General features: G+C 41.7%; 1 protein-coding gene across 1 annotated transcript; it reads left to right on the top strand.

Moving 5' to 3' along the window:
• The first annotated feature begins 13,470 nt into the window (after positions 1–13,470).
• tmtc2b (transmembrane O-mannosyltransferase targeting cadherins 2b) lies at positions 13,471–98,982 on the top strand. The gene is given in 17 exon segments (XM_055033959.1): positions 13,471–13,588; positions 53,736–53,902; positions 53,905–54,021; positions 54,024–54,080; positions 54,083–54,142; positions 54,145–54,305; positions 71,461–72,295; positions 74,509–74,531; positions 74,533–74,624; positions 74,976–75,061; positions 77,465–77,649; positions 78,759–78,837; positions 81,322–81,443; positions 85,030–85,111; positions 85,854–85,968; positions 88,320–88,383; positions 94,651–98,982. Coding segments are annotated over 17 exon segments (2,508 nt in total). The 5' UTR covers positions 13,471–13,505; the 3' UTR covers positions 94,831–98,982.
• The last annotated feature ends 6,018 nt before the right edge of the window (positions 98,983–105,000 follow it).

Below are 105,000 nucleotides of genomic sequence, written 5' to 3'. Positions count from 1 at the left end.
GATGCACAATAGCCACATTGTCATCACAACAGTAAACACCTCCATCACTGACCTCAGAGAGTAAAAGAAACGTCTGAGAGCTTGACGAGATGCGTTCAAGAATGTGTGCTGAAAGCAAAACAAGTCTGTTCGCAGAGGGATGGAAAGCGGAGAGCTTGTTGCACAAACAGAGGGGAAAACGAGTGTTTTGGCTTCCAGAGGTTCTTCTTCAACATCTGAAAGACATTACTCAAATGCACTGCTCTCCAAAAGCAGATGAAGTTTCTGTTTAGTGTGGTAACGTTACAGAATCGTCTGATTTTTCAGATTTAAGAGCGACAAGTTATGTTTGAGAACAAATAAGGCTGAATTATTTTAATTAAGGCAGAACACAGCAGAAGGTCCAGCTGGATCTCTGGCCGTTACAGGAGTTTGGAAATCCTGCAGATGTTTCCCAAATGCAATCATGAAAGGACAGACATGCAAAACAAAGGTGCAAAGGAGAGAAAAGGACTGACTGCAACCTTTCCAGGACAATGTTTAGTTTTATAGCCAGAAGTTTAACTTTCAGTGCGTTGTTCCCATTTCCTCAGGCTGTTGCTTATTGACAGTCTGCACCAGGAATGTTTGTCCTATGAAAACCTAAAATTACTAAACTTACTATAAAACATCTGTAATCCTATACATTGCACTAAATATTTGGCAAATCACATTATATTATCCAACCATCAACCGCTCCATTTTACCACTGTCCAATTGCAAGCAATCAAAATGTCCTAAAAAATATTTTCTTTCTTTTTTGACAGACAATTGACATTTTTAGAGTTATTTGTTCTGACGGGAGGTTTTATGGCCGTCTAGTTTAGATTTCAACCGGGCTTTTCCAGGAAGAGTTTGTTGCTTTCTTTGCGTGTTTCTAATCCAGAAAGCTTGGCCCATTTTTAGACCAAAATTGTAACATTTGTTCCACTTTCAGCTGCAGTGCAACCAACGTCTTTGGGGAACCTGTTCACACCCGAGAACCACTGCAGGAAACGACAAAACTCCTGCAGACGACACTGAGCGCCACGTCCTGCTGGAGCGCCGTCAGGTTTTAGCCACTGTAGGATTTCTCTTTAGTCATCAGTAAAAGGCCATGACCCATTTCTCCTCCCAGCTTCAGACTCACACGTTTGCTTCTGGTGTATTAACCCAGAATGCTCTGTTTTATCCACTTCCTGCTTCTGGTGAGAAAAACCCGGGTCAACCCAGGAACAGCTGGGTTTGACTCCAGGACCCTCAAACCACTGAACATTATCAATAAAGTATAAAAATTATGAAGAATAAATCTGAGGCTCGTTGAAAAATCCCTTCTGAATTTATAGCAAATTAGATTAGAAATATGTTTATTTTATCTTGACTTAAATGCTGCTAAGCAACTTTCCAGACTTTTAACACATTAATCAGCTCCAATAACTTGATGTTTCTTCTGTTTATGCAGATTTTTTTTATCCAAAATCTGCATAAAGTGGATATAGAAACAGACTGAGGTCTAAATAATGACTCACACTCAGGAGGACTGAGGGAAATGTTTGCAAATCTAGTTTTATCTGCTAACAGTAGCAGAGGATCGCTGAACTAATTGAATCTAGTGTAGTGAGGTTCACTCTGGATGGAGATGAAATGAATCCTGAAGCCTGAAAGCAGCTGTTCTGATATCAGCTCTGTCTTTCATTATAACCTGGTGATCCAATCACAGATAATTGATTAAACTTTAACTCTAATAATTTGTTTCTCTTTGTCTCCTTCTGGGTCCAAAAAACTGCAACTTTTCCCAATTGCAGCTTTTAGATTCTGGACATCAGCAGCTGAACCCAAACATGTACAGAACCTGGAGAAAAACAACTTCAAACTTTGTTCTCACTGAAACTAAATCAAACAAAACGTGTTGTCAATCAGTCAGGATCAATTTGTATTGTTGCTGTCAGAACAGCAATAATTGCTTTAATTGTTTTCTATTGCCACAATATGATTAGTTGTAGCAATAGATTTTGACAAATATTCATATTAGATGTAAAAACAATATCTTAATAACACTGTAGGCTGCTTTGCTTTTATAAATTTTAATAAAACATTGTCACACGGACATGGTGATGTTGTTTACGCTGCAATGGATTCTGGGTAAATGACACACACTAGAGTCGATTGCTCTGGACTCGTCCAGCCAGAATAGTAGCAGCATCATTCAGTCGGAGCATTGAAATCCATCAGAATGTAAAAATCCTTCAGATTAAAAACACTTTTTGAAAATTGAGAATCTTTAAGCAGCAACTATCAAGGCTAAAAAACATATTTTTATTGGTCTGATGTAATATTCTAATATTGTAATATTTCATTAGATATAAGTGGAAAAGTAGAAACAAAGTCTAACCAAAATCAATCAGAGCAAGTCTGATTGAACATGTGAAGCACAGAAGTGGCAGTATCATGCTGAGGATTTGACTAAATAGATGTCATGACATTACGCCGAGATACAGAAACTGAATGAATGAATGAATGAATGAATGAATGAATGAATGAATGAATGAATGAATGAATGATCAGCAGAGAGAAACCCCCTCATGGAAGGTTTTTCATCTTTCAAGCTGAATTTATGCTGGACATTGAATTAATTTCAAAGTGTTGAAAAAAATTCACAGAAAAGTTCAAGCGATCCAAAACATTTCTCCCCCAAACAGAAACCAGAACAACATGATCCATGCTGATCCCTGAAACTTTTCCTTGACCCGCTTCCAGATGTTCTGGACAGGCATTATCTCAAACAAACATGCGGACCTGCGCGAGGCGACCGCCTGCAGGATTTGAACTGCTGCAGAAAACGTCCAAACATTATCCAGCCCCTGTTTACGAACAGTCAAAATATTTTCCACAGCATCCAACATGTCTGTCCAGATCTGCTGCAGCCGGGCCGCGTGCTGACAGGATGTGCTGATTATAGGCGCCGTTAGCAACCCGGTGACACTTTATCCAGGATCACTGGGGAGTTCTGCACAGAGGCAGGAGGTCAACGTAATGCTGCTCCATCTGAGCTGCTGCATCCAGCTGCATCCAGCAGCATCCATCTCCATCCATCTGCATCCATCTGCATCCAGCTGCATCCAGCTGCATCCATCTGCATCCATCTGCATCCAGCAGCATCCATCTGTATCCATCTCCATCCATCTGCATCCATCTGCATCCAGCTGCATCCAGCTGCATCCATCTGCATCCAGCAGCATCCATCTGCATCCAGCTGCATCCATCTGCATCCATCTGCATCCATCTCAATCCAGCTGCATCCAGCTGCATCCATCTGCATCCAGCAGCATCCAGCAGCATCCATCTGCATCCATCTCAATCCAGCTGCATCCAGCTGCATCCATCTGCATCCAGCAGCATCCAGCTGCATCAAGCTGCATCCATCTGGGTCCATCTGCATCCATCTGCATCCATCTGCAAGATTCTAATGCAAGGCTGCAGGTAGCTGCATGCACAAAGAGCACTTGCTTCTTCTCTTATTTTTAATAATTACCTTCATTCAGTCACATCTCAGTAGAGACAAAGGACTTAAACACACACACATAAACACACACGGTAATGAGATCAAAATGTCATTTTTAAACATTTGCTTTAAACTGTCCCAGTGAAAATCCAAACACTGACTTGCAGAAATATTCATAATGTTAGAACCGCAAACCTCAAAGTATTTTGTTATGATTTTTTGTCAAAGTCTAAAAACCAGTGGAGTGGAGGGAAAATACACAGTTTGGTGCAGTTGGAAAAGTGAAAGCTGAAGGTTTTTGTGGAAAGCCTCCAGCAGTTTGGAGCATCTACAAACCAGAGGAGAGAGTCGTGTTGGTGTTTGTGCTGTTCTGTCTGCGGACAGTTAGCATGGGATCTAAACGTTTTGTCAAATATATAGATTGGTTTGTTGCAAAGACTTAAAAATGTTTCATTGTCACTTTGAACATGCATTCATTATCTTCCCATTTTGATCTTTTGTTAGCTCCTGATAGCGTTGTTAGCTCCTACATCTATAGTATGACAAGCTGATCATGTCAGATATCTTTTGTATAACAAATGGCCATGAAAACTTCAGAATCCAGAGGTTTTTCTGCATGTTGCATCTACATCTGAGCATCGATCTTTGTTTATAAGTATTCTCCTGGCACTGCATCAGCTGCATATGTGTGGAGAAATCCAGCAGATTGATGTTGACGTGTCCTTCTTCAACAGAGGCACAGTAACCTATCGATATATCTGGGAAAGGATTCCTCTGTTTCTTCTTCAGGTTTTTGCTCATTGTATAAACAGAGCAAGTCTGAAAACAACATGTGAATACAGAAGGGGCAGCATTTCTTCACTTGTTTCATTAAAAGTGAAGAAAAGCTGAAAGTTTCTCAATTCTTGAGATTCCAGCTTTTCTCCATATATTTCACGTCGTTTTCTTGATGAAACAGACGTTGCTTTGTTCTTAAATCCCTCAATGACCCCAAAGATGTCTTTGCTAGATGTCAGGTTTCTGGGTATGTTAGTCAAGTAATGTACATTTCTCCCACATGAAGAGCTGAAGAACAGCCCACAGTGTCACTAAAGCCCAGAATGAAACCCAGAGACACATGATACCCATTAAGCATTTAGAATGAAAAGGGCAGATTTTTCAATCTTTAGTTTTATTGCATTTGATCCCACTCATTTGTCTCAGAAGACATTCATCTTTGTTCTGTCTCACATATAATGATATTATTACCAGAAAAGAAGATGTCGGTTTTCTCTGAAGTAGAATAATACATAATTACAGCCTAGTTCAGTTCCGCTAGAAGAAGAAGAGAGATTTTGGCATGTCTTGTACCCATCAATCCACTTCGGTATGTGGCGTTATTAGAGCAATGTGTGAACTTCTGTCTCTGTGGTTGAAGTACTTGGAGGAATCAGAACCAGTTGGCTTTGCTTGCTTTTACTGGTGTCTTAACTTAAACTGTCCATTTACATAAAAAAACATATGTGAAGCTGGACGGTTTTCAGCTGGATAAAGAGAACAGCAGAGACGAGGAAATGAACTGTGCTGCTGAAGGGAAGGACGACATTAGCATGCGGCGCTCAGCTTTGGCGCTTGAGTTGTGTGTCGTTGTTCCACTGTGGACTCAGTCCACCATGAAGCAAACGGCGCAGCATGAGACCCTCTACATGTTTGACTCTTAATGTGCAAATCTGGAAACCTCAAGCTGATTCAAAAAAACTAAAGATGTTTAAAAGAATGCTTCAATGAAAAGGTTTCACAAACATCAGACAGACGTCATTATCCTGTTGATGTTCTGGGATTTTCTTACAAAAGCTTCAGTGACGCAGATCCTCCGTGTGTCTGAGGCTAATGAGTGCAGCTTCATCTAAAGGCTTAAGGGCAGAAACTGCAGCTATGTTCACGTAGCAGGTCTCGATACTTGGTTCTGATTTTAGCTTAAATGCAATTTTCTTTGCTACTCTTTAAATGCTACTGCAATCAGATTTCTGTGGGAACGGTTTGCTGCAGGTGCAGAAGAAGACGTAGCACCAGCAGTGCTCTGATTACGGCAGTAAAGATGGCCGCCGTCTCTGGATGGATTGTAATGTTGTCAAGAGTGACAGCATGGTCGGCAGACAAAGGAAGCTGATGAACAGGAAGCTAACAGCTAACAGCAGCAGCCTTTAGTGGAGCTGCAGCTTCTGACCTGGTTCTGATCCGGTTCTGTTTGGACGTTGAGCCGGACCAGGAGTGGACTGTTGCAATGTGATGTGTTCACTGACTCAGATGCTTTCATCACTTCATTATCATTTCCAGCCATTGTTTACATCCAGATTTACATTTGGAAGTGGAACAGACCAGATATTTTTGGAATTTCGCCGTTCAGACTGCAGTGAAACAGTCGGTTATGGGTCACACTTGTTGCAGCAACATGGACGTGTTTGCGCCCACAGTCCAGATTTCTAAAGAAGCTCCATGAATGATACCTAACCCTAACCCCCTAACCCTAACCCTAACCCTGAACAGATGGAAAAACACTTTGCTCCAATCTGATTAAATAACAGGTTAAAAACTAAATATTTTGGCTGTTAAGCTCACATTTGCTATATTAAATAATAATGTAGCAAAAAGGTTGAAATTGATTAAATTTTAATAGACTCGAACAACTAATTATATTACACAATTCAGTATGAATTTTAAGCCTTGACATAAAAACGGCTGTGCAATCTGTTGACATGTTAGAGCGTGTAAAGCCGAGGAAACCCGCTGCAGAGCCTGAACCGCGCAGAGCCTTGACTCTCTTGGCTTTCCTCTTCAGGCGTCTGCTGAACGCATCAGTCCGGATCAGCTGCCATTCTCATCACAGGCAGAGCAGCGAAAAACACAGAGAAAAAAGAGCAGCTAAGATTGGTGTATCAACATACCTCCTTATAAACGGATCTGCTGGTTTAAGAGCCTCCGCAAATCATTCAGACACTCACAGCCTTTCCTTCTGCGCCAACAAGACCTCTGAGATTCACAGGCAGACAAATTCATACATGTGTTCATGTGAATTATTGTATCTTTTGCACAATTAAATACTTCTGGTACAAAGGACAAGTCCAGAGAAAATCATAAAGACTTTCACATACGGTATGTCAAATATTAATCTGCAAGTGAAAAAATTAATTTTATTTGATGGTCCAACAAAACAACACATTTATATTCAAGCTTAAGCGTTTGGAGAAACGTTTCTATCTGCTTTTCACCCGCAGAGCCTGAAATGTTGATCATTTTTCTCAGTCAGGTTGGATGGTGAGTGTCTCTGAACCTCAATTAAAGTGTGAGCTTTGACTAGGCCATTCTACGAAAGCCGTTTTTCATGGTGGTCGTCCTGCCAGAAGGTGAACCTCCCCTCCATCTGCAGCCTCTGGTAGGTTTTCCTCCAGCATTTAACTCCATCTGTCAGCTCTGATCAGCTTCCCTGTACACAGCCTGATGCTGCCACCACCGTGTATCAGAGTGGATGCTAGTTATTTTCTAATGTGCTCTTATAAGAGTTCCCAAAGTGGGACTGCAGGTCCCCAAAGGCATCGTGAGGCACCAAGTGGGAGGTTGTGAAATAATTTTCAGAATCACAGTGATGAGGGGTATGGTGCGCCAAAAGGGACAAAATGAAACAATTCTAAAAAATTTTATAAATCAATAAATGTCATTTTTCATTAAATAAAGTAACATACCTTTTAAAATAATTAAATTAAATAATTAGATGTTATTGCTAAAAAACTAATTGATTTGAAAATATGGACAGTTATTTATATTTATCAGACAACGTTCCCTGAACGTCACTGTGAGATGTTCAGGGAACGTATGGAGACAACGTTCCCTGAACGTCAAAATAAAACACTATCAAACATTCAGCGAATGTTCACATAATGTTCAGATGTTACATTGAACTGAAAGTTTAACTTTGACGTTTTGTCGATCATCATCTGCAAACGTTTTCAGACATTTGCTGTTTAATTATCAAACATTGTTTTTGCTAAACGGTTGCTTCAGTTTCTGACACCAGATTTTTTAATCCACAGGTTAAATTAATGACATGAATACAATTCACTGCATCACAAATGCTTGTCACAGTTTTTACATTTATGTTAGGGGGGAATTTCATTATATCATTGCTATGGACTAAATTTGAAGTTTTTCTTGAAGACTGAGATATTTCTAAAACGTATTTTGCAAGCATTCATCCTTCTACTTCATTTCCAGTTGACAGTAATACTCCAGGATGGATCCATGGTCCTTGCTCGTCTGGCTTACCGCAGAGGATCCAGTGACTGGCTCAGGACTGGAGCGGTTGTCTCGCTGTGGGTGATTTGACTAGGCCGATGCGCTCATGTCCCCCTGGCTGTGCTGCGCCAGACGCAGGCGGGCCGGACGCAGGCGGGCCGGACGCACACGGCCGCAGCGGCTCTCCATCACTTGTCTTGTTTCCTTGGGTCGAGTTGAGAGGAAAACATGGCACCCGGGGAAAAGCCCACAGCATTCCTCAACAATGCCCCAGGCTGCATAGTAGAAACAGATGGGAGCTCTGGCTCTGCTGCCACAGCTCCAGTTTGTCATCCATTGTTTTTCTTCTTTTGAAAAAGTTTTATTGCAGTCTAGTGCTGTGTTGGCATTTTCAGCTTGAGAAACAAAACTTTACAGCTACAACTTACCATTATTTTAGTCATCAATTATTCAAATGATTAATCTGATCAAGAAAATCGCCACATTCTGCTGATATTTTTATTTAACCATTTAAGTTTTTAATTACAGAATTAGAAACATTTTAAAGATGTGAGTAAACAAATAATTCAACTCCTTCTTCAAATAAGAAAATAAGTATTTTATTCCCTAAAATGCGGTAACAGCATTCCCTTAGTGAACGTCTGATCATGTACAGCAAATGATGCATCTGCAGCTAAAACAATATTTAATGATAACGTCGACATGGGCTGGATATAACAATACAGTACAGATGATCTGGATTATTTTTTAATCAATAACTGAATGGAAAAAGGTGATTATAGGAGGGTTTTCTTGTTTTTTTTTTTTTTTTTTTTTTTACAGAATTTGAACCAAGTGAAGCTAAAACTGCCAGGACTTCTTAGTAAAATGTATTTACACACAAACAAGGGTTATTTTTCATCATGAATGCAAAATGTATTTATTTTTTGTACAGATTGGTTTAATTACAGCTCAGCGTGTTGTTCTTTAAGCAACTGGTCTTTTTGAGTCTATATACTCCAGTAAATGATTAATCAATCTCTAAACTAGTCGACGATTATTTCAGTAATTGATTAATCATGATTAAATCGATTAATTGTTTGAGGTTTGCTCCTTTGATAAAGGTAATGATTAAAGCAGATATTTAAATGACAGATTGCACACAGATATCAAGTGTATAATTTTTACTTTATTCCTGTTCTCTTCTGATTCTCTGTCCTTCTACTCACATTTATTATAACCCCTGAAGCTGCGGCGTGTCTCTTTGACCTTTCCATCAAAATTTTATGTCTGACTTCATGTAACTTGCTTAAAATTCACCAGCAAAGACAAGAATCAACCTCGGATCAGATGAGTTTTTTTATCTTATTTTGAAGGCAACTCTGCACTGATGATGATGATGATGATGATGATGATGATGATGATGATGATGATGATGATGATGATGATGATGATGATGATGATGATGATGATATCAGGATTATTGAAATTCAGACCCTGCCTTGGAGGCTCCAGATTGTTGTGGTGACATCAAAAGAAAGAGGAGGAAAAGGTGTTGGGTTAGATAATCAATAATATAATGGAGGTCTGCTGTGGAAGGTTCATTTCTGATCGGAGGCTAATTGCTTTTTAAATTGAAAATGCTTTTGTGTCAGCTCTGCTGAGATCTGGCTGGCAGATGTAGGACTGCAGTTAAAAGTCAAGATTTGTTCTGATATGAAAAAAATCAGACAGTTTCTAACTCCAAATATCAATTTGAACTACAAGATGATTTTCCACAAAAAAAATCTATAAAAACCAAGAACTAATGGCCCTGCCAACATGATCAGACCCGAAACTCTGTCATTAAAAACGAACAAAGGGTTGCGTGAATGAAACCGCCGCCTCTCCATGCTTGATAGACACTCTCCTCTGTTGCTGCACTTAATCTGTCCGACAGCTTCACGTTCCCTCCAGCTGCACCATTAGCTCTGAGCAGAAAAGCAATTTAGTGCTGACAGTTTATTGCTGAGTAAGCCATATCAAGATGAATATTTGGGAGCTGCACGTTCACAAAGCAGCCTGCATGTTTTCCCTGATTAAAGGAGGCCGAGTCCCGACAGAGCAAAGATTTAGACAGGAAGTAGCTCCAAATACAATTCAGCATTTTAATTGTCAACTTATTGAGCAATAGATGATCTGATTCACAAAACAATAACAATAAAAAAAACTTTCTGTTTTTTTATTCTTTATATTTTAGAAAATAAACTTTTTATCCAGATTTCAAACTTTAGAATCTGGTCAGTCAGTTTCCCCTTTTTGGATTGAAATGACTAAACTTATGAAAGTTTAGTCATTTTGTAAAAGAATATATTGCTTTTTGCATAAACTTAAAAACACATTCATTAATTGTATGATAGGGATTGAATCATTGCCAAACTAGATGTACATTCTTCCCAATCAGTAAAACCATTATGCACGGTGGGCCCTCTAGTGGTCGGCATGAGAACAGCCACACACTTCTTTTGATTTTCATTCTAAAAGCTGGGAGAGGTGGGGTCACCCTGGACCCTGGACAGGTCACCAATCTGTCGCAGTGCGAAAAGCTGGTTTTGCTTTGCAATTTTGTTTATTGCAAATTGGGACAGTGTGCTGATCTTGCTAGTAAAGAATTGAGGTTTAATTATAAAACAGGAGAGCATAAAGGAAGAACTGTTCTTCTACAACTGAGTTCATGGAACCTGCCGATAAAATACAGATTCACCAACATCATATTTTTCCTCAGAGCTTCTTCCATGTATGAATAAATACAGTTAAAGTTTAACTTGTGTCACATCAAGCAGGAGCCACAAACATCTGAGATGATCTTGTTCATATTTGGTATGTTTGTGAATACACATCCTAAAGTCTTAATTTCTCATATATCTGTTTTCTGTGTTTCAGTTCTTTCTCTGGCCAGGATGTCGTTATGTTTAGATACTTGAAAATGTATTAAATGAATCATTTAAATCTAATCCAGACTGTGCAGAGAGCTGAACTTTCTTGGATCAAATGATCTCCCTCTGATATTAACTCATTGATTAAAAGTGATCAATCATCCCACCATGGAGCGAATGGGTGCATCTACCTATAATTTACATTCCTGGGTTGATTTATAATTTCCATATTTGAATCAGGTTGAATTGGCGATAAATCCCTTCAAAATCCATAAATGACCTCAAACAACAATATACTTATATTAACAGTTTAATGAAAGAATTACTTCTAAATAAAACATCTTTGTTTTAGTTGCATATTTTTAATAACTTCATATGAAGATTCTACTTGTCATTTGTCTGAACTGGATTTAGAGTCTGAATTTCCCTGCATGTTTAAACTGCAGGACAAACTGCAATCATTACTTTATTGCCTCGTTTATTGGAAAATGACGGCAACACGTGAAAGCGTCCAGCGGTTGTCATGGAAACCCCATACGACGTGATGACGTGAAGTCAACCTGCAGCTCAGTGACTCCATCAGGATTAGAGTCCGGATTAAACCCGCCATCGCTTGGTGACAGGAGGTCTGCGCATGCGCGGGAGATGTCCTGGCCACACGAGTTCAGGTCACAAATGCGTCAAAACGGCAGAAATACCAGGCGGAGGAACGGAAGTTGAGTAGGTGACTACCAAAATAAAAGAAGAAAAAGGAGCAAAACTGAAGCAAGACTTTAACTTTTCTTTTTCTTTTTTTTATCTCATGAAGCCTCCTGGTATTTTATGTTTATTTCTAATTTCTAATAAAGTTTTAAGCAAAGCATCATGCAGGAAATATAAATATATATTCACTGAAACAGTGAACTGTATTGATTTTAGTTAATCGCATGTTGTTGATCGACAGAAAAACTGCCTGGTGCGGATGGATTTTTTTATATTATAAGATCAAAATTATTACTGGCAAATTAAAATTTCAATAATAGAAAATAGTGCAAAATATTATCTTTCAATAAGCAAGTTTTTTGTTTTCTCTATAATAGCAAAGAACCATTTATTAAATTATTTCCCCTTGAGCTTTTAGAGAAACTAAATCCAATTTTAATGACTTTATTGAATCTGGATTAATACAGCAAGGATTTGTAAGAAGAGACTGACCCAAATCCTGTTGCTGAGATTCACTCACACAAACAAACAACAAACAAACAAACAAACAAACAAACAAACATGTGTCATCATGAAAATGATTCCATGCTTAGATTCTTGAGCATGGTTTTGTTTGTTTGTTTGTTTGTTTTGTGGTGCATTCACAGCAGCTCTGTTTAATCCAGTTTGTTTCAGTCGACAGTCGGTTCATTTAGGGATCTGAATGTATAATCAAACTCTGATGCGGACCAAAAAGGTTGGACTCTAGTCCTCCTGAAACCTCAGTCTGTTTGGTTGAAGAGAACTCTGGATTGGTCCTTAAGCAGGAAGTGAACCGCTTCACCACACAAGGCATTCTGGGTAAATACAAACATGAAAGTCTAGCGCTAGCGTAAGAAATGGCTCGTGGTTTATTACCAAATACAAAATGTTAAACTAACAATGGTTGAAATCTGTTGTCTCTCTAACCTTGTTTACATTTTGTGAAGCAATAGTTCGGTGTTACGTTCCCTCCAGAACCGGCTGGTATCGGTTCGTTTGCTGGTGTCGGTTCGTTTGCTGGTATCGGTTCGTTTGCTGGTATCGGTTCGTTTGCTGGTATCGGTTCGTTTGCTGGTGTCGGTTCGTTTGCTGGTATCGGTTCGTTTGCTGGTGTCGGTTCGTTTGCTGGTGTCGTTCGTTTGCTGGTATCGGTTCGTTTGCTGGTGTCGGTTCGTTTGCTGGTGTCGGTTCGTTTGCTGGTGTCGGTTCGTTTGCTGGTCCGTCCGGCTCCGCTGGCAGAGGCAGACTAACGCTTTAAAGCAGGAGTCCCCAACCTTTCTATCACCGCGGCCCGGTACCAATTAGTCTGCGGACCGGTACCGGACCGCGGCCCGGGGGTTGGGGACCACTGCTTTAAAGATCTTTCTTCCGGTTTTGGCGGGTGAAACATGTTCCGCTGCTGGAGTCTGGCTTCAAACACACCACCACCCACAGCTCTCTGCATGCTCTCTGCCGCCCCCTGCAGGCCGACCTGGACTCCAACGCATCCAGCACATCTGACTGTTTGAAAACAGCCTTAGTTGTTTTTGATGATTTTGGCCCACGTGATGTTTAACATGTTAGTTTGACTTTATTTTGAAAATGAAAACGGAAACAGCAACTTTATGACCAGCAGCTTGACCTCAGTGTAAATCACGACGTTTCTCCAGCAGCGGCGGCCGTTGCTCAGAGCATCAGAGGCTGATCCTCTCTCTCTCTCTCTCTCTCTCTCTCTCTCTCTCTCTCTCTCTCTCTCTCTCTCTCTCTCTCTCTCTCTCTCTCTCTCTCTCTCTCTCTGTGTGTGTGTGTATGTGTGAGAGTGTGTGTCGGGGAGGCGTGCAGCATGTTGTCACAGATCCACTGAACGCTGTTTTATTTTCTGCCCAACTCCCAGCAGGGTGTAGATCTCCCACCATGGGTTAGACAGAAACCAGCTCCGGATTATCCACTTTATGCACTTCATGGAGGATGAAGGGTTCGGGTTCGGGTTCGGGTGGGGGGGACAAAATGGACTTATTTTCGGAGAGACATCCTGACAAAGACGGGGACTGAACAGTGACGGGATCAGTCATTTTGCTTTGTTTCCATTTCTGCTGTTGTCTTCTGCTTGTTGATGATCGTGGACTCTGCGTGGAGCAGAGATGTTCGCTGAACTGCTGTGCGGCGGCGCGGCTCTGGTCCTGTACGTCAACACGCTGGGAGCCGATTTCTGCTACGATGACAGGTAGGCTACTGACCTCACTGAATGAAGTGCACTCCGATCCGGCGGTTCGGTTCCGGCTCGGTTCGGTTCAACCTTTCCATGAATCCGAGCAGCAGGTATCAGAGAGGAGCTGCTGAGTGATGGTTCGGGAAATCTGCCGGATTACTCACACGTGGATTCGGCTCTTCTGATTTCCTCATTCGGTTTAAATCTGCAGTGGATCTCTGTAGGATCTTTACAGGATCTCTGTAGGATCTTTGTAGGATCTCTGTAGGATCTTTACAGGATCTCTGTAGGATCTTTGTAGGATCTCTGTAGGATCTTTGTAGGATCTCTGTAGGATCTCTGTTAGGATCTTTGTAGGATCTTTGTAGGATCTCTGTAGGATCTCTGTAGGTTCTCTGTAGGATCTCTGTTGGATCTCTGTAGGATCTTTACAAGATCTCTGTAGGATCTTTGTAGGATCTCTGTAGGATCTTTACAGGATCTCTGTAGGATCTCTGTAGGATCTTTGTAGGATCTCTGTAGGATCTTTGTAGGATCTCTGTAGGATCTCTGTAGGATCTTTACAGGATCTTTGTAGGATCTCTGTAGGTTCTCTGTAGGATCTCTGTTGGATCTCTGTAGGATCTCTGTTGGATCTCTGTAGGATCTTTGTAGGATCTTAGTAGGATCTCTGTTAGGATCTCTGTAGGATCTTTACAGGATCTCGATAGGATCTTTGTAGGATCTTTGTAGGATCTCTGTTAGGATCTCTGTAGGATCTTTACAGGATCTTTGTAGGATCTTTGTAGGATCTTTGTAGGATCTCTGTAGGATCTCTGTAGGTTCTCTGTAGGATCTCTGTTGGATCTCTGTAGGATCTCTGTAGGATCTCTGTAGGATCTCTGTAGGATCTCTGTTGGATCTCTGTTGGATCTCTGTAGGATCTCTGTTATGATCTCTGTTGGATCTCTGTAGGATCTCTGTTATGATCTCTGTAGGATCTCTGTAGGATCTCTGTAGGATCTTTGTAGGATCTCTATATCCTCTTTCCTTTAAGGTTAACCCAGAAAGTTGTAAATGATCAAACACCCTTCAGTGAAGTCGAGAGTAAGAACTTCCTGGAAGTTCTTTTAGGATATTTTTGATATTGAAGTTTTTGCAGCGATATATCGAGAAACTGATCGATTAATCGGATTAATCCTCAACTTCTCGGTGGCGATATAGACTCAAAGCTTTATTACGATATTTTGTGGCAGTATTATGAAAAAGATAAAATAATTGTGGTGTAAACCTTTTTATTGTTTCTTTTTTTAGTATCTGTATGGATGTGACCACAGGACACAGCAATCATAAAAATACTGCTGTTGAAGTTTGCAATTGGAGCTGCTTATTGAAATAAAAGTATGATTTATATCACAATAACTACATTTAATCATGTCCTTCAAATGTTTATTGATCTTGTGGAAAAAACAGAGAAAATAAAACTAGTTTTTCTGACAAGATCAGTTTTATTTTGTTTTTGTTTTTCAACATTAATTTAAATTTATCAAGATAAAAAAATCAAATTTTTATCATGATTGAAGTTTTCATGCGTATCTTATCTATTGTGATTAATCATCAGAATAATGGATTATGAAGTGATGGTCTCTTGGCGTCCTGAATGCATCGTTTTCTTCCTTTGGGGTCAGAAGTGAAACTTGACTTGGACGTCTCAGTTTATCGTGTTTTAGCTTCGCAGAAGAAGCTGGAGTCTTGCAGCTGAATGAACGCGTCTCCAGCCTTTTCAGATTTAAAATGTGAAACTGGGAGCAGCTTAATGTACTAATATTATTATTCAAAACATGGAGCGTTGTCAGCCTCTCAGCTGGGACACGGGGCTCGGCTGGCTCTCACGCGGGGCTTCGCATTACTCATAGCTGGCCTTTTGATATTTGACGGCTGAATGCTTGTCACTGCCTCAGGCTCTTTATTCACCAGCCATGTAGGTCACAATCATTTTTTTTTCATACCAGCTTCTCGTCTTCACTCATCTTTTAAAGAGAAGCTTTTAATGGTTCAGCTCAGTTTTCTGCTGTGTTGAGTATTGATGTTGATCAGGGAACAAACAGTGAATTAACTCCCTCATGTCATTCTGTGTCCTTTATATCTCCACCTGCTGCTGCGGATCAAAACACTTCCTGTTCAGCTGACGGATGCTGCTTCCTTTTTCCATATTTATTTTATCTGGCTTCGTTTTATAGCAGTCATTGTTTGGTTTCTGGGATGAAGTTGTTTAATTTTCATTTTTTTAAAGTTACTGTTTTAAAACTACAGAAAGGCTCGAAGATGCCAGAGAAACTTGAGCAGGGAATGGACTTTCCTTCAGACCCTTCCTGTCTTAGCTGCACACTGCCAGTCAGCTGGATGAATGGAGGCTGACACATTTGTTTACATGAAAGATCATTTTATCTGTTTGGAAACATTTCCAGCAGTTAAAGTGGGATCTCAATCTTTACAGTTGGTTCCACAGATGAAGGAACTGATTATATTCCATTCCTGCACAAACAGCAGAGCAGCAGAAAGATAACCCTGCCCTGCCCGCTCTGTTTCTGTGTCCATAAAGCTGTAAAAAGTGGATAATTTCACAAAGCCATAGTCTTGTTTTTATGAGAAAATCTTCTCATAAAGTCATATTTTATTCGTCTTGGTGTGAGTAATTGGAGGTTCCTCATGAAGCGTGCGGACAGACAGCGTGCTTAGCCAGCCTCAGCTGACATTATTTTTCTTCTCAGGCTATCTGTCATCCAGCGTTATCCGTTTTTAACGCCACGCGTTCAGGCTTGCAATTAGCAGCCGTATGTCTCCACGGGCTGCGCTGAGGGAGAGAGGGGGGAGGCCGGGCGCAGCCGACTTTATTTATATATTTATTTAGGAGGAAAACAGTCTGGGATGCACAGACTGATCTAACTTGCTAATGTTGTCAGAGTGGAGATAAAGCTCACATGACTGGTGAAGAAGCTGGAAGACGAATGCATGACGGCAATAAATCAAACCATGAGCTTACACAAACACCCTGCAGGCATGTAGACCAGAGGTGTACATAATTTACAGGCAAAGACATCAGTCATAGATAATGTAACATTTTATGCAGAGAGAAGGAAGATCCATTGCTGATGTTTTTCCATTTTGTGCCTCTAAGCAGAATTGAATGAATCTGGTTGATAATTTAGCAGGAAATGATTCTGGCTGCTTTGTCACAGAGGAACATTGATCTCTGAGATGATTGATGATGTTTGGCTTTCTCTGGTGTTTGATTGGCTCGCAGAAGCAAGATGAAGCTGCTCTCCTATGTGCGTTCAGTGGTTTCACTTTAATCGGATTTTACAGTTAACTAGTGACCGGGCCAACCAGCAGGTCAGATTTTAACGACTAAAACAGTTTTATGAGCATGCAGTCTGCTCCAGCAGCTCGCCGCAGAAAAATGGCTTCCTGGAGGAGTGACCCGTGCTGCCATGCCAAATCGCCTCAGGGGATGCTCTTCCTCTTCCTCACTCATCAACCCAGCTTTGACACCTGCACTGGAAAAAGGAAATAATGAGTCATTTAGTTTATGTCTGTGCTGCTGTCCACTTCAGGTCTGACAGCAATGGATGGCACTGAAAAAGCCGGAGGAAAGAACATTGTGTTTACGTTTTGTGATATTCCTAAAACAAAGCTCAAAATAAACTTTTTTCTTAGTGTTTGATGCGTCAGACCAACACACAGCGATGTAATGCTGCTCAGAGTTTATGGGAAAATGGATGGAGCTAAATCTGGACAATCCTGGACAGAAACCTGTTAGAAGCTGCAGAACACCCTGAACTCACAGCCAGAGTTCCATTTAAAGCTGTCCTTGTGTTGGAATGGCCTAGTCAAAGTCCTGTGGCAAGACTTAAAAAACTACTGTTTCCAGACACACTTTGTCCTTTCCAGTGGTGGGCGCACGTCCTCTTTAGGGTGATGCGCTGTTCTGTCATTGTTCAGCGGTTTAGCATTAGCTTTACTAACTGCTGAGTTGGTAAAGCATTAGCATTAGCAGAACTAACGTTTGTGGTTAGTGCTTCATGGACTGCACAGCTAACATTTTCCAGTCATCACATATGAAACAGTTCATGGAAACGGTAAATTTGAAACCGGTAATTCGGTTTCTACGCTCGCTTGAGATGTTCTAGGATTTTTCTGAAAAAAACTCAATGTGGCAAAGTGGAAATGGAAACACATTTGCAGATCTGAAGTACTAAACTCCCATCCACTGGTGGATCTGCCGTTATGAGACACGGAGCTTGGAAACATTTCTATCCTAACCTGAAGCTCGAAGGAGAGGAATATCTCTGAGATGTGCCGTTCATGCTAGTTAGCATCTCTTTCAGTTTATTACAGAAAGACAGTTTACTTAAAGTCAGAATCTCACCTTTCATGTCGCCTGGTTGATTTGCTCCAAAATCATAGATGGGAACACGTCTATTTCACATTTTCGTTTTTGCTTCACTTTAAAGTTTGCTCATGCTGATTGGACAGAAACATGGCTTCTATGTGCAAAGCCAGTAGAAACAAACCTCCAAAACCTGCAGCTGTTTCTGCAGCAAAAGGTGGTTTTCAAATTGGCATTTTCTTTCTGTACAACTTACCTGAAGTAAAGTGTCCTGTGAGAAAATGATTAGTATTTTTGCAAGGCTCTGTAAGTTTCACCTCCACTCAGACAGACAGGGTTTATGGATTAGCCCTCCTGCAGGATGGCGACATGTTTGATGGACTGTGACCTCGTCATTACTCTGTCCTGGTGTGGTAACGTAAGACCTGGCTGGGTGAGGATGTGTGAAGGTTGCAGGTCAAAAAGAAGGACGCAGCTTCCCCGGGCGTAGCGGATGATTTATAGCCAGGAGTCAAACTGTAGATAACAGTAAAACTACTCCAACCCCTGAATTCACAGAGAGGACAGATGATGAAGGGCAGCAGAAGCAGAGTTCTGGTTTCACCTTATGCGTCTCAGATGAAGAACGGACTGTACTGTCCCAGCTGGCTCGGTATCGCCGTGTCTCTCTGTGTGGTGGTGTGGAACCAGACTCACAGCATGTTCTCTAGGTTAAGGTGGTTAGAGCTGCTTTGCTGAGAGGCCAAAGGCGGCAGCCAGCAGCCTCAGTATCTCTGGTCAAACTTCAGCGTCTGGATCCTGTAATTACCCTCCAGTCCTCAGACTGAGCCTGGCTGCCCGGTTCGGTGTATTCAGAGGCTCCACTGTCTCCTCGGGCCTCCAGCTCCCATCATCCAGTGCTTCCAGATGTTCCCGACTGGCACCAGTGTGAAGGGACTTTTTTGAAGTGGATTCAGACATAAAATGTGATGTTTGCCAGAATAGAGACATCAACGTTCCTGACAGCGTAGAAGAGAATGAGTGAAGGTAGCACTGAGAGAAAGAGGCTCATGCATAACTTATATCAGCATGGATGCAACCAGCATAAAAAAAACACAAATTATTCAGTGGATTTTTTCTACACTGATATAAATTTTTGAACAACATTCAACTCAATCTTGGCTTCATGGATGAAAAGCTTCATTTTTTTAATCCTACAGTAAGAAAGCTTTTTATTTCACCCGTGTTGAAAAATTAAGTTCTGTTGTAGGTTTAAATTAAAGGTGACATATTTAGTTTAAAATTCATATTTCTTTTACTTCCATTTGGGTTTACTGCTTCTAAAACAACCAAAGTGCTTAAAGCAACCCACCCAGTCAGTTTTTGGCATTAAGTTGATGTTTTTTAGTATCAAAAACCAGAATATATAATCACAAATTAGCAGGCTCTGCCTGTCGCCTAGCAACCCCAGTGAAGCCCAGCCTGTTCCCTAGCAACCCTAGTGAAGCCCAGCCTGTTCCCTAGCAACCCCGGTGAAGCCCAGCCTGTTCCCTAGCAACCCCAGTGAAGCCCAGCCTGTTCCCTAGCAACCCCGGTGAAGCCCAGCCTGTTCCCTAGCAACCCAGGTCTTTTCTTCAGTTGGTTTTAGCTGTATCTGCTGTACAATGGCTGCTGGAAAAGTTAAATGTTTAGTTGTTGACTTTCAAACCATGTGCTCTGTTCTGGTTGGTTGTGCAGGAGGCTCTACTGATGCTTTTTGAAGATGCACGGTTTTATAATTGTGCATCTGTTTGCAGGCATTTTCCTGTGTAAACTTTGAGTCAGGGGGCGTGGCCAACAGCAGCTAAGTTGGATTTAAAGTGACAGCTCATTCTGAAAGGAGCTCAATGTTGGCAGAATTGAGCAAACTAAAATCTCATGATCTAAGAATGATTTAGTGCAGAAAATGTAAACATGTTTTGTATCATAAACCTATCCGAATCTGTTCAAGGAACCGTAACAGGTCACGTTTAAGACGCCTACAGATGTGATGTATCAGGATGGCATGGACATCCTCTCCCTCTTCTGCCCTCACACTCAGAGGGAGGAACATGTTGGATTCTGTTCTGCAACAGATCGGCTCTGAAAGGAGGGGAGCATTAATGAGCGTCACACCAATTCACTAATACTCTAGTTTGTAAATGTACTGCAATGATTCCAATTTATAAAATAAAGCTATGAAGTTTAGTAGTAAAATCAAAACTTTGCCCCAAACTTCTCTTTTTTCCCACAATGCATTGAGGTCAAACTCACTGAAGACGAGACAAAGTCCACAAAGCCATTTTTATTTGGGGAACGTTAAGACTTGGAAACTTGGTTGAAATTTGCTTCATTTTCACCACAAATGGCAAGATCAGACATTTTAAAAGTTAACTGCTTAGCGGAGTACCACTTGTGAGGAGTTTTATTGTTTGTGAGAATCTTAATTTGCTCAGAAAAATCCCACAAAATTTATTTATGTTAACAGAAAACAGCTGACTTCTTCTTCCAGTGACCAACTCCTTAAAATGTCCCAATCACTCTTAAAGTTTCCTAATGAACTCACAGACAGCAACAGATTTCAGAAATGCTGGCCTTTGTGCTGTTTCTTCTGTGGTGAGGAAAGATGTGGAAAATGTGCAAAAGGGATTAAACTAGTGTTGGTGTTTTATTGGCTGACTCCGATGCTTGTAAAAAGTATGTAGACGTTCATTTTACAGGAATGTTTCATTCGTCCCCCCTCACAGGAAGCTTTTTCATTGTTTCATTCACTGATGAATCATCTCCTCAGGTTGCTTTGTGTTCTGGTCTGAGCTAACAGTTGATATTTATTATTTTTTTTAAAACCATGTTTTAATACACAAGTATTAAAAATTAAGATGGACCATTACACTTTGGGGCTCTGCCTGTGGGAGTGGTCTCAGCGTCACCGTCTCTGACATCGGCCTCAGGAAGATTTGTCTCTCTCATGACCTCCAGGTTTTGCATGTTTGAGGTGTTTCTTGTTCTGGGTTTTGACTAGGCCTCATTTCCCAATCCTCTGCCAGTCTTTGGTCATTTTATGCAAACATCCTCTGGTACATAAAATTCATGGTTGATTCTGCGATGTTAAGCTGCTCAGGTCCTGCTCCAGTAAAACAACCCCAAAGCATGACACCTCCACCTCCGTGCTTTAGGTATGACTTCAACATCTCTCATCATACTTCAGCTTATAGCTCATCTGTCCAAAGAACATCATTCCAGACAAACTTCAGTCTTTCTCTCTGTTTGTAGATTTTGTTTGTGACGTTTCCCTGCCTCCGTTTGCTTTGTTTGGTCCGTTTGCTCTGTCCTGTGGTGAACCATAGACCAGCCATTGAATCGGATCCCTTTGATTTTCAGTCTCTGAAGCAGCTGGAGGAATTTTTTTCAGTGCCTTTTCTCCTAGTGTTGAAGTAAAACTATTAGTTTTAGAATATATAGTTTTAAAATGCAAATAAAAAGATGTATCATTTATGTTGATGTTGCATGAAGAAAACAGAGCAGCAAAGCTTTGTTGAAACAAATAAAAGCAAAGCAGAAGAACTGAGGTTGAACTGACGGCTGTTGTGCTATCAGATATCAATATTAATGGTGAAATAAACCTATCTGAATCTGCGTTGGGTTCATGGTTCTGTGAGACCCGTGGAAAATCTCAGAGGATCAGGTGTTTCTCAATCACAGTGGAGTTAGACAAAAATATAAAGAATATGTCCAGTTGATACTCTCACTAGTTTATCCACAATAAATTCAGTCTATTTTTATATTTTACATGTTGAACATTAGAAGAAAAAGGCACAAAGTTAAACAGAGGCATCAGCTCCAGTTAAAGGTCTGTGTTTGTCTTTTAATGAGCTTTTAGATTCGATTTTAAAGTTCTTTACTGAACAAATTGACCTTTGATTTATAACTGACCAACTATACAGATCTAAAGAATAAATCTGCAGTTTTGCAGGTTCAAACAGGAGGAAATTTGATCTCAAAAAGCCTCTTAACATATTTCTGTCCAGAGATATTCTGACCAGCAACACCTGTTAATAATCACTAACAGCCAAACTGTTGTCTCCCAAACCGCCGTAATTCTGAAGTCGTTTCACACAGAACTGCTGGAAACCAGTAAGCTGCAGGCCCAGAAACCAGTAAGCTGCAGGCCCAGAAACCAGTAAGCTGCAGGCCCAGATGGCGTCTAGACTTCCCGCAGTCTAAAGGAACCGCTGAAGTCCAGTTGATCGCACTGGATCAGCTTTCCAGGGGAAATCAGATTCATTCTGGTGAATTATGATCTTAGCTGTTTTTCTTGAGGGCAACTTGATGTTCAAACAATACTGATATGAATAACTTACATTTCTCTTACGTTTTCCCCCGAACAGCCAGCTGGATTTAAAGAGGAGCGGCAAAAGTAAAGGTGGTAGATCAGCAGAGCTCGTTAACAGATGTTGTTGTGGAATAACTCCTCTGCTGCCTGGATATTGAGCTGTTACCCAGAATTCACATGGGATGATTTCCATGTTGACTCAGCCTGCTGAATGTGATGGTAACCAATCAGAAAGCAAGTTGGCAGAAACTAAAAATAACTTCTGCTGTGACTCACCAGGATGTAGGCGACATCTTGGGATCGTTTTTCTCTGTTAAATCGTCCTTAAGTTAAGACCTGGTCATTCCCGGTCAGCCATGCTTGTTTACTCTGGATTCCCGTTTGGTATCGAGGTTTTGTGAGATTTCCTGTCCAACATCTGAGTGTCGGTGAGTGAAATCGGTTTGTGTTGTTCCTGACCGGTGAATCCACACTGTTCGGTCAAACCTTCGGTTTCCTATATGGGGAGACAATTTGACTCTGAAGATACCTTTGAGTTATGGCAACTTTTAGTTTCTTTTTGGGATTAATAAAGTATTTTTTAAATTGAATCCAAACTGTTGCATCCATGGTTCTTGAACAATAACTTCCAACCAAAATTGGCATCCAAGCACACCTTTGTGATGCTATGTCATACACTTTGAACACTATTATGTCTTTGTAGGACCAAATGCTTCAGTGTAGGAGTCACCAGGATCAGCGTTTTTGGAGCAGGCTCGCTGCCTGCTGGCCAGGCTGGGGTAATCTGTCTTTAAGTTGCATTAATCAGGTTCTGATGCTCTGTAATCACTTGATTGGTCCGTCGTGAGACCAGAATGTAGCCATATGTGGCATGAATGTTGAGTTAGACGCCGTCTAGTAAAGTGACGCATTACTGATCGCCTCCAGTCCTTGTATTTTCCTTCTTTTCTGTGTTAATTAAAAACCAGCAGATTATCTTGCCTGAGACATCATGTGGTCATGGCAGCACATGGACTGACCACAGGCTGCAGACGGTCAGAAACCTGCACATAATTGCCTTAAATGGGAATAATTTGCCACGTTAAAGAGAGAGGCTCCTCTGAGATGGTTATTTGTGGCAGAGCTTCAGGACAGTGTTCAGTTATGTGAGAAAAGCATCAAAGTCGCCAAGAAATACATGGAGTTTAAAATGACGGATGGATCGGATTGTTGCAGCAACAATAGAGGATTAGCCAAGACTCTGACTAAATGACATTAGATGACTTGTATTGTGTGAGTAACAATGTTTTGAAATGGTCCACCAATTAGCAACAGCTGGCTTCAGGTTTCTCTGCTGACATGGGTTAGAAATGATTTGACTGCGCTGGACTAAGTTGTTAATGGGTCCAGACAAGGGTTTGAATTTCCTGGGCTAATGCCGGCTGATGGCTCTTAAGCAGTGGCCACTCTCAGGCTCTTGGCCCTCTTCATATTAATGGGATTACCAGCTCTGTTGATGAGAGGGAGCACGATGTGTAAGCAGAGAACCCCGAGCCATTAGACACAAAACCTCCCCAGTCCCCAGGATCCAGCAGAGACGCTTTAGTTCAGCCTGGAGACGGAAACGTCCTTCTCCCCTCTCCATCTCTGGGGCATTGTTCGCTATCGAGGAGCGCTGGCTCATTTGAAAAGGTTATGACCAAGCTGGCCCGTTCAGAGGCAGCGTCTTTGTGTATTGTATAAGAAGGGGTTGTGTGGTCCTTCTGTTCTGCCTGGACTCAGTGAGGGAGGCCATTTGTCGCCAAATTGAGGAGAATTAATCTCCTGCTCTGTTGCCTCGTTGTTTATTAGGACCAAAAATGCAAGACCTCTGCATTCAGCAGAGGACCTGCAGTGCCGGGTGCCAGACCTGTCAGAACCGGCCGCGTAAACTTGATCCAGTCGTATGTGCTCCAGAACACATGCTCTCAGAGTTCTGGTTCTGTTTTAGTGGGACGAAGGATTCACAGATGATGAGCTCACAGATGCTGCGCCGTGGATCTGCCAGCCTGGCGCTGGTTCTGGGTGGCACGGGTTAATTAGTGGGAACATCTGGAACCAGTTGAAACACATACCCTAAAGTCAGTAAAGCAGATGGAAAAGTTTATTTACTGTATTTATTTCTCTTTCTTTGTTCAACGTTAAAGTCAGGAGTAGCTAAAACCACGATTGGAGCAGAAATGATTGGATATCATCTGGTTCTGAGCTCACAGAATCACAAGTTTCAACGAAACTGCAGCACTTTCAGGATTTCATGGTATGGAAGCCCATTCCTGCCATAACGGAACAAATAAAAGCCCAACAGGAAGTCATAATTACCTGTTGTAAGGTCATAATTACCTGTTTTATGTCTAGTTTGAAAATAACTTTTTTAAAACTCTTAATTTTGACTATTTTCACAGTTATAAGTAAAAGTCAAAATTATGATTTTAAAGCTCATGATTATGAATTGAAAACTAGTAATTCTGACTTATTTTTAAGAAAACTATAGAACTTTAATTATTACTTACTTTTGTAATTATTACTTATTTTTGTTATGACTTTACAACTCAAAATTATGACTTAAACTTGTAGCTGTGACTTTTATTTCAATGATTATGACTAAAACTCATAATTACAACTTTGTGTTTGGTTTTATTTTTTTCTTTAATGGCAGTAGTGGGATTCCATTTAATGGTTTTAATACAAAGGTATAAACCAAATATATTTATAGCAGCTTGCTGTTTTCGCTGTCGGCTGTGGCAGACGGTCGCTCTCACTGAGCTCAGTTCTGGTTCTGCTGGAGATTTCTTCTTGTTCTAAGGGAATTACTTTTTTCCATTGTTGCCTCGTGCTTTTTCAGGAGGACAGATTGTGTCAGAAACCTTAATATATTGCATTCATTCTAAAAACTATGTAATTTGTGTTAATTCCCTGGAGGAAACATGAAATGATCTGTTGTAGTTGCGGTTCAGGCGGTTTCCACGTATGAAAGCAGGTATGCAGCGCTCTGTAGGTGGTGGGATAACTCAGGAGGGCCTGTGGTTTCTCAGCCTGACCTCTAACTCTGAGTCACTAAGATTTTCCTCCTGTAGGATTTGCTTTGGTACTTCGTTTTCCAGGATTATTACTATTTGCTTTTAGTGGGAAAAAAAAGGAAAATTGGTAATTGGGAGGGTCTGGTTGCTTTTTATATGAGAAAACTAAAGGCTGAGGTTTAAAGGGCCAGCTGGAAGAGCTGCTCCTCCCAGACTCTCTCCTCATTCCCCACCTCTTACTACGACCGCAGCAGCAGAGGAAGCACATCTTCTCGCAGGCTGCCTCTAATTGATACTGCTGAGCCTTGGGAACGCTCAGTGTGGTTTCAGTCCTTTGCAGAATGCGTGCGAAGCTCAACAGCCTGCCTGCCACCCTCTGGGACGCCACAGCCTATTTACAACCAGACAACCAGTCTGGTCCAGGATGTGATGGGCTTTTTTTAAGTGAGGATGCAAAACAACAAAAAGATCCACCACATGATGGGAAAGTCTTCAGCAAGCGTTTTTAAAGACTCAGCCTGGGGGGACGAAAAAACTTAACTGCAGATTTTCACACAAATTGCTGTCTTAGTAGTTTGAGGTTTTTGCTTCTGTTCCTACTCATCCATTACCTCCTCTGTATCAGTCACATCTGCAGATACTTCACATGTGTTTCAGTAAAGTGTTTTATTTTGGGTATTTTACAGGTTTGGGCTGAAAGTTTGGGCACAGCTTCTCACTGAATCACTTGAGAATTTGACTGTTGGCATATCCAGTGAGTTTCTTGAAAGTTGTGGGTTTCACCAGGTGTAACTCAGGTTCAGATCTCAGGATCAAAAAAAGTGAAATCTGGTTCAGTTCCAATACATATGGAAGCAAAGTAGACCAGAGCAGAGCATTCTGGGTAAGTAAAAGAAAAGAATGCATCAGTCTGGTCGGAGAAACGGTTTTCTTGTCTTTTAATAGAGACAAAAGAAAAATCCTCCAACTGCTAGAATCTGATGTCGTTTTGTTTCCGTTTGGTGAAAATGGAAGTTGAGTTCAGAGATTTGAAACTTTTGTGTTTTAACAAACAAATTGATTCATTGCATAAATATTTTTAATCCATCATCATTTATCATTTTTATCATTATCACCATAAATCACACAAAATACCATGATGAAATTTTAAGTCTGTATTACTCACCTCAATTTATCAGAAGCAACTTTTTCAATGGTGGAAATTCAAATGAAATCTGTTTTTCAGCAGATTGTTTGTGTGCGACTGGTGATCTGGACTCAGAGCAGATTTACATCAGTCCTGCAGCATTCAGCAGCATCATCACGTTACATGGTTTCCTAACATCACACAGCTCTCTAATAACGTTTACCACAGTAAAATGTCACTTCATGAAATCCAATCAAATGCAGATTGAATGAATTCAGTCCTGGCTTGGTGAGTGTGACATTTCCACATGGGGAACAGCTTGCTGTGTTTTGTGCTTCACGGTCTGCCAGCTCTCATGTCATCATGAATAAAACCAACCAGTGACTGACTGATGGGATCATGCTTGATTATTTTAGCTGCATGCGCTCCATCAGAGTCTGGGCCTGAGATGTTTCTCCATTTCTGTCCTTCTCACGTTCACCTTGACCTTTCCCGGGTCTGAGCTTCCTCTCCCTCGCAGATGGATTCAAGGTTTTTGGGTTGTAAGAAATGGAGCATGACGCTTTAAACGCTTGAGTCGTTGTCGTGCGTTGTCCTGACCATGAACTCCTGCAGCAGGAAACTTTACAACCTCCACCTGATGAAAGGTTGGGAGTTGCACCAGATTCATCCTTCATCAACACTCAGCACGTTTCCTTGCTGCACATGGCAGAAACATCAGCAGCCGGTTAAATTAGAACGTCCATTTTCACCTTTCCTGGCTGAAAAACTTTATTTTCATTTGAGTGAGTGACTGCTGGAGCCCCGGATAAAAGGCCTCACCTCTGTGCATCTCAGTTTAAACAAGCTGCCAGTCAGACACCTAAAACCTTTGTTTAATCTGCCAGAACACGTTAGCCTCTAGAACCATGGACCGGTTTATTATTTTAAGCTTTGGAAACTCGTTGCTCCGATGTGGAAAAGGACAACGGAGCTGCTGAGGGCAGGACCGGCACATCGCTGCACTTCTCAAGACAAATTGGTTCCATATTAGAAGAAACAAACGAATCTCCGCAGATTTTCTTCACTTCTATCAAACATTATTTAATATCACCTTGAAATATTTGCTGATGCAACACAACAATTACTCCACCTGCCTGATGGAGCTGGTGACTAGTGCTGCTCCACATTGCAGCATCAGGAAAGCATCAGGAAAGCCTGCAGGCTGCAGCCATCTCCCTCAGCAACCTGGAAACTGGCCTGACTCTGGGCTGTGATTGGTAGATTGTTGGTGCCTGAACACCTTGTTGTTGTGTGAGCGCACAGATGATTGGCTCTTCTTAGCTGAAAAACGTTTAGAGGAGGAACTCGAATAAAAAATTTAAACAAATTAATTGCAGGATCTATAATTAATGAAAAAACATCCGTCAACAAAATAAGCAACATTCTCAATTCAAAAACTCCTTTTTTGCTAAATTATTGACTAAATGCAAACTTATAATCCTGGTAAGTCAGAATTCTGTTTCTGTTTGGACTTTTGTATGTGAAAAATAAAAAATAAACGTTAGTTTTGCCTTACATATCATAAGCATTAGCTCTGCTAGCGCTGCAACGCTACACTGACGGTGTTTAGCAGAAGCTAATGCTACAACGCTGACTTGAATTCAGATCATATCTATAATGTCCCTGGAATATTGTATTTATGTTTTTTCGAAAAAAAAAAGAACATGAAAAAAAAAAATTGTTTACTGTTGCGTAAACCGTCTTAACCCTTCAAAATAAGAGCATGAATAAGAATGTCTAACTACTTGAACAATACTTATTTGTATGTAACCAAAACTTCAACATCGATGTCAACAGCCAAGTACATCAGTGCAGCAGAATTTATTTGGAAAAACTTATTTTTTTGGAAGCTAAGTGTGCTAAACGTTTTCAACGCTTCAAAAATGCTGCAGCTAAAAATTAGCTCTGCTGTTAGCGCAGTAGTGGAAACTTTATGCTACATTTGGTCAGTATCGCAGGGTGTGTTATAGCGTCAGCAGTAAGCATCAGAAACTTTCTGTTCTACAACATTAACTGGGTTTTTGATGTTTTAATGGTTTAGTAACATTTTCTCTCTGGAACCACCTGAGTCAGCAGAAACCGCTGCAGTTTTCCTGAGGTTCTGGGGCAGCGTTAGCGTTCTGCCTCTGTTTGAGCAAAAAGTTAGGAGAAAACATTTTTCATTTGCAGTTATATTTAATTGGGTGTGGACAAAAAACATGCTGAAGGAGCTGCTTGCATACTTCTAAACTTTGAGCATTGTAATCATTAATGATGTGTAGAAAATCAGCACTCAGGTCTGATTTTCTACACAGTTTAACTGAGCTGGTGCTGAACGCAGCCAGAAAATGTGTAGATTGGACCCGGATTGACCTGCAGCTCCGTCCAGTTCTGGATCACATCCTGAAATTTTTTCTTTTATCTATTTCATGTTCCCAGCAACTTAAAATCGCATCTGTCTAGAAGGCGTCTGCGTGTCAGACTTGGAGATGTCTGGCTGCAAATCTAGAGGATGGATGATGGATGCTGCTTGTCATCCTGAGCAGATGAGTTGGCAGGAGACAAACTGGCATCGTTTGCTTCCTCAATGAGTTTTTAATCTGCGGTAACAACTCCACATCAGGGAATTATTTGTAAATCAGAGAAGCAAACCTCTGGGAGGGAATACAGAGGAATAACTCAGACTGTTGAGATGCTTCAAACTGCAGGTCAACCTGAATATTTACACTTAACTTCTGGAAAAACCCTTCAGGAACAACAATAACTCTTTGTTTTTCAGACCAAGCTGAGAGCTGGATAAATAGGTGCAGCATTTTCCTTTTATTTGCTGTTTCTGAAGACTGTTTACTTAAGATTTTATTAAAGCTGATTTAGTTTAATACAACACTAATTATCCCTTATTCACATTTTGGCTTTTGTCATCTGTTTGTTTTAGCACAATTAGCTTTTGTTTTTAACAGGTTCTCTGTGTTTTTGCTTTCATTTTCTATATTTACAATTCTCCTTATGAGGGTCATTTCAGCGGCTCGGCTTCCTGCTGAAAGAAAACACCTTTTAAAACATCATTTCCTTCAAGGAAATATGAATATTTCAAACAGAAAGGGGTTTAAATGTTTTTTTTTTCTTTTTCTTTTTTTGGCTGATTTGTAATCTCTGGTTTTTGGAAGAACATAATAAGAGAAATAGTTACTTCATGTTATAATTTAGAAAATATGCTCCGTTGTACAGAAACTTTGACAGAAATAACATTATATATTTGTTTTAATTAGAAAATTTGAGACAAGTTTGAAACATTCAATGAAGTTTAGTCTTAAATTGTTTTTGACATCATTTTGTCATAATACCAAATCAAACAAAACTTTTAAATAGTCTTTGATGAAAAGCTCATTTGTTTCTTTTCCAAGTGAACTTTAATTTTTGGATAAATATTTCACACAGACATGGATCAATGATTCACCGTAAAGCCGTTAGCAGCCCCAAAAGACGGCCTCATGGTTTGTTCAACATTTTAAAAGAAACATAACTGAATGTGAATTCTTGAAGTTTAATTGTGACTCAAACTAAATCACCTTTTATCTGTAATATGACTAAAGTAAACTGTGACATTCTCAGGTCCTGTAGTGATACGAACATTCATCTCCAGCTGATTCTGAGAAACGTTTTTACAGAAACCGTTAAGATGTCGGGCTTCTTTTCAAACGTTTTGCTGCAGAAAGTCAATGCTGGACGTTTCTTCTTGTCCTCGTATGAATTCCTCCTGAGGGAGTGCTTTCATTTCATTTACTGGAGGGAGTTCCTAAAACAACACCTAAATGTTCATTTAACATTGAAGTGATCTGCATCAGAGATTCACCATAAAATGATCACTGGGATCAAAGTGCCACCAGATGAGGCAAATATTACGTTTCTTCTTGGAAAAGACAAGAGATCAAAGAATCCTGACATTGTTTTCATCCAAGCCAAAGAAGGAAAGATGAGAAGCAGTTTTCCAGCTGCTTCGACCTTAGCGCTGCGAATGTCTGACGGCTCTAAACCACCAGTTCAAATATTCAGAAAAGCAGCTTGTTGAGTTTTGAATGTTTGCTGATGTTTTTCTGCTCTCATGTTCAGCTGAAGAATTAAAAAGCAGCAGATGCTGCAGTGCATCATGCAGTCTCTTCACCATGCAGCACCGTCCATTAAAACCTGAAGTGCTGCATGAAATAAATTAGAATGAATTTCACAGCTGAGAGCTTTCACCTGGACAATCAGTAGAGCTGCAGTGATGCAAGTTGAGCTGTAGGTGGCGCAGCCTTTGGTAGTTTTATGACTTTATCCCCTGTCAGCCTGAAGCTCCATCAACTCGCCTGTGAGATGCTTTTCTCTACGAAGCTCCACTTTGCTCTCCAAGTTACTACAGATTGTAAGGAGTAAGGCTGAAACAATTAATTGATTTAATCAGGATTAATCGACTACTATAAATTATTGTCAGGTATTAATCATTCATTGCAGTATACCGTCTCTAAAAAATCCCATTCGCTGAGAGAACAACACACCCAAAGCAGTAATTAATCCAAAACTGAAGAGAAAATAAAAACATTTTGCATTTAAGATGAAAAATCTCCCTCTTCTGTCAGAGCTGAAGAATGCCAGATGTTTGAAAAATTCGTTCACTATTTGCATTTTTATTCTAAAGTTTCACCAGAAGTGTAGGTGTAGCAAACAGGCGGATGTGTTGAGGCTCTGGGGACTGGTGGAGGCGTCAGAGACAGGTGGAGACGTCGGGGACCGGTGGAGACGTTGGGGACTGGTGGAGGCGTTGGGGACCGGTGGAGACGTCGGGGACCGGTGGAGACTTTGGGGACCGGTGGAGACGTTGGGGACCGGTGGAGGCGTCAGAGACAGGTGGAGGCGTCAGAGACAGGTGGAGACGTTGGGGACCGGTGGAGACGTTGGGGACTGGTGGAGGCGTTGGGGACCGGTGGAGACGTCGGGGACCGGTGGAGACTTTGGGGACCGGTGGAGACGTTGGGGACCGGTGGAGGCGTCAGAGACAGGTGGAGACGTCGGGGACCGGTGGAGACTTTGGGGACCGGTGGAGGCGTCAGAGACAGGTGGAGACGTTGGGGACCGGTGGAGACGTTGGGGACCGGTGGAGGCGTTGGGGACCGGTGGAGACGTCGGGGACCGGTGGAGACTTTGGGGACCGGTGGAGGCGTTGGGGACCGGTGGAGACTTTGGGGACCGGTGGAGACTTTGGGGACCGGTGGAGACTTTGGGGACCGGTGGAGGTGTCAGAGACAGGTGGAGACGTTGGGGACCGGTGGAGGCGTTGGGGACCGGTGGAGACTTTGGGGACTGGTGGAGGCGTTGGGGACCGGTGGAGGCGTCAGAGACAGGTGGAGACGTCGGGGACTGGTGGAGACGTTGGGGACCGGTGGAGACTTTGGGGACCAGTGGAGGCGTCAGAGACAGGTGGAGACGTTGGGGACTGGTGGAGGCGTTGGGGACCAGTGGAGAATTTGGGGACCGGTGGAGACGTTGGGGACCGGTGGGGAACAGGTAATTGATTTTTTACTCTGTCCCTCCTGACGTTGAAACTAAATGACGGTCCAGTCCGGAGGCCCAGTGGAGTCAGAACCAGCAGTCTGAAGATCGATGCGACGTGACGAGGTTGTGAAAGCTAACCTTCATCATCCAAACATCTTCAAGCTTTTCACTGTCAGAGATTGAAAAGACATCCAGCCAGTGTCTTTTTTAAACTTGATTATTATCTCATTAAAACCAAAATATTTATTTTCTTTTAAATAAAAAAGCAACACCACTTGGGATTTATAGACGTCAGCGAGAAGAAACGTCGAGTAGAAGGAGAAACATAAAGACTTTTTTTAACTAGTGTGATCTGTCAGATTTTTATATATCGTTAAAACAAGAAACTATTTCCTTATATTGAACTTTGTGTATTGATGACTTACTGCTGTTGAATTTTTATTTTATTATTTTTTGTACCATTCAGGAACAAGAAAATAATCTTTTTTTTTTAGCAAATCATCTTTGTTGGGAATTTAAATCACTTTCAAAGACAGAGACTTCATAAAATAAAACTTACAAAGAATAATCTGTTCTGTTGGTATTGCATAAAAAAGGCAGCAAAGAATTGTATGATATGAATATGTTCTAAAAAATAAAAAAATTTTTTGTCTTTGGCTTTGAAACCAGCCACTCAGACTTTGCCAATATTTTCCTTAAGTCAGCAATTTTCAGCCAAGAAAGGCGATCGGTCAATTGCAGGGGCACTTTTCAAGTCATAAACACCAGAACAGGAGTATTTTCAGAGAATAACTCGCCTGAGGAAAGGGAGCTGAACGCTTTCAGGGAGTAATACCTCACTTTGCACCTAAAAGCAGAGGAGCTCACCTCAAGTGCTGCTGCTGAAGATTCCCTGCAATGATCTCTGGATTTAAAAAGAGGAGTGAAGGCTTTAAAGTGATACAGTGTGTCTACGCACAACTTCATCTTCACCCTGAAATGCAGCTGATTTAAGCAAACCAAACCTCCGTCCTAATGGGCTGAACATGCAGCTGCATCTCCCTGCTGGCTCTTGGCGAGTCCCCAGCTGCAGACTTTCTAAAACACTAAAAACTGCATTTTACGCCAGAAAGGCAGCAGTCTGGCACGAATCCTTTGCTGCTGAGTTAAACGAAGTGTGTGCACGACATGGCTTTTGTTTTTCCACCCAGTTTGCATGATTTTCTCTGGCAAACTCCATGAATTCATTTCGTAAAGTGAAAATGCAGAAACGGGCCGAACTGAGTACGAGCTCTTCATTCCTGAAGCACTTGGAACGTTAAAGTGTAACTAAACCCAGATAAACTGTCCAAATCAGTCCTGAAGGAAGAAATCTTTATGTTTCTGTGTAAATTATGACATTTTCATATTAACTTGCTTAAGTCAACCTCAGTGCTGTGGTCTGACTTCAGCAGGACGACACAGAGACTCAGGACAGATACTGGACTAATTCAAGTAAAATAGCATCATTTCTGTTTCTACATAGACAAAGCAACAAACTTCTGACCAATCACACGGCGCCGTGGAGGAGGACGGCTCTCCGTGAACACAATGGCAGTTTTTGTCACCCGTCTACGTCAGACATGTGATAAGATTGAAATGAGGAAATAAGTGAAGTTTTTGTTTTTCATGTAATGAAGAAAAGTTTGAGCTGATCACCTCAGTGAAATACGCTGGTCATACAGCAACACGACGTTCACTGATGCAAATGCTGCAATAACATTTAGATGGATGTCTCTGTCTGCACCTGGGCTGTAAGTCAAAATGCAAAAAGGGAGATGAATTAGAGTTTGCATGATGAGGCCAAAACGTTTTGGTTGCAGCTGTAATTCAGCGTTATAAACGACTGCGAGGCTGAAAGGAATCCTTCCTCTTTCCTGACTTATTTCAGGTCAAACAGGCAGAAAATGTTTTCCTTGGAGAAAACTCGTCGTCCTCTGAACTCTTATCAAAGATCTCTTGTTCACAGCGTCATGTGGTTAAATCGGCTCAGTGTTAATCGCAGCTGCATGCAGCAGGCTAACAGGCTGTTTTTCGTCATGATTTGAGGTCCATGTTTGTGGCGGACATGATTCCTCCACAGCGGAGGAATCATGTCTGTATGTAAAAAGAGCGAAGCCATGCTGCTCTCTGAAGCTGATTAGATCAGCAGAGGATTAATGGAGCGGCGCAGTTCAGTGACACTAAAACAACAGGAACACAAACACTTTGAGCATCTGCTACAACTCCACATGACATCACAACACGGCCAGAAATAACTCAAGTTTTCAACAAGTCAAGAAAACTTTGTCCAGATAAGTTCTCCAGAGATTATCAGCGTAAAAAACAAAAATCAGAAAATAATCTTGTGTTTCATTTATATTACTGTCCTTCATAAAAACTTTGTTTTTCTTTTTCTGTTTAATAAAACAGGAAAAGTTGCTGATAATGGAGCGAATGTTTCGTTTTGACCTTTTGCTAACTTTGCGACGTTTAGCGCGTTGCTTCCCCTGCATGAACCTTTCCAGGTAAATCTGAAAACAAAGGATGTGTCGATGTTTTGGTGATCAACTCGTTAGAACTTTTCATGAATCCGTCCAAGAAATTTCTCAAGAGAAAAAAGTGTTTGGTAAAAAGTCTAGTCAAGTTCTGAGTAACTGATCAAATGATAAAAAAACAATAAAATTACTCAAGTAAAAATACTCCAAAGTAAATGTAACTAGTTTCCAGCTCTGCCTGTAAACCATGTTGTGTTTTGGCACATTGTGGGTATTAATATTTTTGAATTTAGCATTTTAGCATTAGCTTCTTGTAAATTCTGCAGCGTATTAGTAGATTGAGTTTTTATTCGCCGCTGTGTGTTTCTATGAGGCAGATTCATCATATATATATATTCATCATTCTGGGTTTTCCTGCTACAGAAGCTTTAATATGTGAGTCAGAGGATCACAAACCGCAGCCAGGACATTTCCTTCACACCTCTGTTTCATTGATGACCAAAACCCAAAGCAGGAGCTGAAAACAGCCGTTCTGTCAACATGTTCCTCTGCAGATTATGGCTTCCTCACTCCTTGACTGGGAAATGAGGTTGACACAGGGAATTTCTTTCCATTTAAGCCGCCTTAATAGTTAATGCTGTTTTGTCTGCCCCTGGGGCCCTCTGAGTGCGCTGTTTCATGAGCTGGCACAGAATCTCATTACCTCTGGAAAAAAACTTCCCGTGTTCATGTAAAACATTGCAACCTGAGCCTGTGAAGGGCTGCTGGGATTGTGGCTGACGTTTTCCTCCTGAGCTGCAAACACGGAGGTAGAAAACAACCCAGCAGGCCGAATCCATGCAAACACTGAGCTCAGGTGGATCTGAGATAACAGTCATAAAATAGTAACCATTTCCTGTTTGCAGTGTTGGAATGGAAATACGATGTATTTGTACTTCATGAACTGTGTCATGTTTTGCCTGAAGTGTTTTTTTACTGGGTTTTTAGGGACAAACCAAAACAGAGAAGTGAATAATTAAGGGAAGGTAGCATGACTGTGCTTTTGATTTCAGCATCACGTTTCTGCTTCTACCAGCTTTATACAACAAGTCTGAAATTTTCCCGTTCTTCAAAAAGAAAATGTGAGTCAGGCGTGTTTCCATCTGCTGGTATGGAGCGACTCCACCAGGATACATGAAGCGTGATTTCATCAGATGATGACGCTTCGGGTGGCTGTAGTAGAAGTTTTCCAATGTTGCCATTTCCATCAACATTTTTAATGTGATGTGAAAAATGTGCAGAAGAAACTCTGATGGGAACAGAACATTAAAAAACTGTGAAACAAACAAATATGAACAAGTTCAAGAGGAATGAATGAATTTCAATCAAACATTTACAGACTAATGAAGTAATTTAGTTTAAATCAGTTGTCGAAACATTTTAATGAGGCTGTGATTCCTCAGTGCATTTAAATGTAAATGTTCCTTTGGGTACTGCGTGTGTGTGTGTGTGTGTGTGTGTGTGTGTGTGTGTGTGTGTGTGTGTGTGTGTGTGTGTGTGTGTGTGTGTGTGTGTGTGTGTGAATGTTGTGAATACTTTTATGATCCCATCTGAGTGTTTCCAGTTAGCCTTTAGTTTACAGTCAGTGGGACTTTTTTGTCTGCAGCCTCCATCTGATGAGCCTCTTCATCAGACAGTTGGTTCATCGGACCAGTGATGACCAGTGGAACCAGTTAGATTCTAAAAACAGTAGCAATGTTTCTCCCTTACAATAAAAAGTAACGTAGCGTTTCCTGGATCAGCTCGGGTTTGTGGGTTTTGCAGACGCCTCCGGAGCCTCCGGAGCCTCCGGAGTGAATTTTGCATCTTTTATGTGATGAAGCTGGTTTTAACTGGGAGCTCTCCCGCTCTCGCTGTGTGTTATCTGGGATCGCCTCCAGCACCATGCACGCATACAGGATCAAGTTATTGCTAAATAAATGATCTAATGCACAGATGTGTAAAAGCCCACAGTTCACTGGCTGATTTACACATATTGGCTTTGAGTAAAGAGTCTGTGATTTACACCATAAACAAATTCATTTCTTCATCCAGTCTGAATCCTAATAAACACAATTTACGCAGCTGAACTAAGAAGTGGATTGAAAAAGTGGTTCAACTGTTAATTGTTTCCATCTGCAGGTCCAGTTATGTTATTCCACTCAACACAGATTTAGTAGGTCTAACAAGAGGCTTGTTTTGCTTGAGGAAAAATTAATTCCCTCAGACAGCCACTGATCCATGAATGTGTGGAGAGTTCGCAGCCACCCATGGAAATCCGTTTCAAACATTTTTATCTTGACTTTGTTGAATTAAAGTTAATCATATTTAGAAATGGTTGTATTTGTTTCAATTGACACAAGTGGAAGCATGTGGGTCTGCAGCATAAACATGTAATTATCTAAATCATCACTGCAGACTGAGAGAAAAGTTTAATGTGACTACAGTAATCCAGTGTTGACAGAATGGAAATTTAATGCATAAAATCTAAAAGATGAGGCACGACATTTGCTTGTTCATAAATTAAACTTTTAATATGACGTCTTTTAGTTTTCAGTCTTGGATAAAACTCAGTTTGGTGAAGAACTTAAGATGTTCCTCTTATCATCACATCTTTTACTTTTTTTTTGTTCCATAATTCAGCAACTTTCATCTCTGCTTTACTTCTCTGAGTTTTAGCTGAATCCTTCAGAATCTGTTGTAGTCTTCTTCAGTGTAGACAGAGCTTCTGCAGAACTTAGAATGAGCTTCCATTGAACTTAGCTCAGAGTTTTCGATGTTTGTATATATTTATGTTAAGTTTATTACAATTGATTGGTCAAAGAGCACAGCCATGCTGCTTTTCAAGATTGCTTTTTTAGTAGTAATATATTTGTGATAGGAAGAGCAGGTTGGTCAAAATGCCCGGCAATGTAAAGTTTTTTCATCTGAAAATATTAAAACATGTTATGTCTGATTTTCAGAGTCTGCATGCTGTGTGTTATTCACCGATAGCCTCTCCTGCTTCATGTTGCTTCATGTGTAAATGTTTTGCAGTCTGACTGCAGAGTGAACTGCATAAAGGTGAAGCTGAAGCATTGTTGGTTTAAAACTGCAGAAACACATTCAGTCGTATTATGAAGTTTTACTGTCCATCCTATAAACAGCAAATGTCATATTTCTTCATCATTAATGCTACTCTGTGTTAATGCAATGAAGAAATATGAAGATCTTTTTCTCCATTTTAGTAAATCCCAGATGCTGTATGTCTTTCTTCTACTTATTTTCTGTGATTTTCTTCCAGTAGAGATTATCAACAACTGAAGTAATTAGCTGTCTGAGGTTAATTAGTTCAACTATACTTAGATATAATTGTGCTGCGGAGCACAGAAAAAATGACAGCCTCGGGATCTGTTGTCTTTTTTTCTGTGAAATGAGATCATGTTCTACTTCCTGTTTTCCTTCATCTTTGTTTGAGATGTTTGCTGACATCTTTTACTGCAGGTCCATTAATGGATCTCTACGGGACGCCTGAAGCAGTGCTGTTTGCAGCTCGCCTTGGTTTTAATTTGGGCTCGTTGTTGATGTGATGTTAGAACGTGTGGACTCTCCTGGGTTTGTGCTGCTGCTGCTGCTGCTGCTGCTGCTGCTGCTGCTGCTGCTGCTGCTGCTGCTGCTGCTGCTGAGGGTTTTCATGGAATCTGATCTGAAAGCTTGAGAATAATTCCCGTTGGGATGCGGTTTGTAGGTCATTGTTCTGATGCGATTTGTTTCTGGTTTGTTTGGGGGATGCATGCATGTGTCTGAATGACTGTGTGGGTGGGGGAGGGGAGGCGTTCAGGGCTGACCCACAAATCACTTCCTTTTGCCATCTGAGGGGATTATGGAAAACTAGGGTTAGACTGATCTAATGCTGTTCATTTACTCATGCAAAGTCCTTGCTACGAAAGCAAATAAAAGAAATGATTCATCATCAGAAGCTGAACCTTTTCAGTGAATATCTGTGCAGAGGAATTAAATCAAGTGCTGCACTTTCAGCCTGAGAAGCTTGTTTTCTTTTTTTCTGGGATACTTGAGAAGGAACGCTGGGCTTGTAAGGGGCCACCTGCAATAACAAATTACTCCCAAGTGTCCAAGAAACATCCAAAAACAGCTCACTGGATGATTTCTATCCAGATTTATTCATGTTCTGCACGTCTGGGGGCTCCATGCAAAATCTAGACGAAGGTGTTGCAAGATGAGAAACCTACCTGAGGAGAGCTTCCAAGCAAATTATATTCAGTAGCACTTACTGAAGCTGACGGTTTGTTGCTCTGAGAAATACTTGGAGAGAGACTCTGCTCAGAATGGTGTTTTTGGCAGGCGAGCTCTGGGCCGACTTTGATCCGGTTCTTGGGTTTATATCTGGGTGTCGGGTCTTTATCTGACGTGGCGGTGGGAGCCGAGTGATGACGAGCGAGGAAGGCTGAGTGAAGACAAACAGATCACCGTGTCGTAAGTCAGTTTGGATACAGTTGGCTCTTACCTGCACATGTTTCTGCACTCAGTGTGACAAAGCATCAGTCAGCTGGAAATAAACTACAGGATCATTTTGCTGTAAAACGATTCTGAGCTGATCACCTCATCACTGCGTTAGTTTCAGCCACATTTGGCCTTTTGATGAAAGATGGTTTCTGTGGTGACTTGTGTTTGTTTTACACTAAAAATCCTAGAAGTTTTGTCTATATTTCATGTTTCAAAGAACAGAGCGTTGTTGAACTGTGATGAATTCTGGATCTGAGATGATGCTGTTGGGTGGTTGTTATGGTTTGGGTTTGGTTTATAATTAGTCACACTGAACCACTAAACAGTCACGAATGTTTCTTTAGCTTCCAGGTTTTACTAGTTGACTAACACCTGATAGTTCTGGTTCTGTGTAGGAACCAGAACTCCATCATCCTCTCTGCTCTGAGTCCAACCAACCTGTTCCCCTCCTGGCCTGTGGGGGCGCTGCACCACTGAAGGAAACAACACAAAAACCTCTTAAGACACACCTCTGTAAAACCTCCAGGCTTTTCTCCTGCGAGCGACAGACTCACAAACCTGCGCTGGCTTTAGTTGAATTTATTTACCCAGAATGCCCTGCGCTGTAGTCCATTTTCTGCTTTTGGTTGGTCTGTGGTCACACTGTGACGGGTCACTTCATAATACTGCCATCACTTTAAACAGGTTTTAACTCATATTTTAAAACTATTAACAAAGTGACGTTTATGAAGCTTTTATTATATATTAGTAATTGTTACAGTTACTGTGGTTGCCCTAGATGGGCCCTCAGTGCTGCAGGCTGCTGATGTTTCCTGATCCAGTCTGTTTGGTTACAGACTGAGGCTGAAATCTGAGCAACAAACCAATAAAAAAACTTTAAAATTGAAATGTGAGACTAATAAAAGTATGTTTCAAACCTGCTTAAATGTGATTTTCAAAAGCTACACTTAAGCTAACAAATCATCAAAATCTATTACTATAACTTATTGGATATTGCTATAGCATTGTGTCTGCTTATGTAGCTGTTCACATGTGTTTTGTGTAAATTGGCAGATTTTAGGAAATGTTTACCCGACGCCTCTTTGTTCTCTTTATGAGTTTCCCTTTTCTCCCTCTGGACTTCAGAAGACATGAACTTTCCTGAGTGCTTGAATGATTCAGCTCAGAGTAAACAACGTTGCAGGGATCAGTTTTTTTGTGTCTTGCAGTATGAGAATAGATGTGTAACTGCATAGTTTTACAACTAGAACACAAAGACCCTTGTCTAAGAACTAAAAGCATCCCAGCATGCTGCGGTTTATTTCAACTTAACCCATTTGAATCCAAACAGCTTAGTGAATGAAAACAGGAATACTTTAAAGTTTCTTGGCAACTTGCAGGCCTGTATCACTAAAAGCTGCTTCAGTCTGCATGTTTGCTGCTATTTCTGCTTGGTGTTGACAGATGTGAAGTGACAGTTCAGAGGGATGGCTGGTTGGTTGCCTCTGAATCTATCGTCTGGTAGCAGCAGATAATGCATCTCTAAATCTTCTTGTGTAAGAGACCTTGTCAACAAATGCAGGGCAGGAAGAGATGACGAATGACGCAAGTGTCTCTTCATTCTTCCTTCCATTCCTTCCTGATTTTCTGATCCCGGACTCTTGGGAGGTCTCTTTCTTTTTGATTCTAATTCCTTAAGGAAATGTATCCTGGGAAAAAAGCGTTTCCCTTTCTCATCCTCATGTTGGCAGCTGACCTGGAAACGGTGCAAAGAGCAGGTGACGCACGGAGTCGCTTAAGAAGAGACGCTGCAGTGCCCTCTGTTTTATTTTAGACGCGATGAAGGACACAGCTCCATCTGCTTCCTGCCCCAAACGCTGCAGCATGCACAGCTTGACCTCAGGAGCAGAACTGGCTGAGCAGAAGAAAGAGTCTCACCTTTTCATGTTGTAACAAACGTTTCTGCTGAAATGCAAGAGGCTGAAAATATTTTTACATGTGGTAGATTCATTTAAGGTCAGGTTGAGCCAGACATGGTTACAAATGAAGAGAAGAAAATAAAAATCAGTGTTTAGTACTTCACCATTTCTGCAATTTCCACAATTTTTTTGTTAATTCAAATGTAACTTTTTTTTATAGAAAGCAGCTGTTGTGTCAATTTGCATCTCCATCAGGAACGTTAATATAAACGTTTACTTACCCATCAGTGACGACACATCCACATGTTGAACTTTATTTAACTGAAAACTTACAAAACAGCCAAGTGAATTAAAATTTATCCAGAAAAATGAATTTATGAGAAACTAAGTGTGCTCAATGATTTCAAAGTCAGCAAAAACGCTAAAGCGCTGAGCAGAATATTAGCTCTGCTATCAGCGCTTTAGCCCTTGGTCTTCATAATTTGTGAAAATTTATAAATCATTTCCTAATTACATTGACAAAAATGACTACATAGGCTCAACATGGGGGGCATTAAATGACCCACAGCCTAAGAAACAAGGTTAGGAATCACCAAACGGACGCTCAGCAGGTTCCTGTGTTGGCTTCATCAGTCAATGAGCCAATTAGGAATGCATGGCACACCTATTTGTTGAAGTCCCTCAGGAAGCCGTTAGTTTCTCAGGAGAGTCTTCCTTTTCTCCACTTCCCTCAGACCCATCCGTCTCCCTGCTCTTGTCTTTGGTTCTGCTGCACCTGTCAAGTCCATTGTCCTCCACAGAGGAAGCGTGAACCAGCAGGCATGCTTCTGTGACCTTTTTACTGCACATCTTCCTAGGAAGGGGGTGATGGGTTTTGTTCCTTGGACCTTTCTTCCAGGTTGCAGAGCAGTCAGCAAGAGGAAGGCGTGGTTCCACCGCTCGCTGGATGTGATTGTGGACCACACATGGTCGTCCTGCAGCGGCTCACTAAAAGCCTGAGCCTGGGTCGGCGGGCACAGGCACCGGGTCCCCAGCACTGCCTCCTTCAAGCAGCCATAAAGAACCCTCCAACCCTTTTGTCTGCTGCCTTTCACTACGCCTGAGCTCCTCCGGGCCCTTTGTCCGGCATTCTGGGGGCCGGTGCCTCCGAGTCCACTCCCTCAGCTTTGTTCGCTGCACCTACAATATGCCACCAACAAGTATTTCAGAAATGTAATGAATGCATTTCTTTCTGTTAGCCTGAATGCGCCAAAGTAAAGAGCGAAGTGAGGAGGCTTGTGGTTTTCTGGGCCTCTCAAGGTTTTGCTAATGATTGTTGGTACTGAGTTCGGTTGATAATGTGGATTATTCATTGGGTAAAATTCAGCCAGGAAGATTTTTTTCTCGAACAATGTTTGCTTCAAGTTTAGTTAATTTCCTTCAGTTGTGGTGAAATTGCAATTTAACTGAAATGTCATGCTTGAGAAGGAAAGAAAAAGGCGTCAGAATAATTGAAAAGTAACATGCCTCGTGCCACTTTCTTAATTTTAAAGCTATAAATGTTTTCATGAGGGCTTATAAAGTTCGCTTCCTTGATATGTTTTCTGTTTAATGTGTCGCACATGTTCATGAGGTTTCTCCCTTTGTTATGCTGCGGTTCAAGTCCCACCCTGACACCTTATTGCTATTATTAGAAATTTAGCATATTCGTTTTAACAGGTTTTCATTTTGTTCATATCACAATGAGTTTTTTTCCTTGTTTATCATATAAACAGTAATTATATTTGCATCATTCCTGTGCTGCTGAAGCATTAAAGAACAAAATATTGTTCTAAATGAAGCGAGGCCTGATTTAGTCGTCATATCATCAGATCAATGTCAGCCTCATTATTCTCACAGAGAAAACTTCACAGCTCTGAAGCAGTAGTTCAAACCGGATAACTGATTCAATGTCAGTATCAGGGTGGAATGACATGTCATCAATTGCCTGATCTTTAATCTTGAATGACTCTTAAATTGGATCAGCATCTGGGTCAAAACAATTCCCAGTTTTTCACTCGGTACTCATGAGTCAAATTGGGCTGATCTCCTGAAGGAGTTGCTGAACGCAGGTCCTTCAACAAGCAGCTGTGTGTTTAAACCTCAGAGTTACCCTGAGGAGAGCAGTGACTAGATTACTATCATGTGACTCTTACTTTTAGATGAGATGCCCATAAAACACCCTGATTTGTCCTCGTTTTTATCCCAGTGGTTCTGTTTGGCTCATCAGGATGAATAATTACTTTGCCACTGAGGTTTTTTAGTGTCTGGACCCGTTGTAGGGGGGATTTTCTTTAGGTCCAGGATGCTCTGTGTTAAATGGTTTTGGAAAATCCAATACTGCTGACAGTTGCAGAATTGCTGCATCTTAGAGCAGGGTTCAGTTCAGCCCTACAATGGGAACAGAAGAAAATTACCTCTGAATGTTATTGCTTGAAAGAAAAAAAGATTAGCGATGGGAAGCCTTTGTGGTATAGTGACCGAATGGAGGATAAGATACAGAGGAAACTTTTCTGCTGGAGGAGGATGACTCTTCTGTCTCCTCATCTGAAGACCTAAACTGCTACCTGAGCTTCAGATATTCACATGCCACCAGTTTTCACTCCAGCTGTGTGTGCAAAACGTCCATATTTTGCTAATTGCTAAAAATACAATTTTGCAATTTGGGGTTTCCATTAAATAAAATGCAATTAAAATCACATGTGAATAAGTCTGTTCACACAATAAGTGAATAAAATCATGCAAACCATCAGAGAAGATGTCGGTCGACGTCTTTCGTTCATTGGAGCAACAAGCTCCTTGTAGTCGGTGAATTTATGGAAGAGTTTTGGATTCAACTCTTTTGAATGATGAACTCAGCTTTTGACAGACTCTGCGATGCTGAACCCTCTGGTGGAGGCGCAGAGTCCAAAGAGCCCAGTGGCTACAAACAAGCATGTTGTTCCTGGATGCAACAACTTACATGCAGCATGTTGTTTTATTGAGCACATTTCAAAGTGGTCAAAAACCAACTTATGCAAAAACTTTTTATAGAGATACATGTTTTTCAAAATGTTTCCACTAGGCAAATTTATTTTTACAGTTCCAGTTTGTCATGTCTCAGTATGGCTGCCATCTTCACTCAGCTTTTAAACCCTACTCACATTTTAATGGGAGTGAGGTCAGGGCACTTTGTTGTCCTTAAGCTACTTTATGACCACTTTAGCTGAATGTTTGGGTCAGACTTAACTTCCTGCCTGATGTCTTCAGGTAAGGCTTTGGTAGCTCCGTTTCCATCCAACTATCATGTCAAGCAAACATTTGAACTGCAACAAAAAAGAGACTCTTGCATCTCCTGATTTGAAGTGAACCAGCCAAACTATTTCATGTTTCTGTCTCCCTCTTAGCATTGATGCTGCCTTGCTAGCTTCCCTTTAACCTCCAAATTGGACCGTTCATTCCAGTTTCATGTCTCCAAAAACTAAACTGTTTTCCCTGCGAACATTTCCAAAGTTATCTAGATTTGGAGTAATGGCTTCTTCCTCTCTGAACGGCCTTTCAGCCCATGCAGCCTCAGTAGCTGGTGGACTTTGTCTCTGTGAATAATGAAGCTCTTTGACCAGCTTCAGCAGCGTCTTTGCTTTTTCTGTTCTGACTGATTCACACATTTCTCATCCGTCTATCTTGGAGAAATAAAACCCAAATGAAACATCTGCCCTCTGCATTGTGCCTAGGATAATAACAGTTGACTGTTCAGCAGCTCTTCAGGAATCATCTGAGGGCGTAGAGTTATCTCGTGTCAGGCCAGTGTTTACTGCCTCTGATTTAAGATTATGCTCTGTAAATGGAAAAGTCAGTGAAATACAGAGTCTGTAAAAAGCACAAGCCATGGTTTCAGGGGTGGTGCGGTTTGGGTGATTTGGTGGCTGTAAATTGTTAAATGGGCTCCTTTGCAAAAATGCAAATTGACACCATGTGGAAGACAAAGCATTTAAAAACACGTAAGAGGCTATTTGTTCTCCTCTTGGACATGTTTATAGGTTTACGAGGCATTGCTCTCACGCAATGGCAAGCTTTACTGGAGATATTTAGGTTAATTGTTTGTTTTCCTCTCCTCTGTTCAGTTGTCTTCCTGGTTTAAATGAACGCTGAAACTTTATTTACTGAATGGACGACAACGATGGACTTCGGCTTTCGTCTTCTGTTGCTGTAATAGCATAATTATAGGCTCATATTTTAAGTTATTGTTTTAAGTTTCTCTCTGCAGCAGCTCTGGTTGGCCTTTTTAAAAACAATTTGAGAGCAATAAAAAGTGAATCAGTGTTCAGGATGCTGATCAGCTGTGAAGGTCACAATCTGCTTCTGGTCTGATCTTCTTACGGATCCAGTGTGAAAAGGAAATCGGTCAGAGTTGGGTTACTCATTCACGCCTCCCAACACAAACCGGACTTTCTTGGCAAACGGACTGGAGTTGGATTAAAGCGAACTGAGCAGGACTGGTATGAGTGCACCATTAAACAGTATCATTAAACAGCAGCAATGGTTTGAAAAGTGTACCACTGCTTAAGCCTCCTCTCTACAGGATGCATGGTTTCAATGCGGTGTTAACATTAAAACGGAGACACTGCTGCAGTGAGAATAGGTAGCAAACAGCTGGTTCAAATGTACCAGCTCTGAGAAGTTCTGGCCATTAAAGACAACTTCTCCTCTTTCCATCACTGCAGTTTTCAGAGGTACTTTATCTCCCTGCAGTAAACCCCGGTGAGCGCAGGCCTCTGCTCTCATGTCCCATGACGCAGGCTCATGCTGCGGCTCGTAAAACCTTTTCCTTGCAAACAGGTTTAGGTAGAGCGGAGCTCTGCCTCTGCCTCACACATTATCTCCAGCTTACACAGGCTTTCTGCAGGTCCATCTGTCTCACACTGGTCCTTCTGACCCGCTCTGCAGGTCAACATCCTCTGAACCCAAACTAGAATGTAAACAGGCTGCTGGCATGAAGGGCTGGATGGGTCTTGAATGAAACGCAACACAGTAACCTCCCTCGCTTGATCTGCCTCTCCGTGTGAAGAGAAGCACCCTGAACACGAGAGGAGGAACGAATCAAACAAATTTATTACCATGTGGCCAGAAAGGTCAGGCTGTGACAAAAGCCTCCTGTTGTGAGCCGGAGAGCTGCGGAGCGCCCACCTCAGCATTAGACATGGGTCAGGCTGGGAGGAAACAAACACGAGCTGGAACCAGTCCCACCACTGAAAACCTGCCTTCTCACTGGAATGGAACGTTTACTTGATGGAACCAGTTTGGCTGCATTTTCCAAATTTTACTTTTGGGACACAGTTATGAATTCAGTTACATTTAATCATCTGGGTTTCAATCTGTATTTGTCCAGAAAGGTTAACACATCTTTCTTGTGACGCTTTAGTTGTTCTGTACATAAGAGAATATTTTATTTATGAAACTATTTTGAATTGAAGTGGTAAATTCAAACCTTGAATTTATTTCAATGGGTTGTTCTGTAACTACAGTAGATTCACTGGTGTTTGTTTGAACTCTCTGACCTGCAGATTCTGATTGTTCATTTAAATACATATAAAAGATAAAACATTGGGTAAAGGATTAAAGGAAAGAGTCGCATAAACACAGCAGGATCAGAGGTTTCTGTGCCATAAGAGACAGAGCTCTATTTGTTTTATTCTGTTTGTAACATATTTACTTGCATTAATTTTAGAATGATTGAGTAAATAATAAAATTAAATCAGAAAGATCTGTGGGTTCGACTGCTGGAGGGAGTGGCAAACTATAAGACAATACAGACAAGTTATTCCAAATTGTTCATGAAATCCAAGATACTTTTTCCTTTATCCAAGAAATATAACCAGTTCAGCTCCTCAATGAGGAATTGATGAAACAAAATGATTCAGTCCAGTCCGGTTAGGTCTGGTCCGGTCCGGTCCAGTCCAGTTCAGAGTGAAGATGAAGGTTTGGCTGCAGCCTGAATCTCTCCTAATGTTTTACAAAGTATTTTCAGTTTAAATGCTTCATCAAGGTGATAAAACATATCAGTTTATTGTGACCGAGTCCATATACTAACTGGGAGGCTAGTGCTAGCTTGCTAGCTCCCGAACAAACTGTGTGATCAATAGAAAGTTTTGATCTACAATCGTGTATCTGAAGCCTGAGAGGCATAAGAGTGAACGATGGCACCAAAGGCCTCCGATCAGCTGGAAGCCGACCCGCAGCAGCGTCTGGTCATGTGACCCTAAAACAGAATGGTTTGTTCTCATTTGGTTTATTTTTGTGCTAAAGAAATTCAGGAAAAGATTATTTTTATTTTTAAATAAATCGTTAATAAAAAATAAATCAAGTGAATCTAACAAAAATGAAAACAATGATCCTGATTACATGTTCATCCTTCTTGTTCTCTGCTGAATGTTTTGCTGTCTCTCAGTCTGGATGGAGCCAGCTATAGTGCTGTACAGGTTTTGTTGGCGTTAAATGCTTACAATCAAACTTCAGTCCATTTGCCTAGAAAGTCCGAGACAAAAACCTTCAGGAAACACGAAGCAGGACACCCTGGTTTCTCCGTTTACGCTCTAAAAATACGCCTGAGCCGCTTTGTGATATTAGATCTGGGTGATGACATATAACTCACAGATGTTCAATCACTTTCACCAAACTTCCACCAGGCTGAATTTTATTTTAACAGACGGAAACAAATGGAAATCTTTACATGCCTTGTATTTTAAAAGCATTAGGGCATTAGAGCACACATCGCCACTTCCAGATTGGATCAAATCGACTTTTTCTGTGTGTCTTGAGATGTCATGTGTTGTGAATTGGAAATATATATATATTTGTTTTATTTCTCTTTGTGTTGGCTGGAAGGATGGAGGTGTTTCGTGCTGTACTGGTTTAACTGGACCCATAATCTGCCTGGTGATCTTGTAATGCAGCAGTTTCACACGACTTAGGAGGATTTATGGTTAGGATTTGAAAATCAAATCTGTCTATTTCTTTCATGTCTGCTCCTTCCTCCATGTGTCTTCTGGTGCCAGATTATCAGGAACTGTCTCCATGCTTTTCCACCGATTCGCAGGTTTTTCCGTAGACTAGATATAAAATATTCCAGAGAACTAGGAAACTGAAATCCCTCGGAGCAACACTAAGTGGCCAGTCCAGCAGCATTTATTTTTATTGGTGCTGATTGGCTGAACAGCGGAGAAAAGAGAGACAGTCGAGTTTCTACTTTAGTGATAAGACGGTTTTCACTGTGTGCATTGATGCATGTTAAGCTACATTTTGGGGTTTGAACTATTAAAATAAGAAGCATATATGAATGACCTCTTCCAGCCCTAAACTGGGCCGAACTCCTCTCTCTTTTTGGGGGGATGTTAAGGTTGGAGTTTGGTCATGCAGCTTTTCTGCCTGGTTTCTCATCTCAGACTCATTGAGTCACTGAGTTTGGAAAATCCTGATGATGTGATGACTTGTCCTGGGCTTTCAGTCTTTTTCTAATATCCGGCCTGGCCTCATGTTTGCTCCGGTCGGTTGGTTGCTGCACCACCAAATCAATCTTCGATCTTTTTCTTATTGGTTCTGCCTTTTTTGTTTTTTTACCTCCATCCTAATACTGCATTCATCTCATGACTGAAACTTGCTTCATTGACAAACTGGTTTGTTCTCTCTTGATTATTTCTCATCATAAATCTTACTGTCCATTTTTTATGGACCTGGCTGGATTCTGCCTGAAAGCAAACTTTTTCAAATTAGTTTTTTATTGTGAACAAAGAAACTTCTCTTCATTCAATGAATATTTCTTTATCACTAAGTCACTCTGTACTTAAAAGCCCAAGCTTTTGGAAAGTTACCAACTGAAAAATGGTTCTGCCTCAGCTGTCATTGTGACAAGCTGAGCAGGAACGACAGACTGAGCCTCATGAATGAAATCCAGACACGTTGTGGACGGAATGATGGCTGCAGCCTTGAAGCACAGCTTCAAGGAGAAGTTATTCAGTGGCCTCCCTTAGAGGCCACATGATCGTTTTGCTCCTCTGGGATCGGTGTAAAGACTGGCGGTTTGGGGAGGAATGTACTCCCGGCTGGAAAACACTCGCAGTCCACACAGAGGTCCTTCCTGCTGCCAGTTCTGCTTAGAGACTGAGCCGAGCCAGCAGCCCAGAGCAGGCCTCCATTCTGGTACCGGAGCAGGAGATGCTGCTGGTGATGATGATGAACATCCACATGGATTAATGATTTACCTGATGGTGGGCACCAAAGTTAGCTATGCTAACCCTATAGCACTTATAAACATCAGTTCTGCCAACACTAAAGTGCCATGTCAGCATAATATTTACCTGAAGCTAATGCTGACACATTATACCAGCATAATTTTTATTGGGAGCTAATGCTAAAGCGCTACCAGCATGGTATAAAGTAATAGTGACTCTTTGCATGTCTGTGGTTATTTTAACACTCTGCTTGTTTCAGTGATGAATTCGTCTCACCCCGTCAAATAAGAGCATGAATATAAACACCTATTTCAAGAATTTCCAAACCAAAACTTCAGCCCAGATGTCAAACTTTACTTAACTGAAAGTTTACAAAACAGTCAAGTAAATTAGTGCTTTATCATTTAAAATATGACTTCTTTATAAATTAGCTCTGCTATTAACGGATTAGCTGGACCCAGCACTGGATTACTCATATTTTAAGAGAGCAGCCTGAAATCCCAGCTGCAGGTTATAATGCAAACGATTCTCATTTATCTGCTGAGTGAGTGAAAAGTTTGCCTTTCGTCTCCATTACTCGGCTGTCAGCCTGTCAGGTGCTGCTTGGATCTGCGACACATGAGCAGAAGAAAGTCCGAGCAATGAAACGTGTGCATGGCAGCTCATCATGCCAGGATGTAAGAGCTGCTGGCTTCTGACAGCTTCACTCTGCTGATGTGTTCAGCGTTGCGGCCAGAAGCCGGTGTGGTTTTTCAGCAGCAATGCATCTGGCTGCAGCGGCTCGGCAGCGCCGGGCCAAGCTGAATCCAGAAGAGCTTTGACATGTCATGGAACCATTAGAACTTCATGTGAACCTCATGGGCTGGAATAAAGACCTCACTTGACAAATAGACTGAAGAAAATGAAAGGGATGTCTGAGGATGGAGTAGAGAGCTGAGCTGCACCACCTCCATCATTCTGACCAGAGAAAAAGCAGGAACCTGATCGGTTGGGTGCTGAGGAGCTCAGTCTGCTCCCATTTCCCGGTTGATTGTTGCAGGACTCTTCCAGGCTTCCTGCAGGCTGCTGATGCTCAAGAGCTGCAATTTCTACTATTTCACCACATTTCATGATTTGATGAATGGTTGGAAATCTCTGCAGCATCCTAACAGTCTTAGAGGGATTTTACTTTCATTATGACCTGAAAGTAAAATCACTGGGTGTTCTTCATACCTGGCATTTTAAAATGGGTCTGTAACCAAACAACGGCCATAAATTTTATAAGAAATATTTCTGAATACATAAAAGTGCTGCAGTTTAAAAGTTTGCAGGTTCATAATTTTTACTTGATTTTACATGATTTTTCTTTCCAAAGTCTTAGAGTGGGCGCCATAAGAGTCCTGTTTGCAGATTTGTCATGGTGATGCTTTTTATAGAAAAATGATAGTGCTAAAGTCTTTATAAGTGTGTTGAACTTTGGTTTCTGAAGTCACATGACCTTCTGCATTGGCCAGAGGCATGGTTTATAATAAATCTTTATTTCTGCTGTGTTTTGAATGCCACTCCCAGAGCGGATCAGATCTGCAGCTGCAGGCGTCAGATAAGCTGAATATGTTTCTTATGGAGGAGCCTGTCCTCGTATATTGTCTTATAAATATTGAACTTTGTGTCGTTGGGAGTAAAAAAATATTTCAAACTCTAAGTTAGAGCTGACACTATTGCTCTTGTCTTTTGCAAGATTCCTAATGAACTTGGTGCTAAAAACTTGGTGCTAAAATTAAGGCTATTTCACGCAGCGGCTGCTTCTTTGTCACAGGATCTACTGATCTGACTAGTGATGGGCTGTAACTGGTAGCTGAGCGGTTCACACTGGGAGAGGAGAAGGAGACCAGTAACTCATGTTAACTTTGGAGAAGCAACATGAGTCTGGACTGACTTCTTCTTCTGCTGATAAAAGTTCAATAAAGGGTCATTTTAGTGTGTTTACATATCAGTAAAATGTGATATGTAAACACAATGTTTGAATATTCAAATATTCTGGTTGAAATATTCTGCTTCTGGGCTGGATAAATCCAGTCCATGTTGGAAGAGACTTAGACTTACACTCTAAGTGATCAAATTAGAGATACTATTAATGAAGTAGAGAAACAATAGCAGAAACTTGTAGTCATCTGCTGATTCAGAAACCAACTTCTTCTCTGTACGTTTCTGCTTGGTGCTGTGATGGATCACAGGAAACCCAGTCAAAAGGACACATCATGGCGTCTACTGGATATCGTTACAGATATTGCATCTCAAACATTTTCCTTTCTAAATTGGTGTTAAAGAAAAAAAAAGTCACTTTGGCTACCAGCGCTAATGCTAGCATACTGAGGTAACCCAGAGGGTGGCCAGCCTCAGCATGCTCATCACTAGCAGCCGTTACTTAGTCACCAGTTCCAGCCGATCATTATTCAAATCTTTGGAATGGATCTGACCTCCTGCAATAAGGAAGTAGCCACCACTGTGTGCAGCAGTTCCAGTTTCGCCAATAATCCTGCGCTCTGCTTTCAGTGTTTGGTAAATCACAGTTTTTCCTGCTGCACAGAGAAACTTTTCATCCATGTTATGCACACCTTTCCAGTTGTTTAGAGACGCAGCTGGTCTGTTGCAGCATCATGTGGGGCATCCTGGCTGCACAAAGCTGGAGTCAGGTGGCATGCTGCAGTGGGGCAGACACGCCGTGCTGCATCTGCAGAGGAAAATTTATGTTTCCACTCTCATCCTGCTAAGAAATCAGGATATTTCATTAAAGTTGCACACTAGTTGGCGCTGTATTCAACTCACAACAATCTGGAATATGAAGCCAGCTGGACTGACGACCTACAGTATGTTTGATCTGCTGACCTTCTAATGCAGGAGACACTGCGACAGAAGTTATAGCAGAACATGTAGCAGAGGAGAACAATAGGAATTTAATGAACAATAAAATGTTCTTCTTGACAAAGGATCATATTTTAAAAATTGATTTATGTAGATTTAATTTAAAAACTGTCCCTCAGATCATGGCTGTCTTATTTCATGCATTCATACCTTTAAATGTGTTTAATTTCATTTCTCTTTCCTCTGATTCAATTTTTGTCCCACATAATAAAAATAATGTGATGAATTGCATGAGGAGAAACCCCCCCGCCACACACACACACACACACACACACACACACACACACACACACACACACACACACACACACACACACGTCCACCTTTTCTCCACCCATTTCTCCTTGAGCTAATTACGTGTGTAAATTGTGACGACCACAGGGAGATTACAACCTTGTTCGCTCGGTTTGTTATCACTCGTCGTGTGTCATTTATCAAACCTGCAATTACAACACCTCCACTCGGCTTTTGCTGCAGCTTCTTTCTCACAGGGGCTCATTAAGCAAATTGTAGCCATCATTGTCTGAAAGGAGAGCATGATGGGCGTGCTGCTCTGTCAGAGGAGCAGGACATGTTGGACAAGGCCTCGCCGTCTCTGTAAGGACTCCTGGAGAGACACACACCCTCCCTGACCCCTGACCCCAGCTGGCGGTCCCAGCAGCCATTCACACACACAGCTTGTGGGTGATGAAGCAGCATTGGGTTAGGTCACGCAGGCTCATCCCACACAAAGGGCTGCTCCAATTGTTCCTTTTGGCGAATGCTGCTGCCTACAGGGAGAAACCAAATGTCCATATTTATTCTTAAATACCTTTAAACATGGATGTATCTAACGCTTTGCCTTCCGGCCCTGATCCTGGCAGCAGGAGCCATCCTCTTTCTAAACTCTTCCTTTCCTCCAGCAGTGTTTTTTCCTGACCGTCGATGTCGAGCCGTTCTTCTAAAGGCAACAACTCAGATCTTTAATTAAAATATTTGATTCAATCCATGAATCAGTTTTCTCTCTTGTGCTTTTCTGAATTCAGACGTCTTTGGTTGTTGGAGGAAACTGGTTGTTTTAAATTTGGTCAGTCCAATAAATCCAGCTGGTCAGTAAAATGTAAAGTTGACCTGAAACCAAATGGTTCTTTGCTTCTGTTCTGTTCTCACAGCAGGTCTGGTGCTCAGTTCCAATGTGTTTCCCGTTCGTCCATTCTAATGATTAAATTGATCAGACTTCTTTGTGAATCAGTATTTTGTTGGTCCAGTTTGTGGTGTGTTCACTGACTCAGCCTGCTTCCAGTACTTCATTATTATCATCTTTACATCCAGATTTACTGTCTGGTTTCTCCTGGAGCTGAATTATGCTGCTTGTCTCACGTCACTAAAGTTGGATAAAATGCAACATGACCTTCACTCTGCAGACACGTTGCATACTAACAGCTTTCATGTGACACAAATTGGACTTATTGGTGGTGAAAAGATCAGAATTGTTCCATTCAGATTAAATGAAAAAGTCCGATTTGGTCTCATCCCCCTGCTGTTCAATGCGCCCTCATTTCTGGTTTGGTGTAGCCATGTGATCACTTTTTATGACTGTTATTGCAAACAACAGTGAAATATTGTGTTTTCTGCTTGTGGAATGCAGAGGGTCATATTTATGGACTGTGTTTTGCTCATTTAGCTGCTGATTTGAGTCACATATCAACGTTTTTCTGTTTTTCTCTTCCCAGCCGAGCCATTAAGACCAATCAGGACCTGCTTCCGGAGACGCCCTGGACCAACATCTTTTACGATGACTTCTGGGGAACCTTGCTGACCCACAGCGGCAGCCACAAGTCCTACCGGCCCCTCTGCACCCTGTCCTTCCGCCTGAACTACGCGGTGGGCGGCCTGGAGCCCTGGGCTACCACGCCGTCAACGTGGCACTGCACGGCGCCGTGACCGTCCTGTTCACCTCTCTGGCCCGCCTGCTGCTGGGCGGAGGGCCGTGGAGCCTGCTGGCCGGCCTGCTGTTCGCCTCCACCCAGTCCACACCGAGGGTGGCGGGCGTGGTGGGGCGGCCGACGAAGGCGCCGCCTGTTCTTCCTGCTGTCCTTGCTGTGTTACGTCCGTCACTGCGGGCTGCGGGGCGCGCCGGGCCCTGGCGGCTTGCAGCATGGCTCCTGAGCAGCCTGGCCTGCGCCGCCTGCAGCATGCTGTGGAAGGAGCTGGGAGTCACCGTCCTGGCCGTAGCGGCTTTATACGACGTCTGCGTTTTCCACAGACTCAAAGTGAGACAGAGCATTCTGCTGCTTTACAAGGTAAAAATCTTTGTTTCTGCCTGAAGGGAAGGAGGTGGATCACTCTGAGGTGGATCACTCTGAGGTGGATCACTCTGAGGTGGATCACTCTGAGGTGGATCACTCAGAGGAGGATCACTCTGAGGTGGATCACTCAGAGGAGGATCACTCTGAGGTGGATCACTCAGAGGAGGATCACGCTGAGGTGGATCACTCTGAGGTGGATCACACTGAGGTGGATCACTCTGAGGAGGATCACTCTGAGGAGGATCACTCTGAGGTGGATCACACTGAGGTGGATCACTCTGAGGAGGATCACTCTGAGGTGGATCACACTGAGGTGGATCACTCTGAGGAGGATCACTCTGAGGTGGGATCACTCTGAGGAGGATCACACTGAGGTGGATCACTCTGAGGATCACTCTGAGGTGGATCACTCTGAGGAGGATCACACTGAGGTGGATCACTCTGAGGAGGATCACTCTGAGGTGGATCACTCTGAGGAGGATCACTCTGAGGAGGATCACTCTGAGGAGGATCACTCTGAGGTGGATCACTCTGAGGTGGATCACACTGAGGTGGATCACTCTGAGGAGGATCACTCTGAGGTGGATCACTCTGAGGAGGATCACACTGAGGTGATCACTCTGAGGAGGATCACTCTGAGGTGGATCACTCTGAGGAGGATCACTGAGGAGGATCACTCTGAGGAGGATCACTCTGAGGTGGATCACTCTGAGGAGGATCACTCTGAGGTGGATCACTGAGGAGGATCACTCTGAGGAGAATCACTCAGAGGAGGATCACTCTGAGGAGGATCACACTGAGGTGGATCACTCTGAGGAGAATCACTCTGAGGTGGATCACACTGAGGAGGATCACTCTGAGGAGAATCACTCAGAGGAGGATCACTCTGAGGAGGATCACGCTGAGGTGGATCACTCTGAGGTGTTTGCAGTGCTGGTTTGTTCTGAGTGTGTGAACAGCTGCGTCCTTCATTGATCTCTGGATGCAAACAAACCTGAACAAGCAGAACATCTGATGGTTTCAGCTCTTCATTTGCTTCTGGTGACTGATATGAGAGGAATATCTTTATGTCTGGCCTGCAAACAAACAGCTTTTCACAATAAAAGCATGACAAAATTATATCTGAATCTTCTCAGCATTTTATCTGCAGGACAAAAAAGTGGTGATGATATTTAATAATATTTATCTGGATATGGTTTCTATTCGTTTCTGTTTCAATATGGGGCAAACATATTAATGAATGTAAAATGTTGCCTTAATTCAGTGCTTCTCAAATAGTGGGGCGCGCCCCCTTTGGGGGGCGCGGTGCGATACCTGGGGGGCGTGTGATCCTGGGGAACAGGCTTTTTTTTGGCCGTACTAGTATAAGTGTAATTGCGCACAGTAGGCGGCAGTGGCGCTCTCATTGTTACTTCTGTCACGTTTGCGACAGAGCAACATTTTACGACTTACAAGACAACAGGTTTGCCTTGGTTAGCAGTGTTAAGTCAACAAAAAGCTCCGACTGCGTTCTGTCTATGGCCTCCGTTATTCAACAACCCCCAACATGAAAGTTTTTCACAGGGATGAAAAGAAAAGCGGAGAGACAAAGATAATGAGACAACAAAAGTCAACCGAAAGCTAAGAAGAGGAAATACGACGAAGCGTATTTAGCGCTTGGCTTCACTGTGACTACAGTTGGAGAAGAGGAAAGACCGGTGTGTTTGCTGTGTCTAAAAATGCTCGCAGCGGACAGCATGAAGCCAAATAAATTAGCGCGTCACTTAAATACGTTACATCCCAATCACGCCGATAAGCCGCTAGAGTTTTTTCAGCGAAAAAAATGTTAAGGAAAATGTTATGCAGAGATGGATAGTCACGGTGGGGAGTGGGGGGCGCGAATAGTTTTCTTCTTGCTAAGGGGGGCGTAACGGAAAATAATTGAGAAGCACTGCATTAATTACATCAGATTACGTAGAATCCAAACAAACAACACAACATGCAAAAATAACAGAAAAGAAAGGCAATAAAAACATGATAGGGTTGGGAAAAAGTATTTTAAGATATTTATATCAAAGGCCACGTGTCTTTTGAGATGCTATAAATTGATATTTGCCATAAAATATTTGCAGAAAGAGGAAGTTCCTAAAAAGCACCCGATGTTCTTTAAGCTTCCTCTTGAAGCAGGTAGGTGGCGCTCTCTCTAACAGCTGATATATTCCAGCTCTACATCCTTGAACTGATAAAACATCCTGTGAAAATGAATATTTCTGAAGCTCAGTTTCCATTTCTACCGCTATAAGTGTAGAAGCTGCTCTTTGCATGAAGCTTGTGGCTTTTTTCAATTGTGTTAATGTGTGTGTGTGTGTGTGTGTGTGTGTGTGTGTGTGTGTGTGTGTGTGTGTGTGTGTGTGTGTGTGTGTGTGTGTGTGTGTATGGCTTCATGCTTTCACCCATGTTCAACAAAAGAAAGGAAAGGAAAGAAAGCATTTTTCTGGAGAACTCGCTGAAATAACAAAATGTGATGGCCTTTTTATAACTCCTTGTTGCCGTGGCGCCCAGTTTGTTCACACCTTTTCCCCCATAAGCACCTGTCAGAAGCTTTTTCCATTTTCTGCCTGTTCATTGGGCCGTCCACATTTTCCCCCAACATAGCAGATCCAACAAGATGGCTGCCCGGGCTGCTCCGAATCAGCCAATGGGAACGAGCGCTGCAGAGGCTGGGAAAGGCTGAGAACAGAGCTGCACAAGATCAGGAAAACAATCATAATTGATCCTTTATCAAAAAAAAAAAACTAATTTAGCAATGAATTAATCATTTACTCAAATATACAAACTCTAAAAAGACATTTGCTGAAAGAACAGGACGGTCCAAATGTCACCATCCTGCTGAGATTTACAGGCGTTATTATCCTCCTATTATATTCCTTTTTGAAGCCAGTCAATTTTCTTATTATACAAAACTTGATCTAATATTTCATTCATTTCTTAATCTAAATATTCCTCATTATATTTCATGTTGCAACTCCTGAACTCTTTAGTTGTAATTTTGTAGTTGTTTAACTAAAATGTTAAAAGCTCAGATGTTTAAATCTCTGAAGTCGTATTTATGATGATCGGTCATGACTGCAGCATCAACAAAGTTCACCAAGATTAGCTCTAGATGAAAGGCTGAATGAAATTACACCAAATCAGTCTGTTCAAAACATGAATTATGAGAATCAGTTCTGCAACACTGCTGCTCTCTTCCACAAAGGGGACGATGACACTGTGTGAGTTGTCCTTTCATTTTGAAGATCTTCCTCCTCTATGGGAGAGAAAGTATTCACAGCAGAAAGTTTAAAATGTGATGCAGTTCAGCCTGTCATTTAGAAAACCTCCATCAGACTAACTTCCTGTTTGGGCGAGCGAAGCAGAGAGACGCTGGTCACATGGAGGAGAGTTTCTGAACCAGTGGGCTGATGATCCATCACTGCTGCACATTCAGAGCGTTTTGCTTTCTGCCTGTCGGTTTGAGGCCGATGAAGAGGAGCTGCTCTTCTGGACTCTAAGTAGCAACACTTTGTTAATTGTTTGATCAAAAATACATGCTTTTCAATTGCAGCTGGAGAACTTTGAGTAGATTTATCCTTTAAACGGTAACGTCAGGTTCTAATATCTGTTGGTGAACAGAATCTGTAAAGAGATTCAACCAAACTCTGTAAAATCTCTATGGATGAAAATGTTTCTGATTCCTCCTAACCAGAGTGATAAAGCCACTGACTTCATAAAATGTGAATGTTCTTATTATGTACAATATTTCACAGTATCACACCATCAGTTCTTAGCAGCTCTGCTAATCCACCTCCTTTGCTTTTGCTCCTCTTCCTCCTGGTCTCTTTCTGTTTCTCTGTTTCATCTCCTCTGGGATTTCAGTTCAGTTACTGAGATGCTAATCAGTGTACCTTGTTGCCATGATTATGCATTAAAATAACTGTCTGAAAGCAAAAAGCAAAGAGCAAAACTCAGAGTAGAACCAGAGAGAATATTGATGACTGAATAGCAACGATTCGACCAGAAAGAAATGAAAACTGACGGCCCGACGCCAACATGCTGCGCGAGAGTCTGGCTGCCAGTCCTGATCCAACAACAGTACAACTCTGCCTTAAATCTAAGGCTTGAGTTTAGATTTAATTTAGTTTTAAAAAGCAGCATAAAACCTACAGCTGCTGTCGGTTTTCTGTTTGGTTTGAGTCCAGCAGCTTCTACAGGGTTTTCTGTGTCTATCAGCTCTTAACACATTATGTGATGCCTTGAAAAGTGGAGAAAAGAGTGTCATTATGTTGCTTATTCAGATAGATCTTTACTGTGCTGATTATTAACCCCATCATGGCCGCATGCTGCTGCAAACTCAGGCAGTGAGTTGATGGAGTTCAAATGTAACATATTGATTCCATAATTACACCTAATGTGGAAAAACATGCTCTTTATGAGGCTCTTTGCTGCACAGCGTTAGTTAATAGGCTCGTTTTCTATGCAAGACGCTAAAAGTTGATTAGAGCTCCTAATTTAGCTGAGGAACAAACGCAGTCAGACAGTGTTTTTCGCAAATACAGATTCTGTTTCTGCATCTCTATTAACCAGTCAAATGAATGTTAAACACGTGGAAATGAGTCTGAATGGAAGAGAAAGAGCTGAGATAGGAAAACTGTTCCTGTCCGTCAGGCGGTCCAGTGTAAACGCCGCCTCTTTCCTCTGGAGTTCAGCATCCACTGTTCTTTTGTCATTTTTAACTAGGAGTGGAATATGTTTTTGATTTCTGGAGCGTTCAACATCAGCCGGAGTCCTGAGGGGCCGACGCTTCCAACACGACCGCGGAGAAGCTTCTGAAACCCTCCGCTGAAACGTAACGCTCCGAAACCGTAAATGGGAGGAAGCAGATTTATCTTGCTGATGTCATGTCAGCTCCTTGCATCCATCCATTTCCTCAGTGCCATAAAGGCTTCCAGGGAAATTCCAATATTCCTCTGGAATCATCAAAGTGGACAGCAGAAAAATAATTCCCAGATCTGGGACAAGACTCAGCTGGCCCTGAGTGGAAGTCAGGCTGCATCTTTTCTCGCCTCCTGTTTTCTGTTCGCACGTCTCCCGTTAGTTCAAGGTCACTGCTCAGGGCGTGTGTGTGTGTGTGTGTGTGTGTGTGTGTGTGTGTGTGTGTGTGTGTGTGTGTGTGTGTGTGTGTGTGTGTGTGTGTGTGTGTGTGTGTGTGTGTGTGTGTGTGTGTGTGTGTGTCTGCGGGATGCAGCTGATGGAGTTTGCGTCGGTGAAGAGCTCAGGTGCTTCAGAGCGGGTCGTGCCAGAGAGGCCAGACCTCAGGAACACTGGAGAGTCTGAGAGTCGACAGAGATCCAGATGTGAGATGTTGCAGTTTCTCTGCAACATATTTTCATCCAATAGAGGTGAAGCAGCGGTGTCCAAAGTGTGGCGCGGGGGCTACATGTGACCCTCTGGATAATTTTGTGTGGCAGATATGATCTGTAAGCAGAGACGACGGTCAACAATCACCCCCTAAAAAATCAGCAAACTCTTTTATTTGCTTCAATAGAAGCTTACATTAGATGAGCAAATAAAATAGTAAATATTATGAATTTTTGTGTTCAATGATAGTAAACAGTCTGCTGTATCATCCCAGAAGCCCAGAACAAATGACAACCAGTGTTGAACACAGATTCTGTTTCAGAAGCGGAAGGGAAACCCAGCCAGGCTGTGCGTTTTACCTGCGGCTCACAGATGCTCCTCCGTGCTCTAATGGTTCCTGTCACTGTGTGATAGATTGAGCCTGGTGGGCTCGGCTCGGCTCGGCTCGGCTCGGCTCGCGCCCTCCCTCACCCACCTGCCCTCACCCACCTGCCTCCCTCCTGGGATGCTGAGTGTGGAAAACGCCTGCATGGTGTCAACCTGCTGAGCCTGGTGGGACTGTGCAGGACAGCAGTTCACCGTCTGGAGGAACTTTAGAAAAACTGATTTCATTTCAATCACTCATCATCCAGTTGATCAATCAGTTCATTTTATTATTCAAATTATTTTAAAAACTTTCGGAGGAAACGCAGCAGAGCATCGAGTCGTTGACTCACAGCATTCACTCCTCCAGGCCAGCAGGGGGCGACGGCAGACGATCACCTTGGCTTACAGCAATCCCTCATACAGAGCATGCATGTGGCGACAATAGGAAGAAACCTCCCGCAGGACCAGAACCGGGTTCAGTACCAGGACCAGAACCAGAACTGGGTTCAGTATCAGGACCAGAGCCAGAACTGGGTTCAGTACCTTCTGACCAGCTGAGACAAACACAGAAACAGAAGAAGTGAGAAGTTTTGATGTGAAAAGTATAAATGTAGCAGCAGGGAGGGAGAGCGATTCGGCGCCGGCAGCATTGCCCGCTGATGCCGTCCTCTAGGAAGGAGCCAAACACAACCGGGTCGGTACCGGGTCTGGCATTAAAATCTTGATGACATCTTCAGAGGAAGATTTGGATCCTAATTCTGTTTTCGTTGTTCCATGTTGGTTCCTGTTGGTTCCCTCCCAGCAGTGACATTTATCACAAGACAAAAGATTTCTGCAGTTTTTCTGTTTTGTGCTGAAAGATGCTGAAAAGGAAATCACTGATGTTGCCACCAGTTCACTTAGACAACCTGACTCCAGCAGAAACAGATGTGCTGTTAGCTTCCAGGACGCCCTTTTGCAATAAAAAGTCTTGAATCCCACTACATGACAAACAATCTGTGTCCGATGAGACGGTTGCAGCATTTCGTTTCTGCTCCAACACAGTTTTTTTCTTCATTTCTTATTTAAATGATTTCTGGGGCTCTTGGTGTCAATTTGGATCTGCGGTTGCCTTCTTGCATTACATGCTCCGCTGGTATTCAGAGAGAAAGTGATGCATGAGCAGCCATGCGATGCTCTGAGGCTCTCAGCAGCCTGGGTGAAGAAGCCACTCTGATGCAGCCGAGTGTCGGCCTTTGGCAGCCGTTCCTTCGTCTCAGCGCTCACAGAACAACCCGATTGTTTTCTCTTCTTTCTTGTGCAGTTGCTGAGTTGCAGTTTTCTTCCTCAAACATTGGTTAGATTGCTGTGAGTGAAATGTGCGCCAGCCCACGCCCAGATCTAATTTCTGCTCTGTGACATGTTGGAATGATTATCACAGCGGTGGAGCTGAACCACACAGGACGGTCGGGAGTCATAAACACGGACACAGACGGTGGAAAGATTCTCCTGGAGAGAGATCAAACATCTCAGAGCAGCTTGTTGCGTCATCAAACATCGTCCCCATTACCATGACATCCAGCCCATCAGGGCCTCGCTGGGGATGAATTATTTGAAAACAGTTTGAATAATCAGGTTTAGTTTGTGTTTCGGCGTTCTGCTGCAGCTGAAGGAGATAACGGCGCTTTCTTTCTCTGCTTCCACATCTGGAAAATCTTCTCTCGGCCGTCAGACTCAGCCGTAATCTTCAGACTCACCGGTGCAGCATAATAAGTGAGTTATTATGCCCTTGTGTGAATTTGAGTCTGCGTTTGCAGACTTAGAGAAACTTGGGTGGTGTGCCCAGAATACTCCCACAGCATTAAAGCTTTCTTTCATCTCTCGTTCTGTTCCTGTCTTTCTTTTTCCCTGACCTGCCCTGTTTTCTTACTGGAGCTTTTTTTTCTCTGTGAACATCTTTGATTTACCGTCTTCACTGAAAACTGAGAATTAAAACAATCCAACGAGTCCTGAAAGATTTCTGATGCTGCAATCACTTTTATGATGATGCTATCTTTTTATTAGCTGGTGCAGCAGCTGAAGGGAAGGTTGAACTATTTTCTTATCATCACAAAGGCCTCTCAGTTTTCCACCTGGCCTGAGGTTTTGTTTTGAGCAGTGGAGTGCTTTTATACAGATATTGTAGGAAAATCCTGTTTAAACTCAACATATTGAAGCAGTTAGTGAAAATATTAAAGTTTCCAAACAAATGTTTTCAAAGATTTCTGTCTCCAGACTCGTTCACCAAATCTCATCACATTTCTCACATTTAAATGTTTTTCGATGCATCAGCAAACTTATCAAGAGAAAAAACATAAGACAGTAGATTCATTTCTAAAACTTTGGAAAAACTAACTTCTCTAGTAAACATTAGATTTTTAATGCAACTCTTCACATCCAACAACTGAGGATTTTGTTTGTCGATGTTCATAAGAAGAAAAATATCTGCTGACTTGTTTTTAAGCAGCTGATCTCAGGCTCTGCTGCAGCAGATAGCTGGACTACACAAGGTCTGTGCAGTCAGCACATTTACTTGTGAAAACATAAAAGAAAATTGAATTATTTATGTTTCCTATTAATAAATAAATCTTAGCAGGGTTTCTTTTGCAGTCTGGAAAAGCCTACAATGTGATTTTATTTCCTTCCTTATCTTTATTATTTTACATTTTTTTAACTTCAATAAAGTCATCGGACGATAATGCCTAAATAACCAAAATAAAGTAGTAATATTACTAGAACAAAGTAATAAAAGTGAAAACAAGTTTTAATATCATGAGAATAAACTAATATTAAGTAATAATAATAGACCAATTCCCATAACTTTGTATATTTATTTTAGCTGCATAATGAGGTTTTATCATAATCTTACTCCTGTATTGATGAATGTTGCTTGGCGATGGAGCTGCAGGCTGCATCACTTCTTCTCCATCTTGGTTCTGATTTTCTGCAGCCACTGGAAGCCATCACATCTCACCAGCAGCCATCTTTGTGCTGCTGGCAGAGATCCAGTCATGTTCACCTCTCACCAGTAAAAACAGCAACAAATGCTGTGGTGTCAGTGAGGCCTGGTGGTCACCCTGTAACCTGAACCAGAGAACAGAAGACAGAGTTCAGCTGGAGGATTTCTGCCTCTGATGCTCCATCAGCTCCAGCTTGGACTCATTGTTGCTCATGTTCTGCAGCAGGATCTCTCCGCCTCCACAGAGTAATTCTAGAATCCCTGCATGCACAGGACAAACTGTTGACTTCTCCCCTCCATCCTGGGCTCCACAAAGCCGGCCCTCCGCACTAACCTGCTTCATCTTCCTCCTCCTCCTCCTCTTCCTCCGCCTTGAAGCTTGAATCAGCATCCTGTCACAGTAAATTTGCAGTCGTGGTCAAACAGTCTACTTGACCCTCACAGTACAAAATAAATGGGGGAAATGAAAGGCCAGAAACGAGACACACTGGGTTTATTTTTCAAACCATTACTGAGGTTTCACTCAATAAATAACTCCAGAAATATCAAGGGGTCTGTGTCAACGTTGGTTTTCCATTGTCATTAAGCTCTTATTGCTCTGTCTGCTTGACTGATTTGGTTTTCAGAATAATTTAACCCCGTAATCCCTGAATGTACGTGAAACTGTACAGAATCTGTTACCACTTGTATTTCTGCAGTAAAACCTTAATTTAAATACATTTGAACATCAGACCTACTAGTAGTAAATTCAGGTTCACACCTGAACTTACAGGTATGTAAATTCATCCATAAGGAATGAAGCAGTGTTCAAACTTAGTATGTTTTTTAAAACATGTGTTTTTTGTCTGAGTGTTTAAATGAAGCCCAACAATTAACTCTGGTTTTATTTCAAATGTCATAAACATGGAGATGGAAAAGAAAAGACTGGAAAAATGTTTGAAATGAAACAAAGAAGCTTAGAGAGAACAAGTCCAGAAGTCTGCAGAAAGAGAGAAAATAAAGCTACAAACAACATATGCATGTATAATAATAACCACACTCAACTTTCCTGCCTCCTGGGTGTCCTCAGGGTTCTGTCCTAGTGCTCCTTTCCTTTCATCACTAACGTCTTCCCCTTTGCCAGTATTTTCTGCACATTTAGCATCCATTGTTTGGTAGATGACGCTCAGCTCAAACATTCTCAAATCAAATTGTAACAAAACTCAATTTTTCCTCCATGGCACAAAACCCATAAGATCCGTCATGTTTCCCTCCCGTCTGACTGAATCTGGACTGAATCTGGACTCAGACTCTCCGGTCCAGGCAGCATGCTGTTTCATCCAATGTTTGCACTGGGAGCGAATGAAGACAGCTTTACAGTCTGTTTTGCATTTTTAAAGCTTTTCACTTGATTAGCTTTTATATTTGACATTCTTGTAGCTTTGCAACTCAGCAGAAACCTTTGAAAAACTTTCCTCCTCCCCCTCCTGCTCAGCAGATAGAAGGTCAACTCTACAACAGAAGCTTCTACTTTTGGACATGTTTGCCAAAAGTTTTGCTCTTCCACACACATTTCAAGCTCAGGTTTTACTAGCCTCTGAGAACTTGGCAAAGTGGAGAATTTTCCATTGATCATGAGATTTTATTCTCTTTTTTTTATGGGCTGCTCATATTTTTATCCTGCATACCTGTAGCAAACATTGTACATTCAACCAGACGTTCGTTTTTTTTCTCTTCACTGAGAGAAAAAAACAGAAACATTGCATCAAAAACCAGATGTTTACATCCACAGTATCAAAAGACTCATGATATTTTTATTTCTCATCAAAGTCAGGGACAGTGATCTGGATTTTTGGAGACGTGGTCTGATAAAACCAATGATCATCTTTAGTTTAGAGGCAAAAAGAGAGAAGCTTGCCAGCTGGAAAATGTTTCCCCATCGTGATGTGATTGTGTTTTGCTACAGGAAGGACTGGTGCGCTTCACAAACAAGCTTGGGCTTAAATGATCTCCCAATCATTTCAGTGTCTCCAAGATGACCAAGTCCAGGTTTTGATCTCTGCATGGAGGAACGAACAAACATTTGGCAAAACATGTGAAATCTTGACAATGGGGCAAGATGTTTCTTATTGTTTAGCTTTACCAAACAGAAATATGTTTGTAAATCCAAACTGGCCTACAACCAGCAAAGCTTAGCCTGAATAAATGTTAAAATAGGAAAAAAAGTTTGTTCTTCATACGGTTTACAGTCCATTAGAGGGAGGCCCCTGGTGACCCCGTTAAGATCCCTTTGCTTAAACTTTGAGAGGGACTTTTACAGCATCACTCTGCCTCGTCCACAGAGTTTTTCAGGATCAGAGGCTCAGTGAAGCGAAGCGGGAAGCTGGAATGTTGAGTGAAGGTTTTGAAAGAAATGAATCCCACGTTAGTTCAGTGATTATGGTTAATAAAATCTGACCAAGACAGCATGATCTGGCGTGTTTTACAACATCTCGGTCGGAAAGTTTCTTTCTCAGATGTTTTTGCTTTAGTCATTTGGGTGTAGGCTCTCCTGCTTTTTCCACTGTTGGCCTTTAGGAATCAGGGCAGCAGTAAAAAAATAATATTTACCAGTCAATTAAATAATTGGTTTTATTTCCAATAAATCTCTGGTGACTGTTGGCTCTTTTCCAGTGATTTTCTCTTTCAGACTCGGCTGTTTGGACCAGCCAGATGAACTGACTGGACGGTTTCTCACTGGTTCACATGACTTAAACGTTTGGTCCTGAGCTGATCATTGAGGTTTCTGAGGTTTCACCTCCTGACCTTGTACTCCTCAGCTTCATATCCTAAACTGATGCATGCAGTTTATCTGTTGCAACTATAAATATCTGAGTTGAATTTTGGATAATTGTCTGTGGAATTTCTTCTACTTTGTGCTTTCAGTAGATTCTGAAAGATCTGATTATTTCAAATGTTTGGTCTTGTGATCTTGGTCATCCATTGATGAAGGAGAAAATTGCTGCTCTCTGGTTATCAACAGAATCCCAGTTGGTTGAACCTGAAATTTCAGTTGGTAAATTTGATTCCATCAAGTCTGGGTCCTGATTCCAGTTTAATGCAGCATCAGCTAATGTAGAAGCTCTGAGAAAACTTTATCTCTCTGCATGAAGTTTGTAGGAAAATGTCACCAGACAACAGTCAGCACTGATATTGGAGTTACTTAGATAATTTACTTTAAAACATAACATATTCACAATGAAACACTGAGCTTGCAAAATTCGGCTCAAACTAATTGAATGGAAGTTTAACCAGTGGCCAAGTTTTATTTGTGGCATAATAAAAAGGTCACATTGTTGATCCCATTTAACTGTGAAATCAAAGCAGTTGACTAGAAATACTCTAAATCACAACCAAAAACTGCTTTTACTGCTGTCATAAATACTGAGGGAGAAGTGGAAGAGACAAAGGAGCCAGAAGAGCTAATCACAGGTGAGTGGGTGCAGCTGCAGAAGGGAGCAGGCAGAGGAAAATAGTTGTGAAGCAGAAGAGAAGAGAAATATTCTGGTAAACAGGTGGGCACATCTCCACTACATTATATAAAACTGAAGACAGTTAAATATGGAAATTAGGTTTTTGTTACAACTGTTGCTATGAAAAAAGAATGTAATTTCCTGTATGACAACAATCCTGCTCCTCGTGTTATTCTGTACCCAGAATGCCTTGCTGTAGGTCTACAGTAAACAGTTTAAAATCTACTGATATCCTGTGTGCTTTCTGACACGTGGGTATCATTATTACCAAAGTTAGCATTTTAGCATGAGCTAAATGCTAAATTGGTATAGTGCTTCACCATTAGCTCAAAACAATGTTTGTGTGGCGCTTTAGCGTTATCTAAATACCATGTTCCTGTCAGCAGAACGAATGTCTATGATTAGTGCTTCAGGGTCAGAGCAGCTGACCTTTAGTTCGCCGTCCCCGGTTCTGTCCTGATAGCTCTCCATCCCAGAATCTTGGTGTGTTGGACTGAAGCAGTGCAGCTGATGAAACGCTCCCAGGTCCTGAGGGCAGTTTGTGCTTCCACTACTCAACTGTGTTATGGCATCTAAAATTGGACAAACTGCTATTTTACAGGTGATGATAATTTCTCGATGCGCATACGAGGCATACTGGAATACTAATGGCGTTTGTCAGAAGTGCTATCCAGAACAAACTGTAAAATCTTATTAATGAGGGAATTTTTTTAATGTCCAGCTGCTGGTAATCCGAAACACATGTTGGGAAATTAATAATTAGACTCTTATCTTGTTCGGCTTGCTGAGAATCAGCTTTTCCAGCCAAAGGTACTTTTCTGTCCCAGAGATCACACCAGCTGTGTCTGATAAGGAGGAGAGATGGATGGAGAAGTTGCGGTTCGGGTTAGATTAGCTGTTCCAGCGGTTAGGGAGCAAGGACAAAAGCAGACTTCATATCCATCCATCACCTCCTCAGAAAGATTTATGCAGAGGTGGAGGGGAATGTGGCGTGCTTACTAAACCTGAGCTTCCTTTGTGTTTATGTGTCCCTTCATCTGAAGGTGGTAATGCTGTTTGATTGGTTCCCTGAGCTCATTTTCACTTCCATTACAAGTCTATCAGAGGAAGGCAGGATCTTGATGAAAGAGCCTCTGTAGACAATTGATCTCAGTAATGATGAAGAGGACGGAAAGGGCCAGACGTGCGTTTCTTTCTCAGGATTCCTGCTCAGGTGCTCACTGGAGTGTGAGCCAGACATGGCTTTGCACTTTGATGGGCTTGTTAGATGTGTTGTGTGATGGATTGCTCTTAGGATACTCTTGAAACCTGCTACCTGTGTGGCGCACAGCACAATGCCAATTATCTTTAAAAAAAACTGTGCATGTTCTCTAAAATGTTTTCTAAACTAATTAAATTTATACTTTGCTGCAACCTTTGCTCAGAACAAACAAGGTGTTGTTGGAAAAAACAGCCGCAGCTAAACGAGGCAGGAATGGGCTCAAAGCAGGGTTTCCCTTAATTAGCCTGTTTTGCATTTCTCCAAGGATTTTTCATCCGCATGCCAAATAAAGCTTAAATTGTATCAGTTTAGAACTGAATGTGCTGGAAGCATAGAAGAGATGAAAAAAGTGTGTTCTCAAACCTCCCCTGGGTTGCGCTAAACCACTTATTTCAGGCTAAACTGGATTATTGACAAAAGACACAAAGCTGGACGGCTTGAGTTTTCATGCATAATGGGGGCTGAAGCTCCAGGCTGGTGGCTGAACTGATGGATATTTAACTGGAGGATGCACAAGATTATTTATTCATGAGAAAATACACGTCGGGATTGTGTTTCCGCTGTAGTTTGTGCCTCATTACACTCCTGGAACAATGCAGGCAGTCTATTTTTTGCTGTCACATTTTATTTTTCTTAGAAAGTCGGAGCGTTTGGTGATTTAAGCCTTGAGCAGCAGCACTGAGGTCACAGCTACAGACTGAAGTGCAATCACAGGGTTGTTTTATGTTTTCACAGAAATGTTCTTTTGCACAAAGAAAACACAATGTTGAAATGCAGAAGAATAATTTAAAGCAAAACGTAACATGTGGATGCAGTCAGGATGGCAGTGATTCTGGGAGGAGTCGGGATGACTTCCCTGTGCATCGATGAGCCAAGTTGGAGTGAGCATGTTCTGGAGGATTCCAGTGGATCACCAGTGGATCCTGAACAGCCAAACACGCTTGATTCAAATAAAAATGCTGGTTATGTCTTCTCTCATGGTTCTCGCCACAGCAGCAGCTGAACAGACCTGCAGAAATGAGTCAGAAACTCAGCAGAGATCAGTCATGTGATTCATGCTTGGTTTCAGTGAAACGTTCTCCAGCCTGGCCGGATTCCCCACAGTGGGGTTTCCTGTAAGCTGCTGTTTGGAGCTGCCAGAGTTCCTGAGATCCAGTTGAAAATTTCAGTAAATCTGAACTGAATGTCGCTGCATCAGAACCTGGAGGTCCAACGCCGACCCATCAGTGTTTTTGGTGAACTCTGATTAGCTTGAGGTCGCGGCGTTCTGCCGATCAGCTGCAGGCTGCAGAGGCTCTCTGGTTTCCAACGAACCGTTTAGATTTCATTTGAAACTTGACGCGGCAGGACATCTGTCTGTTTCTCCAGTTTTATTTTAATTAGGCATCAACAATTCATCCTTCCTGTTTCTAAGATTGTGTTGCTTTACTGTCTGAACAGAAATATGTTTTTTTCTTTTCTTATTTTGTAGCATTCAAATAATATTTGACTACATCTGGAGTTTCCTTGTGAAATTCAGCAAAAATCAGATTTTTCTTTACTGACTTTGAACAAGCAGTTCATTTATTTACTCACTTCTGTTCACATCTTGATTATTAAAATTTTCCACTGAATTCTTAGTGTTTTCTGAGAATAAATCAAAGTGAAATGCTTTTCTGGACTGAAAGTATGACCTTCTGTTGCTAAGCAACAAAACAGCTTCCTGGGTCGTTTTCAGTCCTGACCTTTTTCTGTTTTCCATAAACCGTCATAGATACGATGGGCTCCAGCTCCAGAGATTTATCTTTCCGGCTCAGAAGTTGCATAAAAAGGCGGTTGGTTCAGGCTGTTGGTTCAGGCTGTTGGTTCAGGCAGTTGGTTCAGGTGGTTGGTTCAGGTGGTTGGTTCAGGCTGTTGGTTCAGGCGGTTGGTTCAGGCTGTTGGTTCAGGCGGTTGGTTCAGGCGGTTGGTTCAGGCGGTTGGTTCAGGCTGTTAGTACAGGTGGTTGGTTCAGGCTGTTGGTTCAGGCTGTTGGTTCAGGCTGTTGGTTCAGGCGGTTGGTTCAGGCTGTTGGTTCAGGCGGTTGGTTCAGGTGGTTGGTTGAGGCGGTTGGTTCAGGCAGTTGGTTCAGGCGGTTGGTTCAGGCTGTTGGTTCAGGCGGTTGGTTCAGGCGGTTGGTTCAGGCGTTGGTTCAGGCTGTTGGTTCAGGCTGTTGGTTCAGGCGGTTGGTTCAGGCTGTTGGTTCAGGTGGTTGGTTCAGGCGGTTGGTTCAGGCTGTTGGTTCAGGCGGTTGGTTCAGGCTGTTGGTTCAGGCGGTTGGTTCAGGCTGTTGGTTCAGGCTGTTGGTTCAGGCGGTTGGTTCAGGCTGTTGGTTCAGGCTGTTGGTTCAGTCGGTTGGTTCAGTCGGTTGGTTCAGGCGGTTGGTTCAGGCGGTTGGTTCAGGCGGTTGGTTCAGGCTGTTGGTTCAGGCTGTTGGTTCAGGCTGTTGGTTCAGTCGGTTGGTTCAGTCGGTTGGTTCAGGCGGTTGGTTCAGGTGGTTGGTTCAGGCGGTTGGTTCAGGCTGTTGTCATGGCGACTGCCGGTTGTTTCTGGACTCGTTTTCTTCCAGGCGTCAGATCCCGGCGCCGGCAGCAATCATTAGCAGACAGAAGCTGCATTCAAAGGTTAATGATGCTCCTCTTCTCACACTCAGTTTGTAAATGACAAAGCGATCAATAGTTCATCCCTGAAGCTGTGATGGTTGAAACATCACATCTTTGGGATATTATAATGCAACGATCTTCTAAATGACTAAATATCACAGAACGTGATGTTCTGATCCCTCTGGAGATTTTAATTCCAGCATTCATTATCCTCCAGTTCATCTTTTTATATCCTGTTTCTTTTTTTCTCTTGAGCTCTAAATGTAATACCTGAATGTTATTTTCAGAAAGTTAAAACTACAGAGCAGATTGGAAACTGTATGTTGGACACTTTGGGAAAGTCGCCTGGTCCGAACATCAGCGCAAGCTTGTGCAGAAATGTGTCGGGTCATTTTTCAGCGCTCCGCCAACAAGTTATTGAACAGCCAACACTTTACATATTTCCTCGGTAGTTCCACGCAATGCAGAAAGTGTTGAATATCGACTCTGTTATGATGAATGGAGTTCATACAGCTGTGCTTGTTTTCTTTTGTCTGCAGAGGCCATGAAGTTAAGAGGAAAAATGATGTGTGTAAAGAAAAGATCTGCTGTTCTCTTTTATTTGAAACAATTGGTGGATTGATTCATCATAAATGTTCTGGTTTTAATAAAGACTGAACCATCTGATCTGGACTGGAGCTGAACTGTTTGGACTGTTCAACCAGAGGAGCTTCTCACACACAAACCTCATTTTGACTAAAGTAAAATAAAATAAATGGCATCTCTCATTTCACTGGTGTTTAAAAAATAGAATTAACTGACAGTCACAAACTTAAAAAAACCATTTCATAAATAATTTTGAATCAATACAACTATTGATACAACAATTCAGTCCAACTTTCAGCCATTCTTGTTTTGCAGTTTTCTCTCTTGTCCCAATATTTAACTGCCAAATACAAGAAGAGATCATTCCTAAAACATATTGAAGGAAAATGCAGCTATCTCCACGCTATGCTCTCTGACATGCTTTGTGTTTGTTGCTGTGTGTGACCCGGTTTTGTGTTTTTGTGTCTGGCAGAGGAAGAACCAGCAGCTGCTGCTCAACGTGTCTCTGTTGGCCGTGTGGGGAGTCGTTTTGCTGGCCTGCCGCTTCTCCTGGATGGGCAACAAGCCGCCCAACTTCTCCAACTCAGACAACCCGGCCGCTGACTCGCCTTCGCTCCTCGCCAGAACTCTGACCTTTTTCCACCTGCCTGCCGCCAACTTCTGGCTCCTCCTCTGCCCGGACACGTTGAGTTTTGACTGGTCAATGGATGCCTTGCCTCTGATCAGGAGCCTGGCCGACTGGAGGAACGTCCACACGCTTCTCTTTTACCTGGGATTGCTTCTGCTTGTTTGGTTTGGCCTGTGGATGCACTCAGCAACCAGGACCAAGGAAACCAATGGGAAAAGCCACCATTACATTAACGGCAGGAATGGGAACAGTAATGGACACAGTTACCACGAACACACAAACCATTCTCACACAGACACCAATAATATTTTCACTCAGAACGGAACCAGCAACCTCTCAGAGAACAGGACTTCACTGCCGACCACTGAGAATGTGGTGGCGTTCTCCCTGGGCCTTCTGGCCTTCCCCTTCCTGCCTGCTACAAACCTGTTTTTCTATGTTGGCTTTGTGATAGCAGAGCGAGTGCTGTACATCCCCAGCATGGGCTTCTGCCTGCTTGTCGCTGTGGGGCTGCGGTCGCTGTGTGTACGGCTGCGACGCAGGTCCTGCAGGAGGGTGCTGCTGCTCTGCAGCGGCGCTGTGCTTCTTCTGTTTGGGATGAAAACCGTGGTGAGGAATCAGGACTGGCAGAACGAGGAGATGCTCTACAAGTCAGGGATCTATGTCAATCCTGCTAAAGGTAAGACTGTCCTGACTGCTGAAATGATTACTTAATAATTGTGATTAATGGTTTATTGAAATAACCGTCAACTAATTTGGTAATGAACTGAAGTTTACACACTCTAACAATCTGCTGAAAGAGTAATTAAACTAAAACTGTACAAAAATATATACTTTTTACATTTAAGATGAAAAACCTTTATCTGTGAATATATTCTACTGGCAGTTTCAGCTTCACGCTGTTCAAATTCTGTAAAAAATATATATATTAAGCTTCTTTTGCTATCCAATCATTAACCCAAAATACAGTCAGCAGATTAGTAAACAGTGTTTTTTCAGCTGCAGATTTTTTTTTTTGCTACAAATGATCAAAGAATGTGTTATTGCAATCTATGCAATAAAATCTTTATTTTCTTATTTTAAAGGAATTGAATTAGTTGCTTATTTGCATCTTTGTTGAATTGAAAATCTGTCAAAATCAGATTAATCATCAAAATGATCAATGACTAAAATAGTCTTTGCAGTCCTAATCGTTTAATTGTTTAAACTTAAGTGCATCCACAGTGGAGCAAACATCTCTGCGTCCAACACGTCACGTTTTATTGCCTGAATAACTGCAGGACGTCTTCCAGCTTTCAATGTCTTTTTGTCTCCAGCAGTTTTCTGCAATACTAAATAATTTAAAGTGAATTTGCTTCAAAATGTCTCCTTCACTCTGGATCACCACAGATAGATGGAGACCTTCATGCACAGAGTGAAAGCAGGATAAAATGAATTCTGCATATGGTGTCAGTGCAGCAGTGAGTTAAAACGGAGTTGTCAGTCTTGATGACGTATTTTCTCCTACTTTCCTGCCGTTTTCTGCTCAGAACGCGTCCCTGCCCGTCCCCGTCTGTCACATCCAGCCGGCCATAAAATATTCAAAAGGCTTCAAACTAATCAGACGCAGATTTAAACCCAAAGCTAAGTTTGCGGAGCTGCTGAGCAGTGAAGCAGGCGTGGGCCTCACGGCGCAGCAGAAGGACACGTTGGGTTTGCTAATTTCCCTTTCAGATTCTGCAGCGGAGCTGAGGCATGACAGCTGTTTGCTTTGGCAGGCCAACACGGTAGCAGCAATGTCCCGCCTTTCATTCAACAAAGCTAATATGAGACTTGAAGGGAAACCAACATCAGACACACAAACTGTTTGGATTGCTGGAATCCACACAATCTTCCTTAAATAGAAAAAGTGATGCAGGCTGTGAAGGAAACAGATCAGTCTGGATTTGTTTTAACTTCTCCTTATTGACTAAAATGTTGATTAGATTCTAAAGACCAGGACGGATTTAATGACTGTTTACCATTATATTGTCTCTTTGTGAGATTCATGTTGACATGAAGATCAGTGACAGTTTATCCAGCAGACCAAATATATTCATATCATTCAGAATTTACGTGATATAAAGATCCAAATATTCCATGACAGATTTGACATAATAAATGTAGTAAAAGCTTGTTTGTCATGATTCTATGCTTTATGATTATATTAGCTCTTCTGCTGATTCGCCGACAGCAGAGCTAACTTTTCATTTAGCCTTTCCTCTGACTTTGAAACATTAACAACACTTAGTTTTCTCTAAATGAATTTTTCTTTTGTTTTCACTGAAGCTTCAATACAAACAAAGAAAAACTTGTTTTTTCATCAGAATAATATTCCCGGATTATAAAATTGATCAGCAGAACAAAAACTCGACACCGACAGCAGGTATTCTGTGAAACATTGTGATTTGTTAATAATAACTTTGTGGTGCTCAGGTCTTATTGCCAAATAAAATCAGAGTTCACATAAAGTCCATGTAGTACATGCAGCATTATTGCGTTTTAATCTGCGTTTATTTTACACTGATCAAGGCTCTTTTATAAACTTTTCGACTGTATTCAGTGTAAAAACCGAACCTTGCCTGTCAGTCTCTGCTCCCTGCTGTTAGCTGCAGTTCATTCGGCTCTTCAGCGGCGCTGCGGCGCTCTTCTTTCAGGCTCAGGCTCTGGAAAACAGGGTTTTTCTTACATGGCGCTTCCCTGCAGAGCCATTTGTTGTATGAGATCAGCAGCTGCAGCAGAACTGCATCGTTTTAGACGTTGAACCTGAGATAAGAAACTGCTTAACAAACTTAATATTATTACAAAAGGTCCTTCCTGTTTGTACCAAAGTCATTGAGCATTTAACTAACCTTGTCCTCTGTGACCTGTCAGCTTGGGGCAATCTGGGAAATGTTTTTGAAGAGCCAGGGGAAGATGGATGAGGCTGAGCAGGCCTACAGAAACGCTCTGTATTACCGCAGCAACATGGCCGACATGCTGTATAACCTGTGAGTATGTATTTTCATCCTGGTGTGCTGTTTAGGTTTATTTTCCTCTAGTTCTTGTGGATGTCATTGTTTCTGTAAAGTGGCTGCAGAACCGGAGACAGTGCATTGATCCCAGCTGTTCTGTCTGAGAAATTGCCCTCTTGTCTTCTATTCCCCATCGTGTTGTTGGGCTGACAGGAGTATTAATGATGCCGTTTTAGTCAAAGAGGAAATGTAGAACACCAGGATTCCTTTGATTCCCACTCTTATCAGCTGTTTTTGTCTTGATGTGGAGCTTTAGCTCTGCACGCTGCCTGCGCTGAGCTGCAAACCGTCTCACATGTCGTCCTGCTTTCTCTTTGTCTGCTCCAGTGGTTTGCTGCTGCAGGAAAGCAACAAGTTCTCCGAGGCGCTCCACTACTATAAGCTAGCCATTGGGAGCCGGCCAACGCTGGCTTGTAAGTACAGCTCTTGTCTTTTTATTGACAGCCTCCAGCCTGGTGGTTGTGGCTGTGCCGTGTCCAGGCAACAGTGAACAAAGGCTGTGGTTATGTAAAGGGAAGTAATGGATGGCAAAGGGCAGTGGGTCTACAGCAGAGCTGAACATTCAGGCACAGCTGTGTGACCAGCTCTCTGAGCCCGCGTATGTCAACAGATCAAGCGAATGCATGATGTCATTCACCATGAATTCGGGCCGCGGCGCTCTCTGCTTTCATTCCTCTTCAGCCTTTTTCGGCCTTTTTCAGTTTTCTCACCTTCTGCTCCGTTATTTCATCCTCCCAGTTCCAGGCTGCGGTCAGAGACAGATAAACACAGTCCTGAACGTCTCGTCCTTCCTCCACCGGAGTAATTGAACATCTAATCAAGCTTGTGATAAAACTGGGAAATTCTAATTCAGCAATTATCCAATCTGCAGAAGCTGATAGCAGTTAGTTAATTACTCCAAGCTGCTGACACTTTGAACGCAGAATGTTAATGCGACAGTGTTCTTTCCAAGGTTACACCATCACTCAGTGCCTAATTGTGAGCCAACGAGGACACATTGTTGGGTTTTTATTCAGCCCACATCTTATTCTCTGATGAGGAAAAAAGGTTTTGTTTGGCTGCTTTGTAGGACGGATAAAATGACGTCCTTGTGTCAGGGTTTGCACAGGTGCTTGAAAGCCTTGAAAATACTTGAATTTTTCAAGGTTTAGAAAGAGTTTAACATTCAAACTGCACAGGTTAGTTATGAAGGGAAGTTTAGTTTTGATTGAAAGCTGAAATCTGAACAGTATTAATTACAGTTGAACCAGATATTTTACAGTAAGAAGTTAAATCACACTAAACTTTTCTTATTATTTGTTAGAATCACTAAAATTACTTCCATTGCTAAGAACTTAGCAAGAACATTTTTATTTTATTTTACATAGTTATTGAAATTGGGTGATTTTTTTTTCTGTTAACTTTGTGTTTTGTTCTCAGGTGTTCAGAGTGAGAAATATTCAAAACATAAAATGATATATATTTCTGTTCATCTCATCCCTGTGGTTGAATGTAAATATCTCCACCCAAAATTATTAACAGCAGTGATAAATTACATCATAAAGTGAATTAAAACTTTGTTCCCATTCTGTATTGATTTGTATTTCAATGCTGGAAAAGTATAAAAACTTACCTGGAAAATTCTGGAAAAGTGCTTAAATTTCACTGAAAGTCTGTTTTGTCTTTTTGTTTTTATTCATTCTTCTTCACAAAGGAAAGTTTTTACTGCAGAATCAATGAAAATGTGCAGGATGAGTAAAGAAACAAGATGTTTAACTCCCAACCCGTCTCCTTTTCCTTCATAATGCTGTGGCTGTCTTCAAGAGCCTGGCAGATTGATCCGATGCGTCCAGTTTATTTATTCTAACCACCAGGCTTTCTTTAAAGGGGAAGGTCCTCTGAGACTAATTACTCACCAGCAGGTATTGATCAGAAGATCCCATCTTTGTCAGTTGCACAGAAGTCCAAGTGCCTCCAGATAACTGGGCATAATTCCTGCAAACAAATAGAAAAGATGGAAAATTTCATCCAGATCCTAGAAAAACTCACATTAGAAACGTTTTTGTTTTCACAAACAGGGTTTCAGGAGTTTAACAAAAACTTAAAGTTTCAAACATTCCAGCGTTGATTAGTTCTAATCTGATCCAACTGCAACAAGAAGAATAGAAATTTTTCTGTTTTCCCCAACAGAATAAAACTGCTATAAATCTCAGACTGCGTTTCTCTTGGGTGTAATTATGTGCAGCCTGGATTTAACTAGAGATGATCAAATGCAAAAAGCATACAAACAACTGGATAATCCATCATGAGATATTGTCTTACGAAACAGATCGTTTTTAATATCAATCCCAGAAAATTGTCTGTTTCAAACAGAAATTACCAGGAAAGAGATGGAAAAAAACGTTCATGACTTTATTTTACGGTCTTGATGAAACATCTTCATCAAGGATCCAAACCTTCTGGGTCAGGACACGTTTCTGCTGCCATGAAAGATAAAGCAATAAAACTGGTTGGGCTCAGAGAAACGAATCTGCAGCTGTGAGGACGTAATATGATTATGGAAATCAATAAACAGCCATCACTGAGCTGAGTGCTGTTGGATCGATCTGTTTATGCGGCACCAGTCCACACAAGTCATGTACAAAACGCTCAGGCAGATACATGCAATAATTCAGTTCAGTCTATTTCAGGCCTATAAATGCCATTCAGTTGGTCACAGTCACATTTCTGTTCAGTTATAATGCAGTAAAAAGCATGGAGACCAAGTCCATCAGAACGATAAAACGCCTGAATCCGGGGTTCAGCCTGACCTCACCTGCTGCTTGCTTCCTTTTCAGCCGCCTACTTGAACACGGGCATCATCCTCATGAATCAGGGCCGTCTGGACGAGGCCAAGCGGACCTTCCTGACCTGCGCCGACATCCCCGACGAGAACCTGAAGGACCCCCACGCCCACAAGAGTTCAGTCACCAGCTGCCTGTACAACCTGGGCAAGCTGCTGCATGAGCAGGGGCAGCAGGAGGTACCAGAGCGAAACGCCTTCAGCAACCTGCCAGCAAAACCTGAGTTTCCACTGAGCCTGAAATCACAGTTTGACTATCAGGAAGTGAATTGGCTTCATGGAGACATAATAAAAAAAACTGGTGATATGATCAAAGGTTTTGTTGCAGGTTTTTTGGCCGTATCAGAATTGGTCTGTTTTTGGTTCTGCACTGGAAGCACTTGTTACGGATCAGATGATTAAACCACAAAGTCAACAGGAAGTATTTGGAAGATCACAATATACTTTAAAATGACTTATTGCATATTCACAGAATCCGCAGCTCTAATAAGCTGGATTTACATTTTTTTCAAAATAGTGAGAAATTTCTAGTTCTAAAGTGAAATAAATTAATTCATTCTTCAAATTTTTAATGTAAATTACATATTGATGTTATACTTTGTACAGCAGTGTAGATCAATTTAATGTTTTTATGTTTTGTCCTGATAAATGCGGGAACTGAAGTTCTTTTCATTCCCTTCATGAAGGACGATTTGAAACCTCAGTAAACTGAGATGAAACGCAGGATGCTGCTGACGGGCCTTCAGGGGATCCTGAGGAAAACATTTGCTTTTATACGGACATTTTCTGTCATAAGGGACGTTGTGTTTGCACAGATAATCCTCAGGCTGTTCTGAACAAATTCACTCTATTTCACGCCCCTGGAGACCCAGAGGGCTCGGCTTCAATGGCCGTTTTTCCAATGCTGAACATTTATATTGAGCATAAGCAGTGATGCTGTAGATTTGATCTACAGCATCATCTAAAACTGCCCCCATTTAAACTCGGGGGTCTTCTGAGGTCAATTGGTTGACATGCATCTCATCCACTGTGTCGCCGTCAGTAACTAGCACTGCTCTGGTTGTGCTAACAGCCGTGACGCGCAGGATGGAGGCTTTGTGCTCAGCTCTGTCTGAACCACCCAACCGGAGACCCCCGATTCCACGCTGGGTATTCATGTTGGCCGGACCCGGACGCGCCGGAGCAGTTCCCCAGAGCCAGTTTAATGTTTTTTATTTGGGAGGGTCTATCTGCTTTTTCTTACACAAACATCTCCACCTTCTTTTTCTCATTTCTTTGTTTCTTCACAGGAGGCGATCTCCATGTTTAAAGAAGCGATACAGAAAATGCCAAGACAGTTTGCACCGCAGAGCCTCTACAACATGCTGGGTGAGTGCTGCTTTTGTTTCAGCATCATGACAATAAAACAGTATTACTGTTCCTTTAAACAGTGTGAGAAAGCCCACATTATGGTAATTCACTGTTTGGGTTGATACCGGTGAACCTGCATTAACACTCTGCATCCCTGAGTGCAATGGACAAGCGAAACAGGATATTTAGCAGAATAATGTTGAAATGCTGACACAGTTTCATTGGAGCTAATGCTAAAGTGCTACATTGATAGAGTATATTTGGATCTAATGCTAAACACAATATTAGTTCAGTGGAAACTAATGCTGAATGCTATACTAACATGGTATTTAGCAGAAGCCAAGAAAAAACCCAGAAAAGAAGAAATATTCAGATAGGTCAATAACTGCCTTTCAAAATAAAATCAAAGTTCTCCAATCTCACATTGTGAAATGAGACGTTTGACCTGAACGGGGTTTTCTGACAGAAAGGCCTGTTTTAACAAGGCAGTAATAGATTTTTGTTAACATGTTGAACAGATTTAATCTGCAGCTCTGGTTGTTGGACTGCAGATGTACACCAGCTGTTCTCATTCTTCTGCTCTTGATTTCATTATCTTTCCTCTAATCTTCCCACTTCTTCCTTTCAAACCTTTGCTGTTTAATGTTTACACAGAGAGACAAACAGTTGAAACCTGGGATGTCTGTAATCCAGACCTGGTAATGCCCGGGGCTTGTTTGTGTGTTGGCAGAATACAATATGACAGATCTCTGGAGATTATGTCAAAACGTTGATTAAAGCTCCCGGCACCATTAAGGGGCAACACAGCATTTCAAATGGAGGCACTGGGCCGGAGATCTGTGATTTCTGCTGCTTAGCGCCGCTTCCTCGCTGAACTGATTTGCACATTTGGCTCTGGTGCTCATATCTGTTTCCAGTTTCGCTCACTTTGCTCCTCTCACGCTGTTTGTCAGACGCCAACGAGCAGCAGCTTTCATCAGAGGCAGACCTGGGTGGTAATCTGCACCCTGCTGGTCTCCCTCCAACGCTCTCTGGTGGGCTCAGGAATGCTGCTCACTCTCAGCTCCTTGGACTCAGTGTCACTTCTAATTGCATGTTAGTTTTTGTGCTTATCTCAGACACAGAACCTCTGCCAGGGAGCAGACACATCAATAAAACAGGAGGTCAGAGATAAAAACCTGCAAATAACAGAATCCAGATAAACCTCTCTGTACAGACACTCAGATTAGGTTAAAGTTACAGCAATAATTATTTATTGGAGTAACCGCAGGGCTCCCTTATTGAATCCAAAATGTGGTCAAGGACTCGGGTTGAGTTTCAAAACTTGCATAGTAGAATAGGAAATATGAAAAAGAAATGACAGAATGGAAACCTGAGGTTTCTGAAGAAACCGTTTGTCTCCTATAAATCAGTTTCTCAGCAACCGCATTCATGACAATGTAACATAAATAATGGATCTTCAACCTGATAAAAACAAGGCTGAATAGGCCATATTCTTAATGTCCCAATTCCAACCCGCTGTAAATGTATATGAATTAATGAATCATTTAAATCAGCAGGTTTTTACACACTGCCTTACAGGCTGTATGTAGCTTTATTCAATTCTATTCAGTTTATTTTATTTCTTTACAGCCATTTTAGCAAAGTCAGTTCAATCACACACACTTTCAGTTATTATTAAAATTATCTTAAAAATGTTCTGTCCAAGGAAACTCAGCAGCTCAGAATTCATGACTGACATGCATGTGGCAACAGTGGGAGGAAAAACTTTCCGTTAACAGGAAAAAAACCTGATATCTGATCCGGAACGTTTCAAACAGTTATTCAGGCTTTTATCTAATATCAGAACTTTATGTTTTATATTTCTGTATTTGGACATGGCTGATTCAAACTTCATCACACAAAAACAGAAATGCAACAGAAAAACGCTGCAAATAAAAACTGTTTGAGTCACAAAACGTAGAACCAAACACCTGCAATTAACAAAACAAATGTGACCAAAAATCAGCAAACACAGCTGATGAGAAAAGGTTGCAAACTGCAAAAACAACTACATGGATAAAATGTTGCCAACTCGCTACATAATGAGGAAGTCCTCCAGGCCACTAGGGGAGTCTGGAATCAGTAATATTAGCTAAGTTAAGACGCTCTTCCTTCAGTGAGTTTGCAGCTTTTCATTTTGGCTTTTCATTTTTATGAATTATGGCATTTGTCCTCTTGCTCCTGTTTCCTGTTGCAGAATTCTGTTTGTGGTTGCATCATTTTCCATTTGCTTTTGTTTTGTTAGTTGTATGTTTTGTTTTTATTTTCTGGGATTGCAGTATTTTTTGGTTGCAGTGTTTTTCCGTTGTGCGTTTTGAAGCATCCGGCTCTTGCAGCCCCTTGTTGCCTCTTGCACCTGTTGGCCACCGTTTGAGGACTGTCACCAGAAGAAGAGCAGGAAGCAGTTTGGTGTCTTGGTCTGTGACTCTGTGACCCCTGATCTGACCTTTTGGTTCACAGGTGAAGCCTACATGCGCCTGAACAAGCTGCCTGAAGCCGAGCACTGGTACAGGGAGTCGCTGAGAGCCAAGCCGGACCACATTCCTGCTCACCTCACCTACGGAAAACTCCTGGCCATCACAGTAAGACCATATTTGAAGCATTTTGCACCAACATAAGTAATCTGGATCAAACTCAGCTTACAGGACATTCTCTGTTTTAGTTTTAGCTCATTAGCTCTTATTTCACAGTCATGTTTCTTTGGGAGGTTTTTTCCATCACAATGTTGATACTGGTGGAATGAAGCTGCGATCCTCCAGATCTACTGTCCTGTGATTTTTCCACTTGTTTCTTCTCCAACATGCCAACCTTTCATTCACCCTGCAGAGCTGAATGAAAGGGGATTCACTGCTGCTGCAGCCGAACCGGTTTGGGTTTCACCTCAGCATTGAAACCTTCTTTCAGTGAAAACTCATTCATGTTGTATCTTTGAAGAAACAGAAAGCCAACTTCCTAAAACATAGTGAAAAATAAAAAGGTAGTCTCTTGGCTTCTTTCTGCATCTCAATGAGAGGAAAAGTTTCCAAAGATTTTACTTTTATTGAGTCTCTCACTGTCTGGCCCTAAAGACGTGAATCAAGACTTTGTTTCTGTTCCTACTGAAAACTTCCAACCTGAACAGAAGATGAAATTTTCTCCTTCTTACTTATTATGCTGCTTCTTAGAAGCAGCCTGTAGGGAAGGAGGATGAAAATAAAATAAAATCAGTTTTCAGTATTGATCACTGATCAGCTATCAAGTGTTTGATTGGTGCATCTCCAGCTTTCTCCTTATTATTATTTCTTGTCCTTCCTCACTTATCAGTCTTGGAATCTTGCAGGAAATATTTGTTCAATAACCAAAACCAATTTTTTCTCTGAAAAACCTAAAGTAAATCTCAATGCTGGTTTCTCTGCTGTTAAATTAAGAGGAAAAGTTAAGCTCTGTTTGTAATTAACTTTAACCTCTAGATCCATATTCATCGCACTGTGGGGTCGGCTGATACATCCATGCAGAAACTGAGGAGTAAAACCTCATGCTGGTCGTTCAGAGGTTCTGTTCATTTCAACAGATCCAGAAAAGCAAAGCAAAACCAACAATTCCATTTACATTTACATCATTGTAATAGCAAAAGAAAAAAGTTTTAATCTGAATATAAACCCTTTTGTTGCTTAAATAACCTGCATAATGAGTTTAAATTGGGTTTTGAGCATCAGGCTGGATGAGTTTTCTGTTTCTAACAGAGGAGCCAGCATTCGCTGTGTGAGCTGCTTTGAGGTGAGAACAGAGTTCAGATCTTCAGGACGATCATCTGAACCGTGTCTGGATGCCGCTGCTGCTCCTGCCTGCATGCAGCTCCTGCCTGCATGCAGCTCCTGATTGCATGCAGCTCCTGCCTGCATGCAGCTCCTGATTGCGGCCTGTAGCTGCCGCGTCGCATGTCAGCAGTGTTTAAAATGATCAAACGCAGAGCAGGAAGTGGTCCGACCTGCAGCTCTCAGGCTTTGCTCCCTGTGGAACAACTCTTCATGATGAAGACACTTCAGATGCTGGCCGGGTTTCAGGTTCACTGCCCCACAAGCTGCAGGGAGGCTGCAGGATGACGCTCTGCTGCAGGGTCACACAGAGGTCACACAGGGGTCACAAAGAGGTCACACAGGGGTCACACAGGAGTCACACAGGGGTCGGGTGAGGATGGTGGCACTGAGCTGGTCGCTGACATCTGAAGCGATGAAGAAGTTAATTATGAAGAGCAGTTCTGGGTTTCAGGTCATGACGGCGGCGCCTGCTGGGATGCATGTTGTCATTTTTCCGTCATTTTCCGTCACTTCCTCTGCGAAGACGAAGCAGACATCAGAGTCGGAGCTGCAGCTGCAGCTCGTCTGCAGTCAGGGATGTGAGGTGTGAGGAGTCTGCAGTGAACTTGGCTTGTCTGGAGCCAGAGGAAGAGCGCACACAGCTGCTTTTCTCATTCGTCTTTTCAACCCCCTCTTGGCTTCATTATGCTTTCGATTTTCTCTCACAACAAGAGGAACAGAAGCTAACAGCGGACTCATCTCGGAACATTTATTTGCAAAAGTTTCTCTGCGTTTTCTACCTCTGAGGACGTTGTTCTGTTTTTCTAAGCCTGTTCTCATTCATGCTTTTGGGCCTTAAAGGCACCCATCCCTCCATCCAGACCAGAACAAAAATGCACAGATGTGATACTGCTCAGTCGTGAACTTTGACCCAGACTCGTATGCCACCAGTTCAGCCTCCTCTGGTAAACATGTAGCTGATTTTCAGATTTTTACAGCAAAAGATGTAGTTTTTAAATGGAGCGTAACTCACTGTATGAAACTTTGAATTTGATTAATTGCAGGATCTGTAATTAAAAGCTATCGACAAATTAAGCAGCATTTTCTTAATGGTGAACCAGAAACAGATGAAAGCAAAGTTTCCAATGGAGACTTGAACCAGCATGAACTCATTTTCCATCCACACAGTCAAATTATGGAAACATGATTCATGAACTCAAGTGTTCAAAGTGTATCTTGTCCTAAAGTTCATAGGTATGTTTGTTTTATTAATGCATTCTCATTGGTTGATTTCTGCACATGTAACTTCACTCACAGCCAGAACTCAGTGTTGCAGTCTGTTCAGTCCGCCTTAATCCAACTCCAGTCTGCCTTGATTCAACTCCAGTCTGCCTTAAACCAACTCCAGTCTGCCTTGATTCAACTCCAGTCCGCCTTAAACCAACTCCAGTCCGCCTTAAACCAACTCCAGTCCACCTTAAACCAACTCCAGTCTGCCTTAAACCAACTCCAGTCTGCCTTAAACCAACTCCAGTCCGCCTTAAACCAACTCCAGTCCGCCTTAAACCAACTCCAGTCCGCCTTAAACCAACTCCAGTCCGCCTTAAACCAACTCCAGTCCGCCTTAAACCAGTCTGCCCTCCTGCCTTAATCAGGCCAGGAGGGCAACAGGTTGGTTTGACTCTGAGCAGAGTGAAAGGGAACCACAGCAGCTGGATGGAGCACATGCTGCTGTTTTTGTCTCTAGTTGAATTGAGTCTACTGGGCTTTCAGGTGTTAAACATCCTCAGATTTTCTGCCTGCTCTGGTCAGGCTGAGCTGTGATTGGTTCCTTGTTCCAGCCTGCAGAGAGTAAAGGAGCTCTGTGCATCTGAAGAGTTTCAAACCGGCTGTTCCAACCCGGCCAGCCTCCTGTATCGATTCTCTCGTCTCTCTGAAGGCCGGAGTAACCGTTCCATTGAATAAAACTTATAAATATGCGACTCTGCAAGTCCCTGCAGACCCATAAGGTTCTCTGTGGCTGCGCTCACACACTTTCCACACACTGTCCTGTTTCATCAGGCACACACACATGCTGGCCTCCGGTGCTTCTGCTCTGGAAGTGTTTCTCGCTCAGATTAAAGCGGATATGAAGGAGCCTTCTCTGGGCCAAACATGACACCGTGCACTTTTGACGGATGACACGTGAGGAGGAGAGAATAACACTTGTGGTTCCCATGTTTCATGTCCGTTTATTGGGATTTATTGTTGCAGCAGTCTGTGGTTGAGGTGGGGGCATTCGGTTCATGCAGAGGTATCTGGGCTGCAGAGCAGACCTTGGTGTTTTCATAATGAGCAGCTTTGAGAAGTGGGTGCAGAAATAATGACGCTGTTTCTAATCCTTCTCTCTCAGGGGCAGAAAACAGAAGCTGAGCGCTACTTCCTGAAGGCCATCCAGCTGGATCCCGCTAAGGGCAACTGCTACATGCATTACGGTGAAATTTCTGTTTTTATTTTAAATTGACACATCCTGACTTCTCATTCAGTTATTTGATTTGGCTTTTAAGACGTTCTGGACAAAGGCAGGAATTTATACATTTTGGACGCCTGCTTGGACAAGTGTTTGTTGACCCTTTTGTCACGTCTTCCTCCAAACATCAAGAATCTCTTTCTGTGTGGTTCGAGAGCTTTATGAGGACTGAGGATGATTTCCTCTCATTGTTCACTTCGGTTTGATGCGGACTTGGAACGTGACGATTTCAGCGTCTCTCTTGTCTTCCATCATTTTCAAATCTCTTAAAAACATTCAATTTGATTATCAAATTAATTAAATCATATTTTTCTCTAAAGATGTCAGCGGACTGCCATTGCAAGAGGCTTTTATTACAAAATATAAGTAAATTATATGAATGAAGATGTTATAGGACAGGGATTTTCAAACTGAAGACTCTAGTGGACCTCAGAAAGCTGCAGGGAAGATCAGAAAAAGATATAAAAAGTTCAATAAATAAATAAAAGTTATTTTTTACCGATGCTGGTGAAATGATCCCATCAGAGAAACTTTCACCAAACATCCACTGATCTATCAGTTCAGATAATCTGCACTGACCAGACAGGGATGGTTTGTAAAGATCCTATCTGGTGTTTCAGCCTGAGCCAAAGGAAACGGCGTTGCACCGCGTCCCTCTTCAGGACGATCTGCTCCTGTTTTAACACGACTGCTGTTTTCTCCTGCAGGTCAGTTTTTACTGGAAGAGTCTCGGCTCCTGGAAGCAGCGGAGATGGCGAAGACGGCCGCCCGCCTCGACGGTGGGGAGTTTGATGTGGTGTTCAGCGCCGCTCACATGCTCAGGTAAGGCCTTCAACACAGACCTCTCTGTCTTATTTTTAGTTTCCGCAGTCTAGGTGCACGCAGATGCTGCACGGTATTTCAGAACGGTTTTCCTTGGCTGGGCTGAAAGCAGTGGGTCTGCACGCTTTATCTGCCTGCTTGATTTTCTTGGCTGGAGGTTGTAATCCCTCTCTCTCTGAACGGTGGAAGAATCCAGAACTGAAGCTTTAACTCATCGCAGCGAGAGATGTTCAAACTTCAGCTGTCTCTGGATCTGAGTCTCGCTTGGAAGTGTGTTTGTTTGATGAGGCTGAGCAGAAAAGCCAGAGAGTCGGTGAACATGAGTCATGATTGGAAAAAGTGTTGATGCTGAATACAACTTCAACCAGCGGCGACGTCTTAGTTAAAACTTCTCATACATCATCGTTGGGATTTTGCAGGATCTGCACCGCGAACAGACTTCAGCGTAAAGACCTCTGGAAGAGTTTCTCAGGCAATGCTTGGGTTGAACTCATCTCCGTCTGCTTGGCATGGGGTCCTGCTCCTCTGCAGCTCAGCCTCTTTATGTGTTTGTGTTGGACACGGCCGTGGAAAGACTACTTGATGCAGACAGAAGTGAATCTGTGCAGGAGAAGAGAAGAGATCACAAGGAGAAGCAGACACTTACCAGTGTGTAAATGTTGTTTATGGCTCTCTGGGGGTTTTGGGTCGTCAGCATTTGGATTCTCAACTAATAATTCCCGCTTGCCTACTTTAGCGCATTGCTGAAAATGTGACTGCAGTAATGCCAGGAAAAATGCTTTAATTTTTAAGGTTTTTGCCATTTTTCCCAAGTTATGACAAATATTCAAAACCATTTCATGGTTAGCATTTGGGTCAAGCCAAATATTACAAAGCAGTTCTCTTTTTAATTCAGAATAAAACAAAAACTTTTTCTTTTTGTTAGCATGTAGCTCTTCTTTGAGGCAGTTTTTCTCTCAGGTGGTTGAATCAGCTGTTCTCTACGTCAAACCTCCACTTCCTGTAAATCTTGAGCTGGTCTTTGGAAATCCAAACAAAGCTGCTTCAAAATAAGAGTCTGACTGTGAGTTGACAGTCGGTGACCAAAAGTTCAACACAGGTGTCAAAATCTATTGAACAGAAAGTTTACAAAACAGCCAAATATTTGAGAATTTATCTGAATTTATCTGAAGACATTCATATAGGAGAAGCTGAGTGCGCTAAGAGTTTTACAATTAGCAAAAATGTGCTAAATGAATAATTAACTGTGATTTTAGCACATTAGTGGATTACCAGAAATTTTCCCAGCACTATTAATTTCCATGTTCAAAGTGAAGACATTAAATTAAAACCACAAGAAAGCTGATTGGTTATGAACTGCCAGGATTTAAGGAGTCTGACTCTGACCTGAATCCTCACTGATTGGCTGTCAGACGTCCTAAATGAAGCTGTGGATCCAGACGGCCGCCAGCGTTGATCCAGGTGATATCAGGCGCTGCTCGCTCAGCCGTCCAGCCGCTGTCCTTGACTTGGTCAGAGGGAAATTATTTGCTGCCATTCGGGAAAAACCTGCAGCTGTGGAGGCTGGATCTGGTTCTGAGAGAGCAGAGCATTAGTGTTGCTGCTGTTTGAGACTTTAAATAAAACACATTATTTATGTCTGGACTGCAGATCTCATCTCAGGTGTCGCATTTTTAGGTAAAGCGACTTTTCCTCAAATCCTGTTTGTCACAGTGAAATGAGACGTTTCATTTGTATCCGTATCATTTATTTGTTTTAATCTCATGACAAGATAATCATATTTTTTTTGTCAATATGTTTGAATATATGGAACTGCAACACAAACCGACTACTTATGACTCAGATTGTGTTTATTTGTAGCCACCAGCTGCTTCCACCATCATAGCTAAACATTTCCCTGTTAAAATACCTTTTTATTGATCTGATGTGATAGTAAAATCTTTGAAAACTCTGAATTTGAGATTTTTTATCCAAATGAACTGAAATATGCTGGAAATCCATCATAATATGCTTTTATGTCTTTGAAGTGAATTTCTCTGAAATATCATCCAGTGAACCAAACATCCCAAATCCACTAGAGGTGAATGATTGGACTGGACTAAAACTCCTCAAGTAATAAACCCTCAAGCCATAATAAGTAAATCTGATTTCCATCCTCAAACAGAGTCGAGTGATTTGCAGGTTTCAGCAGAAAGCAGAAAGTTCTCGTAGCGTTTCTTCATGCAGTTCATCCATGTTATTTTCTCAGTGACCCCTGGGAACCAGTAAACACTCCGGGTTCAAGGCCTGGGCCAAAGCCAGCAGCAATAAAAGTGACTAACGATCGCCTCTCCCTGTTTCTCCCTCTTCAGACAAGCCAAGCTCAACGAAGCAGCCGAGAAGTATTACGGACAAGCAGCGAGCCTGAGACCCAACGTGAGTACAACCTTGACTCGCTATTCCTCCTCATTACCTTTTACTGTGATGGACGCGCTGCAATTACGGTCAGACTGACTTTCCAATTTCATTACTGGCCGTTCTGCCCCTAACAACAGGATTCATTGTCAGTCCTGCTCAGAATAATGAGTTCTTGGGTTTTCCTGAGCTCAGAGGTTTGCTTGTGCAACATCCATCAACAAGTTCAAAGGAGGAGCCGTGGTAAGCGGATTGGGAAGAATAATGATATGAACACCGAGCCGGAGGACGGGGATCCTGAAGCGAGTCCTGACGGGACAGGTCCGCTTGTTTGGGGGGGGGGTCATCCTGTTTGTTCCCCGGCGCTGATTGGAAACAGACAGCTGTGGATTAATGACCAAATACATCTTTGCATTGTTTTACAGAAATCATAGTTTGGCCTTTTCTGCACACAAACCCGAATAAAATATGAAGAAATGCTGTCAAACAAGAGCAGGCAGGACTTCTCAGAGGTCATGAGGTTCAGATCTGAGTAGGTTTGGTGGTAAAAAGGTGAAGTCAAATTTCTCTCCAAACATCTAATTAAAACCCAGAGAGCAAACGAGAGAAATCTGCCTCATCCTGAACCTGCAAGAATTCAGCTGCAAAACTTTTACAATGTTTTGATGTTTATGGAAAAAAACTATAAAGCATCAGGATCCCAACGTGAGGATGTGACATCCTGTTGTGTCTGTAGATGCAATTATGAATAAAAGAAAACTAGGAAAGCTCCTAAAACTTGCATTTATCAGATGCCATTAGTAATTTTCAGCAAAAGTCAATAAGAACAACTGGAAGGTCCAAAGATCCTCATGTGGCTCAAAAGCTGCAGGGGGAAGTTTGGTCAGTAAAATGTCAGTAATAATGACTGAGAATCCAAAATAGGCAGATCTTTTCTAAAAATAAAGATTTAGAAGGATTCAACCCGTATGGAAAAAAATTGTTTATTAGTTTGAAACTGGAAAATGGAGGAGATTTCCTGTTTGACGTAGTTTATAGAGAATCCAGAGAATTCCCTTGATGCAGAGGATCGGAGCAGAACAGGATCTCCAGGCTGTTAAAAACAGACGCGGTTCTGTTGTGAAAGTCGCTGCATGAGTCAGGAACGTTTCAGTTCTCCATATCAAAACAAGATGCGGTTATGGCTCCGCCTACTGCTGGCTCAGCCTCAGCTCCAGAAGTGGAAACAGACTGTTGATCTGCAAAACAACAGGATCTGTGATTTTTAATCATGTCATTGATTATTTATTCAGTTTGTTGTCACCCAACACATGAAGTATCCATGATGGTTTAAAGTTTTGTTAACTGAGTGAAAAACAGGCAACTGGCAGGATTCGCCGCATTATGAGATGATTATGAAAATGTTTATGTGGCTCTCAGAAACACAAACTGAGAAGAGAAGGTGAATCACTCTCTGAACAACATGATGCGATTTTCACCATTTGGTTCTTATTTCCTATCAACGAGTCGACTTCAGCTCTTTGGATGTGAGAAGCTTCAGTAATTAGTTTTCCTAATTGTGATCAGAGCTAACAACATCAACTAGAGCTAACACTTATAGCTAGTGCTAACACCATCAACTAGAGCTAACACTTATAGCTAGTGCTAACACCATCAACTAGAGCTAACACTTATAGCTAGTGCTAACACCATCAACTAGAGCTAACACTTATAGCTAGTGCTAACACCATCAACTAGAGCTAACACTTATAGCTAGTGCTAACACCATCAACTAGAGCTAACACTTATAGCTAGTGCTAACACCATCAACTAGTGATAACACCATCAACTAGAGCTAACACTTATAGCTAGTGCTAACACCATCAACTAGAGCTAACACTTATAGCTAGAGCTAACACCTATAGCTAGAGCTAACACCATCAACTAGAGCTAACACTTATAGCTAGTGCTAACACCATCAACTAGAGCTAACACTTATAGCTAGAGCTAACACCTGTAGCTAGTGCTAACACCTATAGCTAGTGCTAAAACTTATAGCTAGAGCTAACACCATCAACTAGAGCTAACACTTATAGCTAGAGCTAACACCATCAACTAGAGCTAACACTTATAGCTAGAGCTAACACCATTAGCAGTAGCAAATGCTAAAACAAATGAGAAGATAATGAATGGATGCTTAAAGTGAGTCTTTGTAACAAACCATTGTAATATATTTGATCAAATGTTTTGATCCTATCTTTAAGCATTGTTACCATAACCGGCGTTATGCAGCATCCTGTGTTTTATTTCAAGTAATAAAAACTAAACATCCTGTTGAATGTGTCTCAGATTAAGATGGTTGTTGAACTGACAGTGAATCCCTTTGTAGTCGTGACAATTTTGCTAATTGTGATCAAATGATGAAATCTGAACTGTCAGATGTGGGAAGGTGTTACCAAACTTTTTTATTACGGCTTCACATCTTCCTACACAACTGCAGCAGAAGGAAGATCCATGGAATAATTCACTCAGCTCTTAATCAGCGCAGCTGCTTTGCATTAATCATGTTGCATATGCGCGCTGTCAGGCTGAGAGAACCATTCCCAACCAAGTCCTTCAGCAGGAGATAAATCCAGTCTGATTCTCGGTCAGAACCATCTGGTCTCTGCAACCTGCAGCCTTTTTCCCTCTTATGCCTTCAAATTCTTTCTAAAGTCATGAAGGTCAAGTGTCTCCTCAGTCAGTTTGCCATGTGCTCGGCCGTGCTCTCCTGCTCTGTGCCCTGACAGGCTGCAGTACAGGAGGAAATGAGGGGATGAAGAGAAATAAAGGCTTTTGAAAACAGCAACATTCTGCAGATTCTGGAGGAGCCAGAAATAAAGGATATGAGTAAAAAAAAAAAAATGTCTCAGATATGTGAAGAAAGGCAGAAGATTGTTGTAGACATGAAGGATTTATAGAATTCAAATTAACTTGGTTTTGCAAATATTTTAAAATCTTTTTCCTCAAATATTGTTTATTTTGTTTATCGTTTTAAAGATTCGAACACAAGTAGATTTTACTTGTTATGCTTCTCTTTAAACTTCTATCTTTATTTAATTCACAGTCAATGTGAATCTTCGCTGTTTCTCTGTTTCAGACTTCAGATTTGAGGTTTTAAACAAGAAAATGAAAACATTTTGAATTGAGTTCAATATAAGAAGATAAGCATTTGTATTTGTTCAGTGATCCTTTTCTTCTCAGCCTGAAGCGAGACTTTAACTTACGCCTGGCCGTATTGAGGCCAGGCAGGTTATTATTTTACCATTTTGTTGTCCAGTCAGGGCTTTTGACTCTCCACATGCACCCAGATTTATGATTAATGCGCCATTTAAACCCATTCAGCTCACAAACTCACGATAAAATGCGACTGCACTTTGAATCTATTAAAGTTATAGTTGTATAATAAACACCCAATTGTCACCTGGAGATGTTGGATGCAGTGCTTGTGTGAGGTCTGTTCATTACTAAATCATGTCCATGTGTATAAACAATCCAACTCAAAGCATTATTTTGTGGTGCAGCCCTAAAGCGGTGAGGTCAAGCTGAAGGTAATTTATTTCTCAAACAGCCTCAGAATCAGAGCAGCCGTTCCGTCGCAAAACTGCAGCTGCTTCTGCAGCGCCAAGGAGCGGCAGGAGATTCAGGATCCTGCAGGAACGGCAGGAGATTCAAGATCCTGCAGGAACGGCAGGAGATTCAGGATCCTGCAGGAACGGCAGGAGATTCAGGATCCTGCAGGAACGGCCTGATGTGAGATCGCTCACATCAGGCCACAGGGAAACCTGTAACAACAAAGTTTATCTTATTTGTTAGTTTGATTCTGAACTAGGAAAAGAGAATATATTATTCCTTTTAATTTTCCAATCATAAAGTCTCCCCTCATCTCAGTTTTGTTCATTTCTGAGAGGTGGAAATGTCATAACCTAAATTTGACATATTTCTGATTATTTTGCAAATTATTCCACTCATCCATGCAGACGAGGGTGTTGTGTATTTTCCTGGTACATTGTGACATTTTATAATACAATGTAACTATAACTGTTTCCATCAACAATTTTTTACTTTGAAGTATCGCGGGAGGAAAGATTGATGGAAATAGTAAAATTTGTGAAAACTTGAGAGAGATTTAAAGATTCCTCAGACATGCATGACCAAATCAAAGCAACACTGCAGGTAGTTTGTTGATGAGGGAATGAAGTTTAACATGATGTAAGGCTTTAAAAAGTTGGTTTACATCATTCTGACCCTTTTCTCATATTCTGTTACAATGACAATCTGTGTTTGAGTTTTTTCCCGATGATCTAAACAAAACATTCATCATTGTGACACGGAGAGGAAACTTGTTTGGTTTTAGGATTTTTTTTACCAAGAAAATTCTGAAAAGTGTGGCATGTATTTATATTTACCCCTCGGAGTCCTTTATGACACATGCTTTGCTGCTGCTGTGTGTTTAGAGTTAAAGGTTTTCGTTTTTTTCTGCTACCTGAGCTGTAGCTCTCTGCAGCTCCTCCAGAGCTATCAGGATTCTCTGCTGTTTTTCTGGTTGTCGCTTCCTGTCAGTCCAGGTGGACGTCCATGTCCAGGTAGATCTGCATGTCTCCTCTGATGCTTGTTCTCTGACACCAGAACCAGAACAGCTGCACTCATTCAGAGATGAAATGAACCTCAGCAGATTAAAGAGCCGCCTCAGGATAGCTGCTCAATAATGACATAGAAAACATAGATTTCAAGGAACAAAATGATTTTTCTTCTATGAAATGCAGAAATGCTGATAAACTCAGCAGCAGACATGGAGTTTCTCTGCTGGATGAGGCATTTTTTCCACATCTCTAACCAAAATGGTGATCAGATGTTGCCCCTCCCTTGGCCTACATACTTCTTGGTCTTGACATGATTGCACCCGAGGCACTTTTCCTGTACTTATATCTCCATGATTAATCCGTCACACTGATTATGACTTTGCCCATTGGCACCAGCAGAAATAAACATCTCGAGCCACTTCAAAGCGGCGGCTGCTCCCTCTGACATCAATGGCCGCAGACCAGACGCAGGGACAGGCGGGGAGTCGCTCTCTCCAAACTGTTTGGCCCATCTGAAACGGGGCGCTCGTATCGCCCAGGCTCTGCTGTGATGACTCCACTACGACTAAAGAGCGTATCATGTAACACTTTGAATCGTCTTCAGGATCAGATGGTTGTAACAGAAGCTAAGATGACTGTGACAAAATTCTGCGTTTGTGTTTTTTGGAGTTTTACTCCCTGCATGTCGTCACTCAGAGAAAAGACGAATAACCACAAATCATTCCCCTGCTAAAATTCAGTATGAGCACAATGGCCATTATCCATCTGCATTGATGTGGTGAAATGTGAATTTCTATCATCATCAATGTCTCCAGTCTCATCAGAAGCTCCATTATGTGCTTTTTAGCTGATCGGATCGATTCGTTTTCAGAATCCAGTCTTCTTTGGCAGAACTCAGTCAGGATCCAACATACTGAGTTAGTAATTAGAAAATCTTCCAAACGCTCAAATTTTTCAGGATTTTTCTACTCCTCTCTTAAAGGGACCCCACACAATTTCTGTCAAATTAAGTTTTTGACTTTTGTTTCCAGTGTCGGACACACAATCTACTGATCCACTGATCTGCTAATTTATTGTTTAATGCTTTTGTGTTTTTGAAGCAGACTTGGATCATCTTAAGTAAATGTTTCAGGAAATTCTAGTTTGCTAATTTACTCAAGAGTTTGCTTATCTTATAGTTGAATAAAGTTTGACATCTGTGATAAAGTTTTAGTTGTTGACTATTAGAGGTGAACATTTATGCAGAATTTGTGTTTTGCATAAATGTGTTTTGCACATTTCTGGACAATTTAGGTCTCAACTGCTTCTCAAAACAAGCAAAGCATTGTTGTTGCTTGTGCTGGAGACTCCACTTCTACTTTTCAAAGATGTATGTTTATGTAATTGCACATCTGTTTGCAGCCATTTTTAAGTACAAATGTAAACAATGAGTTGGGGGGCGTGGCAACAGCAGCTTATTTGAATTTAAAGCGACAGAGGCGCTAAAACTCACTCTGTTGTTTCAGGCAGACTGAAATCTCATCATCTAAGTTTTTTCTGCACGTTTTGTATAGTCCATAGATTTGTCCTAACCTGTTCAAGGCAGCATTGCAGAAAACTTCAAGTGGTTAGTAGCTGCTGTATCATTGAGCTAAATATGTCAGTGATAGCTGATCGGATCCTAAATGGTCCTTTATGTTTGCTTCAGTATCCTGCAGCTCTGATGAACCTCGGAGCGATTCTCCACCTCAACGGGAAACTGCAAGAAGCCGAAGCCAATTACCTCCGGGCTCTTCAGCTGAAACCAGATGACACCATCACCCAGTCCAATCTGCGTAAGCTTTGGAACATCATGGAGAAGCAGGGCCTGAGGACCACGAGTCCCTGAGATCTCCCCCCCGCCTGCACACCATCTGCGCTCCAGACCCGAGGAGACGGGCGGCCTGCGTGTCCTCGTTCTGTTTTCTCATCCAGGAGCGAAGGAAGAGACCGAGGGAGGACGTTTGGAGAGACACATTGTGCCGCACAGCCCCCCCACTAATCACCTCTGAGCTCTGCAAACACCTCAGGCCTGCAGCTTTGCTCAGGATTGCTTACAGTCAGGAAGGCCCTGCACGGTATCTGGATTCCTTTCTGCAGATTTTGTTTTTTTTATTCAAGAATATTTCAAATTAAAGTGAAGCCACAGGTTCATCGCTGCCGCAGAATGAGGTATGAAGAACACAGAGGGGAGCACTGAAGGACTTTCTGACACATTTTAGATTCACTTTGTGCTTTTTTCTTGAAAATGAAGGAAAGAAGATACAAATGAAGACCTGGACACAATTTAACTTCTTAAAATTTAATTTATAGTCTGCTTTTAAACTTTCTCATTTGGTCACTTTAATTTGAAATTGCACCACATATTGATTCCTAAAGTAGCAACTGTCCTGATATTCAGAGAAAACATAAAAAGGGAACTCAGAGTAACTATTTCAGCACAATAAGAGTCTCTAAGGCCTCCAAAGGCCTGCAGTTAATCTGACTAATCTGTTTTAGCAAGCTTTGAAATCGTCTTCATTGTTTGGTATTTTTATTCTTCACTTCTAAATATTAAACTACCATCACCATTAAAAGCTGAAAGCTTCAGGTTGCAGAGGGAAAACCTTCCCAGGTACCAGGAAGCTGGAACCACAGAGTCCGAGCAGCCAAAAGGAAAATGCTAAGCTAGTGTCCAACTTTCATCCTTACATGGATCAACACAGTCAGCTCGTTGAAAGGGAAATGTTTAAATGCCTTTATGCTTAGGTAAAGTTATGTCAATGTGTTTGAATAAATATTAATATATAGCTGCCATGTTTTAGTACACAGAGCAACACAGCAAACTGTAGCTCCATAACTCAGTGAGTTTGTCTGGTTATGATTCGGTAAAAGGTTTTTTATCCTTATGGCTGTTCTTAGGTCTCATCTGTATATATTTTGTCTAGTTTTCATATATTTGGTTGTTTTTGTCAGTTTTTAGTAAAAGAGCACCTTCATTAAAGTATGTACAGTATTTGTTATAATGTGTTGGCCCCAGTAATATTCATAGAGTTATTGCTCTGTTACCTGTGATTAGTGATATTAGAACCAGTGGTGGGTTCGCTTGTTAGGAGCAAAGCTCATTTTTAGTTGAGCGTTTTAGCATTTTTGCTAAAACACTTTGAAGTCACGACGTTTCCCCTAAATGAATATTTTCAGAAACATTCTGAAGCACTAATTTAGTCGCCTGGTTTTGAAACTTTCAGTTAAATAAAGTTCATCGTCTGAGTTGAACTTTTTATTATCGACTGTCAAAAATTCTTCAAGTAGTCAGACATTCCTCTTCTTGCTCTTATTTTGAAGACTGTTCCACTTCCTGTCCTCAATAATTTTTCTCAAAACACTAAAATATAAAATTCAGAGCAGTAATTAATATACATTTAACCAGGTGAATAGAATCTACTGACGATTATTTACTTAATTGTCTTAAATAAGTTTCCAGTGTTTTTATATCCACTTATGTTCTTCTCTCACTGCAGCAAATGATGTCCATTCTTTACCCAGAATGCATTGCTGTAGATCTACAGTAAACAGTTTAAAATGTCCAGTGTTTTCTGGACCTTTAGCCAAAATTAGAGTTAGCAAAACTCAACAACTATGACACTGAAGCCATGAGTGAAAAATAAAAAAGCAAACTGTATGGTGTGCAATGACAGACTTCACCCTATTGAGGGCGACATACTGAGCTGTAACATGCTGTGACATTGACACATGTTGGGTACCATCATGGTTGAATTTAGCGCTTAAGCATTAGCTTTAGTTCAATGCTATGTCGGTGTAGCAAGTTAGCAGAACTAATATTCATGATCAGAGCTTTGCGGTCAGTGCAGCTCATGGTTTTAGTTAGCAGTGCCCACCACTGTCCAGAGCTAAACCCAGGTACCAGATCTGACTCTCCAGATCTGACTCCTCCAGATCTGACTCCAGATCTGACTCCTCCAGATCTGGAGTCCAGATCTGGACAAAGATAACTGTTATCTTTGTCCAGATAAACAGTTATCTGGACAAAGATAACTGTTTGTCCAGTTATCTTTCAGACAAAGATAACTGGACAAACTCCAGATCTGACTCCAGATCTGACTCCAGATCTGACTCCTCCAGATCTGACTCCTCCAGATCTGACTCCAGATCTGACTCCAGATAGAGGCGTTGTTAATTGATCGGGATCATGACCTCACATACTTCCTGTTGTGTCTCTTCATCCAGCTGGACCATCGGTGGGCGTGGCGCGGCGTTTTGTGCTGTCAGTTTTTAATCTATTGTCATGTTTATTGCAAGACTATTATATAAACACATGTCTTTGTGATCTAGCGGGTCTGGGTTTCCCCATAGAGTCCCTCTTTATGAGGGTGATTAGAGTTTGCTGGGGGCAGCAGCTTCCAGTCCTTCTGTTTGAAATAGACAGGCTGGAAGCTGAATGTTGTTCTCATTTGTCCCCACAAAGCAGCTGAATCACTTAAATGTTCAGAGTTTATAAAGCACAAAAACAACTGGAACAAGATTAAATATGTCACAAAGTGAATTAAGAAATCTTTATCAAACTGAGAATAAACATGCTTGTGTTGTTTTTATTTTACTGCACTTTAAGGCTCATACAGTGCTCTGAAAAGGTGTTTCCTTCAATGATTTCTGTAGTTTTTTTTTAGATTTACTTTCACTTAAATGTTTCAGAATTAAACAGATGATCTTTCTTTCAGACAAAGATAACTGGACAAACATAAATACAGTACAACTAAAATGATGATTTCACTCTGGTCTGCTATTTTGTAATTTGCAGGTAGCAGAGATTTGACTAGCTTGTTATGTAAAAACCTTTTACTGCCAAATTGATTAACAGATGTCAAGAACAGATGACTTAAACATCCAGCCTTTCATGCTGGAGTCAGGAAATGTTGCCACATAATGAAGGAACACATGTTGTAACCAAGGCACAGTTAGTTAACCAATGTTGGCATCAAGAATGTCACTGAATGCGTTTGCATCATGAGTTCCCAAAAGACAAAATCTGCAAAAACAAAGGAAATCCATCAGCTTGTTTAGCAGTTCAACAGCAAATACTTTATAAACAGAATATAATGGTAGCTATGCAGCACCAGATCCAACTTTTCTACACAACAAAATGTTTTTAAGAGATAAAAAAGTAGCTTTTGCTTTTCTCCCATTTAATATACTGTGCTATGATAAACATTCGGTTCATACTCAAAAACCCTTCAATATGGCTGAAATGACAATTTTTCAGAGTGATTCAAAATTCCTCCCAGACTCATTTCCACATAACCTTTAAATGTCTTCATTATTTCAACTTTCTGGTTTTTGCATGTGTTCAGGTCGTCTGTGTTGATTTTAACATTTGTTTGATATTCTGAAACACCAAACATGACAGAACTTGAAAGAGAAACTTTTTTATAGCACTGTTGATTCTCATGAAGGGTCCAACTGGGACGATTCTGATCCCAACTGTTAACAGAACCAGCTGGAACTGTGTTGTTTTTTTCACATGTAAAATGAAGGAAGGTCATTGCATGGAGCTTCTGCGTGTTTCTAGTCGTTACTTAAGACAATTCACAAAGTCGGCTAATGCAGCTATTCACACAACAGCTGCTGCAGGAGACGTGCTGTGATATGAAGCGTCGCATTGTCGTCTGCACGGTGCTGTTCCTTTACTGTGACGGCGGTAAGGAAATGTTAAAGAGTCCACATTGATTTCCTGCCTCCCTCACACATCCACATGCCCATTCCTGGTGTAAATATTTAAAGTGTTGATGAGGAAACAAGATTGTTAATGTCTGTAAGAAGGTGTGAAAAGAAAAAGTGTTTCACTCTGTGGCTCTGCTCAGGGATCTCAAGCAGTGGGCTATTGCAGAAACTTGTTCACAGAGAATTTACTAAATTAAAATTTATTTTTGAAATGTGTTGCATTTGTATAAATTATCAGGATTTGTAGCCCTGTTCTCCTTTTTTGTAAAATAAAAACTGAACAATGTGCAAGAAGTTTTTTGGTCTTGTTTTTTCCAGTACATGTGATGGTTCTCCCAGTACATGTGATGGTTCTCCCAGTACATGTGATGGTTCTCCCAGTACATGTGATGGTTCTCCCAGTACATGTGATGGTTCTCCAGTACATGTGATGGTTCTCCCAGTACATGTTATGGTTCTCCCAGTACATGTGATGGTTCTCCCAGTACATGTGATGGTTCTCCCAGTACATGTTATGGTTCTCCCAGTACATGTGATGGTTCTCCCAGTACATGTGATGGTTCTCCCAGTACATGTGATGGTTCTCCCAGTACATGTGATGGTTCTCCCAGTACATGTGATGGTTCTCCCAGTACATGTGATGGTTCTACTCTCTGGTTTGGATAATAAAACCAAACTAATAAGTTCTAATAAGTCCAGTTCACTGTATGTGTGTGTTGGGGTCCCTTGATAAGATCGTTTTTATCAAAATAAAATCTTTCTGCCAGGTTTTTACTGCACAGCTTCATTGAGGTGTTTTTCTTGATTCCTGTGGATATTAGAGTAAATGTGCTGCTCTGCAGTGGAGCAGCTTTACAGGCCATTATAAAGCCCTCCCCTCACAAATTTGCTAAAATGTGTCATAAAATCGTCTTCGCTGCATCTCTGTCGCGCTTTGATCTTTCAACAACAAAGCCGACATGTAAATGATCCCATATGGAAAAGGGGCAGCAGTGTGAACACATGGCGGCAGAGCGCCGCTTCCAGCCGCCCCCCGCTGACCCGCACCGGGCCGTCCTGTGAACAAAACAGTCTCACATGTCTGCTGCCCTGATCCAGCTCTCCACTGGACCCGGCGGTCCTCACTGGACCCGGCGGTCCTCACTGGACCCGGACGCCACCGGCGTCTTCTTATCACAACCCTGGTGAGAAACGGAGTCTGTGGAGAAACAAGAACACATTTCATCTTCCATGTTGTACAAAGCAATTGAAAGATTTATTTATTGTCTTGCAGAGCCAGGTGCAAATCTATAAATAATGTGACTAAAAAGTAACATTCTAGAGCACTGGTGTCCAAACGTTTTGTCACATGGCCCGAAATCATCAAGGATAAAGTATTTGTTCATGGGCCAAAACATGTCCAACACCACAAAAAACTGTATTTTTTATTTTGGACATAAATTAGGCTTAAACATGTTCAGTACTATAAAACCTGACTGGCAATCAGAATCCAAAAAACTTTTTTAAGAAGAAAAAGGAGCTGTTGAAGTTTCTCTAAGATTTCACATGTGAAGCTGTAACTACAATGGAAGGGATTCGGACACACAACCTTACTTCTGGATCTGCTGTTGATCAGCAGATTAAAATTTCTCTTTGTTGTGTTGTCTGGTTTTATTATGATCATGACCAGTTCCATGTTTCAGGTTATTTTTATTTGTGCAGTAAAGTAAACCAACATGTGTTGAAAGCTGTTTCACATGTTCCACCATGAGCCCAACAGATCCATCCTGACAGAACATTCTTCCTTAGGAAAACGAACGAAGCAGAAACCAGCTGCTCATATTTATTTATTTAGATATTAATGTCAGGAAACTTTATTGAAGAATTTATGTTCCTGAGATTTCATGTCCTGGTTTTCCTTCAGTTCTTCCAAACCCTAAACGCTTGAGGTTAATAATCATCGGCCAATCAAAGATCCTCATTCACTGCAACAATTCAAATGAAATACAACAAAACGATCTGCAGACCTGGTTGAATGTTTGGTTCTGCTGTCTGACGTTTTACTCAGACCTGAGAAACAATGATTCAGTAATAGATGGTGGAAGACTGACTTTGTAACCGTCTTTGTGTCTCTGAAGGTTCAGGTCAGAGTTCATCAGTTTCCAGCTGTAACAACTGAAGCTGTGCTCCTTAGATCCAAAGATAATAACTTCACTTCTGGAAACATAATTCAGTGATTTAGTGTCATTGAGGAAAATTTTATAAAATTAATGTAAATATTCTTCTGAACATCAGAATAGGAAAATATTCATTTTAACAGCTTCAACATGTTTACTAAACGTAAGATTCATGTGCCTGTTTCTCCAGCTGGAAAAATCTGCCTTAAAGGGGAACACTTGAAGGAAAGAACAATTCTCGGAGATTCTGTATTTTCTTTAATATACTGTCTTCATTTATTTTCCTTCATGGCTTTAGATAAAACTTCTCTTATCTGAGTCAGACGCCCAGGAAATAAACAGTCTGTCTTCCAGTTTTATAACTTTTTGCTTTTTGACCTTTTGTCTCCAAACACTTGAAACTGGGCAAAAGGATTTTATTTTATTATACTGTAATCTGGAGAATCAGCCAGGCTAATATTTTGCAGTATGAGTTGATAAAGCGTCTTTACTTTGATCTGGTGGAGCTGAGCGCTTGGCTCAGCTCAGGCCGGCTGTGCGTGATACTGAGAAGTCCTTCCCTCTGGACTCGGTACTGGCTGTTATTGTTTGATAGAAAAGGCATTAAGATGAAGCTTCGGCATGAGACACAGACTCACCTCGGGTTATTGATGCAGTTCATGTCCAAGAAAGGAAATTTATTTTTCCAAAATACTGAAGAAAAAATCAGAAAAACAGGATTAAAAACTGAAACATTTTGATGAAAAACTGTTTGAGTTTCACACAACAAATCCGTGTACAAATTTAGTCTTTTGTGAAGTCAAAGCAAAGGAAGTGGAAAAGCAGAGCTGCCAACAGCTGATGATGTCATCAGGACATTTAACTGTGAAACTGTCTCTGTGGCTGAACGATGACTGTTTCCACGACTCCTTTGATACCTGGATGATGTGAGTTATGACAACATTTTGCCTCTTACATGGTAACAAAAATGTACGTAGCAGCGCCACAAAAAATGATGCGGTTGGTATGCCGGGCCACTGGGTGGCGCTGTAACTCAGCCAGAGCTCTGCACAAAAAGCACAGAATGGCACCATATTTGACATTTGTGACCGTGAGGAGCATGTGGGATAGAGAGAGATGGACGGAGCGACAACGTCATTGTTCAAAATAAAAAATTGGAATTTAGCCTCTTTGGAACCCAGTTTCAAAAATAATCATTTCTGGTCTCCCAAAACGCCAAATTCATGTGGATGCACAGCCAACATGAGAAAGACATTTTCTGGATCCATCTCAAATCTTCTCCATGTGGACGCAGCCTTGGATTTAAAACGTTTTTTTTAATTTTTATTTTATTGAATTGCACCCTGAAAGGAATAGATACAAGTTAATCTTCCAGTAGGTGAACAATCCAAAGCATACAGCTGGAACCACAAAGGAACCGTTTAGATAAAAGCATATTCATATTCTAACACATGGCCTAGTCAAAGTCCAGACCTAAATCCAACTGAGGATGCACAGACATGAAAGCTGCAGAAAACTCTCAGCTGCAGTGAAAGTTGAAACACATGAAATAAATGAGTTGTATTATTATGTTCCTTCCACCAGAGAACTGTTCACCACTTCATGTGGCTCTTTCATATCAAATCAGTTTTTTATGTTTTGCTGCCAAGATAAAAGTTTGATGCATTACAAGAAATTAATATTCAATAACTCCCAGATTAAATCTCAGCGGTGCAGAAAGCAAAATTTATCAAAACTCATTTCTCACAGAGACACTTGAGGAATGTGTCACTATGAGAAATTTGCTTTAATAAATAAGAATATAAACTCATAACAGCAGGACTAAACGACTCTGGGATGTTATTGCTGAAATTAGCATAAATGTTGGGAATATTCTGGCAAACAGCAGAAAATGAACACATGAAGTTTTTTTCCTCCAGGCCATCAGCAGATAAACCGACACAGAGACACGTTTCACATCTCATCCCAAACATCCTGTGATCCGATTTAAAGTTCTAATGCCAAACTTTAGAAAAACTACCAGAATCCATTAAATGTTTGACTAATTGCTGGCGACCTGCTGCAGGACTTTTATTCCCCTCCTTGACTTTACTGGCTCGTTTAACCGGCAGCTCCTGCAGTAAACAAGCTGCTGTTTGATCGTCCTGCCCGGCTGCCTGTGCTTCCACAGGTGGCCCACGTCAGCAGAAAGCAGCAGTAAACGAAACAAGCCAGATCTCCGTCTCCTGAAAACGAAGAATTTACAGATCTCTGTTTACAGCCAGAGCCTGCAGGGCCTTCTGGACACACAACACATTTCAGGAAATGGCACCGTGTTTCTGTCCTCATGGACAGCGTCCGCTTTGTCTTCCCTCTTCCTGTGAAGCAGTGAACTTGCTAACTGGAACGCTGCAGTGTTTGTGTAGGGAGACGTGACAGTGCGTCCATGGAGCAGGTGCCTCCCGTCCGTATCAGGAACGCAGAATTGATTCGTTCCAGAGGCAAGATGTGGAAAACATGGAGCAAAGTCAAAGGAACAGACTCTTCCCATAACTAACAGCTGGATTCCCAGTCAGAGAAACGGACCGACTGCATGCTGAGAGGAAAATATCTGGAAAATATTTGAAGTTCATCCTTGTGAGAACCAGCAGGGTTTCTCAGTTCCTTGAAGGTTTTAACCTTGAAGGTTTTAACCTTGAGTCTCCAGGAGTACTTGAAACACGACAGTAAACATGAACCACTCAGCTTGCCGTAGAGCAGATTACCTCCAACAAACAGGAAGGCCTTCCTGGCCAGTCTGGATTACAGCAGATTATTACGGAAAAGGAAATCAAGGAAGCAGCTTTCAGCTTCTATGCACCACAAATCTGGAACAAACTTCTGGAAACAGCTGAAACGCTGAGTTCCTGTAAGTCTGGACTAAAAATGCTTCGAGCTGCTTTTCAGACATTCAAAATGAAACTTTAATCAACATTTTGATATGTAATGACGACGCTGCACACTTGTTGTGTCTTCCATGCCTGAGCAATAGGATCTCAAAGGAAAATTCACAGCATAAACTTCATAAAGTCTCATGTAGAACATGGTGTAATAACTCTGAGGATTCACACACAACTTAGCAATAACTGGTTTTAATCAAAATTATTATCTGTGAATGAGGAACTTAAAAGTGCCTTTAAAAACATTTTCTTTCATTAAATCATTCTGAAAATAATCCCACAGTAATAATGTGTTTTATCATCTTGGTTGTTTCCACACGACACTGATTTACAACATGTTTTTAAAGTTACTGCTAAATACTGTGGGAATTATGAAAAAACATTACACAAAACAGAAAGAACTGATATGTTCTCAAAACGCCAGAAAGATGAAACCACTGAGGATAAATAATCAAAATGACCTTAAAGAACAAAAGAAAAACCTCCTGCCAGCATGGTGAACTGAAACTATCATCTGCCATGTTAAGACATGGACAGTGATGGATCATTGTGCGTTTAATCACTGTTGGAAATGACCATTTTGAACTACAATGAAGAATGAATTAGATTTTTCAACCACTTTGAAAAGCATCACTTCAGTTCTCTACCCACTGGTTTTGGTTTGTCATAAAATCCCAAAAACACTGAAAAAGGTTTCAATGTGTTGAAGGAACATGAAAAACTTCATTCTGCTCTTTGAGACAGACTTGATGTAAAAGCCGTCGTGTTCCCAGTCTGAGCCGCCTCGTTTCTAAAAGCCCAACAGCAAACAGCAAAGCTCTGTGTTTACAGCCACGCTTGTTGTAGCTGTTTATCTCCAGGAGCTTCTGTGATTCCTAAACACAGCTTGAGTTTGACATGTTTACAATATTTTGTCTCATGTTTATGGAAACAGCGCTGTGTGAAGGTTGGAGTCACTTCAGATGTCACATTTCTAACACAGTTGTCTGATGGGTTTGCATGCATTCTGCAGCAAAACAACACAAACAGACGTGAAGGCCGGCGGAAACGCAACAGGAATGTTTTAGTCACGTGGCTCCATCTGGCTGCCGCGTCCTCTGGAGACGCTGCAGGACATATGGGATTCTGTTTGGCAGCTGGAAAGTTCAAATGAACAGAAATAATTTGGAATGATTAGATTCACAGGAGAAAAAAAAGGTTCATTTTTCACAGTTATTTTCATGTTAT

The sequence above is a fragment of the Poeciliopsis prolifica genome, unplaced genomic scaffold, assembly GCF_027474105.1.
Source record: "Poeciliopsis prolifica strain line A6 unplaced genomic scaffold, Auburn_PproV2 SCAFFOLD001, whole genome shotgun sequence".
Classification (NCBI taxonomy): domain Eukaryota; kingdom Metazoa; phylum Chordata; class Actinopteri; order Cyprinodontiformes; family Poeciliidae; genus Poeciliopsis; species Poeciliopsis prolifica.
The sequence above is the reverse complement of the archived record's forward strand: the minus strand, read 5'-3'. Positions and strand labels throughout refer to the sequence as shown.